General features: G+C 43.7%; 1 protein-coding gene across 1 annotated transcript; it reads left to right on the forward strand.

The window, feature by feature from the left end:
• The first annotated feature begins 15980 nt into the window (after positions 1-15980).
• On the forward strand, positions 15981-83992 carry LOC121452460 (potassium channel subfamily K member 10-like). Its single transcript, XM_041658635.1, has 6 exons — positions 15981-16376; positions 33592-33709; positions 41615-41775; positions 76553-76739; positions 80706-80848; positions 82738-83992. The coding sequence occupies exons 1-6, from the start codon at positions 15981-15983 to the stop codon at positions 83356-83358; spliced, it is 1626 nt and encodes a 541-aa protein (XP_041514569.1). The 3' UTR covers positions 83359-83992.
• Positions 83993-144179: the final 60187 nt, after the last annotated feature.

The following is a 144179-nucleotide window of genomic DNA, read 5'->3' on the forward strand; positions in this document are numbered from 1 at the left end:
CAGACAGAAGAGCCATCATTGCTCTGTCTGAGAAGCTACCTCTGAGTCGCCCCTCCCCACTGTCTCTGTTTGCTCTCAGCCTCCTTTGTGCATTATGCTCATTCATTGTCTCTTAAATGCTACTCCCTTGAGCTCATCTTTTACTCTCTTCTCACTTTATGGCTCCTCCTGGACTATTTCCTTCAGTCCTGTGGCTTCTGTACTACGTAGACACTCATCACAGTCATACTCAGGGGTCCAGATAGATTCCCCCTGAGTTCCAGTTCCTTGGGCTTGGTGTCTTTGGGACAGCTCCTTTGGATGTGCTGTGGGACCACAGACCCCAGTCTCCTGCATTTTCTGCCTTGCAGAACACTGTGCTCTGTGACTGCTGCCTCCAACACTTCCACTGATCGTACGGTCCTGTGGGTTTTACTTACTTAATATCCCTTGTTTCTCTCCTCTCCCTTTGTCTTCTTTGTGATTGCCCAAGTTAAGGGCATAATGTAATCCAGCAAACTTACCTTTTTTGGAGCATGTGTGGTGTCTGCAGACTTGTGAATAGGTGTGCATGCTTGGCACAGAGATCAGAGGATGGCATTAAGCGTCCCCCTTTACCACGCTATGCCTTGTTATTTTGAGAAAGGGTCTCCAGCTGAATCAGGAGCTTGTGGTTTTTGTCCATGCTGTCATCTAGCAAGCCCCAGCATCCTCCTATCTCCGTTGCCTTCAGTTCTGCTGTTACAGACACACAAGGGACACAGTACAGCTTTTATATGGGTGCTGGGACCTGAACTCTGGTCCTCATGTTTATGTAGCAAGTGTTTTAATAGCCGAGCCATCTCTCCAGCCCCATCCCACGAACATCTACCATGCTGTCTCCTTCACAGGCTCTTTCCAACTGTTGCTAGACACAGCTCGCTTGCCCCTCATAGGATTCTGTGGCTCTTCTTGTTGTGTTGGTCTTGATGGCTCTCCATGCTCACTAAGAAGACTTAAACTCACCAAGCCTCCTGCTGTTTCCAGCTTTGCCTTTAAATCCTGCCTCCTGACCCACAGACCTGGTTATGTTTTAAGCATCCCTGACTGGCTCACAGTCCAGTGTGTTTGTACCTGTGGCTTGTTTCCCTTCCTTTCTCCCTCGCCTTGCTCTATGGCAGACTTCTGATCCTCTTTCTATATCGGTGACACCCTCTCTCTGAACCCTTTCCTGGCCCCTGTGTCCTCACACATCCACCCAGCACAGCCATTGCACGCCTGTTGTATTGTTTGCACAGATCCCACAGTCCTTTCCACTCTGGATGATGTAGAAGGCTCATGTTCATTGAGTAGCAATATGCCTTGCCTCAGTGTGTGGGCCCTTCTGAAGAGCATTCTGCTCCTTTGCCTTCTCTTGTTGAGAGAAGGAGTGTGTTTGGAGAAGAATCAGGAGAAGAACAAAATGGGGGAATTAATCTCTCTTTTTCCAGAGTGTTTGCTTTCTGCATCCCGTAATGCTTTTTAAGAGCTATGGAGCCATATTGCATTGGAAACTCATAGCAGGGAGTAGACTGGGTGACCATTTCTCAAGCCCTAAGAGCCTTATTCTCTGGGCTCTTCTCACGCTATTATTGCTGTTACCTTGCTTTAATAGATGCAGAACATCTTGGGACGATCAGGAGAAACCATGTGCTTACTAGTCCCCCAAATGGAGTTGCTGGCCCATTAAGCCTCAAATGAGCCCATTTCCTTTATCATCCTGTGTGGGGTGTGCAGTAATGGAGCGTGGCAAGAAAAGCCTCACAGTCCTGGGTGTCTTCAAATCCAAGTTTCTTAGCCAGAAGGGAGGCAGACCAGAGGGGAATGTTGCCCGTTTAGGATGAGAAATGAATCCCTAAGAATCATTGGTGATATTATATAGATTTATTTTGATCTAAAAAGTCATTCTATATAGATGAATAAAACAGCGTTCTAGCACTCCATTGAGAAAATGGAGTGTTTGGAACACAGTGCCGTGTCTCCTTACTCTTTTCTAGAAATCAGGCTCCCTATGGTCCTCAGATCATTTTGTCTTCTGAGAGCTTTAACACTCGAGTCTGGATGTCTGCCCCTGAAAACATACAATAGCCAGAACTGCTTCGACATGCTGATTTACCAACATCAACTTCTCTTTGGAGCAGATGTATGAACTCAGTATTGTAAATGCTGGTATAGATGAATGGATAAATTCAGGAGTGGAACAAATTCTAGTCACGAACTCCCAACTTATAAGAACTCGCAAGTTTCATCTTGAGGCAGAGAGGTGGGTGCGTGACCTTCCAGGGGGGTGGGTGATCAAGGAGGACTTCTCAGTGGTGGTGATATATGTGAGCTGCTAGAAGTTTATCGAAAACGGAGTAAGAAGAAGGGAATGGGGGAACAAGGCCCTGTTTCTCCAGGGCAGTGGTTTCGCTAGGTGCCTTAGTGGGGGCAGGCTTGGGTTTGTATGGAGCAAAGGTTGTTTCAGGGGTGTGGAAGTGGGCGGGACAGGGAGACAGGTGAGTGCCAGGTCCTGAATGGGAGTCTTGGAGCAAGTCATAGAGAGTCTGCTCTTTACCTGCCGCAGATTTGCTTCCCTGGAGAGCTCCAGGGAGCTGTGATGTTCAGGATGGAACTAAGGGAGAGGGGCTAGAATCTGTGGCAGTGATTCAGGTCAGAGGAAAATGGGCATCTCGCTGAGGCGACAGGAGAGGGCAGGGATGAGGCAGGGGCCCAGCCTGCTCTTAGCCACCTCTTTCTCTTTCAGTTGGCTCTTTAGAGTCTTAGATCTTGGTCTGTTCTATCTTGAGTTTATTTTTCAAAGGTTTTATTATTACATAGTAATTATGCATAATAATGCGTTTCACTTCGCCATTTCCATACATATATATTTTGACCACGTCAATTATCCTCCTCTTCTGCTTTCTTTTTCTTTTCTTTTCTGTGACTCAATAAATTTCATCATGACATGGGCAGAAGGGGTTATTTCAGGAACTTGGACAACTTACCAGTGGCTGCTGCACTAGGTAGGAAATCTCTCCCTCCCCCAGCAACTAATAAGTGCTTATAGATCCTCAGGATGGGTGGGAATGCTGGAGTTTCAGATCTTTCAAAACTCTGTTGTGTTGAGTTACCTATGACTGCTTTCATACCTGCTTATAATATACTTTGGGTCCTTCCATTGGATTCCACTGCTCTCCCCTCTCCCACACTCTAGTCCCCGCTGTTCTTCTAGACAGTCTCACGTCTACCTGCCTGCTGTCTGTAGGCACAAGATTTTGTATATGCCTCTGTAAAATCTTAGGGTCCACAAATGAGAGAAAACATGGAATATTTGTCTTTCTGAGGTTGACTTAATGAACTCTATGTGATTATCTCCAGTTGCATCCATTTTTCTGCAGTGACGTAATTTCATTCTTTATGGCTGGAAACAACTCCACGTATACTAGTCCTCTGTTGACGGACTGCTAGGTTGCTTCCATAGCTTAATGGTTGTGAGTGGAGCTGTAATAAGCTACTGAAGCTTTGGGAAGGACGGGTTAGAGAGAGCAGCGCTTAACTCCATCCAAGTCATAGCCCCCCTTCCAGTGTCCCTTTGTGGGCATGCTCATTGCGTATACAGACTGGACTGTATTGCCTTTCTCAAAGGGACTAGCTCCATTGCCTTTACAGTAAGGAAACTTCACACACAGGAGACACATGGAAACACTACAAGCCACGTTCAGCTGCTGGGGTATCCGGACTCCTAGGACGGCACACTCCCTTCTAATGGCTGGCTTCTGGCTGCCTTAATAGTTACAGGCAGGTGTGGTTGGAGTGCTGGGGGTGGATTTGTTTTCTTTCACCAATCCTGCCCTCTTCTAAACACCTCAATTCCATCTGGGTCTAGGGGAAGCCCTTTAAGGAGTCTGGGTGAGCTTCAGGCTGGGGTTTGTAGGATACTTGGTAGAGGCTGATGTGCAAGTGTCTTGGGAAGGGTTTCAGGCCTTGGGGGTGGAAGGAAAGAGATGAGAGAGGGAGGGAGGGGACTGGATTGCCATTTCCGGTGAGTCCACTGACAGTCACAGCTGCACTCGCCTGGATTACCAGCAAATCCACTTTGCTGGATGATGCTGGAGGCCCTGAGGGGGCTGTTTCAGGTTCTCCACAGATCTTTAGACCTTCGGATGCTGTTAGCTTCCAACACTGTGACAGTGGAGGCACTCGAGGTTAGGCGTCTGGAGACAGAGTAGAGCCTGCCCTGTTACCAAAAAGGTCACTCAAGATCGTCTCTCCGGGCTACAGTTTCCTTACCCGTGATGGGAAAATAGGTTAGAGTCTCTGTTCTCCGTGTAAAGCCTTGAGATCCATGTGTGCACAAGTGGGAGCCAATTCAGTTTTTCACTCCGAAGGCAAGGGGTGTGTCTTACTCATTTACGTACTCCCGGTACCAAGCGTGGTACAAGGCAAGCTCAAATGTTTGTTGATTGGCTTTAAGAATGAACAATACAGTAAAGCTTACAGGACGCGGGAAAACCAAGTAATATAAAATTACTAGGAAGTTACTTAAGCACCCAAAGTCTGACTTCCACCTGTGCTCCTGTTTCCAGCCCCGCACAGGTAATGAGGACATGTTCGGAATATTCACAAGAAAACATTTAAAAAGGAATGGAAGGGGAGTTGTCTCCCAACACTGTCTTTATTCTTCGAGAATTTCATACGTGTATGCACATATTTTGACCACACCCACCTCCCACCCAATGTTTCCTTTCTCATCAGTTCTCTGTGACCCTTTTACTGCCGAATACCTTTCTGTGGGAGCTGTGACGTGTGGTGAGCCAGTGTGTTATAGGACCTATTCGTTATTGATACACCCCAACACCTATCACTGCTAGGAAATAGAAGGAGACCCCCCACAGACCAGAAAATGTTTTTTTATGCCTGTCTGAAACAAAATCCTTTCTGAGTTTTGAATAGAAGGGCCTTGCTTCTTATTTGTTCCTTTCCTTCGCTCCACTGCGGAGGTGACTCCCAAGTCAGACTGTTCTAGCGGCAGCCCTGGCTCTGCCATCCCGGCCACTTGACCTTGGTTTAGTCATCCAGCCCATCTGGGTCTCATCGCCTTTATCTTTGTGGCAGAGCTGTGATGGCCCTGAGCTGCACTTGCAGGCCTCCCATTGGAGGGCGTGTAATCGACCAAGAGCTTCTGGAAGCTTCTGTGAAATATTGCCGGAGCTGCACAGAAGGTGTGCTTCTCATGAGCTCTTCTCAGCCAGGATCAAACTCGCAAAGATGCCCTGGGAGACCCAGAGCTTCCCGGATGGCTGACTTTGGCTCAAGAACTCTTTGACAGATTCTCCAGATCTTTCTTAGACTGCAGATGGCCCAGAATGCTTATAACCATCGCCCTCTCCTCTCTTCTACTAGCAGTGTCTGTTGGCTACTCTAGCCAACCAGACAGTTCCTCATTTCTTTTCATGTATGCATTCCCCTTAATAAAAATATGAACACATTTAGCTCCCTTTTGGCACTGCTTCTGGGAGGATCTGAACACACGTAATGTGTTAAACGCCAGGGTGAGGATCAATGCAATGGTGTTAACAATGTTTCTTAGAGTGACAAGCATTGGCTGGGGCTCTCACCACCACCACCAGTACCACCACCAGCACCACCAGCACCACCAGCACCACCAGCACCACCAGCACCACCAACACCACCACCCACCACCAGCACCAGTATCATCACCACCACCAGCACCAGCATCATCACCACCACCAGCACCAGCATCATCACCACCACACCACCAGCACTACCACCACCACCACCACCAGCACCACCAGCACCACCACTACCACTACTACCACCACCCTGACCCTATCCAAATTCGTTTCTTTGTAAAAAAAAAAAAAGACAGAGACGATCATGACTCATCTCAGGTCACTAGGCAACTTCCTGCGACAGTGAGAGCAATTCTAGTTTATTGAGAATAAACAGAGTAATGAAAATATCCTCTGAAAATTTATTCGACCTCAAGGGGAAGCAGACTCCAAATCCATTTCTAGCTGCTGAAACATGCAGTCATAAAGCAGCCAACTCCATTTTTAGTCAAATGCACAAAAGGTTTTGTAATGTTCTGAAGTCCCCGCCAGGACTCCTGACATCTGCGGATATACTCCAGTCTGCAAGCCGGGGCAGCTCATGTGCTGGTCCTGAGAGCCCTAGAATGTGAAAAAGAAGTGAAGTGATTATTTACGTTTCACAGACAAGCAAACAGGGAAGCTAAGTGACAGTTTCAAGGTCACCCAGTTGATGGTTTGGGGATAAAACTGTTTTTCTGCTGTGATGCTTTGCACACTGAGCCATTTTTCAGATTTGATTCAGACTCTGTTCCTGGGGACAGTCCTTAGCAAACGGGTACAAAGAGCTGGCTTAAAGCCTGAAAGACCGTTCTCAAGTCCAGTTCCACTTAGCATTGGGAGTGCTGGGATTTCTAGAACCATCTGTTCTGTACTGTCTGGAAAAAGATCTACCTACAGTAGTTTTGGATGAGTTTGTAAGTATGTAGCAAGCAAATGTAAAAGAATCAATACGGAGTAACAGATAAGGAGAAAATAGAACAACATCATCAAATCGGGTGCTCACACCTCGAGCAGAGATGATGAGCATAGCCTGATTCAGAAAACAAACAAAAGGTAACATCATCAAATTGGGGCCGGGGCTACAAACGTTCAGCATAAACTGACTAGGGAAGCCCATGGGAGTCAGCTGTTAGGGGGTTCCAAGTGAGAGTCCCACACAGAACAGTGTGCCCCTTCTTGGGAGGCTTCTGAGTTAATGAACAAAGAGTAGCAGAGAGAGGTCACCAAGGCACTGAAATCACTGAAAGCAGTGGGAAGCCAAGGCAGTCAGCTGGAGTCCTGAAGGCAGAGTTCCGGATAGAGCAGCCCCTGCATTATTTCTGTGGATGAGCTTCTGTCCTCCTGTTCCCACTGCCAGCATGTTTATTCTATAGCAGGAACAATAGCAACCTCATGGTTGGCCTTCTTGTTGTCTACAGTATGGTTAATGCCCTTAGATTCTTGCTGTTTTTTTTTTCTTCCTTGGTCAGGAAGCTTTTTGCAGGATAAAAGGGAAGAGCTCCTTGCTTCCAGCGTCTGCTTTTTTCTCCTTTTTATTAGCTTCATGAGAATTTCATACATAATGAATTTTGATCACATTCATTCCCTTCCTGCAAGGCCTGCAAGATCTGCCCCTTACCTCCCCATCCAACTCTTAGGTCCTTTAAAAAAAGTCTATCTAGTTCTGTTTGTGCTGCCTGTATCCTCTTGTGTGTGTGTGTCTTCTTCCACAACGATCCCCGAGACTTGGGAAGAAGGCTTGTGATGTAGTCGTCCCATTTAGGGTGGAGAATTCTGCTCTCATTCATTCTCTCACCTCGATATATTGTGGACCCCTGGGTTAATAAGATCTATCACAAAAAGGAGTTTCTCTGATGGGGTTTGAGAGATGCACCGCTCTGGAACAATTAGTGTTTGAGAGTCAGTTTAATATGATGTCTATGTAGTAGAATAAGAGTGGAGGTTCTTCCTCGGGGTCTATGGCCTGCATAGCCACAGGCCCTTGATGTTTTCAACATCAAGGCTTTAGATAGCACATGACAATTTACCTTTATACTGTGCAATATATTTGGCCTTTAAAATGTTTATGTGATGTTATAGACTTTTGGAAGTTTATTTTGTAATATACAAAGAAGATTGATTTAATGCATGTGGGGCCAAATGCATGCAAAAGCTAGTTAACTCGACAGAGAGAGAACACGCAAATAAATAAGATCAGAAATGAAAAGGGGGACATAACCACAGACACAGAGGAAATTCAGAGACTCATTAGATCTTACTACAAAAGCCTGTATGCCACAAAACTAGAAAATGCAAAAGAAATGGACATTTTTTTAGATAAGTGTCACATACCAAAGCTAAACCAAAACCAGGTGAACGATATAAATAGACCTGTTAGTCGCGAAGAACTAGAAACCATTATCAAAAATCTACCTTCCAAAAAAAGCCCAGGACCAGATGGTTTCAATGCAGAATTCTACCAGAACTTCCAAGAAGAGCTAATACCTATACTCCTTAATGTATTTCACAATATAGAAACATAAGAGTCATTGCCAAATTCCTTTTATGAAGCTACAGTTACCCTGATACAAAAACCACACAAAGACCCAACCAAGAAAGAAAATTACAGGCCTATCTCACTCATGAATATCGACGCAAAAATTCTCAATAAAATACTGGCAAACCGAATCCAAGAACACATTAGAAAAATTATCCATTATGATCAAGTAGGCTTCATCCCAGAGATGCAGGGCTGGTTCAACACACGCAAATCTATCAATGTAATCCAGCATATAAATAAGCTGAAAGAAAAAAAAAACATATGATCATTTCATTAGATGCTGAAAAAGCATTTGACAAAATTCAACACCCCTTTATGATAAAAGTCTTGGAGAGATTAGGGATACAAGGGTCATACCTAAATATAATAAAAGCTATTTACAGCAAGCCGTCAGCTAACATTAAATTAAATGGAGAAAAACTCAAAGCCATCCCACTATAATCAGGAACACAACAAGGATGTCCACTCTCTCCATACCTCTTCAATATAGTGCTTGAAGTTCTAGCAATAGCAATAAGACATCATAAAGGGATCAAGGGGATTCGTATCGGAAAAGAAGAAGTTAAGCTCTCGTTATTTGCAGATGATATGATAGTATACATAAGTGACCCCAAAAACTCTACCAAAGAACTCCTACAGCTGATAAACACCTTTAGTAATGTGGCAGGATACAAGATCAACTCCAAAAAATCAGTGGCCTTCCTATACACTAAGGATAAGGAAACAGAGAGGGGAAATTAGAGAAGCATCACCTTTCACGATAGCCACAAATAGCATAACTCTGACCAAGGATGTGAAAGATCTATGTGACAAGAACTTTAAGACTTTGAAGAAAGAAATTGAAGAGGACACCAGAAAATGGGAAGATCTTCCTTGCTCCTGGATTGGGAGGATCAACATAGTAAAAATGGCAATTCTACCAAAAGCAATCTATAGATTCAATGAAATCCCCATAAAAATCCCATCAAAATTCTTCACAGATCTGGAAAAGACAATAATCAACTTTATATGGAAAAACAAAAAACCCAGGATAGCCAAAACAATCTTATACAACAAAGGAGCGTCTGGAGGCATTACCATCCCTGACTTCAAACTCTAATACAGAGCTACGTATTGAAAACAGCTTGGTATTGGCATAAAAACAGAGAAGTCGACCAATGGAATCGAATAGAAGACCCTGACATTAACCCACAAACCTATGAACACCTGATCTTTGATAAAGGAGCTAAAAGTATACAATGGAAAAAAGAGAGCATCTTCAACAAATTGTGCTGGCAAAACTGGATGTCAACCTGTAGAAGAATGAAAATAGATCCATAGCTATCACCATGCACAAAACTCAAGTCCAAATGGATTAAAGACCTCAATATCAGTCCGAACACACTGAACCTGATAGAAGAGAAAGTGGGAAGTACTCTACAACACATGGACACAGGAGACCACTTCTTACGTATAACCTCAGCAGCACAGACATTAAGGACCTCATTGAATAAATGGGACCTCCTGAGACTGAGAAGCTTCTGTAAAGCAAAGGACACTGTTGCTAAGACACAAAGGCAACCCACTAACTGGGAGAAGATCTTCACCAACCCCGCAACTGACAAAGGTCTGATCTCCAAAATATATAAAGATCTCAAGAAACTAGACCGTAAAAGGCCAATCAACCCAATTATAAAATGGGGCATTGAGCTGAACAGAGAATTCTCAACAGAAGAACTTCAAATGGCCAAAAGACACTTAAGGTCATGCTCAACTTCTTAGGGATCAGGGAAATGCAAATCAAGACAACTTTAAGATACCATCTTACACCTGTTAGAATGGCTGAAATAAAAAACACCAATGATAGCCTTTGTTGGAGAGGTTGTGGAGAAAGGGGTACACTCATCCATTGCTGGTGGGAATGCAAACTTGTGCAACCACTTTGGAAAGCAGTATGGCGGTTTCTCAGGAAATTCGGAATCAACTTATCCCTGGACCCAGCAATACCACTCTTGGGAATATACCCAAGAGAGGCCTTATTATACAATAAAAGTATATGCTCTACGATGTTCATAGCAGCATTGTTTGTGATAGCCAGAACCTGGAAACAACCTAGATGCCCTTCAACGGAAGAATGGATGAAGAAAGTATGGAATATATACATATTAGAGTACTACTCAGCAATAAAAAATTTGGACTTCTTGAATTTTGCATGCAAATGGATGGAAATAGAAAACACTATCCTGAGTGAGGTAAGCCAGACCCAAAAAGAGGAACATGGGATGTACTCACTCATATTTGGTTTCTAGCCATAAACCAAGGACATTGAGCCTATAATTAGTGATTCTAGAGAAGCTAAATAAGGAGAACCCAAAGAAAAACATATAGGCATCCTCCTGAATATTAACCTTCAGCAAGCGATGAAAGGAGACAGAGACAGAGACCCACATTGGAGCACAGGACTGAAATCTCAAGGTCCAAATCAGGAGCAGAAGGAGAGAGAACACGAGCAAGGAACTCAGGACCGTGAGGGGTGCACCCACACACTGAGACAATGGGGATGTTCTACTGGGAATTCACCAAGACCAGCTGGCCTGGGTCTGGAAAAGCCTGGGATAAAACCGGACTCTCTGAACATAGCGGACAATGAGGACTACTGAGAACTCAAGAACAATGGCAATGGGTTTCTGATCCTACTGCATGTACTGGCTTTGTGGGAGCCTAGGCAGTTTGGATGCTCAACTTACTAGACCTGGATGGAGGTGGGGGTTCCTTGGACTTCCCACAGGACAGGGAACCCTGATTGCTTTTCGGGCTGAGGGGGGGGGGCTTAATTGGGGGCGGGGGAGGGAAATGGGAGGCGGTGGCGGGGAAGAGACAGAAATCTTTAATAAATAAATAAATTAAAAAAAACTAGTTAACTGTAAGCTTTCATTTTTCTCATAGTCACGTCTTTTTCTTGTTCAGTTAGCTTGTCTATCTCATGTCCAACTGCAAGATTATTCATTTACTCAAAGGTTTAATTTTTTAAGACAAGATCTGAGTAAATAGGGAGTATGGGGACCTTGGGAGAGAGTTGAAGGGGAGGGAAGAGGCAGGGAGGGGGCAGAAAAAATGTAGAGCTCAATAAAAATCAATAAAAAGTTTAACATTTTAATACTTAATTTACACACTTGTTTTAATCATAACACACCCCACTCCTCCAGCAGTTGGGTTCCAGTTCTTTGGAGTACGGTGCCATGACTACTTTTGGTGGCTTCAGAGCTTTATAAAGATATCAGTCAAAGGACTACAGGGCTTTTCTCTAGGGGGCACTAAGAAGAGGTGGAACATATGATATTTAGGATCAGGGACGTCAGATGATCAAGTTGCCCTTGGTGGGAAGTGATCATGGTGGCCAAGGATTGGCATCCTTTAGTCAGCCTTGTTTGAAATTTTAGAACTCAGAACCTGGCTAATATCTATCCACAAATGATCAGAAGCCAAGGGCACAAGGCAAATTAAAGGATCCAATGTAAGGACTGATGTCTCAGCATTCAGCCTGGGAGGGACAGGACAATATATTGGTGCATAGCAGTTTGCTGAGCTCTGGAAGTGGGGAACCCAATCCGCTATCTAAGGAGCCAGGAGGCACCTTGCCTAGCCTCTCATGTCCATTCAGTGTTAAGCAAAAGCTTACTGTCGAGGTAATTAATGCCAGTGCTTATTGTTGGTGGTAATTCTGAGCTTGTGATTGCATGCAGTTTAACATAATCATTACTAACAATGACTGACAACAGCAATAGGAAACAAACGCCCTTTCTTTGGCGCTATACCAAGAACTGAAATGGACTTCCTCTCTCATCCCAGCATTTGGGAGACGGAGATGGAATTTCAAGATTAAGTATAACCTGGGCTACATAGTAAAACCACAGCTGTGTAAATAAGAAAGACAAGGAAAGAGTGATGATCTCTGACTCCAAAAGCATACAGACTTGTGGGAAGACAGGCTGTGGAGACAGAGTGGTGACCCTGCACAGAAGAGTTCAGAAAGATTTCACAGAGGAAGAAGCAACTTTGGGCTGAGAACCATGTAGGTATGAGTTTGCAGATTCGTGGCTGCTATATGGTGGTTAGAACAGGGTGCTGCTGTGTGCAAGGCCAGCTTTTCTCTACTGGTGCCTCATCATTAATTTTAGTTTGACAAAGCTTGTTCTGTGCTGTGTGCGTGAGACTGCACTGTGCCAACTCTCCTCCGTTCCCTTTCTAATGCCTTATCAGGTCATCATTGGTTGGCTGCCTACTGTGCGTCAGTCACCATGCTGGTTCCTGGGGACACAGAAGAGAGGGGGCTGATATGATGCCTCACTATAGATCTTTTAGTTTAACGAGGAATCTGGGAGGTGAGTTTGTTATGTTAGAAGCCTGGGGCAGTGGGTGCTGGGCCAGGGAGACCAATCTAGCAGAAGTATGTTTATTTCTTTGGACCACAAACATAGCGGCCTCAAAGAGCAATTTATAATTAGCTGGTTTCTTCTAGAGGCTGTAGGGGAGAACCATTTTCTAGTGAGACCGTATCTCTTGGCTCACAGCTGCACGACTCACTCCAACCTCTGCCTTTGCCTTTATTCGTCACCTGCATGGCTGTCCTGTGGTCCTGTGACCACACCCACAGTCTAGGATAGTCTCTTCACTTCAACATCTTTGCCCACATCTTGTCACATAAGGTAATGTCTTCGCAGGTGTTGGATTAAGGTGTGGGTATCTTTGGAGGGTATTATTTTCTGCCAACCTTGGGGTGAATGGGAAGAGGTACTTCAAGAAGTAAGGTTTCAGTTGGGTAGAAGTAGAAATGGGGAAGTGACTTAGGAGCCTACTAGGTTGGTCTAGACAAGACATGCCGATAGCCTGCATGAGGCTGTTGTCATGGACGGGAAGGCAGAAGTGCTGGAGCACAACTGTCCTAGACCAAAAAGACTCTCCGGGGGTGGGCGTCTACAAGGGCAAGTGGGAGCCCCAGTTCAGTGCCTTTAGAGGAGGGCCAAAGACAAGAACGCCTGACTGGATGATTCTGATTTCTAGGCAGTGTGGAGACCACGGAGAACTTTGTTTTCACATTAAGTCCAAGAAGAATTTAATATTGAGTAACTGTTGAACAGAGTAATATCTAGTAAAAGGTGGATGGGTTGTCAGCATGGTTTCAAAGAGAAAAACGGATTTCTAGGGCCCAAAGAAGCAGATATTTATAGCAATTGATTTTTCTAAACAACCATGCCTCCAGCCAGGTGTGGTCCTGATCAGGTCAGGCCTATTTTCAACGACACGGTGACATGACAGAATCACCGTGACAATGCCAGTCTAGAGATGGTACCCCACGGGGGCAGTATTATTTGTCACATATGCGCTAATACCTTATTTACACAACAGCCCGGGTGCTGCCCAAGCAGAGGCCATAATGAGGGTCAGGATAATGAAAACTAGAATGTATCTAAGTGCTGTGATGCTCATTGACGCACGTGTGCCATTAACTCTAACCTCCCGCATGGGCAGAGAAACTGCCAGCTTAATGTATTTATTTTTACAGTAATGAAATTGCCTTAATAGAGACCTGGGGACATTAATAAATTTTGTGTTCCGAGCACCAGGGGAAATTTCATTTCTAGTGGCTTCTTATTGGATGACAACTGGAGAAAAAAATTCCATTGCTAATAGCTCAGAAGTGGTTACACCAAAGTCATTGCATTTCCTATTAGGCAATGCACTCGGGATCTATTTTATTCTTACTATTTTTTTTTTCAGGCAAGAGGGCTAATTGACATAAACCATCACTCTTGCTTCCTTCCCCAATTATAGCCACCTATCTTGGCAAGTCCCAAACCTCTCTACTGTGCCTGACCTTTGACCCTTCTTTCTTAGCCTGGGATCAGTGTCTTCCCTTCTTTGTGAGAAGAGAGGCTTTTGATTATGCACGCCTTCACCTCTCTGTGTTTGTGTGTGTCTTTTGTTTTTCTTGGGGGGCACATATATGTATGAGTATGTATTTGTATGTGGATTTGTTTGCATGTGGGTATGTGTGCCTCTCTCTCTCTCTCTCTCTCTCTCTCTCTCTGTAGGTCAGAGTCAGGTGTTTCCCACTGTTACATTATTGCTTGGAATCAGAGTCTCTCAATGAATCAGAAACTCAATGGTTGGATAGACTGGTTGACTAACCCAAACCAGGCATTTGCCTGTCTCCACCCACAGTGCTAGGGTCACAGGGGTGGGTTGCTTCACCTGGATTTTTTTTTTAAGGCAGGATTTCACTGTAGTTTTGGAACTTGTCCTGGAACTAGCTCTTTGTAGACCAGGCTGGCCTCGAACTCACAGAGATCCACTTGCCTCTGCCTCCTGAGTGCTGGAATTAAAGGCATGCGCCACCACCGCCTGGCTGCACCTGGCATTTTATGGGTTCCAGGGATCAAACTCCGGACTTCATGCTTGCCTGCACCATTTCCCTGTTGTCCAAGATAGCCTGTTAAAGTCCCTAGATGTCTAATATGTATATATTCCATACTTTCTTCATCCATTCTTCCATTGAAGGGCATCTAGGTTGTTTCCAGATACTGGCTATTACAAACAATGCTGCTATGAACATAGTTGAGCAAATACTTTTGTTGTATGATAGGGCATCTCTTGGGTATATTCCCAAAAGTGGTATTGTTGGGTCCAGGGGTAGGTTGATCCTGAATTTCCTGAGAAATTGCCACACTGCTTTCCAAAGTAAAAAACAGTGACTTCTTGAATTTTGCATACAAATGGACGGAAATAGAAAACACTATCCTGAGTGAGGTAAACCAGACCCAAAAAGAGGAACATGGGATGTACTCACTCATATTTGGTTTCTAGCCATAAATAAAGGACATTGAGCCTATAATTCATGATCCTAGAGAAGCTAAATAAGAAACCCAAAGAAAAACATATAGGCATCCTCCTGAATATTAACCTTCATCAGGCGATGAAAGGAGACTGAGACAGAGACCCACATTGGAGCACAGGACTGAAATCTCAATGTCCAAATCAGGAGCAGATGGAGAGAGAGCATGAGCAAGGAACTCAGGACCGCGAGGGGTGCACCCACACACTGAGACAATGGGGATGTTCTATCGGGAACTCACCAAGGCCAGCTGGCCCAGGTCTGAAAAAGCCTGGGATAAAACCGGACTCTCTGAACATAGCAGACAATGAGGACTACTGAGAACTCAAGAACAATGGCAATGGGTTTCTGATCCTACTGCATGTACTGGCTTTGTGGGAGCCTAGGCAGTTTGGATGCTCACCTTACTAGACCTGAATGGAGGTGGGTGGTCCTTGGACTTCCCACAGGGCAGAGAACCCTGATTGCTCTTTGGGCTGACGAGGGAGGGGGACTTGACCGTGGGAGGGGGAGGGAAATGGGAGGCGGTGGCGGGGAGAAGGCAGAAATCTTTAATAAATAATTAATAATAAAAAAGTCCCTAGATGTCTCTTTTGTACTTGAACAGAATAACCGTGTATCTCACTTCTGTTTACTTTTCTTCAGTCTGAATAATAGGCTTGTTTTTCAAGTATGATGATTTGTACATACTTGAACATGGGAGCCGAGGGAGCAGATGAGGTATAAATAAATATAGATGGCTTTTCTGTTTGGGTCCTTCCTTGTAGGACGATCTAAGTGTTTCTAACTCACTGCTAGTCTTCCCTTTAGAATCAGCACTCCTGATGCTCACTTTTAAGAACTCATTTAAAAACTAACAGCCAAAACCAGGTATTTAACAATGGATCAAATTCTCCCCCTGCAGTCCTGGTAAACGAGTTTTTCATCCTTACATTTGGGAAGGCTGCTGAAGGAAGACATATGTTCTTTGTTTCTGATGGGTTTAGTGTATTGTACTGATGAGCAAATTCTCTCCTCTTCTCTACCTGCTTCCCCAGTGGCCGTGCCTGCAGCAGCTCCACCAGCGTGCCAGCCCAAGAGTGCCACTAACGGGCAGCATCCGGTTCCCCGCCTCTCCATTTCCTCCCGAGCCACGGTGGTAGCCAGGATGGAAGGAGCCTCCCAAGGAGGCCTGCAGACAGTTATGAAGTGGAAAACGGTGGTTGCCATCTTTGTGGTGGTGGTGGTCTACCTCGTCACAGGTGGCCTTGTCTTCCGGGCATTGGAACAGCCCTTTGAGAGCAGTCAAAAGAACACCATCACCTTGGAGAAGGCAGAATTCTTGAGAGATCACATCTGTGTGAGCCCCCAAGAGCTGGAGACATTGATCCAGGTGAGCTGAGAGTATGTATCTAACATACAGCAGCCTTTGGCAATGGATGGTGGACAGATATGGCCTTTGTGGGTCAGGGAAATATTCTCTGCGGAAGTCACATTTGTAATATTTCTAAGAAGTCAGCAAGTGAGGGACGTGCCAGTGTGGTAGTAGAGGGACCATGAGATGGGACTAGGCTGTGTTATGTATCATTATGTTTTCAGATATGGTGACCAGAGGTGGCAGCAGGCAAAAGGATTTTAGATTTTTCAAACTCAAGTCCACTAATACATGTTGATTAACTCTGATTTTGTCATTCTTCAGGAACCATATACCTTATTTTTGAGACATTGTCTCTCACTAGACTTGCACTAGTCAAATAGGTGAGTCTGGCTGCCTGGTGAGCCCCAGGGATCTTCCTTACCCCGGCTCCCCAGTGCTGAGATCATAAGTGTATACCACCATGCCTGTTTTTTTGTTGTTGTTGTTATTTTTTCATGGATTCGGGGGTTGGAACTCATCGACTCTTATATTCTACATATGAGTGAGATTGAGTCATGGTTTGTTTACCTCTTTGATTCCTCTGTTACATGAACAGTGTATACACCCAAGATGATGTTATAATAATTGACAAAGTTCTATAGACATCTGTTAGGAAGTGGGCACTTTACATATATTATTTCATACAACCTTTACAACAACGATAGTTGTAGTTTGGATATGATGTATCCTGAAAGGCTTAAACACTGAAGGCTTGGTTAACAACTGATGAACTTTTAAGAGCGACTGTATCATGAGGACCAAATCTCATCAGTGGATGGATCCACTGATGAATTCATACCTTGATGGAATTACTGGGAGGTGATGAAAACTAGGAGGTGGTGTCTGATGGAAAGAGAAGGTTGGTCTGGACCTGCTTGTCTCAGGCAGATCTTGTCCTGGCATACTCTTGTTGCCCTGTCTTCCAGTTCCCTAGCAACCCTAGGATGAGTAGCTTTTGCTCCGCTACACGCTTCTTTCCACGCTGTTCTGCCTCAACACACGCCCCTAATAATGGAGCCAAGCAAACATGGTTAACACTTCCCAACTGTGACCAAAACAACTCTTTCTTCTTTTAAGTTGACTTCCTCAGATACTTTTCGTGGGGATGAAACTAACACAGTGTTCGATGATGGCATTATTGACCTCACTCATTGAGTGAAGAAACACATTCTAAAGGACTGAGTAACTTTCTAAACACTGAGGTGTCAGCTATGTGGGATTCAGAGTAAGGGGTTGTACCTTGTCTCATTCACTGAATTCACAAGTCTTGTTCTATGATGAACTTGATTCTCTCTCAAATATGTGCCTGCATTCAATCTTTCCGTTACTTATGAACTAGAGAAGAACTGGGGTGACTGCATTTAACAGAAAGAATTTTTTGTTTCTTTTCTCCATAGTTATTTAGTATTAGTCTTAGACTTGGGATATTTTCCAGTCTGTCTGCTATGACATAGAGTTTATTATCATGCCTATCTATAGTATTTATCACAATACACATTAAGTAGTTTTAGTTGCCAATAAAAAATTAAGTCATTGTGTTTGCTCTTCAAGTCTTGATACTTCACGTGTGTGCAAATATCCATGCTTGTGGATTAGTGCGACAACTGCTCACTTTGTCCCTGCCCAGCACTGGATATAGAGCTTCTAAGAAGCATAATATTTAAAAGTGATTTTCCTTAATAACTGGAAGGGTTTTATTTGAGTTGTGATCTCTTTGAGAAATATTACTGCATCTCACTGTAGTTGGGAAGGAGTGACCAGTGGATAGAAATTTAGATTTCGGTGCAGATTACTTTGAAAATGTGATAAATCAAAGCTCGAAGGCATAGTTTACATTACTGAGAGCAAATACAGAGTATTCGGAACAGCAAAATTCTGACAAAATGCCCAAATAGTTTGGAATAACCAAAGTTGGGATGGATTTTCTGATAAATTGAATCACTTTTATACTGTGGCATGTCTGAGAGACTGATAGTTCACTGTCCCTGAGAGTCAGAAAATGATAGTTATTATGAAGGAGATGGTCTCATTCATCACTTCTTCGGGTCATGTATCCATCTATGTATTCATTCTTGAAATTGCTACCGAGCTCCTCTGGGAGCAAGTTATGAATTGGGTGCTGGAGTTAGATAGGACGAGACCAAGACACAGCTTGAGGAAATTGCTAGCCTCCCTGAGCTCTAATTTTTATTATCAAAAAAATGTAAACTCTTCTGCCCTTTGGATGCTGGAAGTCTAAAAGCAGGAATTCACTAGGAAGGGTTTAGACTGTGTCATTATAAACATTCCAAAGAGGCTGGTGATGGATGCAACTGTTTGACTTGCTTGGAGCATCAAATAGTAGTTCTTCTATGGGGCCAGTATTGGAATTGATAGACCGAACCCACGGTCTTGCAGATGGTAGACAAGTGGTCTAGCACTGAGCTGTAACTCAAGTCTCAAAGCGGCATTTCCCAAGGGAGGTGTGGAAGTATGGAGTTTGCCTCCATGGTAGCATTTGACTGTATGCAGAGACATTTTTGGTTGTCATACAGCCAAGGTACTATAGATATCTCATGGTTAGAAACCAGGGAGATCACTAAATAGCTTACAAAATACAGGAGTAGTCTAGTCTAACACAAATTAGTTGGAAAGATCTGGAAGAAGAAGCATGTAACCAATAATCTGAATTCTTTGAATTAGAACTATTTGAAAAGAGTTAGACCCCCAAAAGCCAGGAAATCAGAAGTCTAGGGATGTTCTGTGGGTATTTATCTCCTTTAATCCTACAGCTATCTATCCCATAAAGATTGTCTTTGGTGCCTCTCTATAGATGTGGAAACAGACACCAGGAGGTGAAGTTATATGCTCTGAGTTACCTGGGTGGTAAGTGAACGATGCAGGGTTTATTGGTAGGCACGTTGATTGCCCATCTCATACCCTCCACCAGCGAGAGAGGTTCATTTAGGTAGATCATAGCTGAAGGGCATCTCAGTGACTTGAGAGAAAGCTACAATGGTCAGCACAGCTTGGACTGAGATGGGTGGGAGGAGGCGAGCAGAGATGAATCTGTGGGAAATAGACGGGTGGGATTTGAAGGCCCTTCCCATACTTTTCAGAGGAGTTTGGAATTTATACTGTAGGGCATGGAGACATGATAGAAATTTCATTCTAGAACAGTAAGTCTTTTACTGAAGAGGAGGATGGATTGGAGAGCGGAGAAGTTGGAAGGCCAGTAGGGAGAATATTGCAGCACCGTGTAATGTAAAGGAGGGCAAAGATTGCGGGTGCTAGAGTCAGATGGCTTTGCCCTTTCACCCACTGACCTAAGCTCCTCCTTATTGTAAAGGGAGTAGTCATCGGTTCTCACTCGGATTCCAGAGAACACGGACATGATCAGGGCTTGGTGGAGAACCGGCATGTCACTGGCATCCAGGAACTGCTGTCTCTTTCCCCGACCAACTCTCTGCCTAGCCTGCAAAGAATGTAATGAAATGAGCAAAGGTGACCACGCTCATGCATTTCTTTGGCTGTGGAGTAAGGCACCTCCAACGTGCTTTTGATGGGATTGATACGACAGTCATTTGTTCTGAGAATTTCTTTATCCCTGACACTCTCCCTTGTCACAATCGCTTATCTCCCTGTTCCCAGTGCAATTGCATCAGACACGTTTGCACCGACTAGTCTTGGTGAAAGCCGTAAAGCATGCATCTTCTGCAGTCCACAAAGCATAAAATCATGAGGAGGCTGCAGTCACTGACATGGGGGAAGGAAGGATGCTTCAGCTGTATGGATGACGATTTGCTGCAGTTATCAGGATTTGAGTTCTTGGGTGCTTTATGTCTTCAGTGGAACTCATGTGGTCACTTGGCAGCTGTTTCTTCTGATAGACGCACACTGAGAAGGGGAGGTGTTTTAAAGGAGAAGGTTTCTGGTTGCTTAATGCCCACCAGGGAGAACATTTTCCCCTCTCCCATTCTAAGTGCCTGGATGTAACAAGGATTTATTTTGCCCTCATTAGAAAACATTTCTTGGGTGTAGGTTGGTTCCATTCCAGCAAAATAAGTGTAAGCGCGCTGCGTCAGTGCCGGAACACTGACTTTCTTGACACTCCACTGCTGCCTAAGATAGATTGCTTAGAACTCCCACGACGTTAACACTGGCATCTTCTGTTTGTAGCCGTCTTTCTGTCCTAAGAATCCTGTAAGGTCCCTTTACCTGACAGGCCTGGTCCAGACTGTGGTGGAGTATGGGACAGTGCTCACTCTCCTCTTCCTTTCCCTCCATGGCTGGTCCAGTGACTCTCTGTTGGCAAATGGGAACTTTCTTATTGGATCTTACTTTATGATTTTTCTTTTTAAATTTTAGGTGGTTTGTGTTTGTGTGTGTGTATGCATGTGTGTATTTGTGCGTGCATATACACATGTGTATATATGTGTGTGTTTATATACATGCGTGTATATGTGTGTGTATGTGTGTATGTATATATGAGTGTACGCATGTGTGTATGTATATGAGTGTGTTTACGCATGTGTGTAACTGTGTGTGTTTGTGTTTATATGCATGTGTATATTTGTGTGTATGTGATTATGTGTGGGTGTGGTGTGTGTGTATACTTGAGGGTAACAGAAGAATGCTTTAGATCCTCTGGACCTGGAGTTACATGAGGTTGTGAGTCTGTGTTTACTAGGTACCAAACCTGGGGCCTCTGGAAAGCCAGCAAGTATTATCACCCACTGAGCCATGTATCCAGCCTATTCATGGTCTCTCATGTATTTTCAACATTTCCAAATGGAGTCTCTGGTGCTTTACTCAGAACCAGGACCTTGATCAGTGTTTGATGAGTACCACTTGGCACTTTCCTTGAGTATTAGTGGTATGGTTGAGTGCTAGGGAGTTTCCATATTACTGGCTCCATGTGGCTCTTTCTATGCCCATGTAGGTGGCCATCCTCACTGCCCTGTTTTATAAAGGGCAAAGTTTTTGCACCTCTGTAGTGGCAGGAGAAGAACAGGCAGGACTTGAATCTTGCCTTCTTAATCTTCAGGCTCTTTTAATTAGATCCCCGCTTTGGTCAGACACAATGGGCCAGTAGAATATGTACAAGATTAAGAGAAATATTTCCCCATTAAGGGAAAATTCACTCTACTGGCCTGATGGGGAAGCTTTTATGTGAGTCTAGGTGCTTGCATTTGGGCATGTCCCACTGTCTCCTCCCTCCGTCATGGACTTGTAATCTTCCTGACCACAATGTCTACGACAAGGTCCTGGGGCTGGACAGTTGATCTCTGATTAATCATCCTTCTTGACCTTGATCCCACCATGCTTTAGTCAGAGGATTGAATTTAAGATGTGGGAAGTTGCATGAGAGAACTGGGTGTGAGCATTTTGATTACAGTGGCCAAAGCTGCTATTGTAAAGATGAGAGGAGGACGAGAGATGACAAAGCCATCCCTTTAGAATCAAATGTGAGGTAATTGCACGATCAGTCCTCTATGATTTTCTGAGGCTACGGGATTTGCCATCTTCTTCTGCTGACACCTTAACCATTTACTGATTCATTCATTCGGTGACCATGTTGCCAGTCACTGTATGCCGGACATGATTCCAGATCCTGGGGATAGTAGGGCCACTCAGAGACCCATGGCGTCTTTGGGCTTTGGGGTTTATAACTAAGACAACCTACTGGGCCAGTTGTGTGCTTCTGGAACAATTATTAATTGTTATTCACCTCTTTCAAAAGAGCCCTGGTTTTAAACATGTTATATTTGTAGATAAAGGGAGAGGCAAGCCTTATGAATATTAATTATCTTATAAATATTTGCAAGTAAAATCGGGGTGAAAGGGGAAACTAAAATCCTGGGGCACCCCTTGCTTCTCTCTCTCTATATATACATGTGCTACGATGCCTGGCCACAAAATCCTTTTTTAAAAATCTAATATTTTTGTTGTACTGGATGTTCTACCTAAGGCCTCAAAACAGACTAGGCAAGATGAGTCCTCAGTTCTAGAAAAATTCTTCGGTTGCTATGAACTACAAGTCCTTCGTTTCTGGTTTAGTTGCTAATAGTGCATCTCCCAAAGCTCTTTCTCTCTTGCTTGCACTGCAGCCTCCTGAGCCTCCACATGTTTAGGAATGAAACCATTGTAAAGTAGGCATGGTGTCTTAGTCAATGTTCTATTGCTGCGAAAGGACACCATGGCCACGGCAACTCTTATGAAGGAAATTGTTTAGTTGGGGCTGGCTTATAGTTCAGAAGTTTAGTCCATTAGCATCATGGTGGCCAGCATGGCAATAGGTAGGCAGACATGGTGCTGGAAAGGAAGCTGAGAGCTCGGCATCCAGATTGGCAGGCAGCAGGCAGAGTGAGTCACTGAGTTTGACTTGTGCTTTTGAAACCTCAAAGGCCACCCCAGTGACATACTTCCTCCAATAAGGCCACACCTCCTAATAGTGCCACTCCTTATGAGCCTATAGAGGCCATTTTCTTTCAAACCACCACACATGGCTTCTGAGATATGCATGCACCAGGCTGTGATTTCAGAGTCCCAAACAAGGTCATCTCTGCGTTCTCCCTAACCTAGGCTGCTCCTCATCCAGCCAGCCCAGACAGGTGACCTCTGACAGTGACAGCTGGGTTCTTAGTGCCCAGGGACATGGCTCTAAGGGATGATATAATTCTCCCAGGCAGTCAGAGAGGCTGCCCTTTTGTCAGCAAATCAGTCACAGAGAAAATTGTTCAGTGTGTGCTGGATCAGGCCTGGTGCCCCTGGCCTGCCTGTGCAGGCCTCCACTTCATTATTGTTATTGCTCCCCCTCCCCTGCCACCTTCTGGGGCTGTTGGTTCTGCCACTGTTTTGTGATCTCAAGCTTTTGAGCCAGATATTAAAGAGCTAATAGAAATTGGCATGGCCCTGAAAAGTAGCAAACAAAGATTAGGTGTTCCAAAAACAAAACCCCCAAATTCCCAGAAAAACAATACCAAAACCCCAGAATTAAATGCTAGCAAGTCTGCTTTTCTACGAAAATGTGCCTGTGTTGGCTTTTGTTAAAGGTGTTGCTGTATATATTGGGGAATGATGAATTTTTGATGGTGGTTTGTATAGTTATTCTTATTTTTTCTAATCATTGCTCTTCATTTGGATAATTAATATTTGACTACTTGTCATGAAGCAGATACCACGTTAGGCCTTAGCAGTTCTAAAAAGTATGAAGCAAACACTGCCTGTCCTTCAAGAGCCTTGAGCAGAAATTGTATGGCTAGCTCATCTAAGCTTGGTGCTTACTGCTCATTGCGTTGGGAGTGCGCCTCATCTATCCACTCTCCCTGGGGATCCTCAGAGAGGTAAGCAACCAAGGGACAGAGAAACAGACAATGCACTCAGGCTTTGGTCAGAGGAAGAACTGAGATGCAGACAAGACTGCGTGGCTCCAGAAACTTTGCTTTTTTAACCACAATGCTCTATTTCTGGGTTGAGGAGACTGACTTGGCTTGGATGGAGTCCAATGTGATTGGTTTAAATAATTAGGAAGCACTCAGGCTCCCATTCATGGAAAGGGAGCGTCTCAGACTTGACCTCCAGGACCCCTGTGATGGGGTCATGCACCCGTGAGTGGGGTAGACAATAATGACGGGTTGCTAGCTGGCTTCTGCAGGAATATGATTTTGGGTCTAAACATAGGTATTAGGACTAGGCCAGCACGTTCTGTCTGAAATTCAGAGCACAAGAGCTATCATTAAGGGAAGATTTTCAGTCTGTGTTGAGAACATTTCTTTTTCTCTTAACAGAAATAGGAAGAAGAGGCAAAAGCTTGTGGGCTCAGGATGACCCCCAAGATTGACCTTAGGGTTCTTTAAAATGCGAGCGATTGTGTCGGTTCTGAATTATCCGTGTCTTCCTGCACAGTGAAAGAACAGTCGAAGATTAGAAAAATGTTTAGAAACTCAATAGAAAGTTGCCTGTAGAAGACAGGAGAGGGCTAGCATTAAAGACTTTAAGCCATTTTAGCCTTGCTCCATATTAATTATCATAACTCTGAACAAATTACTTCTGCTTTTTGTGGTCTCATTTGAGAATATTCTCATTGAGAAGAGTTCCATGTACTATCCAGGGTTTTTATGATAACCAAAGAGTCTAGCATATTGCACATGCTGGTTACTATCATTACTTTTAAGGGTATTCTAGAACTTTCTTTGGAGTGCCTCTGATTTACACAACTTACTTATTTCCCAATAATCAGACTGTACTTATCTGAGAGAAGCTGGGAGTATGTGTGGGCTCATTCTTTTCTGGGCTGAGGTCAAGGGTGAACACTAAAGAACAACAAAGGGTCAAGCAATGGAGTCAGGTACAGTGAAAGCAAGGGGCCCCCTGGAGCCATAGTTTTAATCATCTACCAAGTTCAGGCTCTCTCTAGTACTCTCTCTCTATGCTCACACCGCTTACGTAGACTAGTCAGTGATTTGATTATCTATTTATTTTATTCTAATTCTCCTAATTCCATCTTTTTTGAAATCTTTTTTTTTTTTTTTTTTTTTTTTTTTTTTTTTTGGTTTTTCGAGACAGGGTTTCTCTGTGGTTTTGGAGCCTGTCCTGGAACTAGCTCTTGTAGACCAGGCTGGTCTCGAACTCACAGAGATCCGCCTACCTCTGCCTCCCGAGTGCTGGGATTAAAGGCGTGCGCCACCACCGCCCGGCTAATTCCATCTTTTTTATTAAGTGTTGGTGGAAGGGGACATGCACGTCACTGTGCCTTTGTGGCTATAAGAGAACACTATCAAGAGTCACCTCTTTCTCGCCATGTGGATCCCAGGGATCAGACTCAGACAGTCAGGTTTAGCAGCATGTGCCTCAATCTGCTGAGCCATCTTGCCAGACCGTAGAGCATCCATCGGATATTCTCCTCAAGGCCAGGGTAATTTTCAACATTCCTTGGAAATGGATCACTCGGTTTGTAGAGGCTGAGCCCAAACTAAGACGAAAGGGTAATGTTTAGTTTGTCTGAGAGTTTATTGATCATATCAGTGTTGACACATATATTCTTGTTGTCTTAGTAGGCTTGGTGCTTTCATTGTGGTTTGTTTTATTCTTCTGAGCAATCAGGTGGGGGAGAAATTTTACTCTATCTTATGGCACAATTCAGAAAGACGTTAAATAAGCTCCCCCAAATGTCATTGGTCCACTATGACAATATCTAGCTAAATTAGTCATTATATTCAGGCATTAATGAATTGAGTTTTAGAACCCGCTTGCCCCCCCCCCCCCCGATCAAAGGATTTACTTGGGATCATGAGAAAGTCTAGGTTGTCTTAAAACTGTGGGCTAGGGATGTCTGCTGGCCCATCCTGGCTTTCTCTAATCCTATAAATAGATCCGCTGCTCATCTACCTTCTGCAGGTGGCTTTCACTTTAGATTTATTGTCAGGATATAAAGTCCCGATGAAAGCTTGCTACCTGCCTCTCCTGGGATCTGAGGAAAGGTTAATATTTGCACATAACTGAATATTCAAAGCAGCAGGAAAGAAACCCCACGGTGATAGTCACTATAGCCCCGCCCCGGGTGCCTCTCTCTTTGTCTTTCTGAGAACATCTCAGGAAGATGGGGTGGGGTGGGGTGGGCTGTTGAGGGCTTTGAGGTGGTGCGGTTAGGGTGGCCTCTGAATTGTGTCAAATTCTCCCAGGCCAGCAGAGGTCTCATCTCACATTGACCCTCACTGAACAGAAGATGACCTTAGCTTCCTTTCTGTTTTTCTAGTTTTCTCACAAGCAGTTGAGATGTCCCAGACCAGGTGTGTGACAGGTGTGGTGAGCGGAGTGATCTGAGATGGGGCGGGAAACAAAACACAACAGTGACAAAACAAAACACAACGGCAACAAAACACAACACAATGACAACAATGCGAAACAAAGCAAAACAAAGCAGGAACAACTCAGGATGGACAGATTCAACTTTCCAGAGTCTGGCTCAATGTTCTTCCTGGTGACGATTCTAACAGCATCTCTGGCTAGATTTGCCATCCTCCAAATGTGAGCTGTGGCCCAGGTACCTCACTATCTCAGTGTCACATGTCCCATGGAGACCAATGATGACTGTTATGCACAGTCATTGTGTGCGCTGGGTTAATAGGTGCACTCATAGAAACTTAAGGGATTCATATCCATCATCATCATCATCGTCGTCATCATTATGAGAGTTTGCTATCTGAACTGTTCCATACTTTTTTTCTTTTTTAAGTTTTTCAGGACTGGGTTTCTCTGTGTTCCTTGGCTGTCCTGGAACTCAGTCTGCAGACCAGGCTGGCCTTGAACTCAGATCCGCCTGCTTCTGCCTCCTGAGTGCTGGGATTAAAGATGTGTGCCCCTGCCACCAGGCTTTGTTTCACACATTTTCAAAAAGCCTTGATAACAACCTTGTAAGGGAGATAGCCTTTCTTCATTTTACAGATGAGAAAACATGTTCAGAATCTGGGCGACTTGCCCAATCCAAATATTTGTTGCTTTATTTATATTTGCAAGAGTCACATCCCTAACGGTCTCTACCTGTCTGTACCAAGGCAGGGACATCTCTGACCCTGGCAGCCTGCCTAGCTGAGCAGGGCTCCAGACTTCCTCTGGCTCTCAGGGTTGCTGTTTGATTTTCTGTTGCAGCTAAATTCCCCTCCCCCAGCCCCAGCACACTCCTGGCTGAGTTTGTGAAATATTTATGTGTTGAACACTTCTGAGGCAGGAGAAAGGAGGAAAGAGGTTTGCAAACAAATTAATATCATCTTTCTGCTTCTCACCTAAGGCTCTTCCTCTATTGTTAAAGGAGGGAGGGTGGGTTACCACCCCACTGTTGGAGTTTTGAACCACCAAGGGTGTTTTGGGCTGTAATGCATGTGGTTTCCTGTGCCTTTCTTACTGGGCTTGGGGGTTTCCTTCTCTGCCCATTCATAGCTGAGTGCACGCTCACTTTTAGTATGCATATGAAGCCACTTCCCACACTCACACACCATGCCACCTCACCACCCCCTCCACTGACCAAATATCCAATTCATCAGTTCCTTTGCTATCGGTGCCCTGTAGGGATGAAGAACCTTGGGGACCTGGAGCTGTGAGTGTACCCTCAGATATGGTCTTTTCTTTTTGTCCTGTGGTGTAATTATTAGCAAAATGACTGTGGCCGGGGTTACACTTGAGCTGTGTTTCTAGTTTAATTTTTAACAGATGCAGTCTTTGTTCTGGAAATGTCCTGGTTAGGACAATAAATCCAACGGTTACCCTAGCTATCTGCACCCATGCGTGTGGCGTGAATCTGTTGATTTCTTCAGCTAATCTGAGACAAGCAGGTGATTATGGCTCTTGGGTTGTTTGTCTTCATGGTGCTTCCTAAGAAAAGAAAGAAATAGATGATCTCACCAAGCACACAGATCATAGAAGAAAAGCCCAAGACAGTTATGGATCCCCTGTGGGCCATCATTTATCCCTGGGCAGCGCTAACGCTCATGATGGCATCTTGTGTTGTATGGAAGTGTGATTTACACAGCCTAGCATCCCGACAGAGGAGCCTGGCTAGGGGTTCTGCAAGGAGGAGTCGCCTCTCCCTCCCCTGTTCACCTCACAGCAGGCTCTTTCTGGGAGGCTGTAGCTTCTCTCTTATACTTTCTGTTTGGTCTTGATGCATGGTGCTGGAATATAGCGGTGCGGGGAGGAAGAGAGATGCAGATTCTTTTAGATGATGCCCTCTTCCAAGTCAGTTCCCTTTCCTGTTTTTGTCTGCCCCCTCCTTTTTTATTCTTTTTTTTTTAAGATCATTTCACATGGCCACGTGTGTATTTGTGGGGTGGTGGTTGTTATTTAATGGCCATCTCATATGCTAAGAAGTAGAAATGGTTTCCTTTCCCAGGAAAGATTGTGCACTTATGTCCCTTCTCTTAGCTTGTTCATTCATTTCAAGACTTGCTGTAGTGTGCCCTCTTGAGTCACTTGCTAGGCATCTGGGTTGGTGCTAAAATTCCAACTCAGGGGCCAAACAGGAACATCAACAAAGAGTGGAATTAGAAAACAAAGTGATGTCTTCTTATATGTAGTCTCTCTCTTTCTCTCTCCTTCCCCATCTTTCCATCCATCCATCCATCCATCCATCCATCCACCTATCCATCTACCCACCTATCCATCCATCTATCCATCCATCCATCCACCCACCCTCCTATCCATCCATCCATCCATCCATCCACCCACCTATCCATCCATCCATCCATCCATCCATCCATCCATCCATCCATATATCTGTCTTTCTATTTATGAACCATCTATCAATAGCATACCTATCACCCACCCATCTCCTATGATCTATCTATCTCTCATCTATCAGTACCTCATTTCCCAGCCATCTATCATCTCTCCATCCGTTGCCATCTGTTACTCTAAGACCTCTTGGACTTGATTGTGGTTGAATTTGTAGGTGAACAGAACATGCTTACCAAGTCAGAGGTTATGACCCAAACTGATGTTAATGTTGGTTGAATTTTCACCACATACAACTTTATTTATTGTTTTTGGAGGTTCTGGAGTTGAATCTAGCTAAAGCCTTAAACAGCGAGACAAGTGCCTTACCTCTGAGCTGTCGCCCCAGCCCCATGTAACGTCTTTTAAACTCAATATACACAGTACAGTTGTGTCATTGCTTAAATGTTCATGAAGTGGGTGCTTTCTTATCTCCCTCCCCACTTTTTGTCTTGAGACAGTGTCATGAAGCCCAGGTTGGCCTAGCACTCTATGTGTAGCCTTGTACTCCTGCTCTTTCTGCCTTGGTTTCCTAAGTTTTGGTATTAAAGATGCATACTTCCACACCCAGCTTTAGCTTGGCTTTTGTGGCATGAATACAAAGATAATAAAAGCATTAAAAATTTATTTAATTATACAATGTTTACTTGAGCTCAGACCATTAAAATCATTGGATAGTACTTTAAAAATTAATAAAGTTAATTTTAAATAAAATTAATTTTAAATACAAATTAATGTTAAAACCGTAGACTCATTTAAAATTACTGCTATTTAGTTAGAACAATGTCCCTATTATATATAATTTAAAAATGCTGGATAAATTTTAAGTAGTTTCACTATAAGTAAATGATAATTGTTTGGGGGGTATAAGTATGTTTGCTGTATTTGAACATTACACAAAGTACAGCATATACTAAAGCCTTACATGGTACCTCAGAAATGCAGTATTTTTTTTTTATCAGCTACAATTTAAAGAGTTGATCCTCCAAATTCAAGTGGTAACTGTTTTAACTAGGCTTACTGGTCATTTAAACCTTATTTACTTTTTATTTAATTTATTATTTTTGTTTTGCTTTGTTTTGGTTTTTGGTTTTTTAAGGCAGGGTTTCTCTATGTAGCCATGGCTAGACCTCTCTTTGCTGACAAGGCTGGCCTCAAACTCACAGAATTCCACCTGCCTTTGCCTTTTGAGTTCTGGAATTAAAGGTGTGTGCCACCATTGCCCAGCCAGTCATTTTAATTTTAGAAAGAATCAAAGATCTAAAACCTTACCAAAAGTTTGGGGGCTCGCTAGAAAGCATATTTTCACCTTCTTTCTACTTTCAAGTCTTGCTCCTAGTGGATTTTGTCTAGAATATTAGTGGGCCCAAAGCAACCCTTTTATACAATTTCCTTAGAACGGCTTCCCTGGGCATTCGGGTACATTGCCCACTTTATATATGACTTAGGGGAAAGAAGGGCGTTTACTTCACAGATATGAAACTATCAGATGGAGGTGCTCCTAGCAAGTACCCAAGCTACTGATTGCTGTGAGGTCCCTCCTGCCTACACACTAGGACAATGGCCATGCTTGGTCTCCATGTGGTTATGAGGATGGAAGGGGAAAAAAAGTGCATTTTGGGTATCATGTGTAGAGACTCGAGCCAAACCATCCTCTTTGGGCTAGACAGGGTTTGGGTCAAGGCTTCTCTGCTTCCTGGCTTTGTGACCTCAGATGTATTAGTTGACTTTCTCATATCTGCTGCAGCATTGCTGAAGTGGGAACGATACCACCCTATTGGGATTTGGGAGAGAGTAAACTTGGAGGTACTTCTTATGTGCCTGGCTCAATGCCAGTGCTTGAAGAGAGTTAGTTTCTTTCCCTTTCAGTTGATAAACACTTCTTTTGAAGATTGCATGCAAAAACATTAAATATCCATTAACTGCATTATTCAAGAAAAGTGAATCTTGAAAAGGCACCTTACTTCAGATCTTTCAATGCAGCAATAATCACTTCCATTTATCTTTCTTGCAAATCTGTATTTTATGTGTGGCACTGGGTTTATTTATGATGTTTGTGGAAAATTCTCAGTACTGTGAGACTCTGCTGAACATAACCCTCTTTCAGGTTTTATGGAAATGTTAGGTATTGGTGGTGTGATTTGAAGCTCGAGTGACCGAGGCCTAGAACTGTCCTGGAGGTATCACATGTGAGTGACATCCTCAGACGTGGATAGATAGTGAGGAAGGATCTAAGACTCAGTTAAGACTGACGTGGATAGCTCTCACACAGCATAAGGAAAGTGAGGTTTAGCACTAGAAAGAACTCCGCCGCCTATCTCCCTCAAAAACAGAGGAGAGGCTGGGAGATGGCTTAGTTGGCAGAGAGCCTGAGATGCAAGTGTGAGGACCACAGCATCCACATAACGATCAGGTGAGATGGCTTGCATGTGCAATATTTGATGTGCAATATTTGTGTTGAGGAAGGGGAGACAGGTGGATCCCAGAGCTTGCTGGCCAGCTGGCCTAGACAGTTGGTGATCTCCAGGCTTGCTGAGAGATCTCTTTTCTAAGACAAGCTGGTGAGCGATAGAGGATGACACCCAAGGGTGACCTCTGGCTGCCACACATACATGCACACCTATGTATACGTGTAGCAATGCTCAGTAGATCAGAATGCAGCGCCGGGTTAATAAGTAGTCCTGTCACCCAGCGCTGATTCAAGCCATTGACAGAAAACATCTGTGCACAGCCCATGCAGCTGCTGCTAAATTCTGGGGTGCCTGCGTTTATGTCAGAAACCATCGCTAGCTCAACCCTTTTAATGCTTCATATCCTTAGGGGCAAGGAGGACTAAAGACTTAAACAGAGACTGTCTTTACCCTGTCACCTAGTCAGTCGTATTTGCATGCAAAATCTATTCGACAGCTTGTTTTCATACCGCCTATGAAGTAGGACAGGCATTTTTGCATATTTAAGCAGTTATTTATAAAGGGACAGAAAGAAAAAAAATAAATAACAGAAACTCTATGTAACCCGCCAAGGCTAAATAAAATATTCATCGTGTGACGATTTATAGAACAGGTCACTTATCTCTGTCCTAGAAAGCTTGACTGATCTCATCAAGCATTCATACTGAAGAGAATAAGGACTTTCCAGTTGTTCCCCAATGTGTGACAACCACTATGTGTCTGAGCCAAGCATAACGGGCACTGTTGAGGACACAGAAATGTGTCTCATTATTCATGCCTTGCTCAGTTCTAACTTTGTCCAGAATGTGGAGTCTCAGTCTTTCTAAGCAGCTCATGCCTCCTTCACCTCCTCCTTGGAACTCCTAGGTGGAAGGCTTCTTGTTACAGTTCACAGTTGTGGACTGCAGGTACCTGGGATGCATGATAATCAACTCCTTCTGCACCTAGACTGAAGCAGGATGGTAGGACCAGCTCAGGAAGGGCCCCCGAGAGGATTTATCTTCCTCTGCTCATGCTGAAGTGGGGGACAAATTTTAGGGTTATGTTGAGTTGGTGCACAAGCATAAATTTGGGAAGGGGACAATTTTGGAGCTGTAATATGTAGATTGAGGCACTGGGGAGAAGCAGGACTTAAATCAGACCTCGGTGGTGGGCATAGTTTGTGGCAGAGTGTAATCAAAGACACGAGGGAGTGAGGGAGCAGCACCCCAATGACTGGCGACAGTTTCATTGCGGGTCGATGAGGCTGGGTCATCACCGTAGAGAAGGTAGTGGCCATACTGAGACAGAGTATGGGATTCCAGTGGTCACTGAGGAGTCGGTTCAGGCTGATTAATAAAATGAGAACAGGACTGGTGAGGGAGCTTCTCGGGTAATAGGGGCTTCCTGTTAATCCTGATCATGTGAGTTCCTTCAGAAGAACCTGTATGTTGGAAGGAGGGACCTGACTCCCTCAGGCTGTTCTCTGCACTCCATCTGTGCACCGTGGCGCCTGCACACCCCTTCTCCCCAATACAATTTCAGTTTCAATAGTGTAATACAATACTGGTAGATGTGGGTGAGCACCACAATGATACCTAGGGAATTGATGCTATGGCCATGTACTGCATAACAGTGCAGTCAAAAATGGGCTACGTACATGATGGTGGCCCTAGTAAACTTGTTGATATCATAGCAATTTTTGTCTTGGTCCACTTTCTGATGTTTATACATTGAACAGCCATGACCCTGAATCACATGGCTGTCTTTACCAAAGACAGTCATGGGCTGATAATATTAAAGGGACCACCTCATTAAATCCTTATAGCTATGTTACCGGGCGGTGGTGGTGCACACCTTTAATCCCAGTTCTCGAGAGGCAGAGGCAGGCTGATCTCTATGAGTTCGAGGACAGCCTGGTCTACAAGAGCTAGTTCCAGGACAGGCTCCAAAGCTACAGAGAAACCCTGTCTCAAAAAAAAATTTCCTTATAGCAAGGGAAGGTCTCACAAGTAAATTAATTTGGCTTAGAGAGGTTGAGGTAAGTATCTAAGATTCTGGTATTAATAAAATGCAGAACCAAGCTTATCTGACCTGGTGCCTGAGTTTTAAATTCCTTTGCTATTGGAAGAAACTCAGTGGAAAGCACTTTAAGAATACAGAAAAGGGTGGATGAAAAAGAAACCTATAGCCTGCCCTTCCAGAAATGACCACTTCGGGTGAATGCTCTGGTAGAGATCTATCTGGACACACAGCAGTATGCTTGAATTTCGTATAATTGAGGCCACCCCTGCCTGACAGTCTTATTTAAACTTATGTAAAGTTTTATATAAGTACTCTAAATCTTAGACGTTTCTCCCACTTAGAAGTCATCCTCTGATTTTCATGGGTGTATGGTATGCCACTTGAAGCCTGTCCTTTTTTCTGCTGCACCGGCAGTGTCTAGCTCCTCACAGGTTCTTGTGCAGTACGGCAAATTATCAGATTCTTACTTGTGCTTTCCCCTCTCTTTGCAGCATGCACTCGAAGCTGACAATGCAGGAGTCAGCCCGGTAGGAAACTCTTCCAACAGCAGCAGCCACTGGGACCTCGGAAGTGCCTTTTTCTTTGCTGGAACCGTCATCACGACCATAGGTATCCAACCATTTACTAATATCTTCTCCTCTGCAGACCCTTCTGAGGAGTGTGTAGACAGAATTTGTCTTCTTAAGCTGTGGTACCAGATTCTCCCTACCTGGTCCAGTGAACACAGCTGTTTCAGTAAAAACCAGCAGGGTGGGTATTTCCAAATGAAGAGCATTTCAACGGAAGGAAGCTAATGCCAAGGCAATGGAGAAGGCACAGCCTGACCAGTTGAACTCAGATTGTTGTGTTCAGATTCCATTGTAAAGATGGCACTTCTTGGTAGAATTCAGACAGTGGGATGAAAATGATCTACAAAGTTGAGTATGGGGGAACAAAACACCCTTTCTCCCTCTTTAGTTTTTTTTATTATTCCTGAGAAAATAACTTCCATCTCTTTGTCTGATAGTTTCAGTGCCTACCTCTGGTGTCTTCAATATCAAATTGGTACTGCTACTTCTAGAATTTTCAGTTTTAGGGATTGTTTTTGAGCTTCCCACTGTGCAAGCGGAAGTGTTGGTCTCCTTCTTCCTTCCTGGTCCACTTCCTTGTTTCTGTCTTCCTAGGATAGTTTAACTACATAAAAACCTGGGTATTTGCCTGGAGCAGACCCTTGCACATGCTCTAACAACTTACCCTCATATAAACCATCATTACTGCCTTTCTGCAACAGTGTCAGTCTTATTTTTATGAACCTTTTGTTTTCTGATCCTTAGGTACTGTGAATTTTGTCTTAGCCGTTATTTTATAATAGTATATAATAACCTTGATGTTCTGGTCATTAGCCAGTATGCATAGATCCTGATTATGAGTGATGACATTTCCCTTTCCCATCTTTCTCCACCACACAATTTTAGCTGACACCATCTGTTCAGTGTTTGCCTTAACACGATTAGTGTGGCTTCTAGCATGTGATTTGTCAGCTTTAAGTGATATGTGCATAGACATGGGGCAGAGGAATTGTCTTCTGCAATCAGGATCCCAAGACAGGTCCATTTGGCAAGCTACTTGCAATGGAAGAAGCCATATGGTGCTTTTCGATGGTTTAATTTGAAATCAAAGGTTTCAGATTCAGGGATATTGATGGTATAATTCTTAGAATGAGGCCAAAGGGCTGAAAATCCACAAGGCCAGTGGTATAATTCCTGTTGACTACAGGTCAGAGAGGTTGGGGTTCTGATGTCAAAGAGGAGAAGCAAAATGTCTCTGAGTTGTACATGCTTATGTGAGAGAGACAGGCAGAGATAGATATAGATAGATAGATAGATAGATAGATAGATAGATAGATAGACATCTTTTCTATGGCTTCCCTTTTAGTTCTATTATGCCCTCAGCCAATGATCCTGTCCACACTGAGGATGGCTCTTCCACACTTAGTCCATCGACTCACATGACAATGCCCTGTGGAAACATCTAGAAACATTTTTTACAGACACATCAGTAATAATGCTTTTCTGAGTAGTCATAATCCAGTCAAGTAAACTAAAATTAACCACCAACTCTCTAATCTAATTAGATGACAAGCTATTTTACATCTGCAATTCTTAAACTCATTAACACTAGCTGTTGTCAGAGTTCCAAGTGTCCATTATACATGTAAGTCTGCACCTAGAAGCCTTTATGACCTCCAAATCAGGTTAAGCCATTGGAGTTCAGAGACTCCCTACACCCAACAGAGAGAGTGTGTGGCCTGGGCCCTCATGTGCTATGAACTTTAGCCAATCCAAGGACATTGTAGTCATCCACCAAGGAAGAATGATGTCATGTTAGAATGTGTTTGACAGTCTGGTTATTAGAATGAAGAAAGGCATCATGCATTTTAAGAGGATTTGTAAAAGAATTAAATTCGAGAAAGTCTTGGCCATTTCAAAAGGTATACTTTGGAAAATGCTCTCAAAATGCCAGTATTGGATCCACGAGATTTTAGGGGATATTACATATAATAGATTGAAAAACCCTATTCATTTCCTTGTATGAAATTGCTAAATCAGAGTTTTGTCTGAGGCATTGACAGGACCCATGCTGGACTCTGAAGTATCGGTATGGCTTTCAGAAAAGCACTAACGGTATTTATTGACATCCACTTAGTGTTCCGACCACCCATCACTCATAATTTTTTTAAATTCATCATTGTCCCAACAACAGTATCTACAATCTTCCCTTTCCACTCATGAGCCCTAGCTCTGGAGACGAATGACGATATCTATACAAAGCAATTCAGTCTGTGGCCAGAATAATCAGTTCAGAGATGGCCAATGAGAATTTTGCTTGAACTTTAGAGGAAATGGCTTCCTCACTTCCTCCCTGGTGGCAAACCCAGAGAAGGAAGAGCCAAGCCACTGCCCCTTACTGTCTTCCCTTGGCAGGTTACTCTGTCTAGACTTGAGCTAACCCTGCTGGGGTAAGGAAAGGGCTAGTGGTAAGTGGATCCTGCTCACGGCCTGTGAGCTCTGAATGGAGCTACTTGCGAAAGTACTAAGAAATATTAAATTTTCTATTTTTCCAGAGTCAGAGGGATTTCCCTTTGTTTAGGTTTAAGCTAGTCTACATTGGATTTTCTATAATCTAGACATTTCTAACCAATGTATACAGACATAAGAGAGTTGATAGAGGGTCCATAAGTATCTTTTGACCCCATGACCAGTGACTGATTCTTCTGGCTACTGTAACCGCCATCTTTGGGCCACATGATCTTGCTTTAAGTCTTAGGCCGAGCTGCCCTGTTGATGAGCCCCTGGGTTCATGTGTCCTTGTCTTGGCTATTTGAGAGGCTGCTACCTCTGCAGAAAGAGGCTGGCCACTGTGTCTAAGCAGTTGTATATTCCAAATATACACTCCAGTATTCCAAATCACAAAGATGCTGGCTACCAGCAGGCAAACACTACAAAGCAAGGATGAAAAGAAAACCAAACAAAAATATAACCCACCACTCAAAGATTACAGGAAGCTGGGTTCTTTTCCTATGCAACTTTCCCCTTTCTTTCTCTTAACTAAGACATAATGAATTCTAAGTTGAGTACTATTTAGCTGAGTAAAATTTAATCCCAAAGTGTCATAACAAAGCCAGACAGCTAGAGCAGTTAAAATGAAATGGCTTGATGCAATGTAAGTAGGAATGAGGTGAGAAAACAAACTGCCAAAAAAAAAAAAAAAACAAAAAAACAAGTACTTATGGTAAGTTCATTTCAAGACTTGCAAAAAGGCTTGCAAGTAATCTCAGGGCTGGTCATTCTTCAGCTGCCCCTGAGAAGTTGCCCACTCTCCCAGAAGTCGGGCAAGTGGAACAGTTATCCCAGGAAGCTTTATCTCATTAACCGGCAGTTCATATCCTGGTCTGCTGGCTCCAGATCATATAGTTTGCAAGCTAATATTGTTCATGCTTCCCTTATTAGCAGTGTTAGAGCTCTGGGGTTCACTGCAAAGCCCGTCTTCGATGGCCCCCTTAGGTTCACTGTCCATACTGTAGTCATGTGTTGTGGAGGGATTAAGATGTTTCTACTTTTGTGTCCCTCTTGACACCACAGTGCAAACCTTTATGCAGGAAGTAGGTTGTTTCCTTGGGAAAGGCCCAAAGAAGGGAAAAGTCCTTTGCTCTGTCAAAGGGCATAGAACTTTGCAGGGCTCTTCTCATGACTCTCATGAGCCCCATGAAGTTACGTATGTACGAAAGGCCTTTTCTGAAAAGTGACCCTATTACTCAGTATCAATATACTTCTCAAAAGAGCCTTTTGCATGCTGATATATACAGAGATTATATTTGTATCATTAGCCCTCTGTATTTGTGTTTTCACATCATAGAGTCCACCAATTATGAACTGAAAATATTCAAATGAAAAAATGTATGCACACTGTACTGTTTTTCCATCTCATCATCCCTTCAACAATACAGTCTAACAGCAATTTACATAACATTTACATTGCATTAGCTATTGTAAGTAGTTTAGATTATATGGGAGGAAGTGTTTAGGTTTATATGCAAATATGGTGTTTATATAAGAGAATAGAATATCTTTGAACTCTGTTATCTGCACGGGCTCCTGGAACTGGTCTCCTCTGGGCATCTGGGAATAGTCATTCAGCAAAGTAAATACATTTAGGAATCTGTCCAAACCAGAAAAAAGACTGGTCTAGATCAAAAGTGCCTTGCAACTATTTATTTCTTCATATCTGATTCTGATATGAGAAGCCCCTCTTGCCTTTGATTATTGCCTCTGCTGGTAGACCCATAGCAACTAGCTTTTGTAAGCTGGAGGGATGATGTTCACTCTTGTGTGTGGATGCTTTTATATGGAACATCATTTCCAGAAAGCCTGGAAATGATCACATTATTACTAATGGTAAGAATCAGACCCAGAAAAATTAATTAACTTATCCATTAGGTCACAGTAAAGAAGCAGTGGAGTCTTGTGTCATTCACCCCGTGTCACCTGCCAGGACTAGCAGGGCTTGGTGCAGAATGGAAACACATGTTTCATTATTAAAAAGTAGTTAAGAATATCAACATGGTAGCATCAAAACATTCAAGCAAGCACAGGACTATGGAAGGTCTCTTAGGGTTTACAGCTGTCAGGGAAATAATACGGGCAAGAGAAGAATGAATCTCAGTTCAGTCTGATTTAGGTAGCTGTTGCTAGTCCAAGACTTCAAGAGTCTGACGCCAGATCATTTTCTTTAGCTGTATTTAAGCACAGAACAATTTTGGAAAGATGTTTTCTGATAACAGTTAACTCAGTCCCAAGTAAGCAATACATTTAAGACGTGTTTACCTTGAGATTCTTTCAACGTAGATGTTGCTTTTTTTCCACAAAGACAAGTACTGTTGATTCAGATATAGTGCCCAAGATTTAGGGTCTAGGTAGAAGAACCGAGGTAAACATAATGCCCGTGGGTGTCAGGATTGGCCTGACCCTAAGATAACATAGAAGTCACCTAGCTTTGAAGTTCAAGTGACACCACTCCTAAGGATGAGTTTTATGGAATGGAAGTCATGTTCAAGATTTAAGTTTGGAATAAGTGAAGCATAAATTGTGGGAAATAAGGTCAGAGCCTGGCTCATCAGATAACCAACACCAGATTGTAATTCCATTCCAAGCATTCTAGGAAGAACAGCTATATACCTCATTCCACTGAAGAGATGTTATGTGTTTAGCTTTTCCTGATTTCCCCAGTGCTTTTCCATGTGCACAAAGACTCTTTTGCCCTCAACACAGGACCTTTCTGAGTGTGAGGTCCTGTTTGACTTGCACAGCTCCTGCATGCAATAGAACATTCTGGTGCAGACAGGTGGCTTCCACAGTCATGGTGTTGCAAAGATCTGATCTGGGCACCTAAGAAGCATGTGGAAAGTTCTTTGTGTCTCAGGATCACGTCTTTAAACACTTGCTTTTTCCTTAAGGACTTTGAGATGTTTTCTACTCAGGGGTGATCAGAACCAAGACCCATCTGGTCCTCTGCTACAAAAACCTCGTTATTTCTCCGTGTTCCTGTTCAGCTGGCCATCCTTTGCTTAGAGTCAGTAGCGCTGGTTGGTAGAGGGCCTTCCGGACTGCCTTTGCTCTCCCTATGTCTACTTCCAGTGTGCTAGTTTAGTTTTTTTTTTTTTTTCGAGCAGCAGGTGAACTGCTCTATTTCTCAGCCTCAATGGTATTTTGCTGCCTAAGAAGCACCGCATTTACCACCCAGCCGGCATGATCATGGATCCACTTAAGTCATTGAGCTAATGCATCTCAAGGTACAAACACGCACACGCGTGCGCACACACACACACACATTGTGTCAACTGTATACATTAATACATTCATACATACATACATACATGCATGCATATTTGAATTTTGAATTTTGCTTTATTAACACCCTTACTGGAGAACTTCGATTTTATTTTACTCTGCTATTCTAATCTGCGAAATATTGGCCAGTTCTACCACTGCTACCACCCAATACTCTTCTGGTTCACATTTTCCTTGAATGTTTTCAATACCCTAAGTCTTGGAGAGAGTCCATGGGTCTAAGGACAGTGGGGGTGTTATGAGGTAGATATGAAACCTTCTTGCTTTTCGCTGGTGCTTCTAGGGACACCTGCATCCTCTGTGAGCACACTCAGGACATGTGTAGAGCTTGTCTGGATGAATAAATGCACACTCAGCAGGGTCAGGGCTTCAGATTGCCTACCTCTGCAATATCTTTCTGAGACGGACTAAAAGAAAACCTGTATTCCCCAAAATGAGGCTGTCACGAGACAGCCAAGCTAAAATTGTTAGTGTCTCTACAAGTTTCTAGAATGTTTCCAAGGCTCACCTCCAGCCCCTATGATGTGAGGCTGCAGGGGCATGCTCGTTCTCTTTCTAACAGAGTAAGTCCGTGAAAATCAGACTAATCTAGGTGAGTTTGCTTGGCAAGATCGTTTTCTGTAAGCTCCTAAAAGCATTAGAGAAGAAGTCCCAGGAGCTTTGTTGCACATTTAAATCAACATGATAGTGAGCAAAAGAAAATAAGATTAGGAAGTCTTGCCTGCACACTCATCTAAGAAATGGAAAGGGAAGTTTAAATAAGTTGTGGTAAGAGGTTTGAATGATTCTGAACAGAAAATTGTTAAGGAAAACAGCCAAGTGACTCATCCCAAGCAGGGTCTAACAGCGAGCTCTGCAGGCCCATGGGAGCATGAATGACGGACAACCAAGAACTGTCTGAATTGGGGAGAACGTTAATTGGCTGTTTTAAGTGTGTAATGCTAATTGTCAAGAAAATGAATATCAATGACATCTTATGTAAATTGTACTAATATTATAAGCCCCATTTGTGTGGAATTAGGCTGTCTTAGTTAGGGTTTCTATTGCTGTGAAGAGACACCAGGGCCACAACAACTCTTACAAAGGATAACATCTAATTGGGGTTGGCTTACAGCTTCAGAGGTTTAGTCCATTATCATCATAGCAGGAAGCATGGCCTGCAGGCAGCCGGTGCTGGAGAAGGAGCTGAGAGTTCTATATCTGGATCCTTGGGCAGCAGGAAGAGACTTGCCATAATGCGCCTAGCTTGGTGAGACTTTACAGCCTCTTCCCAGTGATATGTCTCCTCTGACAAGGCCTCACCTCTTCATAGTGCCACTCCCTATGAGCATATGGGGGTTATTTTCTTCCAAACCACTATAAAGTCTAATACTCATGAGACTTGAATTACTTACGTAATGGCAAGCCTCTTAAGAATGCAGATGTTCATATTTTCAAACAACTATACTCTGTGAAACTCATTTTAATTGGCCTGACTATAGACGGAATCTTTCGTGTTCAAACATAGATTCCATCCACAAACATTTATTTGGCTCTGATTGTTCTGGGTGCAAGGGTAGTGGGTGGAGATACAAGAGCTGGGGATTGTGTGCCATTTCTAATAAAGAGAGCTGGGCACAACTAGACTTCACTGTCAATGGGGGAAAGAGACACAGAGGCTTTGCTTACTCATCAGGTTTCCTGGGCTAGGGAAAGGCAAGCCTTTGTCCCATCTGAGTTTGTAGTAGACCATATTTCTTTTTTAATGTTCAACACCTATTGCTCTATGAGAGCAGATGTTGAACACAGTGAGACCAGGCAAAGGGGATACCTGTGGGATGATACTATAAGAAGGGGCTTTTGTCTACAGAGGCAAAGGTGAAAATTTTTGTGTCCATGATGTGTGCTATTTCTTAAGAGAAAAGTATCATTTCCATTAGAAACGCAATTCAGGCTGACCACACATTTCTTAAGTATATTAAGTTCTCGGAAACATGGAGACTATTTATATAGAGAAAAGCCAGGGGGCACTGCTTTGAAACGTAAAGGGCTTTGGAGAACATGAATTCTGAGGATTATTTGGTCAATGCTTTACTTTCTCTGCCACCTCACTGCTTTCCCTCTTTTTCTCTCCACTCTTTCTCCCCAGGGTATGGGAATGTTTCTCCAAGCACTGAAGGAGGCAAAATCTTTTGTATTTTATATGCCATCTTTGGGATTCCGCTCTTTGGTTTCTTATTGGCTGGAATTGGAGACCAACTTGGAACCATCTTTGGCAAAAGCATTGCAAGAGTGGAAAAGGTTTTCCGAGTGAGTACTGCACCAATTTAAACCCTCATTACCAGATTCGTTGGCTTTGGCCTAATAAGGTTTAGAAGTAGCAGCAAGGGCTCTGTCCAAATGAAAGAGTTGGATGCTACGACCGCGTTTTATCTTTTGGCCAATGGTAGAAAGAGGACTGTACCTAAATGTCTTTTTCTGGAATAACTTCCTGCCTTGTGGTGGGTGGTATAAGTACTTGTGGTGGTATGTGAGTACAAAATCGAAGAAGGTTAAGTGTGGGCTATCAACACAGGTATCCCCAACAGAGGTGAGGCACACTCAACGCCTTAGTCTGTTTAAGTTGCTCTGATGAAAAGCCCGAGGCTGGAAGGCACATAAACAGCAGAAACTTACTCCCCATAGGTTGGAGACTGGATGTATAAGTTAGGTGCAGGTGCCTGGTGAGAGGCTGCGCTCCCTTTTCAAGGTGCAATTGTCGCTGTGACCTCTAGAGAGGAAGCACTAAGACCTCATGTTGTGGATGGGTGGAAAGTAAAAGGGGTTTGACACTGGAGGATGGCTCTTTCATAAGGGCTATAACTTCATTGGTGGAGGAGCCCTCATGACTTAAGCCCTTTGAAGGCCTCGCCTTTAAAGATCACATTAGCCAACACCTGTCATATTTGAACCATAGCTTAGCGCCCCTTAAAGATGCAAGGTGGCAAGCAGGCTGAATGATACTGTGGGGATCCCAAAAGTTGAGTTAAATCTGTAGAACCTACATAGTCATAAGAGAGCTGACCCTTACAAATTATCTCTTGACTTCCACCTATGGGTTATGTTTATATGTGCATGTGTATGCGTGCATGCACATACAAACACTTAACAAATGAAAAAGATGGAAGATGATTTCTTTGCTGTTTTTAAAATGATGTAGAGAAATACAAACCCATTGTTTCATTGTTAGAATCCCTTCACTTGTTTAACTCGTGCAGTGTCTCCAGGGCATCCTGGATTCTGAACTTCTCTGTCCTCTGTTCTGTGCTTTGTATCTCTTGCTTCATGGCTCCTCCTCGTTCTGCCTCTCGGTGCTGAACATTCTCTCAACAACAGGACACCAAATCTCTCCTTTATGCTAAGGTGTGGAACATTGCTATTATTTTAGTACCTATTTTCCTCTTCAGAACATTGACTTGAGGAGTTTATTTGCTAATGATGATAAGTTTGACCTCTGTAGCAAGAGTGTATGACAGATGTGAGGGGGTCTAAGGTTGCCAATGCCCTTTAACTCATCCCTGGTCATTTGACTTCATAAAACTTGTGGTTAGCTTAGCCATTTCTGTGCTCTTACTTAATTTTGATGTCATTCTCACGTCTTTCTGTCCTTCATCAGATGCATAGCTGGGTCATAGTCACATTCAAAAACCCAACAGTCCTGTGAAGTTGCCTCTATTTCTTTATCAGCAAAAGGCGACAGAGCCCAGAACAACTTTAGAAAGCTTTGGTGATGGTTAAATGGAATAAGGGGTTGGCAGGAACTTGGCCCAGGACCAGAAACAGAGCTCAGAGCTGCTGTCCCTTCTGAGAGGAGAGCTTGCTGGCAGGCTAGCCACTCACTCAGATTTGTGTATATGCGAATTTTTCTGGAATGTCCCACAGCCTTTGCTCCCTGGGTGCTGGCTGAATAGCCAGCCTCATTAGAATGTGCACCTGTCTCCTCAGCGGTCACCATGGAAACCATGGTGCTCAGTTTCTCAAATGTTTAGGTCTTCTTAACTCCAGACACAGAGAGTTTGTCTACAAAGGGCTGTTTTGAACTCTTCGGAGGTGATTCTTAGCCATCGGCACAGCCCTTTGAGTTAGGGAAAAATAGATGCAGTGGCTGAACACTCAGAAGAAACAGGAACGTTCTTAGAGCATTCCCATGGAGAAACTACGGATTTGGCATTTCCCCTTTTTGTTGTGGCTCCTGTTGGTTTCAGTTTCCTTGGTCAGAGAAGAAAGGGTTAGATTGTAGTTTTTAAATCCCCCTGAGCAGATTTAGTTATTGTATTCTACAGGAGGCTAGAGATTGCCATCATTTTACTGCTTAGACTACCAGTGGGAGCATGCTATTCTCTTTTGAGTTGTTTCCAGAAGGCCCTTCAGTAGACTCTGGTCAAGCCTGAGCCTTTCCACATTTCACTTTTATGCTGATGGCCCATTCAGGTTCTTGCAGCATTGGCAAAGACAGAAAGTTATTCAGGAAGGTGAGCAGACATGTCTTACATCAACAAGGCCAAAGTCAAATTACTTTTCCTGGGGTGGGTACTCTTTCTATTCAACTTAGATGGAGAAAGTAATTTCAAACCAAAGCAATAATTCCATCTAAGCCTAGCTGAGTTTGGGGTTGCTTACAGGAGCGTGCACGAAGGGTTACTTACAGAAGCGTGAGTGACTCAGGCAGCTGCATTAGTAAAACCTCTAAGGGTGACAACTTACAAAAGCTGCACAGTGGAGCTCCCTGTGCAGTTTGTGGATAGCTAGACTACCAATGAGTCTCCTTCTCAGGGGTTGCTTACTGATTATTAAACCTCAACAGGGTCCTCACAAATACTGGGAATTTCATGAGTTGCGATCCTCTCTGCATCCCCCACAAGCTAATGTTTCCATCTGGAGGAAATAGCTACAAACATGGTTCTTTGTGGATGTAGGACAAAAAACCCTGTTTCCTTGATGGTTTATAAGTAGGAGCCTTTAGTTGTTTTTTTTTTTTTTGTATGTGTGTGTGTGTTGTGAAGAGGCACCATGACCACAGCAACTCTTATAAAGAAAACATTTAATTGGGGTGGGTTAATTACAATTTCAGAGGTTCCGTCCATTATCATCATGGCAGGGAGCATGGCAGCATGAGGGCATATGTGGTGTTGGTTACATCTTGATATGCAGGCCACAAGAAGTCTACTGAGATGCTCAGCTGTATCCTGAGCATAGGAAACCTCAAAGCCTTCCCCCACAATGACACACTTTCTCTAAGAAGACCATTCCCACTCCAAGAAAGCCACACCTCCTAGTAGTGCCACTCCCTATGAGATTGTGAGGCCAATTACATTCATACTACCACATCTCACTCCCTGGCCCCCATAAATTTGTAATGGTATCATCATGCAAAATACATTTAGTCCATTTCAAAAGTCCCCTTAGTCTATCACATTCTCAACAAAGTACAAAGTTCAAAGCCTTTTCTTTTACTTTATAAAGTAAAAATAAAAAAAGAAAATCACATATTTTTAATATATAAAGGCACAGGATATACATTACCATTCCAAACCACAGGGAAGGGATCATAGTGGGGAAATACTGGACCAAAGCAAGACCTAAAACCAGCTGTGCAAACTCTAAACTCTGCATCTCCATATCTGATGCCAAAACGCTCTTCAAATCTCCAACTCCATTCAGCTTTGTTGACCGGAGCACACTTCTTTCTCCTTGGCAGTTTCTGCTCCCAGTTAGTGGCTCTCCCTGGCAGGTATCCCACAGCACTGGCGTCTCTCACATTTTAGGTCCTCCAGGATTCAATTTCACAGTTTCACTCAAAGACTTCTCCGGGCCTCTTTTCAGGGACACCCCTGGCACATGCCTGGCCTCAGTGACTTTCTTTGGGCAATGGAGGCAAATTTCATAACTCCATTCTTCTGTGCTTAACTCTAAAGTCAGAACCACGTGGCCAAAGCTGCCAAGTTCTGCTGCTTCCTGGGGCTGGAACATGGCCCCCTCATTCAGTTACATCTTTACCAGCTTTCTGTCCTTCACCGTCTAAGCTTGGCTGCGATGAAATGCTCTGTGGACTAGGCTTGCCTCAAACTCAGAGATTTACCAGCCCCATCTTCCCAGTGCTGGAATTAAAGGTGTACCCCACCATACCCAGCTCTAAGCTTTTCTCTAGTTCCTTTTCACAAGTTGAAAACGTAGCTGGGTGGGATCTTGCCCTGAGATCACCATTCCCTTTTTTTTTATTTCTTAATCTGTTCATCTCCTTGAACACAGGAGTTAGCTTTATTCCACTTCCTGGTGCTCGTTCCTCCTCAAAATTGTCATTTTGTAATTTACCCTGCTCAGCTTGCTCCTCTTCATTATAAATTTTCATTAGAGTTACCACTAAAAGCCACATGACAGTCTATAATAGGCTGTTTCGAGATTTCCACTGCCATTTGAACTAATCCAAAACTTAATCCAAAATTCTTCGCTTTAGCCTCAGGCAGACTCTTCAGATAAGGACAAAAGGAAGCCACTTTCTTCACCAAAATATTGCAAGAAAAATCTCTAGGCCATATACTAAATTTTTTCTCTGAAACTTCTTGAGTGAGCCTCCAAAAGTTCAAATAACTTAGCACCTCTGTCTTCCATGTTCCTACTAGTATGGTCTATTAAGTAGCACTTAAAGCATTCCACTGCTTTTATAAGCCAAGGTACCAAAGTCCAATTTCCTCCAAACAAAAACATGGTCAGGTCTATCACAGCAATACCCCAGTCTCTGGTACCAACCTGTTTTAGTTAGGGTTTTTATTGTTATGAAGAGACACCATGATCACAACAACTCTTATTAAGAAAACATTTAATTGGGGTGGCTCGATTATGATTTCAGAGGTTCAGTCCATTATTCTCATAGCAAGAAGCATGATGGCATGCAGGCAGATGTGGTGTTGGTTACATCTTGATATGCAGGCCACAGGAAGTCTACTGCGACACTTGGCATAGGAAACATTAAAGCCTGACCCACAGTGATACACTTCCTCCAACAAGGCTATACGTATTCCAACAAAGCCACACCTCCTAATAGTGCCACTCCCTGTGAAATTATGGGGGCCAATTACATTCAAGCTATCACAGAGCCATTTTCTCAGTTTTGCCCAAATGCTTTATTACATGCCCCCCCCCCCAGCTTTATTACATGCCCCCCCCCAGCTTCAAAACCAAGGATGCTCTGGATCCTCCTCATACTTTGGATAGCCCTGACTTCCACTCTGGCTCAGCTGGGGGAAAGGTCTCTGCTTTTGAAGACTCAGAGATTAGATTAAGCCAGTGACCACAATCTGTCTTAAAGGTCAGCCATATTACATTACATAATTATGGGAGCAATAGGTCACTGTGTCACAGAGCCTGGGCACTGGAGTAGTTTATCTTCTACAGACATCATACACATTCTGTTTTCAGCACTGGATTTATGAGCATGCTTCATGTTAAGAAACCTCCCCCTGTTTCCCCAAACCATTACCACTTTCCACTTCTATAAAGAACAAATGAGAGTTTGCCCTTCCTGTTGCCTCACTTCCCTGACAACATTTGGTGGTGTCTGCATACTTTCCCACCTGTGTGTTGTGGGCGCTCCCTATTACAATTTGCTGTTACCAAATGACATATGACATGGGATATATTCTCACATGCTTACCTGACAGCTAATAGATCGCAATTAATGTCTTTGGCACATATCTAAGTTAAGTTGTTTTTTCAAATTGTTGAGTTTTAAATATTTTGATTATTAGATGTGACTTTAGAAAATATGTCATTTTCAACATCTTTTGCACAACAGATTTTTTTCACACAGTTTAGCATATTGACCACTTTCTTCATGCATGTACCTTTGGTATTTATTCAAAAGGTTATTGTGAGTCCTGCCCAAGGTCAGCTAGGTTTCTTCTGTTATCCGGATATTTCTTAGTTGCATAGTTCCAATTTAAGGCTGTGTTACATGTTGAGTTAATTTTTGTGAAGGGTATAAGGTCTGTTGTATTGTTTGCATGTGTACTGTGTGTGTATATATGTAGGCAGGTGTGCACACATGCACAAGCATGGCTTAGTTTTTTCTTTTTCTGTCTCATTCAGTAGAAATGGATCACTTGACCATTCCCAGCTATAAGAGAGGTTAGGAAGGCAAGCATCCAAGAAAGGGCGATTGAATTGATTGAATGTGAAGAACCTCTTTCTTTCCCTAAGGGGCTGAAAGGAGGTGGGAGGTAATGGTTTTAAAATGAAAAAGAGGAAAGACAAATAATTTTAAAGCCTTACCAACCAGATCTCTTCCAAATTAGTTTAGGGATGTTATCTAGCATTAACGGTAGGCCTAAAATGTACATTTGGGGTGGCCTATATAAATGACAATCAGGAAGCAGACTACACTTTTTCTTAATGAGTGCCCATAAGGCAGTTTTTCCATGGCAGTCCTCCCTCTCTTCTTCTAATGTAGGATCGCTTGTGAGACAGGATAGAAAGGCAGGGGACATTATAGGGCTGTGAGAAAGAAAAGGAGCCCCTCACTCTGGAGTCTGGTTGGAGACCCTTACCAGCAGAGAACCAAGAAATCCACAACAGTTAATTGCCGGGGTCCAGTTTTGGTTCAGGTTCTGAGGTCAGAAGGGGCATCAGTGTAAGGAAACCTTCTAACCACCAAGTGGATTGCACTCAAGTGACCCGGAATAGCTCAGGCCATCTTTATTTATACTTGATTATAAAATACTCTATTAAGAGTTTTTCTTACCAGGGTTACATGAACAGTTTTCTTATTGACTTCTAATTTTCACTTTAAGAAATACATCATAATTTAAGGAATACACTGTAATCATTATGAAATCCATCATTGGTACCCTTTATGCTTCCCCAAATGTACCTTCCCACGCCCTACATAACCTTATTCCAGACACAGAAATCCAGCACTTTTGCAGGCTTAACTGAATGTCGAGCCAGACGCATCCTGCACTGGTGTCAGCTGGCGGCCACTTCCAGTTACAAAGTTAAAAAGCAATAGACAAGGGTACAATGCTCTAAGGGCAATGATAGTCAAACCCAGACAATTATTTCATATCTGCAAGATATGCTTTAATACAGTTCCCTTTTCTCCAAGAGGGTCCCGCGTCTCAATCTCTCTGTAAAAGGCAGACTTTAATAAGACACTCTTTTCCCATCTCACTATACCATACTTTTTCTACCATTACAAGCTCCTACGTATGGCAAAGATGCATCTCTCCATCCACATTCTGCATTGTGTTCTTTTCCTCTTGGAACATGCCAGATCCTATCAATAATTCTATGCTTGATGTCCAGGGAGCTTATTCTCAACATTGGTACTATGTGTATTCCTGAAGCTTTTTCCCTATTCTGTGTCTGCATGCCTTACTCCCCTTTTCAGAACTGTAAGGTCTTGTTAATGTTCTAAGTGCTGTTTTAGAATATGTACCTCACTATCTCTATTGAGTCAGAAAAGTTTTCAGGATTAGGACTTGCAGTTAGTAATTCCAGATAAGAGATTCGAGAAACATTAGTCCCCGGTTGAATCTTAGGGGAAGACATTCAAGAAAGAACAGAATTTCCAGGAAAAATTACAGCTGTTACATGTGTGACAAAGTAAAACTAAAAATCACCCAAAGGGTCTCTGATATAAAGAGAGATAACAGAGTCTGGAAAGCTGCTCGAATTTTGCAAATTCCTGTGCTTTCTCATGGACTATTATTGGTCCTTGCCAAGTAAGAATCCATTTCCGCAGGTGCCTTGCCCCGAGGAACCCCGTTGAGCAGGTCGTTATATGCTGATCTGAGTCTAGACTGTAAGGCTCCCAACAGTTAATGCTTGCTCATGAATCTTTCCATACTATAGGTCTGCAATTTTCTAGAAATTTCACAGAAATGCATTGCACAATCTCTAGTGGCTCCTGGTTTTTTAACTTCGTAGATGGTCATCCCATCCCAAGGCAGTCCCAAAGCCACTCTGTAGTCTACACACACACACACACACACGCACACACACACACACACACACACACACACACACACAGAGAGAGAGAGAGAGAGAGAGAGAGAGAGAGAGAACACACACACACAAACACACAGAGACACACACAGAGCATACACACACACACACACACACAGAGAACTATGCAGAGGGAGATGCAGAGAGATAGAGAGACAGAGAGATAAAGAATTTTCTTAGAGCCCTTTGAGATGTATTCTGAGAGCCACCAAAATTACTGTTTTCTATCTATCTATCTATCTATCTATCTATCTATCTATCTATCTATCCATCTATCTAGACACTTAATTGTGATTTTCCTCTTGAGAAGCTCACACCCACACTTGGGTTTGTCTTACTTTCTTTTCGAGTGCCTTTCTCATAATCCCCATACTTAAAATCAACTTGAAAAGTGGCTTTTAATAAACCGTGACTCTTTTTAAAAAACCTTTATATATTAGTGCATGTATGTTTGTGTTGAGATTCCTAAGGGATTGTGGGAAATCCGTACATGGCTGCAGGTGTATCCCATCCCTGCTGCTTTGCCTACCTTCATCTTAGTACGACTGGTGTTTGTGACTGTGTAAGTCATTGGCACAGGTTTCTCTGTGTCTTATAAGGTGGGTCTGGCTTTTTCCACTGACTACATGCCAGCATCATCCCTGTCCACAGTTGCATCAGCCCCAGTGTCTCCAGACAGAATAAATGCCATCGTAAGATAAACTTGCCCAGTTACGACCCGAGTGGACAGGAAGGGGCCAATTTGCTTTACAGTCCCTGAGGTGCGCATCCTGGCCTCTCATCAGAATCTTCCGCATGAGTTGTAGTGTCTAAATCAATGGTGCTACCCGCTTCTTTAGTGCTCCACCAAAACTACCAAGGACACTCCTGTTTCAGCTGGATCCTGAAGGAGGACTTTGAAGATTTATACTCTGGCAATGAGGTCATTTTTCACCGAGAAAGGAGAATGCCCTGAGGCTTGGCTCTGACAAGTCAGTTAGAGGGAAAGATGGATGGCTCACCTATGATTCTTCAGCAGGCAAACGTCTCAGCCTTCACTTTAGCTGATGGGAACTAATTTAATGGAATAGTCTTCCATTTTCTCATCTTATCCTTAGTAACTGACTGGTGTCCCCTTGGCATTTCCTGTTGTTGTCTGAAATCTCTTCAGGGGGTTTTAATGGATTTAAAATGCATCTTAAAGTGCAGAGTTATCAAACCCTCACAAAAATATAACTAAGTAAAACACTTTCCAGACAGTGGTCAACCTCTTCCTCTCATTCTCCCGCTTCTCCTGTCAGTGTCTCTGGATTCTCTCTCTCTCTCTCTCTCTCTCTCTCTCTCTGTGTGTGTGTGTGCTTGTTTATCTCTTTTTCGGTGTGTCTTTATGTCTGTCTTTCTATGTGTATTTCTCTCTCTCTCTGTGTGCTTGTTTATCTCTTTCCAGTGTGTGTTTATGTCTGTCTCTCTGTGTGTATTTCTCTCTCTCTCTCTCTCTCTCTCTCTCTCTGTGTGTGTGTGAGTGTGTGTTTGTGTTCGCATCCAGGTTTACACGGAAGTCCGACGTTAATCTTGGGTGTCATTCTTTTTGAGATATCTGTCTTATTTTTTAAAATAGGTCTTTCACTGGGACCTGGGACTCACTGATGAAGGCTGAAACATCGGTCCTTGGGGATCTTCCTGTCTCTGTCTCCCCAGTGACGGGATTACAGTAATGTGCCACCTTATTCAGCTTTTTCTATGGGTTCTGGGGATCAAAACTCAGGTCCTCATGCTTACGCAGCATGTACTTTACTGAGCCATTGTCCCAGCTTCAACTTCTTTAATGTTTTAAAGGTAACTTTAACATTGTCACTCTTTCTGGCAAACTTTGACAGCATATAACTGGGCTATCTGTTTGTTCTTCAGGACGGGAAATTACCCGTGAAACTATGTGTGTAGAGGCCCTTGCAGAGGGTCTTGGGTTTGTCATTGGCTGATGTCGGGATGAGCATTGTGGTACTTCAGAACTGGTGCCAGTGTTGCTCATTTGCTCTGAGGGTTTACGGTGTGCTAGACTCAGGGCTGCTCACTCTACCCAGAATAAATAAATGGTGTATCTCTAAAACATCACCATCTTTCCAATGTAATGAGAACAGGATAGTTTGCCTTATTCTGTGATCTATCCAAGGTCTACTCAGACAATAGCTAAGAGAGAAAAAATGCTGGCCCAGGTCCCCTTACCCCAGAGTATACACATAGACACAGCCAATTCTTCTCTCATTCTCTTGTAAGGGTTACTAGTGTTTGACAGTCCAAAAAAACTGCGAGGTTTCATAAGATTTGAGGACAGATAATATGGACATTTGAGAGCAAGCTGATACTGGTGTTGTATTTATCCATTTTCAATGAGTTTAATTTTATTCTCTCATTATGTCGAATTGGATCATAGCTTCTGCTTTTCTTTACGAACCCATTGTGTTTCCCTAAGCAGTTCATGTTTAGTGTGTATCTCCATGTTCGTTTCCTCTACTGTGGAGTTTAATCTACAATTTGAACAGCCCTTGTTCTTGCTGGATACTGTCATGCAACCAACACAAGCTAGATTTATAGAAGTGGGGCCTATATGGTCCCCAAAGCTGATTGGTTCTGCTATTCTTCCAAATACTTCATAGATGGGAATATCCTGAACTCTGTTCTTCCAGTCTGTTGCTGTGCTTGGTACCACCTACTCTACAGAAGAAAACGAAGGACACAGCTCAGAGCCAAGCCTCCTGGGGAGCTGAGACATCTGGCCTTGCCTTCCAAAGGCATTCTCCAGGTTCTAGACTCTTTGGTCTGCTAGCCTCAGCCTTGCACTAAAAGTGTTTCGAAGGTCATGGAGTTGCAAGATAGCAATAGGAAAACTTTAGCTCCCATTAGAGATTTGACTGAGTTCTCACCCCAGGGTCTGCTTTGCGAGGCTGAAATGATTCTCCCTTTCAAGAACCTTTTGTGTCTTTGAGGTTTTGCTAGCCTTCCCCAAGGCTTCTGAGCTCCCACAAACTACTATTGTCTGCTTTGCTGGTACTTGCAACCTTCTTTTCCATTCCAGAAAGAAGATTCACCATGAGGTAGAAAAAATAGCATTAGTGGACTATTTGCTTATAGGAAGTAGAATGCATGGTCTGACCTTGTGGTTATTAAAGTCCTCTCTCTTGTGGTAAATCCTTACCAGCTGAAGCACTGTGACATCTCCCCCATTGTCACAGTGAAGTTGGTTGGAGTGTCATGTTCAAAACAAGATATTCTATGGCAAATTTTCAAACTGATTTTCTCTCCAGGTTGTAATCCTTAAAGCCACTGGTCTAAAAGGAAGCGGGTGAACCAATTTAGCTATACCCTTTCTTTGTTTGCGGCTCCCTAAGGGAGACTTGTAGGAGTTTATCCAAAAGCATTGTCCAGCAGAGGGCACCATCTAGAAAATTGTGTGGGATTTCACTGCCTGCTAGGTCTTGTCTACCTATGAGCCAACCACTTCCTAGAACCTCAGGAGTCCTATTTGTTAAAATGTTTTATATCTTCTCAATTTGGGGCTACTTGAAATCCAGGAATGTATTAATTCTGCCCCCATGGTAACCTGCATCTAGAATTAACAGCAACTCTTGAGTTACTAATGTAATGAGAATGTTTTATTAGCACTCTCGTTTTTACTGACATTGTAAAATCAACTTAATAGGCAGATGAATCCCGTGTTCCCCCTTCATCACTAGTTTTCATAGGCTAGGCTGGTTCTTCTGCAAGGCACTGACTTAGTAGGATAATAATGCTTGGCTCCCCAATAAAACTCTCTGTTTACTTTAGATTACATTTATTGATGTGAAAACTTCTTCGCTGTGTGTGTGAGGGTGTATGTTCATGCTATGGGGCCCAGAAGTTGACATCCTCAGATGTCGTCCTTGGTGAGTTTTTTTAGACAGGTATTTTATTGAACCTAGAGTGTGCCATTTTGGCTAAACTGACTGACCAGTTGAGACCCTAGGGATTTTACTGTTTCTAGCCAGGCTCTAGAATTGTAGGGATTTGTGCTGTACCTGGCGTTTACATGGGGTGGATGTTGGGGATATGATCTCAGTTCCTCATGTTTGCTCAGCAAGCCTTTTACAGACTGAGCCATCTCCCCAACTCTCCTTTTTTCTTTTATATTTTGACATGTAGCATCATGCTAATTGTTATGGTTTGGGTCTGACATGTCCCTTAGATGTTCATGAATTGAAGACTTGGTCTCCAATTCAGTAGTATTCAGAGATGACTGGATTATTAGGGTTTTAAACTCATCAATGGATTAATTCACAGATGGGATCTGTGGTGGTTTGAATAGGTATGGACCCCAGGGATTCATGTGTTTGAATACTTGGTTCATAGGGAATGGCATTATAGGAGGTGTGACCTTGTTGGAGTAGGTGTGACCTTGTTGGAGGAAGTATGTCACTGTGGAGGTGGGCTTTGAGGTCTCATAAGCAAAAGCTTTGCCAGTATGTCTCAGTGATCACTTCCTGTTGCCTGTGGATCCAGATGTGGAACTCTTAGCACTTTCCTAAGCCCCATGTCTGCCGGTGTACCACCATGCTTAATGGACTAAACTTCTAAAACTGAAAGTGACCCCAATGAAATGTTTTTCCTTTATAAGAGTTACCACAGTCATGGTGTCTCTCCACAGCAATAGAAACCCTAACTAAGACAGATTTATAGCTCAATGAACGATTAAGAGGTAGGACTTGGCTGAGAAAGTAGGTCACTAGGGCTATGACTTTGGAGAGGTTGTCTTGTTCCTTTTGGCTTCTTTTGCGCCCTCTCATTGTCTCATTGATGCTGTAAGGCAAGCAGCCTCCTTAGACACCCACACCATGACATAAGGCTCTGGTTCACATCTTACCCAAAGTAATGGGACTGGCTGACTCAAAGAGGAAGTCAGAATGCATTTTTCCTTCTCTGTTTTTCTCCAGTATTTTGTCACAGTGACAGAAAGTTTATTATACTACTTCTGTACACCGAGAAAATAACCACTCAGTGGTGTAGCTTACAAATGGACACGCCCTGCTATTGAGTCTGCCTTACTGGAGCTGGGCATGTGATCTGTGTGTTTACAATAGCATGGCACCTCGGACAATGCCTACCTGACTAGTGAGAAACCACCGAAGAATTCTGAATAGCTTTAGGGCTTTTTGGCCTTAGGGAGGGGAAGCTACTGAGTGTAGACATTGTTACTGAGAGAGGTACTGACTTCTGAACTGTTGCTCCTTTGGGAGGTGATGGCATGACAGGCACATTCAGTCACACTGAGGCACCATCAGTAGAAGGCTTTCTCTCATTTTAAATGTTTTTAATGTACATATAGGTATATATACACATATGTGATTTGGTGAGTGAGACTGTGTATTCATTCCCGGCTGCTTAGTCCAGAAATAATCACACAGAAACTCTATTATTTGAAATACTGTTTGATCGACAGCTTAAGCATATTTTTAGCTAGCTCTTATATCCTAAACTAACCCATCTCCATTAACCTGTGTATCGCCATGTGGCTTACCTCATAAAGTTGAGTTCAGCTTCTGGTGTCTGTCTCCAGTGGGGCTACATGGCTTCTCCCTGACTTTGCTCTCTGTCTCTCTGTCTCTCTGTCTCTCTCTCTCTTTCTCTCTTTCAGCCTGGCTTTACTCTGTTAAGTCATTGGCTGAAAACAGCTTCTTTATTAATCAATGACAATAAAACATAAAACATATTCACAGAATATATCACCTCCCACATCATAAATGTGTATATTGTGTGTGTGTGTGTGTGTGCGTGTGCGCATGTGTGTGTGTACGCATGTGCAAGTGCATCTGTGTGTGAGTGCCAGTGTGTGGAAATCAGAGGTCATCTTTGGGTGCATTTTATAATCATCATCTACTTTATTTTATAATCATTTTATAATCATCATCTACTTTATTTTCTGAAGCAACTTTTCTGAACCTAGAGTTTGCCAATTCAGATAGCCTGGCTGGCCACTGAGCTCCAAGGATTCTCCTGTCCTCCTGCCTTTGCCCCTAGCCCTGGGGTTATAGGTGTGTCCCACTACACTCTGCTCTATGTGGGTGCTGGGAATCTAAACTCAAGCTCCCAGGATGTTCAGGAAACTCTTTCTTGACTGAGCCATCTCCCTAACCCCTGGACTGCTGATCTCTTGAACTGAGTCCTGCCTAGGACATAGTATGTCCCGTGGAGGTAACACTTCCATTTTCCGGGGCGACACCTTGCTCTGACACCCTGAGAAGGGCTGTATTTGTGCATTATAGCATGCTTGACCTAATGGCTCTAGCCGTGTCTTGGATGCCTTCTGCTGAGGTTTAGGTTTTGTTAGCATGCAGCTATAGTTCTTGGGCTGTGTGTGGTGGATCCTCAGGGGCCCGAGGTGCAGTTTTTAGTAACTACAGTTCTCTTGTTGTGGTAAGCAACATATCTCCTTCACATTGTGTTACCTCTTTTCAATTATGAATAGAGCATTCATCAACAATTCACTTCAAGGCATAGTGTCAGCTGGTACGGAAATGTAGGTTTTGTGGGGATCATAGATTTTTTTTTTAACATTCAGAAGGTATTTCCATATGGTAAAAGCTGAAGTACATTGGCTTTTCTAATCGTACTCTGTTTCTGTATCATTCATTTTTTTCTTCATGAAGTTAACATTTTAAAATTACATTTATGTATGTGTGCGTGTGCACGTGTGTGTGCATGTACACCCCCTGTGCATGCAATTGTGCAGATGAGAGGCTAACTTGCAGGGTTGATTCTCTCCTTCAATTATATAGGTGCTGGGGATGGAAGTCCGGTTGTCAGACTTGGTGGAAAGTACCTTTTATCTGCTGAACCACCTTGCTGACCCCCGTCTTGGTCACAGTCATCTTTACATGAAGGTTCCCTTTCCTGATAAAATCATTCTGGGAGAGGCACTTTGATGAAACATGGCCCACAGATTAAGAGTCCATACTGGCCTCCCTTGCAGGCGGCCTAACTGAATTCAGTTCCCAGCCCCTATGATGAATGACCCTTAACCACCTGTTAACTCCAGCTCCAGGGGATCTGACATCCTTTCTAGCCTCCACAGGCATGGCATTCATTTTCACATACCCACATGCAGGCACGCATGAATACACATAATTAAAAATAAAAATAAATCTTGATAGTATCTCAGATATTAGTTAAATATCGATTTTATTATTTTTATTGTAATAATGTAACACAGTGTAAACTGTTCCATTTATGGTCCTCAACCATTCTCAAGTGTCTGGTTCCGTGGTAGTAATTATATTCACATTGTTGCACAATCATTGCTATTATCCATCTCCAAAACTTAATCTTTCTCCAAATCAAGCTGTACTCATTGGGCAATAATTTCCACCTTTTTCTTCCCTCCCATTCCTGGAAACCACTATATATTTTTCTTTATTTCTTTACTATTTTTCTTTGAGACAGGATTTTACTGTGTAATCCTGGCTGTCCTGGAACTAGCTTTGTAGATCAGGCTGGCCTCAAACTCACAGAGATCTGCCTGCCTCTGCCTCCCAAGTACTGGTATTGAAAGCGTGCTCCACCGCCTGGTTCATTATATACGTTTAAAAAGATTTATCTTTTTATTTTTATATGTTGAGTGTTTGCCTGCGTACATGTCTGTGCAACATATGCATTCAGGGCCCACAGAGGTCAAAAGAGGCCTCTGTTAGTTGTGAGAAACCATGAGAAAGTTTTGCGGACTCTTGCTCTTAGGCTGAGTATTGCTTTCATCTGTCTTACCTTGCTAGTGGATTACGATCCTCAAAGCAGAGGGCTTTTGGAGCTTCGTGCTATACCAGGCTTGTCTTGCATCCTTCAGTACATGCTTGGTGCTGAGCTCAGTATGTTCAGAGGTATGAACAGCGTGTGTTCACAGTGTGAACAGAGGTATTCGATGAACACAGGCTCAATTGACTAGAGGACAAAGGGAAATGAGTCAGGTTTGACACCCAGGGTTTGTAGGGTATGTGATTTTCCTGGCAGACTGACAAGAAAGGAGAGGCTTGCCGTGGTTCCCCTGACTTACCCTTCCTAGGAGTGTGTGTTGGGGTAGAGAAGTAGAAGGAGCAACAGATGAGACAGGCAGGCAGTGGGGCAAAATTTCAGTTGTCATTCACTGCCCTGGGAAAAGAAGTTGAGAAAGCCTTGATCAGAGATCTCTTTGCAAAGTCAAATACAAAAGGAGAATAAAGCTGGCTGGTTGTTGGGGTTAGTTGGCTTCTCTGGGCCCCAAAGATCATGTCCCTGTCATTTTGTCTGTCGAAAGGGATGGTGGCGTTCTCCAAACTCATCTGTCCTTCATTGCCTCCAACTGTTTATGCAGAGATCCTACTATCAAAAGAGATTCTGGGGGTGTGGGGGGAGGGAATGTGTAGACAGTTTGGACCATGTGGCAATTGCCTCCCGGCTTGTATGTGCTTTTGCTGTGCATTAAATAAGGCCACTTTGCATTTTTTATCAACTATGAAAATGGTGCCAAAAGACACCAGAGGAGGAGCTAAGTCTCTTCCACAAAGAGAGCGGATCCTTCTTGCCTCAGCAAGGAATCCGGAAGATGGAGGTCAGATGATGTGTCTCCCATCTTTCTCGTGTAATTTCCACCAATTCTCTACTTAGCAATGTTCCATTTACCTCTTGCCCCATTCCTTGGCAGAAAGGAATTTTGCTGTGAGCAGTAGCAACCATTCCTCTCCATGAGCCTGGGCAGTGGTTAGAAGGCTTGATACTGGGTCATTGCCATTGGTGTTGGGCTGTCTCCGAATCTACTCCTGGCTCTTCTGATGGGGTGCACATAAGTATTGTGTGTTTACATTTCCCATAAGTCTTTTCCTTCTAGTGCCGATACTGCTTTGCCGATTACTTCAGACAGTTAGAAGCAGGGATATGTGTCACCCACTTTAAAAAAGGAAAAGGAACTTCTGTTGGGTTTTAAAAATAGGGTGCAAGAAGCTTTGGTGTGTTTTCTTTAAAAGAAAAAAGAATTTTTACCAAGTACTGTAACAGATTTGGCACTAAGAGCGAACCAGAAAGCAAATATCAACATTTAGAATGAAGTGCATGGCATATAAATGCCATATGGCATGCCTGCAGGGTGTTCCTGCCTTCTTGGCACCCATCCTGACACTGCTCCTTACTTCTTGCCGCTGCTGCTCTGCTGCTCTCTAAAAAATGGCTCGATTCCTCTGAGCCCTTCCATCCTGCCCTGAGAGAGGGGCAGGTCTCTTACCTACTAACCCTTTGGAGGCTTGTTAACCTTTCTCTCAAGGACAAAGGGAAGAAGATCCATCCAGATGGCTGTGGGAATGTGCGACACCTGCTTCTGTGAGCCACCATCAGATGGTTTGGAGAATTGACGGGATTGTCTCCTGCCTAGAAAATGGGCTCCTGTTCCTTCCTGTCTATCTTTTTTCCTTTTTTAAAACATTATTTAATAATCAGAGCAGTGGCAGTGGGGTAGGGACTGAGGTAACTTGAAGAATACTTTTCAGAAGCCTAAACTCAAGTGCAGCTGGGATCTTGATGTTTCTACAGAAAAGAATTCTGGAATGAGGCAACATGAAGCCGAGACATTATTGAGAAGAGTGCTTGGCATAGCTTCAAGCTTGGGAGTAAACAGACACTCACGGAAAAGATGGTACACACGCATGCGTGGCTGTGGGCTTCTCAAGAGAGTCACACTTAAGCATCTCAGCCGTATCACACACACACCTTTTGTTCCCTCTCGAGTTAGATCTGAAAGGCTTCATTTTTTTTCCAGTTCTCTCTCTCTTTTTCCTTTTTTTCAAATACATGGAATAATAGGGTGGTTCCAGGAAGGTCTTGGATAGGATTGAAATCTGAAAAAACCATTGGTGGTGGGAGTTGTACAAGGGTAATGCATGACTTTGATTGTAAAGTGTGTGTGTGTGTGTGTGTGTGAGAGAGAGAGAGAGAGAGAGAGAGACATGTTCCTATAAAATTGGTTTAGAGCTTGAGAAGAAGAAGGCCTACATAGTCTTATGCATGACTTATGCTCTCTTAACATTCTTTTCCAGATCATATCTCAATAAAAGAAATATTGTCTCTGTGTAGGCAACTCTCACAGTTTAGCTAGTGACTCAATCTGGATTCCGGGGTGCAGGGCTCTCTTCCAGGCCCCATTGTCACTGGCACAGGACTGAGTCTAGAGGGCAGCGATCTCTTCACAATAAATTCTGTAGAGACACATGGGGAGTTTTATAGGTGATAGTTGATTTTGGGGGCAACCAGAGGAGTTCAGAGGTGTCATATCCTGTGGTCTGGTTCTAAGAGGGCAAAAAGGGAAAAGGGGGTGAAGCTAGGCCTATAGTGATCTTTTGCAGATCATTAACTTAGTACACGTGGTCCCCAGTTGGTGGCACTGTTTGGGGAAGTTTAGATAGTAGAGTTTTGCTTGGGGAAGTATGGCCCACTAAGGGTAGGCCTTGAAAGCCTCCACATCACTTCCCGTTGACTCATTGGGCTGTGTGCTTTTGGTGAAGAATTTGAAGTCTCAGCTTTCTACTGTTACTGCCATGCCTACTGATGGCGGTTATGCCTCCCCTCCATGAGGGGATTCTGGAACTATAAGCTGAAATAGACTCCTTCTTCCTCGAGTTGCCCTCGGTCATGGCATTTTATCATGGCAACAGAAAGGTAGCTGGTGCAAAGCCCAAATAAGCCAGTAAGTAAGTAAGTGAGAGAGTGTGGTCTTCCCATTGCTACCTCTCATCTGTTGGTCTCTGGAATGTCCCCTCCCTTGTTTGCTGTTCTCCTGCCTCTACCTCCCAAACCATTTTCTCTCTCCTATAGTAATCCCTCATTTTTAGTTTTTATTTCTAGAAATGTCTTAAATTCAAATTATTAGATTTGATTATTAAGTAGCAGAAAAGCACACCAGCTAAATTTCTTGTAAGTTAGTATTAATAAAAATTTTAATTTAAAATTATTTTAAGAATATGAGTGTTTTGTCTGCATGCATATTTGTGTGCCATCCGAGTACCTGTTGCCCATGGAAGCTAGCCGAGGGCATCAGATGCCCTGGAAGTGGAGTTACAAATGACTGCCCTCTGTCAGGTTGGAACTGTGAAGCAACCCTGGGTCCTCTAGAAGAGCAACAAGTTCTCTTAACTGCTGAGCCATCTCTCAAGCCCCCATCGATAAGTCTTTTAAAAAAAAAATTCACAGTGAACTGTCTTTTCCAGAGTAAGAGCCATGATGATTGTGTTTGGGGAAAGAGCGCCACTTTACCCCAGACAGTTTGAAGAGCCTTAGTCTTTACAGTGGAATTCCAGCTCTGTCTAAGACATGTGAAATTTGTGCTCCACTCATCCCCACCCTCCTCCTGCTCTCAGTGTGTCAGCTCCTCAGTTCAGTAGCCCCGAACTCCCAGTGCACCCTGCCTATACTGACAACAGCATTCATGTTGTGCTCTTGGAGTTGTGTGATTGACACCTGCTATTCCTGTCAGCTTGAGAGCAGGGCGATGTCAGGTTTCCTCCCTGCTTGTCGCCTTATCTACAGGAGCCGCCACAAAGTTGGACACTCAGAGGACTCTTATAGAAAATGACAACAAATGAAAATAATGCCAATAGAGGAAGAGAGACCTTGACTTTTGAAGTATAGCTGGTTCTCATACAATATGGCTCCTCTGGGGAGCTGACCCCATCTCATAATGTTTATTACAAATAATATTTATGTGTGAGTCTTTCATTTCATCAGATGACAGAGGTGTAATTCTGCAGACTTGTCGACTCTCTTAAAATATATAATTTATTTTTAGTTGGTAGTTTGGAAACACATGATACCCCCTTTTCAGAAAATAATGAAATTTTATTTCACCGAAGTGAATACTATAGATAGTACAACTTACTAGACACATAATTGTGAAAATCCATGATTATTTCCTTGTTATATGAAGGCAAAGTGAAAATGACTTAGAGTAAAATCTATGTTTCAGTAATAAGTGCTTGATCATGAGCTATTGAGAAAGCAGAGAGCTGGGGAGCCTCCAAATGAATTTGCTTTCAAGGCAGACTGCCTGAGGAGGGGGGTTGTACTGGTGACTTGGAGGCTGCCAGGGATTTCTCTTCTTTTTCCCTAGTGACCTGTTTTTTTTTTTTTTTCCAAAACAGAGAACAATTCCCAGCCAGATCCAACTAACTGAAATCCAACCTTATCAAACTTTACCTTGATTTGGGACTGGGGAGATGGTAAAGCACTTGTTTTGTGAGCACAAGGACCTGGGTTCAATGAAATCTGGATGTGGTAGAATGCACTGGAATCCAAATATGGGGAGTCAGGAGTCAGTCCCTTGGGACTCATTGTCCCTCAACCTGTCCTGTCAGTGAGCTCCAGGACAGCCAGACACCCTCATTCCCTTAAATAAAAGCCTGAAGAACACCAGAACTTATTCTCTGCTCTCCACACACATGGGCAAGTGCGCCTGCGTATACATGTGTACCTGTACACACATGAATACACACACACAAACCCAAATTTACCTTCCTTATACTCTTGTAAAAACATCTTCCCCATGGAATGCAGAAGTTTACATGAGAGTGGAGTTGTTGGTTCAGATGACCACATAGTTTTATCCGGGTGTGCTCAGAACTTCTATGAACTGTAGCAGCATTATACTTTGTGATAGAGCGTGCCTACAGCTCTGACAACCACAAACACTCCAGCAGACTTATATGCCTTCCCTTATGGTGGCACAGTCTAAGTGATGGTGGAGAAGAACCTTCTAGGAAGCCCTTGTGCCACATCTGGGAATCTGCCACGTGTCTGTTTACCTGCAGACAACTGAGGTCGCCTCCCCTTGGTGCAGCTCTTATGCTAGTATCATTTAATAAACAGATATTATGTGTGCCTGTATCTCCCCATCAAATATATCTATCTAGAACTCCACATGACAAAGTTTTGACAGTTTAACTCTTATCAGATGCATAAATTTATTTCTCATTTTATGTCCGCATTTTCTCCAGGATCTAAACTAGAAGGGAAATACATGTCTTAGGGTTTCTTATTGCTGTGATAAAACACCATGACCAAAACAACTTGGGGAGGAAAGGGTTTATTTCACATGCAGATTGTACTCTATCATGGAGAGAAGCCAGGGCAGGAATTCAAGCAGGAACCTGGAGGCAGGAACTGAAGCAGAAGCCATGGAGGAACACTGCTTACTGGCTTGCTTCTCATGGTTTGCTTAGCTTGCTTTCTTGTAGCACTCAGGACCACTTGCCTAGGAGTGGCACTGCCCACAGTAAACTGGGCCCACCTACATCAATCATTAATCAAACAAATGCACCATGGGCTTGCCCGTAAATATTCTCTTGAGGTTCCCTCTTCCAAAATGGCTCTAGCTTGTGTCAGGTTGACATAAAGCTAGGCACTACAAGCAGAAAAAGAAGTTCAGTGTTCTGGCACCGTTGACACACAGATGGGGGTGTGCATTGTGTAATAAGGAGATGATAGAGACAGATAGCAAGGCCGACCGAGCAGCCCCACTGACAGGGAACATGCACAGAACACAGCAAAGAAGAAATGCCAAGTTTAATGAGAAGGTGGTGGTGGGTCCTTCCTGTAGGAGGTAAGGCTGGAACTGGGCTCATGTGGAACAACTTCTCAAGGGGCCAAAGCAACAAAACAAAACCCAACTCGATTAAGCCACGAGATGTGCAAGAGGAATGCATGCCTATCACCAAGTGGAAGTCAGTACAAGACGAATGGAGAAGGAGGTGTGACAAGGAATTTGGGGGCTGGTAAAGCACCCTGTGTGATACTGTAAAGGTGGATACATGCTATTATCCATGACTGTACACTGCACAGCACCAGGAGTGAGCACTGGTACAAATGACCTTTGGGTAACTGAGAAGTCACTGCAGAACAATCAGTTATAGCAGATGTACCACTCTGGTAGGGATACCAGGAGAGGCCTTGTATGTGTGGAGGCCCGGGGATCGATGTTTGTTTCCCTCCATTTTCCCAGAAACCCAAAACTGCTATATTAAAACAAAAAAAAACAAAAAAAAAAAACAAAAAACAAAAAAACAGTCTTGGATAGGAGAGCAAACAAAAGCACAAGCTGGTGTGGTATTTGAGTAACAGCAAACATGGAAGCACCTTTAGAGAGCAGAGGGCAGAGTCATTGCTATTACAGATTGGGGTGAAGAGAATCAGTAGGTGTGCATAAGCCAGCCACGGGGCTCCCCATCAAGTTTGCACAGGAGGAGGTACTGCCACTCCATGGGAAGAGGAGGTGACCAAGCAGAGCAGGCAGGATGCAATTACTGAGTTGGAAGAAGATCAGGTCCCCATGGCTTCTGCCGCCACCTTTGGCAAATATCCCTAGGATTCTGAAGGCCCAGGCATTGTGCTGTGGGAAGCACAGACTTCTAGTTTTCTCTCAGGGGTGTAGCCATCACCCCTTAAGCAGAAGACAATGTGTGCGATTTCCAAAGGCATTTTGTGTTATTGTCTCTGGGAGAAAGATGCGAGGTCACGAACACGCTATTTTCTTTATCCTCTCTATCCCTATGCTACCCACAGGGACTGTGTCACATCTGGCTATAGCTATAGGTGCTCTTGGAGTGCAGAACTGTGGGCCTGTCATCAGAAGATCTAACTGGACTCTGTCCCTGGCCTGCCTCCAAGGGACTGAAACCAACTTCCCGCTTGATCTCCAGAAATGGCAGCCTATGATTTTAATGGGATGTTCCTATGTAATACCCATATCACTGGCCAGTTTGTCTTTGAAACCTCCTGACATTACTGTGTCCTTGGTGAGTTTTTCCCTTGTGATAAGGGAATAACAGACAAGCATGTTCCATAAAGGAACACCCTGAGTGGAGGTATTAGATACCTCCTGAATCCCAGGAAAGCTGGAGAACCAGACTTGGAAGGTTATCCAGCCATGAAGAATGATTCAAGAGATGTCAAAGGGTTGGTTTCAGTAAAAGTCATAGTTGTGCCTGTCTAAGACAGACAGTGCATCAGCAGCAGCTGCTGATGGTGGTGATGACGGTTGGGGGGATGGGACTCAGAATGAGCACAGAACATACACAAGCACCAAATTCTCAGCACAAAGGAGATTTATTACCCTAGGGGGACAAGTGGTGGAGGTGGGGGTGGTGCCTCTGGATCAGAGAGTAGGCATTTCTGCAGGAATGTTTTTTTTTTTTTTAAGGAAAAAAGGGGAAGACTGTACTAGGGTGAGTTGGTATGTTCTGATTGGACAGGCTAGCCAGTGTAGCCAAATAATGAATTTCAATTACTGGACCTTGGTATTCTGATAGCTGCACTTTGGAGTTAGGCAAAAGGAAGAGGCAGATAAAGGAATAGACCTCGAGGCTGACTTTATGAATGTAATCTAACAGTTAGCAAGGCAGAGGGGAGGGGAGAAGGCGAGACTTGCCAGTGCCATGTCAGTCATGCTCAGACCTCTAATGGTGGTAATGGTGACAATAGTGGTGGTTATGGTGTTAGTGGTGATGGTCGTGCTGCTGCTTAGAAACCCTGGTGACTCCCCTGAAACGGGACATAATAGTACTATATTGGCCACCAGCCCCAGAGAGAAACTCCTTGCTCTTTTTATTTAACACCAAATGGTGTTTGCACTGTTGCCCCTCAGCCCTCCCAACTATGGAAACTCCTACATGTTCCATGTTGATCACTGGCCGAGTCTGTTCTTAACTCCAGGTCCTTTTTGTTTTTATGCTGGGTGGAGATCTCTTTCACCAGACTAAAAAGGGAATGCAAATAAAATGTTAGCGACGAGAACAAAAGAGACCCATTGACTCATTTCTGTCCTAGCATGGGGCCATGTGACTTGGTGGTCTAGAGCAGCACTGGGGGTGGTCCCTCGGTCATCTGAAGCTGAGCTTCGCTCATGCTAGGCAAATGCCATCTTCTAACGTGAGGTGAGCGTAAGACCTGATACCTTTCCTTTTGTCTTAAAGGATCTCTGTTTCTAATCTCTGTGAAGAAGTGGTTATAAAAGAACAATTTTATGTTCCCAGTTAGCTTCATGTGCTCATACAAAGAATAGTTGTCTAGAAAAAAAGAAACTAAAGCAGAAGGGGGAAGGAAAGAAGAGAGATGGGAAGGGACAGAGGGAAGGGAAGGGGAGGGGAGGGAAAGAAAAGAGGGAAGGGACAGAGGGAAGCAAAGGGGAGGGAAAGAGGGAAGGGACAGAGAAAAGGGAAGGAGAGGGAAAGAGGGAAGGAACTATTGGTGGAGTATCATCTCCTGATAACACTAAGGCATCTTTTTATTGGTTTTACTGTTAATCTGACTGACCCCGGAAGCTTCCTGCATGTCTTCTAGCAGACCCATTTCTCACTTACCTTGACTCTTGGGCATGTAATCGGTGGTGATTCCAGGCAGCCCACCAGAAGCTCACACACACCTTCTTTCCACACCTCTCACAGGCTGAGTTGTGTGTAGGTCCTCCGACAGCTTCCTGACCTCTCACTGGTTTCAGCGACCAGTCACAGGGTAAGAGATGGATGAAGAGGAAAGAGAGTAAAATGTCCCTAGACAATTCACAGCCGTTGAGTGGATGTTTGACTGCACAGCTCTGCCAGGACTCAAGTCCTACTTTATCTGAAGATCTGTTGCACTCCCACTCACAACTGAGCTAGTATGATAACTGTTTCTTCATGGTGAATACCCACAATTTAAAGGGGGGAAGTCGCTTCCCTTTAGGAAGACAAACCTCACAGCACGGCAGATGCTCCCATGTATTTCCTAGTTCATAGTAGAATAAATCAAGCTCTCTTGATTTATTATTAATTAATTTATTCTTTATTATCCTCTCAATGTGGAGGGATGTTTTGCCTGCATGTATGTCTGTGCACCGTTTGTGTGCCTGGTGCCCACGCGGGCCAGAAGAAGGTATCAGATTCTCTGGAACTGACTTAACAGGTGGTTGTGAGCTGCCACACGGGTGCTGGGGACAGAACCTGGGGCCTCCGGAAGAGCAGCCAGTTGGTCTTTAGCCAATGTGCCACCTATCAAGCCCCAGACGCTTAAACATTTTGCATTGTTAAAAGTAAGAGAGCACTGAATTGGCCAATCTGCTGTAGGCTGTGTGGTGACCCTGAGTCAGGGGCTGGAGACACTGTTTTTCAAAACCCAAAACATGGTTGTACCAGGGAGTACTGGTAGAGGATTGTTGGGGATGCCCGGTGTCTTTGAAAGAGCCCAATAAGTCACATTCCTTCTTTGTTACAGAAAGTATAAACTAGTAAGTGTTGTGGAATATTAGTTGAAGATGTGTTACATTGGTTTATGCTGTGGAATATTTGTTTAAGGAGGCAAGGATGTGTTGTATTCTTTTACGTAGCATTTGTTTAACTTTGTGAAGCTGTGTTACTTTGCCTGTTTAAAACACCTGATTGGCTTAATAAAGAGCTGAATGGCTAATAGCTAGCAGGAGAGGGAAATAGGTGGGGTTGGCAGGCAGAGAGATTACAAGGAGGAATCTGGAAAGAGAGGATCAAGGAGTCAAAAAAAAGGAGAAGGATAAGAGGATCTCAGGGGCCAGCCATCCTGCTACACAGTAAGCCACAGAGCAATAAGTAAAGAAAGGCAAATACAATAGAGAGAGATGAAAAGCCCAGAGGCCAAAGGTAGATGGGATAATTTAAGAAAAGCTGAATAGAAACAAGCCAAGCTAAGGTTGAACATTTCTAAGTAAAACTAAGACTCCTTGTGTTTGAGAGCTGACTGACCAGGTCCCCAACGAGCAAAGAGTAAAGAGTGAAAAAAAAAAAAGAAAAAAATCAACTACAAATAACAGTAGACAAAACACCCATATGCTTAAAATAATAAATAAACCGATCTTTTAAAAAAAATTGAAGCTTGTGACTCCAGTTACCACCAAGGGCTATGCAGATGCCCAGGGTCCGGTCAGCTACCTGAGACCATATGGCTGAATCATGACAACAGGGACCATATAGATCTGAGTGACCTGCACTGCCACGTGGGGCCATGCTGACATCTGGGCTTGGGGTACTGCCAAGGGCAATGCATGGGTCCATGGTCCTGTTGCAGCTGGGGTCCATGTTAGTCTCTGTGGCCCATGTTACCACAGGGGGCCATAGGAACCATACATAGTGAACGGGGGGGGGGAGGTGGGTGGTGGCACACGCCTTTAATCCCCCCCCCCTGCCCCTTGGGATGCAGAGATAGGTCTATCTCTATGAGTCTGAGGCCTGTCTGGTTAACAAGAGCTAGTTCCAGGACAACCAGGGCGGTTATGCCAGTAAACCCTCTTTCAAAAAAGAAGAAGAAGAACCATGCATTATTGAAAAACCCGGGCTGTTCTGATCCAGCACTGCCTTTCTGCTGACCCTCGGAGAGCTGGCGCTGCCCCTTGTGGGAGAGCTGGTCCCACAGGCAGGAAAGATGGCTCACCATGGGCCTGGGAGAGCTGGCCCCAATGACATGGACATAGAAGAACTGGCTCTGTTCCTTACCTGAGGGAGGTGGTCCCAGTGGCCACCAAATCATTGACCATCCAGACCCACATTGAAGGCTTTGAGTTGGCCCACCCCAACATCTATCCTACCTATGACCTGCCAGAATATGTGAAGGGACTGGTCTTTAGGAATCATAGCTGCAGGATCTGAGTGACTCAGGGCAACAGCAGGACATCTGAGGGGAGTTTTGGTGAGGGTCTAGTATTGATGGTGTACCAGAGGCCTTGAATCAGAATCAGACCAACAACTCATTTCAGTGAACACTTGCAAGTAAAGCTGCGTGGACAAAAGGGTACACTGCACGACACAACACAGCTCCCAATGCCTCTCAGGCAAGTGAAGAGGTGTTGGAGAGGAGAAAGATGGAGGATCAAACAATTTTTTTTGTTTTCTTTAATTAATATTTTTAATTTTTTCTTTTGGAGGTGACACTACAAGGGTGTGGGGCAGATACGGAGGAACTGGGAAAAGAGCTGTGTCGTGGTGCATAATGTAAAATTCTCAAAGAATTAATAAAAATCATGGTAATCGAAATTGAAGCTTAGCTGGTCGGTGGTGGCACACACCTTTAATCCCAGCACTTGGGAGGCAGAGACAGGTGGGTCTCAACAAGTGTGAAGACACTGTTTTACAAAGTGAGTTACAGTACAGCCAGGACTGTTACACAGTCTTGAAAAACAAACAAGCAAAGAGAAATTGAAGCTCAATGTATTCTCTCAATATTTGGTGAATATTGGTTTAGCTGTGAACAGATGGGTTTCCTTATATAAACCCAGAGTTGTGAGGTTGAACTTTCCTTTGGGCCCTGCCAGCTCACAAAAAAAAAAAAAACAAAAAAAAACAAAAACAAAAACAAAAAATAACACAGAGACTTATTAATTATGAAAGCTTAGCTTTGGCTCAGACATGTTCCTAATTAGCTCTTAGAACTCAAATTAGCCCATATTTTTAGATTTACATTCTTCCATGTGCTCCGTTGTCTCATCTCCATCTTGTCCATCCTGCCTTCTCTACATCTGGCTGGAGACTCCACCTTTCTTCTTCCCCGAGCTTTCTCTGTCCACCAGTCCCTGCAGGGACTCCAGCAGGTGGCCTGGGGTTTCCAGTACCCTGTCTAGGGCCACCATAAGCATGGGGCAGGCCACAGCGAGTGTGCTTTGGAAGTACACAAGTCAGAGTCCTCTTGTTCAGACGAAAGGGTCACACTGTAGCTTCACCCCTCAAAATGGTGGTCTGCTATCAGGGCACAGCCAAGGTCAAAGTGAAAAAGGAGGAAGCACAGAAGCAGTGGGCGGGGCTTCTCAGAAAGCCCTTACTGTGCTGGACTGATTCACAAGAAAAAGCGCCAAAGCTGAAGGCCCACACTTTTCTATTGAAAAAAAAAAAAGACTGTGATCAGGATGCTGCCCCGAATATAAAGGAAATAGAAAAAAGGAAGCTGAGAAGTGGATCTGTGAAGGAGCTGCGCTAGATATCCCAGCAGGAAGGAGCGGGGTTGAGAAGGCCAATCCTCCAGCTGGTGGTCCTCTGCAAGTGGAGGATGGTGGTTGCACTTGACATGAAATGGTCAGGATAAGAAATAACAAGAGACATCTAGACCAGGTACCTTCCATAGTAGAAGTGCTGCATGGACGTGACGGTCTACAACAACACTACTCATACTTGGACTACACACCAGCGAGGAGAACCTCTAGTCTGCTAGAACATAGTGCAGATTCAAATGTCACGGAAGCCAGGGGCAACACTGCTCTCCGATATGTTCATCGTGAAAACATTGTGACTGCCAGACCGAAAATATAGCTACGGATGGAAAAAGCAGGGATCTTTCATCCTACTTTAACTTCTTGTAAAGGGAGTGCAGATGAAAGATAGCCAAATTTCAATTTATAAAGAAGCAGACACACATGCAATCGGTAAATGGAGTAGGTTTTCCAAGAAATCCTGTACCGGTGGTCCTGGTCCTACGTCCTTCAAAAGAGGATGATTTTAACTTTGATGCCCAGCTGGAAGAGGCACGGACCTAAAATATAGGCTGTATGAAAATCGTGCAAAGATGTGAGGACAACTACACAAGCTTGGCAATTCCCCACTAGCTTTACAAAAATAAATACGTTAAGTCCCACAAAAATCAAGCAGGAAAAATCCAATGTTGAAAAAATGTTATCTGAGGCAGATAAGGAAAATTTTATAAAAGAACACATGTAGCTATTTCCTCTGAATCCAAACATTCCCTGCTAGAAGGAGGAGGGAGGCTTCGAAAACTTTAATTAATTGAACTCTATCAGAATACTGGGGAAACTTGAGGGCACAGGAAGCTCCTGGAAGTTACAAGATTCACAAAGTTTCTCCAAAAGGGGTTATAGGAGCATCTGCAATTGGAAGAGCATCCTGCGGGTTGCTCCAGGAACACAGCTTGAGCTGCCAGCCATGCTGAAGTGAGCTTTCTGGTGAGTTTCTTCTGAGTAATCCACGGCCCTAAAAGTAACTCCTCTCCTATTTTCCTGTATATAACCCCCGTGAACACTCTGGTGTGCTAAGCCAGACTTTTATGGCGCTGTTACTTTGCTTTGTTGTTGGTGCCCTAGCTCTCTAGGAAGTGTCACACAATGATTGTACTGAGAAAATACACCTTCGACTGTGTACTTTAGTGCAAGGAAAGAAGAAAAATGACTTAGAGCTGAGCTAGATTTTTTTTTAAAGAAAACAACCTCTAAAATATGACACAAAGAAGTGCCTGTGAATGTGAAAATGAGCAATATCGTTTGCACGGAAGTTTGAAGCCCAGAGATGTTGAAATGGATATTCTGATTGGCATATCTTTAGAAAGTAAGAACTAAGTTAAGAGACACTCCAGCTGCTTTGATAATGTGACTACAAATCAAATCTGCAACTGCACCTCTCCAGAAGGCCAGGACAAGATTTCTCTAAGAAATTAGAATACCTTTAGCAGCCACCCAGAGAGGTTAAGACACCTGAGCAGCCAGCGACGCGCATCAAGATCATGAAGAGTTTAGCATAAACCCCAAACTCCTGGGGATGAAGATGGCAGAGCTGGAGTTAACGTCTTAGATAAAACCAACCCCTTGGTGCCCAGCTGTTGGAAATCGAAGGATCGAGAAGAAATTTCCTAGCAGAATGTTTCAAAAATAGAAACCCAGACTAGCTTGTTCCCAGGAAGAGAGTGGCCTTCCCCTATCCCACCTGATAAATTACGCCTGGCCACCTGGTACAGGCTGATAAAGACAGCCTGACTGAGAAACAGGGTGGCCTTGCTCTAAGAGCAACAAACAAGCTGGGAGAGAAAGCAAAGACCTTCAACCCCCTCGACCGCCCTGAAGGGCGGCTTGTGTTTCTCCTGCCTTTAAAAGCTAACCCCACAGAGGAGCTCTAACTTCTCTCTACCTTGCTGCAAGGGGTGTTGGAGATGAGTTCCTAAGCTAGCTTGTATTATGCTTACAAATAAAATCTTGCCAATTACAGTCCCATCTCTGGTTTTTGGCGGTCTCCCTTGGGATCGCAATCTGGGCACAACACTAAGAAAATGGGGCCATACCAACTTCGAATCGGTGGCATTTGGTAGAAAGCCTGGAAGTCTCTGGACCGGGATTATTATATTATTTCATCATTTCCCTTTGGGTTTCAACTGTGCTGAGTTGACCAATCCATGACATGTATCAGGCTGGATGTAACACATCTATATCTATTCATCTCTATCTCTTTATCTATATGGATATACAGATTGTCTGTTGTGCCCGAGTCCTAGAATACCCCCAAGAAGACCAACATGGAGCCATACTTCCTAAATGCAAAAGCAAGGTTTTGTATCAAAGTACGGGCTAGCACGGATCCTCTGCCTCACAGTCTGACACAGCAGATGTAGGGAAAAGGACCTTGTCTACTATTGTAAGGGGTTTATAAGGACAAAAACCACAAAACAGTCACAACGTTACAGTCTCAAAATATAAAATTATGTATCCTATATCATAAATGGCTAAAGACTAGGTGATAAGCTATTATTGTCTAAGGGAGATAGCAACAGCCCCCCTAGTTATATCTTCCAGACAGCTGCTGACTCTTTGCTAACCGCAGGGGCTATCTGAAATATTACCCAGCTGACAGGGGAACTTGGGTGGTCAACATTCTCTGTATGACTATGGGTTGGGGAATGGGCTGCAGCCAGCAACTTTGTGTAACTTAGGTTTTTCCATTAGCTAATACTTCCCCTGAAGAGGGGTCCCACAGCCTTCAGCTTATCCCCGGGGACTGGGGTGTCGGCCTTCATCTTTTCTTTGGCCTTCATCTTTTTCTGGGGGCTGATGTGTAGTTCAAGGTCCCAAAAGGGCCCAACACAGAAATGGAATCTTTTCCAACCTTTCAGTCCATTTGCATATTTGAATTTTAGGGGTTGTACGTGGTCTCCATGGAGGTTTTTCTTCATGAGCTCACTAATATGTGTTTGGAATGTGGCCACGATGGACAATGGTGTTCAAACTTCTTTAAGTCTCTAGGGTTGCTTATGCTTTGTGGCTATTTGCTGCCAGGTTGGAACTATTGTTTTAGACCTTTTAGACGAAATTGGCAGAAAACATAAAACGAAAATAAAAGCCGATCTTTACCAAGACAGTGCCCATTGTCTTTCCATGGGGAGAAATTATCCTCAGTTCAGTTGTATTACCATGGTGACATATGCGAATCTCAACAAAGCCCAGTTATACCATAAAGGAGGGCTCGGCACATCAAGCTCCTATTTCTGGCAATTTTGTTTCAATGTCTTTGACTAAAATCTCCAATGTCCTGGATAAAAACACACACTAAAAATACTCCTAAAGCAGACAGAACAATCTGGATAGTGTATGTCAAAATTCTAAGAAATCTCATAAAAATGAGGAGAAAAGCAGGTATTATTACAAAGGAGTAAAAAAAAAAATCAAATGGAAAAAAAATAGCCAGTGAATGAACAGAAATATCTGCACACTCTCTAATATAACATTGTTTCTATAAACAAAAACAAGCAAGGGATGGTGCCCACAGTAATTGGACATGTGGTTGGCCTCCTGAGGGCTGAAATAAGTAAACAGAGCTGCAAGCACACATTCTTATCCAAGCTGGTCCTTTCCTCCTGCTTATGAGGCTCGTGTTTCTTAGTAGAGCTGCACACAGTGAGATGGACTTTGAGTTTTGTAAGAGTTCCTATAGTCAGCATCAGTTGATACAAGAACTAGTTTGGTCCAACGGTGTTTTGTAACAATTTCGGCAGAAGAATCTGAATAGCAAGTCCTCTGTCCTAACCAGTCGGCAGAGTGTGGGGATTAAGAGTGGGACAGAAACGCCCAACAGCTTTCTCACTTCTGCTACAACATGGCATGCAGACAGACAACCACTGCTGCATACGTGATATCATTTTGCCTAGGGATGGCACCAGGGAAATAGCTTCGTTCTGTAAGTGACCTGAGGCACAGGGTTTGTGAATACAGAAAGGGTGAGACTCAGGTCTCTCAGGTCCATTTGGCAGCCTGTTTCTCACAGCCTAAATGCTATTGCCAGTTCTTAGCAGTTTCAGAAAGTTGATGAGGACCAGGAGGAAGTGAACAAGAAGGCAAATGAAAAAAAAAAAAAACCAATCCAAACCAAACCAACCAAAGAAACAACCAAACAAAAATCCTGCTACCAATGTTGTGAGCTGAGATTTTCTGAGAGTCTCAGATAAGGTTGACACTGAAGAACCAAGGAAAGAGGAAATATTGAAAATGAGATTGTGTGGTGTAATGTATCCAGGAAGGGACAAGGGTCAGTGATCTGAACCTGAGTGGAAGTCGTCTTAAGCTAGGAGAAGACATATCTCATCAGCAAAGAGAAACAATAAGTCTGGCACTGCTTACATTACAGGAAGACTTGAGCCTTCATGCCCAAGGTGCCAGTTCACAACCACTGAGCACTAGGGAGACCTTGCACTGACTCCTATACAGATTTCATCTTCTAAACCACCTCCACAAGCTGGACTTTCCTATCTCCATTGTATTGAGGTTGAGAAGCTTGCATGAGGTCACTCAGCTTGGCTTAGCAATAGGGACAAGTTGTGGCTCAGGTAGTCTATCCCTAGACTGTCCTTCTATAGCAGGAGCATATTCTTGTAGAGTCACAACATGCGTTGAGACTGAGAGTGACAGCTGATGCTCAGTGAAGGCAGTTGATGATTTGTCCTTGTATCTAGTGGAGCGCAAAAACAATGTCCAGAATAACAGACATTACTACAACTTGAGGCTCACATCTCTTGTGGATATATGCATTATGTCATACCTCTCTACATAGTCATAGTCATGCAAAAATATTTCTTAAGTCTCCCAAATTCCTCAAATAATCAAACATTCCAAATGTTTTCTGAGCATAATTCCAGGGAGTCCAGAAACAGTCTGGTTGGTGCGGGCAGGAAGCAGAAGGAGAAATGTCTACCTTGCCAGTGAGCCCTCTTACAGACAATGCCACCAGGGTACCAGTACCCAGCCTTTGTTATATGCTTGCCTTCGCCTCCATCAAGCAAACCTACTCCTGCCCATTTCAGGAGATTGGATAGTATTCCAGTGTCCCACATCCTCACCACCCTTCTCATTCAGATAAGAGTTGTGCTCACATTCTAATCTAGGACTTGACAAGTATTACATAAACATTTAATTCACTTTAATTTCACTATACATTTGAGGAGGAGGATCTACACAAAGGGGTGGGGGTGATAGTCCCCTTGCCAGCAATTAGATGAACATAATAACCTGCCATGAAATCTCATTTCGGACTCTTGGTTACAAACTAAACCAGACTAGTAAGTTCCTGGACTGTCAGAGGGGCTCAGCTGCCTCTCCTCAATGTTCTGGCATTCAACACAGTAATTCCCAAAATGGGCAGAGCATGCTCTGTGATTCTCAGGTGACCAATCTCTCCTGTGACACTTCGAGGAAAAAAGTGGTATTTTCATTGATCTTGCTATATCAATATCAGCATTTTTTCCCCAGAAGGCCCTCCTGAGGATATGAGGAGACAAGCACCATAGGTTAAATTGTTGTCCCCAGCCTGCTCACACTTTATATGCTAACTGCCCTCCCAGTAGTCAGAGGATGACTTGCTTTGTATTTCTTTAGCCTTTCCCAGACAGTTTACACACCGACTACTTTTCATCCCCAGTCTTTCCATAACGGACACAAGATGGCCTGTTCTTCGGGAGGGTTGCATCTGATGTCCCGTGGTAGAGAGGGTCGACTTTCTTTGGCAATTTTCTTTGAGCTGATCAATTGCTGAGTAACCTGGGAGCTGTTTCCATCATCAAGTGCAGGGCTGAGACTTAATTACATCAGAATTCTAATCTTAGCTCTGACCCTCATTACAGCATCCTTTTGTGCAAGTCCCTTGGCCCCTCTTGGTGTCTGTTTTATATCAGTCAAATGAAGAATATGAATGCAACTGGCCTGTCTGTGCTCTTGAGAGCAAAGAACAGGAAGCAGATTTCCTACATTGTCCCCAAGTGCTTGCCAAGAATAACCTAGGCAATGTAACCAGGCCACCTAGTCTGGTGGTAAGCACCCGCTTCATAAATTTATGTCATTAAATGGCATTCAAGTCCCTCAATGACAGAATCATCTTCTCTAGCATCAGTTTTGGGAGTCCGGAGAAGATTTCCATGAGAGGCAAGGCAGGTTAGACCATAGTGCATCAGAGGGCCCTACCAAGGGTGAGGCATATCCACCTTGGATCATGCTGGTATGGTTCATTTGTATCAATATAATTCCCAGTCTTCATGCATTTTTACTACCCAACTGATGGCTCCTTTAGAAGTGGGTACAGGAGGAGGGTCCCACTGACTTTTTAGAAAAGGACCTTTCATTTGGAATCATCTCCTGTTATGTATGGTGATGAAGGCAACACACATTATGACCATAGCAGTAACTCAACTCAACGTGTGCTTAGAAACTCAACTCAACATGTGCTTAGAATAATACACATTTCACAGTGGATAAAGATATATACTAAAGCTTGGTTGGAGCCTGCCACAAATGAGGGATGGTGGGTTTTTTTTCTGTTATGGCTCCATTTTCTTTTGTTTCCCCTCATTTGTTGGGAGACACAAAGAATGCGGGCGTAGATTTTACTGCCTCTAGCAAACCAATGTCATTTCTCCCTCCCCTAACCTATTATTCTTGACCCTGCCAATGTGTGAGGAGCCCTGAATGTCAGATCCCCGATATATTAGTAACACATAAAACCATGTCTGCAAGATCTTGGGAAATAATTGCAATCACACCAGTGACTCGGATCAGAATTGGGCTGTAGTAATGGGATCATGCAAAGCACATAGAGACTCCAACTTCAAATGTGGGGCCTTCATAGACCACCAGGAAATATCTGAGTGCACATTTCTTTCTACACACATGTTTATGACTGGAGAAAAATTAAAAACAACAGACGTAACATTCCTTTCTGGGTGTCTGTCTTCTGAATCCAGGATACTGTCTCTGACTTTGCCTGTTCCTCTTATTCCTTTGTCATCCTAGAAAAAGCAAGTGAGTCAGACCAAGATCCGGGTCATCTCAACTATTTTGTTCATCTTGGCTGGCTGCATCGTGTTTGTGACAATCCCCGCTGTCATTTTTAAATACATCGAGGGCTGGACAACGTTGGAGTCCATTTACTTCGTGGTGGTCACCCTGACTACAGTAGGCTTTGGTGATTTTGTGGCAGGTAAGCAACCTGGACTTTCCCAGTCACTTGAGCTTTGGTGGGGAAAACATTGTTGGGTGTCCTTTTCCAAATCATGGTGACAGGGAGTTGGGATTTAGCCCTGTTCTAATCTGGTTGGCCAGCATTCCCAAGGCCTTTGGTCCAGGTCCGCAGCTTTGGGAAGAATCAAAATCATGTTAACAGGTATTTGCAGAGGAGGTAAGTAGAAATGGCTCAGTGTTTGTCAACTCAGTGTGATATGAGCAGCATCAAGCTATTTGTTTATTTATTATTTTTTCTGCCTGAGAAGAAAGCCAGGCCCCTCCTCCTTAAGATGCTGACTTACTGGCTGTCATCACTGCATGAATTATGTAAGGGAGAAACAAATTTCTCACTGAATCTTTGATTTCTCAACTGCATTAAGGTTTCCCAAGTTAACTTGATAAAAGGCCATAATTAGCCAAAGATCAGACTCAAGAGCAGTTGACACGGAGGTTGGTCTACAGAAGCAGGCAGGGGAAAGCTCCTCACACTGAGGTGAAAGTCACTGTCTCTGCTGACCAGACACAGGATCCCCCCAGTTGTTTCTTGTGTACAAGACCCAACCACAGAGGTCTGGATGGAGTTCTAAAGCTTGAGGGAGAACCCGAGCTGCAAAGAACAACTTTCAGCATATAAGCATATTCATTCTATAAGCATATTTAGGCCGCCCCTTTGTATCATCCATAGACGATGGTCCCTGGGGAAAGTCAGATGAGGTTCCAATCTAGAAGAAATACCTGTGAGAGCAGAGAAGGAAGAGCTGCTTCACACCAATTTCAAAGACTTCCCAGGGTCATTTGCAAAAGCTGGTGTTTTGACAATGTCTGGGCTAATATCACTGACCTGAGGACTAAAGACAGCTTGCACACTGGTGACAGACCCCAGTCTCCAACCAATAGCTCTGGTCAACCTGTCAGTCAGGACAAAGGACAGCTCTGACTGTGAGAACTAGCCAAATGTTTCTGCCTTTCCTCCCTGCTTTTCTCTTGACTGTTGATTAAGAGAAAGCGCTCCTAAAAATGGGAGTGGCCTGGTGAGCTGAGGGAAAAGTTCGAAGCCCATTTATGGTTTTTGGTTATTATTACTAGCTGCTGTGGACTGAACTCTTGGTACATGCTGGCCCTTTATCCTCAGACCTCTATCGTTTGGGTGGGTCTCTTCCTTACTAGAGATCACAGAACTGTACTTTCTTTTCACTCAGAGGCCTCCATAGACTAAGGTTTCTTAGCATACATAATGCTGATGGAATGCACCATGTTCTTTAATTTATACATATGTAATATGTGTGTCTGTATGAGCATAAGCACATGTGTGTGGGTGCAGGTATTGAGTGTCCTTGACTGTCATTCTCTGTCCACTCTTTTGAGGCAGGGTTTTTCCCTAAATATGGGGCTCAGATTTTTTTTTGTTGTTGTTGTTTAAACTAGAAGCTATCAAACCCCAGTAATGTTTCTGTTTCTGTCCTCGTTGGAGCTGGGCTAACAGGCATACATGGGATGTCCAGTTTGGCGGGTGCTGGGATCCCAGCTCAGGTTCTCATGCTTGTGTAGCAAGTGCTTTTGAAATTGCTAGGCTGTTCCTTCAGTATCTGCCAAAGTACAGTTCCCAGAGCTCACGTGGATCCACCTGTTGAATATTTGTGGAAAATGTACTTAGTGGGATTTTTTATCAGTGTATTTATTAATAGAGTGCGCTTGGTACCTCCAGAGGATTGACTATGGGAATCTGTAGACACTAAAATCAGCAGATGCTCAGGCCCCTCATGAGAAACAATGTAACTTTTACCCAGAATTGACGCTCATTGTCTTGTGCATGTTAAACCATCTGTGTGCAGATGTCTTGTTCTTAATGCAATGTGAACACTATGCAAACAGTCAGCACACTACAGTGTTTAGCGACTGATGAGAAGAAAAAGGCATGCACGTGTCCACCTCTGGTTGAATTCACCCAGACAACTTGTGGATATGGAGGGTCAATATTCTGACTGACAGGGAGGATTGCTGGACTATTCAAATGATGTAGATGACCAAGAGCTGGTGGTCACCGTGATCTTACTGGGTATCACCTCTACCAGAATATGACTGGAAATGCAAACCACTCGGGATTGATTGTTGCTTCATTTTGCAGCTGACCTACTTGGGGACAGCCTAGTGGCACCACAGTATTTCACAGCTCTGAGCGGGACTGCACACAGAGCTTGCCATTCTGGCCATGGCTGATGAACGTCTACACAGAAGGATGTGGTCTGGGTTGTTGGCTAGTGTCTGCCCCAGTGACAGTCTTGTCTGGGTTCTAGTGACTTGCAAAGGCAAATACTTAATCCAAAGTGGAAAAAGCACAAAGAAATGAGTCCAGCACACAAAGAAAATGAAATGAGCATCAATTCTGAAGAAGGTTGGCCGCAGGGGAGAAAAAGAAGGCACCTGAGCAAAGCAAAGAGACGCCAGACACCTCAGAACCTTGTGCCAGAGCTGGGAATCCTTTTTCTCCCTATTTTTTTCTATCATGTTTTCCTGTACTTATGAATGTGCACAATGCATGTACCTGGTGCCCTTCAGAAAAGAAGGTGTCAAATCCCCCAGAATGTGAGTTACATTTACCTGTGGGTCCTCTGCATGAGGGCCCCTCAGGCACATCTCCAGACCTATTCTTGTTGCCGTAGAATTCATGGGTTGTGTCGCAGAGTAGGTTTGGATTTATTAAGACCCATGGGTCCCAGTGGGTGTGCACCAGGCTTTTCAAGGTATTCTTGACACAATAGAGCTCAGTACAGTTTCGGTGATGCCAGGTATGGAGGTAACCATGACCCAAGGGGAAAGGCTAGAGATCTTTCGTCACCCAGTGTCCTAATGTGAGTTGTCTTAGAGGCATCCTGCTTGCTCTCTGGGTGAGTGAGTGGTGCCCTCAGCAGTGCTAGTATGGAGGCTAGAACAAGTTGGCTAATTATTTGGAATAAATGACCATTTCTCTTACTGGAATAGCTAGTCAATACCGTTAGGCAACTGGCCAATTTGTTTTGATGGATTTTTTTTTTTTTACTGTGATCCTTATTTATACGATGATGAGATTGAACTAGTTGGTCTCACAGGTACTGTTTAGCTCTAGGATATGGTGATTCTAATTGCTTGGCCTAATTGACCCCAGGATGAGCGTCATGTAAACACCATCCCTCTCACGTTAGCATCGGATCGCTACTTCACGGATCAAAGTCTCAGTAATGTTGTCACATCTAATTCTACTTCATTTTCTACCCACTCGTTTTCTTGGTAAATGCAGGCAGAATTTCGAAGGAAACAATTCCAAGGGCTTGAAATCTCACTCTTCCTCTCCCTTTCTTCCCCTTCTCTGCCTCCACTCTTTCCTCTGCCCTCCCTTCCCCTCCCATTCTGGCTTCTCCCTCTTCCCTGTTCTCTCCCCTTCTTCCACCTCCTACTCCTTTCCACTCTGTCTTCTCCTTGTTCCCCCTGCCCACCTCCCTTCTCTCCTTTCAAGAGTCAAGTTCTCATTACGTAGCTCTGGCTCACCTGGAACTCACTGAATAGCCCAGGCTGGTCTTCAATTGACAGTGGATCCTCCTGTCTTTGCTTGAGTGACAGGGTGTACTGCTGAACCCTCACAGTGGTAAGGTAAATTTAGAGAAGTTTGGTAAAAACAGAACGACAGGTGGGCTGACATCTGAGATACTTTTTCTGTGAAGTCCAATTCTTTGCCAGTGAGAGTAGATAACTCCAAGTGGCTACTGACATTTCCCTGTTGCAGAATTGAGGTTTATTTTTAGTGGTTAAGAATCAAAGAAATTAATCTACAAGCAAGCCTCCAGCTTTTGTGATGTTAATGGCTCTCACTGGATTATGGAATGATAGTGTTCTCCACAAACTGGAACGTGCTCTGTGAAGATCAACTGCTGACCATTTGCTTGTTAAAGTACCATTTGCTTGATTTCAGGGAGAAATGCTGGCATCAACTACCGAGAGTGGTATAAGCCGTTGGTGTGGTTTTGGATCCTTGTTGGTCTTGCCTACTTCGCAGCTGTCCTTAGTATGATAGGAGACTGGCTGCGCGTTTTATCCAAAAAGACGAAAGAAGAGGTAGGACTCCTTCCTGACCCCCAAAATGTCTGTGACGTCCCATTAGCCCTTGTTGAGAATGCCTGTTTCTGAGTCCAGGAGGGGATTTTATGAATTCTCTTTCTGTCTATTTAGAAGCAAAGTTGAGTGGACAGTAGTCATTTTTAGAACCTTTAGTAACTTCTTAAAAATGTTAAAAAACAAAAAAAGGGAAATGGCCAGTGAGGGTGGATGGTTGCCGCAGGAAGAACACAGTTGTCTGTGTTAGCAGACACATGGGAGGCTCTGTGGACTTGTAGGGTGCCTGGGGAAGCTGGCCTGTCCTCCATGAGGTAAAAGTCACTGAACAGTGGCCAGCCATAGGGCCATATTTCCCATGTCCCACCATGGTCAAATTCTCAGATTTTATTCCTGATACCTACAATCTTCACTCCTAGATTATTATATGAAACTCTACACCACTGGTTCTTAACCTTCCTAATGCTGCAACCCTTTAATACAGTTCCTCATGTTGTGGTGACCCCCAACCATAAAATTATTTTATTGCTACTTCATAACTGTAATTTTTCTACTGTTATGAACTGCAATGTAAATATCTGATATACAGGATATCTGATCTGTGACCCCTGGTGAAAAGCCTTGTTTGACTCCCCAAGGTTGCAAAGGCAAGAAAAGGAAGACAAGAAGAAAAGACACATTCAAAATGTCATTCCTCTGCGAGGAGAGGAAAATAAGTACGTGGGAGAGGGAGTTAAAAAGGACACAAGAGGGACAGACACTTCCTTTAATGGTAGCTGCTCAATTTGTTTGGTCTAAAGGGACCTGGGAGACAGCTGCTGAAGGAGCTTTCTCCCTCCCACAGTTCATAGGCTTATACTGCTCCCAACTTGTGTAAATGCTGACAGGACCATTTCCAGGCGGATTCCCCTGATGACTAACTGACCCACTGAATATTGATTTAAAAAAAAAAAAGAAGGGCGACACCCATATAGACTTTGCTAGATAGTAAACCTTGAGTAATTCACCTGTATAGGGAAGCAGGATGCATATGGGTACCTCATGCCCTGTCGATTGAGCAACCAAGGAATTTGGCAATGAGTCTCCAGCAAAACTTCACTCTCTAAGAAAGCATTTTATGTGGCTTTTGTGAAGAATGCCCTTTTCCTGCATCTTAACCATGGAAATATGGTTATCAGGCCCCTTGGAGGGGCTTCCTCAGCCAAGACAAGTCCCTTAGCACAGGGTTGTAGTGTGCCTCCAATAGAGCGGGGCTAACTGTCCATCACAGTTTGCCAAGGACATAGGGGACTTTCTAGGGCACAGGATTTTTTCTTTCTCAATACCCCAGAATCAAACCCTGGGGCCTTGCACATGCTAGGCTGGTGCTCGTCCCTGGAGTTCTATCCTCAATGTTCAGAATTCAGGAAGCTGGGACAGGCTGGTCATCTTACCCAGACAGAAGTATTGCAAAGACGGGAAAGGACAAAGATTTGTTGAGCACTGACTTTATGGCCTGGACTGAGTTAGGTGTGGACTTTAATGTTATGATAGAAATTCCATGAGACAGATTTGTGTAAAAAAAAATGGGGTCTTACAATGAAAAGAGAGAAAGCAAGTGGAACCCAAATCCTGATCTCTCTTCTAGATGCTATCTGCCTCTATTCAGTCATAATTTCCAGGCTCTCCCTACTTCATTGGTCCATCACTAGCCAGTCCAACGTGGGTGACTAACTGGATGGCAGGCAGTACCAGAGAAGACAGACAGAGTGTTTTCTCTTTCCTTAGACTATCATTGCTCCGTCTCCCCCAGAGACAGCCTCCCTCCTGGGATGCCTGAGGGCTGTGGGATTCTGAGAAGCATGAAGCTGGAGGGATTTCTTAGTTTGTTCTTGCTCCTCTGTCTTGTCCAGGTGGGTGAGATCAAAGCCCATGCAGCCGAGTGGAAAGCTAACGTCACCGCCGAGTTCCGGGAGACCAGAAGGCGACTCAGCGTTGAGATCCATGACAAGCTGCAGCGAGCAGCCACCATCCGCAGTATGGAGCGCCGGAGGCTGGGCTTGGATCAGAGGGCCCACTCTCTGGACATGCTATCCCCAGAGAAGCGTTCTGTCTTTGCAGCCCTGGATACAGGACGTTTCAAGGCTTCATCCCAGGAAAGCATCAACAACCGACCCAACAACCTGCGCATTAAGGGGTCAGAACAGCTCAACAAGCATGGGCAAGGCGCTTCTGAGGACAACATCATCAACAAGTTTGGATCCACCTCCAAACTCACCAAGAGGAAAAACAAGGATCTCAAAAAGACCTTACCAGAGGATGTTCAGAAAATCTATAAGACCTTTCGGAATTACTCTCTGGATGAAGAGAAGAAAGAGGAGGAGACAGAAAAGATGTGTAACTCAGACAACTCCAGCACAGCCATGCTGACGGAGTGTATACAGCAGCAAGCTGAGATGGAGAATGGAATGGTACCCACAGACACCAAAGACCAGGGGCTGGAGAACAACTCATTACTTCAAGACAGAGAGTAAATGATAAAGACACTGGAGTTGGACTAAGTGTTGTCTTGTTTTTGTTGTTTTGTTTTCGTTTTTTTTCCTTTTTAAAATATTCACACTGAGACACGTGCCTTAAATAGACTTGTTAGTCCAAAATTACATAACATTGAAGAATATATTTCACTGTGCCATACACAACTGAAAGCTTGCTCTACCTAAAGGAATCAGATAAGAGCTTCATTTCAGATGGTGGCGGCAGGACACAGGGGGAGCTTTTGCACACGTAGCAGGTGTTGCCTGTCCCCGTGAGGGAGCTCCAGTGGCAGGTGTCGCCTGTCCCCGTGAGGGAGCTCCAGTGGCAGGCCATAGCCCTCACACAGTGCCACTCTGACGTGGTACGTAGGCAAGGGCAGCTATTCCTTCGACTAGCCTCTGAGAGGACAGGCTTGGCTTGTGGACGGAGTCTCCATTCCTCAACGTTCCTTTAGTGATAGGTTACACACCAAGGGGACAGCTGTTCACAGGTGGCCCTGTCACTCTAACTAGGGTTCAAGTGAACATTTTTGGCATGTCCTCACCTTGAGTTTGGACAGGCCACGGCACAGAACTCCTACTCCAGACGAATGTCCTTGGGACCCAAGGGTACCTGGAGTTTGTTGGAAGCTGATCAGAGCACATGTTTAATAAAGGTGCAATTGCTTTTCTCATTAAAAAAGATATCACAGACTCCTCCCACTGTGGCAATCTCCTTAACCAATGGGAGAAGCCTACTGAACTTCGTCCTTTTCACCGGATAGGTAGTTCAGGCAGGCTTGCAAGCATTGAAGCATTGGTTAAAGCGCCACCTCAGCCACTGCCTGGTGGGAAGGCAGATGTTGCATTTTCTTCAGCGGGTGTGAAGATGAAAATAGCTGATTTTGGAGCATCCATACTCACTTTTCTAAGGGAACACGTTCATTCTAACTTCTTTTGATAGGCGGGAGGAAATACCAAAATTATTGCCTTTTGCATGATGCCAGTGGCTTGCTGCTCTGTCTAGCTGATCCTATTTTTTTTTTGAAAAAATAAAAGTAAAAATAGACATCTTGTGTTTGTGAGACACATCAAGAAGGACCCTGGCATCTTTTCATCTCAGGGCTTTTTGTCCTTTTGGGTGTCTTAGAGTAGACATAGCTATGAGACTCAATCTATTTCCATACAAGAGGAAAATGAATCTCTCACCCAATCCTTGTCTATTAAGATTGAAATGGTTTAAGTTGTTTGCAGCTTAAGTGCCATTAATACCATCTAAAAATAATACTGAAAAGGAGTATTGAAAAGAGTCCACTTCATTCTTGCATTTCACCATGTCTTTATCAATTTCATTGTATGCCTACCTTTCTTTATGCCTTTATTATGGGGGCATAACCCTTCCTTATCGGTTCATCTCACACCTGCTACTCAAGTGGTATCTCCCCTGTCATTGTCTCTAGGCAAACAATGATCAACATGCACTAGCTATGCTTGCTTATCGGGTTACAATGTTCAGAGAAGGAACACTGTCGGAAAGGTCCTCTTGCAGGTTGTGGGAGGATGATTTTCAAAAGATTTTTATCGGGAAGGGGAAATTCATAGTAGGCTTTTTCTTTCACATGTGTGTGTTTCAGTTTTAACCAGATTTGGTTGGCATGTTGGTTCAGCTAGCTAGTGTTCTGGAACCCTTCATCTAAACATTGGATTCTGTAATACGAGGAAGTTGCTGGCTAGGGGTCTTCTAGACTCAGTACCATCTTTGGGGATTTCATGTAATTTTCTATAACTAAGTTCACAGAGCGTATTTAACAAAAGCTCAGAGCACAAGTGGAGACTTCCAGAAACCATCTGTCATTTCTGAGGGGAAATTTATGCCCATGGCCTCCGTGACCACTGGTACCATGGGAGACCCATCACCCCTGCCTGTCTCTCTGACATGCACTGCTTACAGCTGTCCCCTTCTTGGAAGCCAGAAGCCCCTGTTTCCCAGATCCCAACCCTTTAGGATCTTGTTAGCAAGCTGAGAAGTCAAATGAGAATCACTATGGTGAGGTCTTTTCTGTCAAGGGTTTGTCTGGACTAACTTCTCCATAGGAACAGAACGTTGGCTCACTGATACAGGAGTGGGTGCAGGGCCTCCACTACAACTGGCTCATTGTGCTAAAGAACAGATAGACAAGTGGCATTTCTCTTATTCTGACAAGTTTCCCAATGAAACTGTATGTGGATCTCATTCATTTAGGTTTCCACTGTATGGCACCTTGCTATGTCTTTGTGGTTGTATTAAAACTGCAGGCGCTGGATCTGTATCTGGTAAAGGAGCTTCCCTGTTGTTTGCACAGTGCCTTTCATGGGATTGGCACTGAATGGTACGTTTTATGGCACTCACTGAAAGCTCGCCACAGCGTGTGGGAAGCATTTACACATCCTTTGTAGAGATGAGGATACAGAGACTCAGGGAGGCGAAGGAGCTGACCCGCAGTACACAGCAAGAGGGCCTTGGGGTCTGTTCGCAGTTCTGCTGCAGTGTCCACCTCCTGCACCTTTGTGAAAGAGCGCGTGCATGTGTGTGGTTGTGTGTGTCCCAAGTGTGAGGACGCACACATCTTACAAGTTTCATGAGCACAGCTGACAGGGAGGAGGAGAAGACAGGCATTTTTATCCCTGTGAGGGCATGACGTTTTGGCTTAATCCTGGCCTTTAAGGTTGCCCTCGAAGACACATGTATGCTCTTGGCTTGGGGATGCCATAGACAGCACCTTTTCTGTGCCGCTGGAAATGCCCCTCAAAAGCACTCCTTTGCACTTTACTTGATTTTCACACAGAAACTCTTTCATACAGCAGGAATTAGACAGCTCAGAGGTCTTAGATACATGAGTGACCAAATGGAACAGGTGTGTGAGTTGGTGTGTGCATAGATGTATTCACAAGAATCAAACCACAGTAATACTGAGAACCAAGCATGACCTTGGACTGAGAGTGTATAACCCCTTCCCTGAGTGTTGGATGCAGGTTTGAAATGATGTCACAGAAGACCCTCTATGAAGATAGTGTATGTGGGCAAGGTATTCCAAAAACTATGAAGTACTCTCCAAAGGAGAGGCTGAAGAATGAGAGATGTAATTTCTCTTCATGTATACATGCTAAGCCTGTAGTTATTGGTTGTTTGGATGTTACCCCTGTAAAGATGGAGGCAAATAACAAATAGAACATATGTGATAAGACAGCTGCTATGTGTTCTATACAAATAGCCCAGGCTCTCTCCTTTCCATCAGTACCCCCTGCCTATCTTAAGCCCAGAATAAATGTATGGATGTTACATTTGGGAAGGGCACATGTTTGGTGTCTTCAGCGGGAAATTTTGTGCTTTATTTGGCAGCTGGGTACAGAACTGTCCTCTCTTCTGGAGGCTTACTGGAAACTGCCCAAAGGACAGTTTCGAGAGGCTATGTTCCATACCCAGTCCAAACTCAGTAGTGATTCACTCTGGCAGTCTGTCGGTTTGGGTATAAGGCCGTGCAGTGTGTATGTGTGTGGTGTGTGTGGTGTGAAAGGGATCACTGGCCTATAATTCAGGTATCTAGGATGACTGTGCTCCACCACATTTCTGCCTATGCTCATGGGCACACTGCTTCCCCGTACCTCAACTGCACACCAGCGGAACTGAGCACAGGTTATGACCAACCTTTTTTCCAGTTGTGTAGTGTGCTGAGAGAATATTTCCCAACCCATGAGTTAAGTTTAGTGAGAAAATTATTAAGTTATATCTCTGAATATTAATGGCCCCACTCCTATCCTTGGCGTTTGTTTTTTTGCATGGTTGATGGAGACCAGATGTATTTGAGGGACTGGTGTCCAAATTAGGGTCACATCCCATATAGGCTCTCCCCACTGACCTAGTAGGCACACCTTCACCCGAAAGCTCACAGGATGCAGGAATTTTGGGGGTGGAGTGGGTTAGGGGCACGGCAATGGTGTTAAAACTAGTCAAAGAATTGTAAGCCTTTGCTATTTGCATTCAGTTCTACTAAAGGCTTCCTTTGATTGAGATGTCGATTCATGTCCTTCTCCTTCCCTCCTTCCAGTACACAAAGGCACACGTGCATGTAGGAAATGACTTTTTGGCTTCCATGGGAATAACTTCATGTGGAAAGTTCTAGTTGTACAAAATAGTAAACAACTCCTGCCCCTCTTCCGAGGTGTCATTTCCTGGGCAAGCCAAGCTGCATATTGATTTGTACGCTTGGTTTGAGGGAACTGGTGAAAAAGTGTGCCAGGGTTCTGACGCAGGGAGTTGTGGCTCCCTGGACTGGGGACGAACGTCAACTATCCAGTGTGCAGAATGGTTTCAGCATTAGAGCGAAGACACAAAAGGGCATGAAGTAAAACAAACTTGCAGAGCCTCTCTGTAAAAGAAAATGAGCCCCGCTGCCCTCTGCAGTGTGGTCCTCGGCGTTTTGCCAATGCTCCATCTCTGGCAGTCTTTCTCACTGTTAGGATACAGCTGTGTGCTTAGACAGAGGCTGAGGGGACATGGGAAGCCTCTCCTCGTTAATGATGACCCCAAGAAGACTCGCGATGTCACTTTCATTTAGCATTGCGGGTGCTGTTGAGTCTGCATATGCTGCGGTAGTGGCAAGGCTCTGCTAGAATCCTACACTGTGCCCCTGTGCAGGAGCCATGCCACGTCTCATCACCCTTTCCAGGCTCCGCGTGCTTCTTGGTCCTCTCATGCTTGTAGAGCACACAACACCAGCTTAGTGGTATAGAGGAGGAGAGGTGTTTCTGACCTCCTGGATGGGATTTTCATTTTCACAGGTGCCTGAGTTGGGGACCCCCTTATGTTCTTTTTCCTTAAGTGAAAACAGTTTCCTATGTGTTCAAAAGAAGCCCCTTTGAGAAGACTTCCAGTCCATTAACTCAGTAGGCTTGCGCTACAGAGGCTGCTGCACAGTCTTGGCCCTGTGGCTAGTGCTCTGGCTGGAAGAGGGAAGCTTCAGGCATGCCTAGAAGTGATCTGCAAGTCACCATGTATGCGAACCTCTGTTCCTTTTCTGTCCCCGAGCTGCAGGAACCCAGTGATGGCAGATGATAAACCCAAGTGTGGAGATGTTTTGCTTATTTTTCTCTTTGTAGGATTTCATGGTGCTTATTTTTAATAATGTGTGTGGGGGCACTTCAAACTGTTCTTAGGAGAAGAGGTGGAAACCTGCTTGTAACATTTCGATAAGCTGTGCTGCTATTGTCCTTATTTGATGATGTAATATTTTTTTTCCAATGATGGAGAACATTGCAACAAAGACCTTCTGGAAGATCCAGTCTAACATCTGTCCTGTTTTCCTTTCTTTTATGGGATGTGTGTGGTTCATAAGGTGGGATTGGGCACGCTGCTCAGGACCACAGGATAGGCTCCTTCCGTCTGATGAAGTCGCCACTCACTCATCCGCGTATTGCACGGTCTTCATGAGTACAGCTGACCAGGGACAGTCCTGGTTCATGTTTTTATTGTCTGCCTGAGCCTGTCACAGCATGAAACACATGCTAGCAGTTCACAAAGATTGTTTGAAAACAGCACAAATCGTTCAGTGGATCTCCTTGGCCTTTGAGATAAAATCCAAGAATTAGGTCTACCAGGCTCTGCTCTAAGTCATGACTTAATCTTTTCTGTCTCCATTTTGAATGACTTTTGAGCTCTTTTATTCTATGTATTTATACCTGGGGTCCTTCCAGGAGTCAAATTTTCTTGTGTCCCATTCCAACTTGAGTTCTTTGGAGCAAAGTAGAAGAGCTATCCCTAAGAAGTCCTTTCTTGACTTTCTTCAACCCTTGAGCAAGTTTCCTGCCTTCAGCCCAGCTTGACCTTTCTTCAACCATGTCGCTTGCTGGACTGGATTTGCACTCACTCCCCCCTTGCATGTTTTAGATGAGAAGCTCTTTGGGCAGGGACTGTGTTGACCATTCCTGTCCTCTGCACTGAACAAGATACTGAATACAGGACAGACACAAGCGAGCGGGATAGTTTGAATATGATTGCTGCAAGACTGATGGCTCAAGTCCTTTCACCTCTAACTCCTTAGTATCATCTTAGTAAACCTCAATCAAATCAAGTTTACTTATAAAGAAATGAGTTTTTTTTCACAACCTCAAAAAACAAAAACATAATTCCAAAATTTTAATCGCAAGTAGCAGTTGAAAACATTAGACTGGTAGGGTGACTTTCCCAAAGGGCAGCTCTCATTTAGATCACTGGATACTGGCAGTGCCCATTTCAAAGCTAGTATCACTATAAAAAGAACTGGGAGTTATATATAGTCAGGGAATAAGAGATTATGCTCCCCGGGGATATCTGCTACCCCCGGTCATTCCTGTGCTTGAAGTCCTTGTCCTTCTCAACCTTCCCATCCCTGTTAACCTGGCTGCATTGTTAGAATCCACATTAAGATTCTACTCCAAGGTAGCAACTCTCAAAATATGCTGGAGGGACCCTTGTTGACCTTGAGAAGCTTTCAGGGGCTCCATGAGGTCTGAACCATTTCCAGCGTACTACAAAGACCGTATTTGCCTTTTTTTTTTTTTTGTTCTCATTTTTCTCCCCCACAACTGAGTCTTAACACACAGGCAAGGGAATCTGATACCTTCTGATGAGAATCATTTTTTTTTTCCCCAAAATGACAGCAAATGGGCCTGCATTTCTTAGAGTATAAAAGGTACCACGTGTAGTAATTCTATTAAAAAGGGTTTCCTGCTTGCCCTCATAGTAATGGATCACAGCTGTGGCCACAGAACTGTTCTTCCAGACTTTCCCAGTTGCTCCTGAGAGAAACACAAGGTTGTTTCTTGGCCCCTGTGTAACTAGTTGAGGCATTTTCCAGTTAATAATGTGTTGGTGGGCACTTCATATTGTTCTTAGGAGAAGTGGGAATTTTCTTGTAACCAATAAACTGTTTATTGAAGCTCTCTAGACGCTTCTCTGGAACTCCTAAAGGACATTAGACAGTCTTCTGGTGATGCCATGGTCACATCAGCCTCCTGTTCTTTTTTTCTCCATATAGTGACAATTCCTAGAGGGAGCTCTCCTTCCCTGGTTTTCAAGGAGGTTGTCTGGGACACAGGGGTGAGTTAAAAACATGTATGCCATAAACCACAACATTGAGCAAAAGGAACCTGCAGAGTCCCAGCAGAAGAGAGCTCTGACTTGGCTGAATTGGAGGTAGGATGCCTTGAGTCTGGTGCAAAGGGCAATAGGACAGGCAAATAGAAACTCTGGAGAATTTCTGGAATCAGAATATTGACCACTGTGACAGGACTGCCCTGGTTACATTTACGAACTTGCATCAACCAAGGGAGTCAAAACAGTGCAAAATGTTTGCAACAGAAACACTAATTTAAAAATGCTAGCGCACATCTGAGTGCGTGCTGTTCAGAATCTTTTGAAGTTGGAAAGGCCGACAAGTCCCCACACTTTGAGTGCCTTTGTTTGAAATGCTTCAAATGTCTGTTATTTCAATTGTTTTTCTTCTTACATACCAAAAGTTACCCAAAGTTCGCACACTTAGAAACAAAAAGCACATTTTCTCACACAATCAATGGAACAGTCATGCTTATGACTGAATGAGTTTGAAAGACCATCTCCCATTATTTGGGGTCATTTTGGATATGTAAGAATCTTCCTTCACTTGTGCTGAAATTACAGACGTTTTCAGTATAGCTGCCAGCGTCTTTATCAATTGCCCACATCAATAGACTATTTGAATTATTCGCCAGAGCTTTAGGCAGGACTTTTGAAATCCGTGAACTCACATCATGATGGAGAACTTTGGAGACTGCTGACCTCCAACGTCAACCGTAACTGGAGCAGAAACATGACGGCACGTGGTGCCAGCATAACTTACAACTGTACATTTATTTTCCTTCTCATTTTTGAGATCATAATTATATCTTCCCTCCTTCTTAACTCTCTCATATACCCCTCCTCACTCTCTCCCAAGTCGTGGTTCTTTTTGGCATTGATTGTTATTACATTTCAACTTTTTATATAGAGCATTCGCTTATGCCTTAATATCTTGCTCTTCCTTCTTAAAAAATTTTAAGGACACAGAAGGAAGAAAATAATGAGCCACTCCTATTTCCATAAGTGGATATGAATCCAGAGCAGTTTCTCTGCTTATTGCCCAAAGGGGTAGGAAGAGAACTGACTAACTAAAAGCAGTGGTAACTGGCTAAAGATGCAGGAGCTATCTGGTCTTTGGACATTTATGGAGCCCTATTCTGTATTAGGCCTTGAGGTGGGGGGGACAGGGCTCTCTTAGCCACATAATGACACTTCAAGTTCTCACCTGGTAGAGTTGGGCCACCCTATGCCGTGTGTTCTCTGGAGGGAAGTGGAAGGAAGTAAGATGGGATATGATTCTGCTCAAAGGTAAACAGAATGAGCAAGCCAGTGACTGGAATTAAGAGAGTCCCCTGCTTAGAGTGCACCAAAGCAGGCTCCCCAGAAGAGGTAGGGGCAGGACCTGTTAGGGAGCAGGGAAACTTGAATAGCTCCAACACTGTGTAATTAAAAAAAAATTACACAGTGTATCTGTGCTGAAAATACTGTGAATGTATTCTTTATTGCTACAAGACATTTCCTGTGGCGGTGGTGGCGGCGGTGCCATGGCGGTGGTGGCGGTGGTGGAGGTGGCGGGCTTTCAAATGACTGAAAATGTATCACAGATGCTAAGCCAAAGTGAAACGCAAACAGAAGATCAGCACTACTGGCAATGGATTCCAACAGGAATTCTAACTCCTTCTGAAAGCAAATGTGATTGACTAACACACAAAAACATTAGTGTTTCTCCTTCTCTCTGCCCTCTCACCCCCATGCCCTTCTTCTGCCTCCAGCTACGCAGATACCATGGTCTGCTTTTATTTCCTCTAGTAAGGAACATGGTGGCTGGAGTCATCCTGACTCTTTATGCCAGACATACAGAGGAGTTTTGGAACACAGCTCTGGGAGAAGCAGGCTTCTCCTTAGGTTGGAGGACAGGGCACAGAATTTGGACCTACTCTTTGCTCAGTACCACAAAGCGAGAGGATGCATCATTGCTAATGGCAACAAGGGTCAGGGCCATGCTGCTGAGCGGAGAGCTGGGATCCCAGCCCGAAATGGCTGCCTGTGCACATACTGTCTCCCATCGTGGTACAAAGCTCATTCTGGGAGACACAGGTGCGATTTACAGAAGGGGCTTTTCCACTTCTTGCACACATACACAGACTTTTCCACTTTCTCTTTTCTGCTCTAAATTATATGTATATGCATCATAGTGTTTCTGAGGCAGAAGCAGGAGAGGGTTGCCATGCTGGACACTATGAATATGAGCATTAACCATTTCAGTAGCTAAAAACCTTTCTTCAAAGAAGAGGCAGAATAGGCAGTTTTGTGTAACTGGGCACCAAGAACATCCACAATAAACTCTTACTGTCTTACACCTTTCTGCCTTAGTGGGTAGTTGTGAGGATGCAGAGGAAAGTGTACTTCCCAGAGACTGAGCAAAGTTTGTCTCCTCCTGGGAGATAGGGGAGAAATTGAGGATTGCCCTGATGGGAAAGGGGACCCAGTCAGATGCATGACCAAACCAGGCTGAAATGCCTGACTTCAGGCCCAGCAGGACTGGCTATTCTCCGAGAGCCAGATACCTACCAGTTTCTACTCCCGTGCAAGCTGCCTCCCCTTGTTCACCTCTGTAGAAACTGGAGAGCCAGTAGGGCCACCTTCCTGTCTATATGTGGAAAGGAGTTAGCTCTTTGGAAGTCACAATATTTTGATTGCACAATTTCAATGAGCCTGGTAGTATTACACAGCATAAAACCTTTTTCTCCTTAAATTTACTTTTTTCTTTCGCCCCCCCCCCCCCACAGTCTACTTCCTGTGTCTACCTACTTATCCTAACTCAAGCAAGAGAAATAGACACAAATGGGAGGAAAGCAGAAATAGTCTAAAATAATTCTGCCTCTTTATTCTCTTGGATGCCTGGATCTTTGAGGGAATCCTAACAGCATAAAAGTAAAATGAGAACATGATATGGGATACAGGCAAAACATCTAAAATAAAAAAAAAAGACAATGGAATCCAGGCATACTTGGGGACAAAAAAATTCTCTTAGCTTGGGTAGATAAAAATAAGGAAAAAGGTAGGGGCAATCCAGAGGAGAGAGGCCCACACAGGGCATTAGATCAGAGGACACCCAGGTAGGGGCATGAACTCTGAAAAGGGTAAAAGCAAGACTCCCTGGATAGCAAGCTAAAGGGATAAGAATATGGCTTACTTTGCTCTGAGCCAGGCACAGAACAGGCATTATCAGAAAATGTCCCTAAGCCTAGGGAGGGCCAGGTTCTCAGCAATTAAGAAATTTAGGAAAGATGACTTCAGAAACAATCTAAAGCAGAGGTTCTTAACCTGTGGGTCTCAACACCCCATGGGCAACCTACCCTTTCACAGGGTTCGCCTAAGACCACCAAAAAACACATGGTCTTAGGAACTGAGACACCGCGTTTCTATCTCCAGCTGCGTCTGCTCAGACGCAGATACAACCACATATGAGTACCCGGTGTGATGACATCATCAGGCCAATCCATCCCATAAACCCTGAACAAATACAGGAGGGTGTGATAGATGCTCTAATGTCCTTAAACAAACATGTCACCTATCACGTTGAAGGTAGCAGTGTTGAAGGTAAAACGAAGCTGCAGGAATGGTAATTACTCGGCAAATGTAAAATCAACTACTACTACAAAAAGACCCAAACCAAACAAAACCAAAACAGACAAGCAACCCCCTCCCCCCCCAAAATCTGTATCATGGGAATTTAATTTGTATGCTGATTGGTCTTCAGCTGTGGTTGATGTGAATACTGCCCCCTTGTGATAGTAACAGATATGTTTAAAAAAACACACAAAAACCAGTAAATGATAAGAAACGTTAGTAGACTATTAATTGACCAAACTATGCTATGTATCACCTTTTTTATTATTAAAGCTATTGTTATATATTATTTTCATTAGAAAACCATCCCATGACAATGGCTCATGTAGAGAGATGTTAAGAAAATACAGTGAGGGTTTTTTTTACAGTGTGATTTTACCCCAATCATTACAGTAGAAATTGAGAAACTGTAATGTGTTATTTGTTGTGACATTCTTTCAGTCGAGTCCATAAAGCCGAACAAACTAAAATGCCATTTTGATAGCGAGCCTCTGAGTTTTGCTGGCAAGGACAACTGTTTTAGAAGCAAAGCTGACGGACTCAAGAAAGCCGGACTTGACGCTGGTGTCAAGAACCATGGACAAAACGTAGCAGCCATTGCCTCTTCATATTTAGATTCTAAAGTGAGAAGCAGGTTCTGTGGCAAATCACAGCCAGTTTAAAGGACCCAAAGGGAATTTAGTTGAAGAGATTAAGGAGTGCCTTCAAGGAGAAAAGTGGGCGTAGGCGTGTGACCTTTGTTTTCTGCCAGGGCTTCCAGCCACTGTCATTATGCTGTGCTCGCCTAAGGACGTGGCCTCAGCAGCATCAGCCCTTCCCAGGGTCTGAGACAAAACAGCCTACCCCGCAATATTTGAAAACCCATGGGAAGCCTCCTTGACTCTTACTGGAGCATCTTGAAGATTTGAGGCCAGATACCAAAAGTGCTTGACTTCAAGTTGTCGCCAGCGGCTCCAAGGCAGCGTAAGGACAGATGCCACAAGCAGCACTAAGTTACATGCTAAACCCAAGAAATATGTCATGGTTGGTATATATGCCACACAAACAGATTCCGTCTGTCGGAAGCGAGACACGCAGGTGTGTTTGCAGCCACCAAATAGGGAGACCAGTTCAGAGAAATGTCTGGTGACTTTGTCCACATCACAAAGCAGGTCCTTTGCCTATGTACCCACCATGGTGGGGGTTTCACATATTGTGTTCTGAAGAGAACTGGACGGTAACTGCCAAGTGGAGTACGTGGAGCTGCACTAAGGGTTCAGTTCATGGTGTTGCGGGTCCCCCCCCCCCCCTCAGTTTCTGCATCTTTTAAACCTACACTCCTGGATATTTTCTAACAAGAGAGATCCCCCCAAGACACCAGAAAACAACTAGAAATAAAAAGGAGGTGGCCTCCTAAATGAATTTTTAAAAGATTCAGATAGAATTTTCAGGGTTAGACTCTCCAGGAGATAGTGTATATGAATGAAATCCCCAAGTATGCGCGAGGTACAAGCATGCACAGAGTTAATGATCAATATTAAATGCTTATTAATGTCAGGCATTTATATCCTTTTACTCTGGTTATTTTTATTTTCTGTGATAATGTATACCACGGGGAAAATATGAACACACAGCTAATTGCTTGACCATTACAGACATTTGAAAACCTGTGTAGAAGTTCACTTGACTTTTGTCTGTGAGTCTTTGAAGACTGGAGGCCAGACACGGAGATAGAAAACAAAGATTTTTTTTTTAAAAAAAAACTTTTGTATTAATCTTTCTACAGCAAAGGAAGCTGAAGAGTCTTCTAGCAGCTACTGATTTATCAAACCCATTGAGAGGTTCAAGTTCGACCATCCCTCTGGTGAAGACAACCAAACCTCAGTGACCCCTTGCTGAGGGTACGTACTTGATACAGGAAAGGTTAGTGCCTTGCCCAGCATTCCACCCATCACCGGTGATGTCAGGACTGGGTAGAAAAATCTAGCCTGTGCTTAGCTCCATTTCTCTCATTCTTCTCATTGGCATTTTTTCTGCCCAATATCCAAATCACAGCATAGCTAAGGGAACGAGGCCTCTGCTAATTCCACAGATGCCACCCCTTTGTCCTTGGTGGTAACAGAGGAACCAGAGTGTCCCAGCTTCCCTGCCTTTTATGTCACTTGTATTCCTTGTTTTTTATTTTTTGGATTGAGCAAGCTGTCAAGCCATAAATTCAGAAACTACTTTCTTCATCTGGAAGACAGCACCTGCCTGTGGGGAGCTCCAGGTTTGTGATCTTCCAGGATCACAGGCTAAATCTCATTGAATTTTCAGTGAAGCCAAGCTGAGGTGTTGCCGATGCAATGACCAGCGGTGAAGAAAGTCTGGGGGTGTTGCCAGTGCAATGACCCCCGATGCAACACACCATGCCCTGCTGCTGCCCTTCAGCTGTCTGTACTGTCACCATGGCAGCCAGGTCACCAAATCCCTGGCTAGTTTCTTGCGTGTTGGCTAGTGTGTTGACAGAGGAAATGTAGGGGGAAAGGCAAGCTGAAGCCTTGACTTTCCCCCTCTCGTTTCCTGGGTCCTGTCTTTTCAGCAGAAGCTAAGTGCAAAGGTCAGCCCCAGGAGCCTTTTTTAAGGAGGGTTCAACCACACCCCAGGAAAGAGGGCAGCTTCTTATTCTGGGGTTCTTTCTGTACTGTGACAGAGATAGGGGAGACTCCTCCCTACCACTGACCCTTCTGGTTCTCCTTTCTTGCATATTCTGCTCCAGCTCTGTGTCCATGACTTTCTTGCATAGTAAGGGACTGGTCTCAACTCCAGGTTTTCACTGTGTAGGGTCTATTTAAAAGATGCCTCGTCATGTCATGGTCAGTTCTCACTGGAAGAGCTCCTTCCAGTGGGTCTTAACAGAATAAGGGTGCTGTAGTAGAGATTTGGAGAACGGGGATTGCATTTTTATTTGTAAATCACATTGTGATTTGTGTGTGCTTTAGAATTCTCTGGGTGTGAAAATTTTCAGTTTTTTTTTAAAGGTCCATCTCATGAGCCTTGAGGAACTTGGAAAGGGTAGGTAATGGTCATAGAGCATACACGCACAAGATAAGGGCTGGGGACCTCACAGAGTGGACCCTCCCATTCTATATCCTCTTCTTCCATAGAAATGACACTGCTGTCCCCCCCACCCCACCAGACCAGGCAAAGTACCAAGAGGACGACCTATTTCATAGGTTTCCCCCATCGCAAATGAAACCTTTCCCTGCCAGCTATTGGGTAATTACAAGCACAACATCCGAGTTGATGCTTTGTTGTTCTGCCTCCTCAGCAGGGTCATTTGCCCCCCTTTACTGCCGCCAAGTGCCAGGTCCTTTTCCTCTCGCTGCCTGCTAAGGGTACCTCTTTGAGAAGCCTGCGTCAGTTGTGGCAGGCTCCTGCTTCTGCTACCACCTTCATCTTTTGGCCTATCTTCCATGAATCCTCCATCATTGCTCCTCTTTAACTTCATAGCTCTCAAGAGTTAGCCATTGTTATCAGGTAAGTCTGACAGCAGCAGAATTGTACGGTGAAAACCGTAGTGGACTACAGAAGTAGTCTCCTCTAGCACTGGTGCCCTGATCCTCTGTGGGCACAGTCCGGAGAGTCACTCAGAATGACTCTCCCACTCAGTGCTCATCAACGTCTTTGTCACTCACTCTTCTGGATGGCGGGCCTGGACAGCTTTCAGTGTTCACACTGGTGGGTCAGCCCTGGAAGCTGGCAGAGGGTTCTGTGGCTGGAACAAGCCAAGGTCAGGGAAGTGCTTATGGCATGGGTCAACAGCACTACCACAAAGGCTGCTTCTGCCCTGCACACCTCCTTGGGTATCCTACCAGGTGCTACAAAGCCCAGTACACACAGACCTTAAAGTGGTTTCTCCATCATTCGGTCTTTCTGACTGTCATGCTCACTTTTGGTTTTCACAGAGTGGACAGTGGAAGAATCCAAGAGAGGGATCTCCAAGTCTGGCCAGGCGAGTCTGGAGGAGGGCAAATGGCAGTTAGGATCCTTTTCAGTTTTGACCGAGGAAGGATTAGAAAGGGGTGCAGTGATATGGCCTGACTCCACTCACAGACTCCCTGCAGGTTCTCCAAGCTTAACACAAAGCCTGCTAATAAGAAGGCAGAGGACACCGGGGATCACTTAATCAAACCTCCTCTGAGTATCCCAAACTGCCTCTGTAGTATAGTATGTAGTATACATCTGTTGTTTGTACGCTTCTTCCAGGAGTTCCCAGAAAGACATTTTTATAAAAAGTCTGTACTTTGGATACCTCCCAGATAACCCAAGGTCAACCCTGAGGGTTTAGTTTTTTTTTTCTTCTTGAGTGTGTGGCATCAATGTTGCTAGGGTTCCACCAGTGTGAGCTGCTCAGGGGTTAGTGCACCATTAAAGTGGCAATGGAGAATGAATCGGAATGAATAGGAGAGACGGAAGAAAGGGTGTGTACAGGGAGAGAAAGGGCACAGAATGTGCATCTGTCAAGAGGCAGGAGGGGAGCAGTGTCACACAAAGTGGTTTCAAACTTAGTGAGCAGCCTTGTAAAGGACAGCCGGGTTTCAAGCGCCATGAGGGAGAAGGTGACTGATGTCCGTTTACCCAACAAACATTTATTGAGTGTCTACTGTGTGCCAAGCGGTGTTGCAAAGTGTAGACTCAGAGTGAAGATCAGACACGTTTTTTCTACCCAGAGGGGCCATGAAAACCGTAGTGTTGATCAAAGTCACAGAATGTGGCCATTGTATGAAGAAGAATGCCTAGGTTTGGGTGAGGGTGTCGTGTGCAGAGGAAGAAGTGAGGGGCCATGGATGCACTTGTTTTGGGGGTTGGGAATGGGTGACAGTCCCGGGCCCAGCAGTGCTATGAACTAAAGTACAGAGATGTCATGAGTTGGGGTGGCCTCAAGGGACAGTGAGCCAGCCACATGGTGTTACTACAAAGGAAAGACCAGGATGGACATATGGAAGACGATCAGGCCCTCTGGTCTCCTCAAGTGCAGTGTCAACGAATTCTTCTTGATCATGGGGAAGCACCGAAGGTGGATGAGGCCACATCAAGACTCTGTCTAGGAACACAAACCCAGAACCACCTTGAGGGACAGTACTAAGAGGTGTGCACCTCCAGCCCTGTCAGGAGGAAAGCCATCCGACAACAAGGTCGAAGGGAACTTATCCATCTGAGACCTCAATTTTCTTTAAAACTCTGTCTCAGCGCCTCTTTTTAGAGAGTCGATTCCACAAGAATCTGAGCTGTTTAGTGGTGGATTTGAGATGAAAACTGTGGTTTGCGTTTCAGGTCTAGCTGTATATGTGATTCTTAGTTATACTGGCCCCACTTTCTCTCTTCCCTGTCTCCCATCTCTCCTTCCTTCCCCATTCCCTATCTTCTACTCCTCTCACTTCCCCGTTTTTTCTTTCCTGTTGTCCTTCTCTTCCTTCAGCCCTGTTTGTCTCCCTCCCTATACCCCCCCCCCTTCTTCTCCTCCTTATAAATCGAAGGCCCATTCTTCAATGTAAAAAAACACAACCTGTCTCATCAGTCTCAACACGTAGGTCCCTGACCTATGCATCTTCTATTTTGGGCACAGGAAAGCTTTCCTGCCTCCTTTCATCCTTTGGGAAGAGACCAACCAAATCGATCTCTTTGTCAGATCAGTGAGAGCAGAAGAGAAAGGAAAAAAGAATGCAAATATGTCTAAGAATGGGAGTTAGGGCGGCGCTTCCTCTTGGGTTAGAGAGAGACCAGAAGGGTACTGATAATTGGGAGGGAGCTAGGGGCTGAATCTCAAGTCTTCTCAACAAAACCTCCACTCGCTTTCATTAGCAGAAGGCAACATCAGCTTAGCCAGCAGTTAGCAATAAACATCCTCAGCTGGAATAGCAATTTCTCTTCTCAGAGTCAACTTCTCACTTCTACCTCTCTCTGGCTTACAAGTTAGAGGTTTATGTTCTGTTTTTTTGTCAGGTCTACGCAAGGAGTGAGAAAATTTCCCTGCCGCAGAGGGTAACTAAAGGCATGTCCTGTGAGAGCTGGGATGAGCCATAGAGATGACAAACTTCACGTCCATCAGACACACTTTTCAAGCGTTCTGTTTGTCCATCCTCAGCGTCAGTGCTGAGACCACTGAAGTTTTCAGACATTCTACAGTTTTAGAGAGGATGTGTCTTTCAACTGTCTGCTTGAGACAGAACCTGCTGCTCATTTTAGTTCTTTCTTTCCCTGTCCTTCCTCTCTGCTTTCCTCCCCCACCCAACCTTTCCATTTTTTCTTTGTTCTATGTCCATAAGGGACCTCTTTTGTGCTGGCCTAGAGGACAGCCGCCCTAGGATGAGTAGTGACTGTCAGAGTCATGTGAGAGCAATGACGGTTTGAGTCCTGAAGCCCCTAAAGCCCTCTCCAATCCGGGGAGAGGGGGTTGTTATGGTAACCCGCCTCTGCCAAAGTTCCATTCAGTTAAACTGTCCCTTAGGCTGCTCCTCGCAATCAATCACACACCCTCTGAGACACAGCATCAGATTGTCTTTGCCTGTTTGCCTGTGTCTGGTGACACCTCACATCTCAAAGCCAATTTTAAATTTCTCCATCTCTCTGTCATTTTTTTTCTCTGCATGTGGTTTTTATGGGGTTTTCTCCATTTTTCTCTATCTTTCTCTGTGACTTTCCTAAGAAATTAGGGTCAAAGGTATCCCAGAGAGACAGGTAGCTTGTTCTTTAACACACATGAGTAGAAAGGAGTTAAAGAGGTTAGAGCAAGTCTAGATTTTCTAGGCATCTCATTGATGGTGAGCAAGGCCTGGAGGGACCCAGGATTGTAGTAGTCACCCAGTGAATCACCAAGAGTCTTGAGAGATTAGAGAGGCACTCATGTAAAAACAATGAAGTAGAACGTTAGTTACTATGGCACGGTTTAAAAGGTTTTGACCCGTTCTTTCACCACAGAGTCCTTTTTTGAATAAATAATAGGAGATAAATTTGGCAATAAATTTTCAGCCATTGGACTAACATTGTGATTTTATTATTGGCCAGATTAACTTTATTTTTCTTAATGTAACATTTAAAGAAAATACCTGCCTCTTTAGCTTTTGACTCTCTCTCTCTTTTTTTTTTTTTTTTTTTTTTTGATTTTTCGAGACAGGGTTTCTCTGTAGCTTTTGGTTCCTGTCCTGGAACTAGCTCTTGTAGACCAGGCTGGCCTCGAACTCACAGAGATCCGTCTGCCTCTGCCTCCCGAGTGCTGGGATTAAAGGCGTGCGCCACCACTGCCCGGCTGTTTATGACTCTCTTAAAGGTAACATTTTTTGGAGACGTATACACATACACACACACACACACACACACACACACACACACACACATTGTATACCCATATTCTTCCTCTGAAACACCCACTGTAGTTCTTGCAAGTCTTTATAATATACTTTAAAAAGCTAAATAGGAGAATAGATTATTTTGGTTGATAGAGAATCAGATTAAGTTTATAGAAAGATCCAAGGAAATAATTGTATGAGGGTTTTATTCGTCTTCTAATTCGCCTCCCTTGAGAACTCATCAAGCCTCAGGAAAATGTATCCAAGCTCCCAGAAATTAGCTATCCACAGCTTTAGGTGTTTATGGCACCAGGATTTCAGCATGCAAAATTCTGGTGAAGGGAGGGGTGGAGGCAGAACAAAACCAGTCAAAAGTCACCTAGATATTCCCCATTCATCTCCTTTTTTAACGTTCAGTAAGACGATTAGAAAAAAAGAAGTGAAAGGAAACGTAAAGTTAATTGAAAGAGGCAATACTGAACTAAGCTGAACGCTGTGGTGCCTAGTAAAGAAAAGAAAACTGGGTATAGAAGAAATATTACCCCAGGCTTTTTTCGTTTATTGTATCTTGTGGCAATTTTCTCTTCATCTCCATTGTATTCCTAAGATTATCAGATGCCTTAATGTCCCCTCTCCTTACTTCTTACCAGGATCTCAAATTTATTTCTCTGTTGTCTCAGGAGAACTGAGTTTGAAGAAAGCTGGTTTGATTTTGAATCTTCTTGCTTTTTGATTTTGGTACTTACTAGCTTTGTGACTTGGATAAAATGAGCATTGACTGGGTATGTCTTCCCTCTTCTGTAAAATGTGAATAACCCGCACCACAGAAGATGTGACGTAAAACCAGGCTACTAAAAATGCCAAGTAGCACTTATTAAAAACCACTTCCCTCCCTCAAAAGAGCTGGAAACTATTTTTTTAAATGTACATAACTGTATTCTTCAAAAGTGTACCTTCAATACTACACATTCCTGAGTTTATACAGACTTTTTCCTCTTTCATTTTCAATCTTTTATTATTTTTTACATATATCTTATTTTTTCCTCTGATAATATTTTTATTACTTATAAATAACAGGAATCAAATTTTCCACTTCCTCTCCTCCTCCCACTTTCCTCCTGCTCCCCACTCACCCTTCCCCCTCTCCCTCCAGTCCTAAGAGAGGGCAAGGGTACCCTGCCCTGTGGGAAGTCTAAGGCCCTCCCCCCTCCATCCAGGCTCAGGAAGTTTTGCATCCAAATAGAATAGGAACCTCAAAAGCCAGTAAGTGCAGTAGAATCAAATCCCAATGCCATTATTGTTGGCTCCTCAGTCTGCCTAAATTGTGAGTCGCATTCAGAGGGTCCAGTTTGATCCCATGCTCTTTCAGTCTTAGACCAGCTGGATTTGGTGAGCTCCCATTAGTTCAGACATACTATCTCAGTGGGTGGAACAACCCCTTGTGGTCCTGACTTCCTTGGTCATTTTGTCCCTCCTCCTGCTTTTCAGCTGGACCTTGGGAGCTCCATTTTCAGTCTTTTAATCTTGAAACCTTTCCTATAAGAAAATTCTCAAACTTAGCAAGTTCCTCATTGAGACTTGGAGTTGTGTGAGAAGGAGGTACCAGCAGTCTTCAGGAGATGGTTCAAAATAGGTATGAATACTTTGGGATCACAATTTTATTCATGAACTACGAAAGTGAGGAAGAGCCTTCTCCTTGAGAAGATTCAAAGATTTGAATCTTGGGCCTGCCCAAGGAAGAAAGAAAACCAGCAAAGGAGATCTAGGTAAAGTTAATGCAACAGAGATAGGACAGGAAAACACAGAATGGAGTCAGAAGCTGGAAGCCTGGACTAGAAAAGATGAGAAATTTAAGAAAGGACTAGCAGAGTGCATTCTCCAAAGGCAAACATTCAAAGGTATTTGTTAAGCTTGCTTTTGATACGTAAGAAGCAGCCTGTGCACTCTGCCGGGATATTATCAGTGAAGAAGTGAGACCTTTGGATGGGGCAAGTGGAAGAAGGCCATGAAGAGAGAAGGAGAGCTGATCTCTCTCTCTCTCTCTGGCAAGTTGGGTCAGTGAGATGGAGGAATTGCTAGAGAAAACAGAAAATCAAGGGGACCCCACCCTCACCCTTCCCCATAAGTTTGGTAGGTGCCTCGGCACATTTTCAAGCCACACAAAGATAGCTTGATGTGTGGAGTTGAGGCTGCAGAGACAGAGCAAAAGCACTAGGGATTTGTCAGGGTCTTTGGAGGAGATGGAGAGGAAGGAAGAGCAAAGTATTGCTCACCTGTTGCTTTCAACACTAGAACAGGCAGTGTACTTCGAAAGAGATGGGGTAAGGATGGATGCAAATTTAGATTAATCCATAGGCATAGAGAATCTAGTCTGGTCCCTTTGAGGGCTTCACTTTTCTCTAAGGGTGAGGCCAGTTTCCTGAGGACAGGACTCAGGGATGGGATGATGATTTGGTAGCCACCAGGAGGGTTTGGGAAGTGGGAGAAGGTTGCTATGGAATCCTGTGACTCTAAGAGGCAAGAACCCCCTGGCATAGTGGCTTCTCAAGCAGTGCTCAGCAGCACAGGGGCAGATGCATAGGAGGGGGAGAATGTTTGGACCGACCCAAGGTTGGTAATAGGCCAGATGGGGCTGGAAGAGAGGGGCTTGCTGCATGGATGGTATAAGGGAGAATAGAAATGGGATTCACTCACCACGGATCCATCCATCCCAGGAAGGGAAGAAGCAGAGACAGGAAACTGGTGGGCAGCAAAGGCTGGGGAGGTTAGAATCAACAAAGCTGATGCAACAGATGGTGGCCAAATGAGGTCTTGGGATTTTAACATTTCAAAGATGGTGCTGTTTTAGGGAGGGATCGGGCTCCTGGAGTTGACTACTCCAGTAGGTTTTTTTATTGAACTTGCTTACTGTTCAACTAACTGTGATTGCACGTCCCTGCATCTCGACGCTGTAAGAAATCCACATTATCAAGGTGTGTTATCAGGAGGATTAAAAAATGGATCCAAAATTGTCCTTTCCCTCCTCTTATTTAAGGATCCTTGTCATGTATCCCTTTGTCCTCTCTTTATTTTCAAGTTTTTCAAAGAGGTCATCCATACAGTTAGAGGGAGCTACAGACCTTCAATAAATAAGAAGGCAACAGTTCCCTCAAATTTTGTAAATGGCTGCCTATCTGGGCAGGCCCATTTATTTTTTGCTGGTGGCGTTGATGATTTGGAGCCAGAAAGATTATCCTTTTAGAGAGAGCAATCTTCCACACAGGTACCAGAAGTAGGTTTCTAATCTATCACAGAGGTGCGCTTAGTCTTTCGTTGAGCTCCTTATTCTGCCCCTGAATTGAAATACATACCTGGATTCTAAGCTTCTATGCCTCTTTCAGGGAATCTGCTATTTTCTGTAAACAGTGAAGAAAGAGGAACACATATTCTGTTAAAATTTCTTCTTCTGGCCTTTGTTTATTTATGAGAACCCTACAATGAAGGATGGGAAAGGGATTATGAAGCACCCTGGCTGAGCCAAGCTGAACCCACAGGATTAGAATATATAGGGCCTCTGAAATCCTTCCATAAAGGACTCTTTTTTTTCTTGTCCCGGAGGAGCTGTCCTTCAAATAGGGAGCTGGATTTAGATAAACCCCTTCGAACTTCACTGGATAGATCTGAGAGTCTCTCCATGTCGTGGCATGCAGACACCGACACGTGCTTATCCATTTCATGGACACAGAAACGAGAGAGGTTGTGTGCATCTTTGATAGAGTCAGGAAGAGCTAGCTACTTGCAAATGGTTCACTTAGGAAGGACGTAAACTCTCCTCCCCAGGTGTGTTCCTTTCTGTACTCGTACGATCCGTGGAAATCTGAAAGGAGACTTTTACTACTGCAAATGATTTAATTCATCTGCTCCACGGCTCACCCATTTATACAGATGCCTCTTAGCATGGAAAGGCAGCACCAGCCTCGTTCGTTCGTGGTTGCCTAATGCCTTCTGTAGCTAGAGACAGAGGTAACAAGCTCCCACATTGTCTGTGGAAACATCCTTCTGCTTTCCCTCAAGGTCTTGGACTAGGAAATAACCGGTTCAGCTTTATTTGCTTCTTAGGGAGGGGATGGTTTTCTTTAAGTTGCTCTACAGAACCTGCTTTGCCTGCTTCTTGACTGTGCTTTAAAGCATCTGGAGATACTTTTTCTCCCTGCGCACCTCCTGACTCTCAAACTTGACTCTTTTCCTCTCTATTTTCATCAAGTGCTCAGGACATAAGAGAGCACTGTTTGCTTTCACGGCATTTACTGGTTTGGGGCAAGCTTTTCATCACCAGGTTCCATTTTCCTCACCTTGGGTTGCCATCAGGCACAAGCGGTTTTAATGAAGTACCTCAACCAATGGGATGGCAAGGCTGCAAAGGACAAGGTTCTCGGTTCCTAAAGTTGGATTCTGGACCTGGTAGTATCATTTGGGAATACATTAGAAGCCCTCCATCTTAGGGCTCAGTCCAGGACCAGAGGGTTTCTTTTTCACAGGTTCCCCAGGTGCATCTCATGCATATTAACGTATGAAAAACATGAGTCAGACATCATGCTAAGAGCCTATGGTGGGGGGGAGGGTAGTGAGTTATCACAGAGGCTTTGTGTTCTTTTAAAAAATATAGGTATAATTCAGACGGACAGTAGACAGCATTGAGAGAGGACACAAAAAGCCTGGAGGTAGAGGCAATCGTGAGGTTATGTTCCAACCGTCTTAGCTTGCTGCACACCTATCATCCTATTATCAGCCACTTAGGAACTTAACTGGTGCCTCAAGGAAAGCATGCAGATGAGCACAAAAACATGATTGATAACCTCAGTTTCCATCCTAAGACTTGCCATGCAAATCATAGTGCTATACAGTTCATGACTTCAGAGACCTAGTCTTCTTTGAGGGACAATTCCCTTAATTTGTTGTCCAAATGGTCAGGTCTGAAATCATCTACATACAAGCAACACTGAGTGGACTTGGTATGTTGTACTTATGTATTCATTTATTCATTATATATGTACTATAATTAAAAAGGGTGCTAAGAAATTAAATCGGAACAACCGGGTATTTTATGGAAGAAGTTGAGGACACAAGGGGAGAAATGCTGCAATTATATAAAATGTGACCCCACGGATGCTAATTCCTAGTAGGTTTTCAGTGAGAAGTAGGAAGTTGTTCTAGAAGCTTTTCAACTGTTGAACATTAACAGTGTGTGTTTTGTAGCCCTCTGGCGGCAAGTGGGACCTTAACCTGTGGTTTTCTGCTGAGGACTTGGGTTGATGACTCAGGTTGGAAAGAGGACAGCTGATGGCTCCCCACTTTCCCAGGATGCCTTTGCCGTTGCCTTCCACTGGAGTGGCTCGGGCTGCGTTGTTCACCGCTGCTGCCACTGATTTGGGAAATGAGAAAATGTGATCTATTTTTCACATGAAACCCACATCACTCTGGCAGCCATCAAGAAAGACAGTGATTACAAGCGACTTATGGGGCATGTTGAGCATGGACTTTATTAAATATTTAAAATTTACATTGGCTTTCTTTATTAACGTGTCTTCCTCTCATTCGTGGGTACCCACCTTTCTTCATCTGGCTCTAGGTAGATGAATTTACTTGCTCGTGGAAATGTTTGGACTAGTTACGTTCTGAGAGGTTCCTTACAAAATGCCCGTGTTGGTGGTCACTGGAGGGCTGGTAACCAGCTTCAACCGATCAGGAATTCTTGACTTTCTGTTGCCACATTGCTTCGGAGTAGTACAAAAAGCTTAGGACTTTCTGGTAATGAGAGTTATACTCCCTGGGTCTTGTCTCCCCTCCCAAAATTCTTACGCCGGTAAAAATAGTTTATGAAACGTTTTAGTATTACCTGCTCAGTATTAGATGTGAGCAACATTGATAGGAGCAATGCCAAGATTCCATGCAGTCATGTCTACCCCAAATAACATTATTTATGCTCACACTGAGCTTCCTCCTCCAAAGTAAAGAGATGGGAATATATAGTTAGAGCTGTTTCCGAGAAACATCTTCCTACTTGGCATTGCACTCTGTACATTTTCTCACATAAATAATGCTGTTTGCATTCAGTGGCCACAACCCAGGCACTACAGATCCTCTGAGAAAGGTAGATAACCGGACATGAGTCAAATCAAGGCGGGGAAAGTGAACAAGAACCCCGAGAAAACTGGGACTCAGTAGACTCATTTCATGTCCACGGGAAAATCATTTGACTAGTTTCTTGTTTTCCTGTTTTGCACTTGGCCTCTCCCTCTCCCCTCTTATGATCTTCATGGAGTTCTTAATTACCACCTCTTAAATAATCTCAGTCACCAGTTTTAAAAACATTTTTGGGTTCTGGAAATTGTATTTTCCCAAGATTCTCAGATTTCTCAACCTCCTGTTCTCTGTCTTTCTCTAGAAGTACCTGGTACAAAAGGCCGGTGCAAAATCTATACGATGTAAGTTCATGCAGAGGGAGGGGTACAGAAATTTGCTCATGGAAAGTTCTTTGCTTTCTTTGTGTTCTTAAAGAGCTGACCTCTTCAATTCTGCATTCATATGACAGTCTCTGAGTGATTCCGAAGTTTTGAGAGACTGTCAGGTATGTTAGCTAAGCTTATGAAAACACACTTGCAGTTGAGTGTCCTTGGTCACCACTTGAGCGTTGACTACTAGGTTCCCACGCAAGAAATCTGAAATGTGGCCCTACACACCATGACCCTCATCCTCCTAGTCCACCTTTACCTCATGGTACCAGTCCACCTTAACCTTGAGTCCAAATGCATCCATTCACATCTTTGAGGATAGTCCTGTAACTCTACAGAAGTTCCTTGCAGAATTTCTCTTCCAATGGGGCAACTTTCTTTTTGTCTTCCAGTTGTAAATCCCCATACATCCTTAAGACTCAGCTTTTCCATGTAGCAATGTAGGCTTCTAAATTCCTAACTCAAGATGCTCACTGCCACAAGTGGATATTTCCCAGGTGATGATCCTCACATAGGCTTTACTTGCTAGACATGTGCTCATATGTGTATACTTGACTATATGCCCGTGTGTATAACTATGCCCCTACTTGAAAAAGTAGCTCTTTTCATAGACAGGACAAATAACCTATAAGATAAAAGAACTATAGGAAACATCTTTTTGGTCTTTCTTTCAAAGCAGCCTGGAAGCCTCGTAAATTGCTTTGGCATTATTTTTGTGGGCATAGACTTTAAATTTCTTGTATAAGCCATGGCTAGTAACAGTGCATAAGAAAGTTGATATTATGTCCTCAAAGAGGTACACTATCTGCTTTACCTGTTTTATCCAATCATAATCAAAATACATCAACTTTTGGAATGTTAGAGATGGGTTGAGGAGCACATTACACACAAAAAATAATGGAAGGTGGTGAAGAAGCTACAGAGCAAAAAAAGACAGGAAGTCAGAAGTCTGTCTTTTCCCCTATCCTTCCCTCCTGTCCTCTTTCTCACCACTTGGGCTTCATCCGATTAACTCTGCTTTATATCTGTGTAGATCATTCATAATTTCACACAACTGTTTAGTATACTAAAACACTTGAGAACAATTTGTGAAGAGGAAATTTCCCTGTGAGTACATCATAACGTGAGGAGCATCCGTGGATACAAGTCTAACAACAAAGCCTTTTTTATTAGTAGTAATTCATTGAACTAAAAATCCTTATGCGTGATGATTGACCCATGAAATCTCTAGACACTCAGAGTCACAGGGCCTGAGGGAACCTGTTTCTAGCAAGCTACAGGCATAATTAATTCTAATGTCTTGTCAAGTCCAAGCTTACCCTTAGACCACGCATTTCCATAAGGAGGTTCTACCTTCTTTGGAGACAGCAGAATTGAGGTCAATTCAGTGAAAGTCCTGGCCAACACAGGCCCCATTATAGGTGTGTATAGCCAAGGACCCTAGCAATAGCCACCCTGTGGTGGGTAGGACAGGGCTAACTGTGCACAGGGGTCATTGTCAGATACAAATTGGCCCTACGTATAGGGCCCTCTTCCTGAAAAGTGATAGGCATTATCGTGGAAAGCATAGAAAATGTCCGCTAGGTGGCACTAGAGAAACCCAAAAGGACTTTAAAATGCCTGTGGGATTAAAGAGAGGGAAATTCTTTTCTGACTTCCAAATTCTGGCAATCTTGAACTCTTGTCGACATAGCCAATGGATGTGGAGTCTTCGGCACCCACAGTTGAGATTCTCCATTCCTGTATCCAAGTGTCTTTGTGGAAAGCTCTGCAGGCAGAGCACTTGCTTGATTCATTACCCTTTTTCAAGCTTCCTCCCACTCCATTTCTTAGCCAATAAGTCTTTCTGGGTGAGAGGGAACATCTGGGAATTTGACATAGCTTTCTGGTTTCTCTGCCTCCAGGCAAATAGATAGCAGACTGTCAGCCGAACAGTGGGCCCAGTTTCTCTGATCTGTTTGTTCTTCTTCCAGCCTTAGAGGTGCTCATGGACTCCTCTGCATTTAGGTTCTATAATGGTGTATCTGAGGGGCTAGGGCACAGCTCTTGTCCCGTTGCTCAAACACACTGAGACAAGCCTTACCTTGGTGGATTTCTTTGAACTCACACTGTCTGGAAGAACAAGTAGATGAATAATATGCCAATGTAGGCATCATCTGAACTTTTCAGATATTAGTTTATCCAAATTATTTGAGATGCTACCATTTCAAAGCTTCAATAAGATGATGCATCTTATTCCTTCCTTCTGGTCTATTTTTCTGACAACTCTTCCTTCCATGTTAATAGTAGTCTCTAGTCAAATAGACCGCTTATTTCCTGAAGGTCACAGAGCAAGCAGACTAAGTATGGACAGATGCATTTTTGAAGCATAGAAAAGAACAGCCTGTATTCATGGGTGGCTCTCCATTCCCTGCAGAACTAGGTCTTTTTGTGTTTGTATAGGTGCTAGTGATTTCTGTAGCCTTACCCCCTGCTCCAGGAGCCAGCTTTCTGTGTTCTTGCTGCTCCTTGCTCCTGGTATTTGATTGTGTGGAAGCTCTTATACTTTACAAATATGTACTACTGCTTTATCCACTGGGCTTTCACCCTTGCTTTCTTTTGTTGAAATACCTGCTGACATTTATGATACTTTATTTGGAGCTGGTGGGATGAGGAATATGGTTATAGACTTTCTTCTTCTGAGTATTTTTTAATCTATTTTATCTCTGCTTTGCTATTCAATGGATGTGTTTTATGCCACTATCACTATTTGTTGGCATACTTGTTTTCATCAAAGTCTACAGCTGCCACAAGATGAACCTTGTTTAATTTACACCCCTCCCCCATATTCCCAAGGGCAAAGTAAAACACAGGCACTCAATAAATGCTTGTTGAATCTACCTATTAGGCTCCTCAAAGAGTGCTTCCTTCAGTTTGGGTTTAGGAAGGTTATGACATATTTGCCTAGGAAAACTCAGTCAACAATTTCTCATTTGATTGAGCAATTATACTAATAGCTTCACTCTTCTAATTTTCACCAACATTTACATTTCCAGGACTTCGCAGGGGGCTAGAGTTGTGCTCCTTCTCTTCCCCTTAGAAGGCCCCACCCATTTAAGGTCAAATGATTCAAGAAAGGAGTCGGAGTTTTGGTTAGCTTACTCTCTGAAGGAAAATTTAGGTGTAAGCATCATGTTGACTTCATGTTGGCATGAAGCCATGGAGTTCTGATGGCGGTACATTCCATTGTAACTCCAGTCCTGGTGACAGGGTTGCTGGAGAAAGATTTGCCCACTTCCCATTTGTTAAAGATCAGATAATTTAGTGATTATTGAGTGTCTTGAAAACTCAAAAATCATCTCCTCTCATCAAGTTCATCTCCTAAGATGATGTTGAATGTGATGTTTTGGGGGACAAAAGGTTGCTTTCTAACCACTTTCTTCTCTAAGTTAGAAAATTATTTCCATGTCCAATGGATAAATGGAAGTTGTATGACCAGGAGGAATTCCAAAGGAAAAAGGTAATTGACCTTGGTCAGGTAGCTCACCATGTTCTTATTTTGAAGGCTGTGGGTTTACTTGGGGAAAACATCAAGGTTCTCTAGTAATAAAATTTCTATGGAGCATCAAATTATTATAAAGTTGATATGTCTATCAAATTTATGCATCAGTAGAAACACACCGCAGGACAGGTCTTGGACTTGGCATGCTTAGTAAGGATCTCCTCTAATGGTTTTCCATTAGTAGTTTAGAATTGACCATCAGTTTTCATTAGTCTTGTGACACTTTCCAAAGGCAAGTATTTAATGTTTCATCTTTCTATAAATGACTCCTAAAGGATTTGCGTTCTAAAAACTGCCACAAGAATAAATCAAAGTCAACAATTTCTTAACACTGGAAATGTTTCAGAGCCTGCATCCATAGTCTCCCTTGTGGTCTATCTTTGTTTGTTTCCTACAGCTTCCCCTGGCAGGTATTTCATTTATTTGGCGCCTTTAACTTCCTGGGGGTCTCTAATGATGCTTTAGTTTTACTCTCAAAGCTCCCTGGGTTACCCTCTCAGGACCTGAAATCATATTCTGAGCCTGCCACACACTGTCTGGTCTTCCAGGTTTTCCTTTGAAATCATAGACGTCTGCATGATCTCATAGCTCTTGCATCGGTATGCCTCTAAAACCATTCCACGTACAGTGCTCCAGGTCTCTCTTCTTAATAAAAAGACTTTTGAAAAAGTTTATACTTCTGCACCCTTTGACCTGAGAAAGGTAGGGTGTTGTCAGTCCTAAGATAATCTAAAACTGTCCTTCTTACTCTCCCAGTGCAAAATACTTGACTTCCTTTGGATGGTTTGGTTTCCTCAGCAACCACACCCTCTTTGGACACAGCTTTAGATGTGCTCTTTACACGTGAAACAGCAGGCTTTAATGGTTCATTTTTGCACCAGTTTTACTGGAACTCTGGCCAAGAGCATCCAGCAACAACTGTACCACAGCCTGAGCCCTGTGCTGCTTGGGAATTTTCTGTCATCTTTGCCTGTTGCCTTTAAACTTAGGACCCTACAAATTGTCAGGGCATGGACAAAATGTAGACAAGTTATTTAACAGGATGCCATGCCAGTGGCCTCTCCTCCAGTCCTCAGTACTCACTTCCATCACCAGCATACTATTCTCAGCATTTCTGTAAGCAGTATGGTCTTCTGAGCTCCCACCAGAATTGCTCATTAATCTCTACTTAACAGTAATGTAAGACTCAAGGTTTGCAGCTTTCTGTTACCAGTTCTAAAGGCTTCTGGACGATGTGATGATGGGTATATATGGGTGTGTGACCTTCTTGTCACTGGGTCAGTACACCTGCCACAAAGAGCGTAGAAGGAGGAAAGATATATTCTGGCTTATTGTTTGAGAGGTTTCGGTCCACAGTCATTAGCCCTGCTGCTTTGGGCCTATGGTGAGGTAATTGAGTATCATGGTGAGCAGAACAGGATAGAGAAGATCCGTTTACTTAAAATTTCCTGAGAAATAAAAAAAGAGCACTTTCTCTTTTATAACAAAGCCTTTTCTCTCCAAACACATTAAACCATGCATCCATAAGTGGATTAATCCATTGATGAGGTCAGAGCCCCAAAGGCAGTTTCCACCTCTAAACAGGACTGCATGGGAAACATAGCTTTTTACCAACTGAACATTTGGGGAGGCAATTAGGATCTAAACCACATTAACTAGGTGAAATGTTATTTTTCTTGATTATAATAGCTATTTCACTATGTACACACATACTAAAATGTCACATTCTTCTCAGACATACACAGTAACTGAGGCGAGGGGGAGGGTAAAACAAGGGCAAAACGTTGCCAAGTTGAGTATTTCCATTTTAAAGACAATGGAAACCGATGCTGAGAGAGGGACAAATGGACCTACTTAAGGAAAATATGGCCAGTAAGTGGCAATATCCTGGTCGTCATAACTTTGGGGTGTTTCTGCATCATGCCTAAAACAATAAAATTATTGTGTGAGGCTGAAGAACTGGGGAAGCTGATGGGCATTAAAAGATTGGAGAGCAATACCAGCTTTTCAGTTCGTCTTCTGGAACTTACTGGCACACCCATTTCTTCCCTGCCTTCTCAAATGGACCAGAATACTTAGTATAACCTAGAATATCACTAGCAGATAATGTTAAAAATACACATTAAGGATGTGGAAACAAAGATGTGAGTTTCCTGTGAAAATTGGTGACTTTGAGCCCCCACAGGTCTATTATGTCATTAGACTCTGTGGATGTCAGACACTCAGGGGAAGGGGATGGAGCTTCAGGACAGCCAAGATGGACGGTTGTCTCTAGATTCTCTTCTGTATCGGGTTGAAAGGTTGATTCTCTTTGTAGAGATTAAAATTTAGGGCTAATGGAAGAGATTTTAGACTTGAATAGAATGAAAAAAAATATGTTCATTGTTTCAAGCTATGGAGACTCTTCCTAGGTCTCACTTCTCCCCGGATCTCCCATTGCTGCTTTTGGTGCTGTCTGCCTGCCCATTTCTTCCACTTTTTTTGAGATCCCAAGTGCACCCCATACCATCCCTGCAAATGGTGGCCTCTGAAGACAGCTCCAAAATTCTGGTTTATTTACTAAACAAGGAAAAGTATTCTGGCATTCTTTGGCTTAATCCATACCTGGTGGTTCAATGGCCTCACTTTTAGTTGATGAGTTACACCTACCTAATCAGAGATGGAGCAAGGCCGCTCCTTTTAAAGACAAAGTAGTGTTTTTAAGTAGCATTTTCCTCCTCTTCCTCCTCAAATATAGTCAATGTGTTTAATAGAGCAAAAGGAACAGAGACACGGGAGGGTGCCCCCATAGCCCAGCTCTGCCAGTAGCAGGGTCTGGGAAATTGCTAGTGGGTCTTCTGTTGGATTTAGTATCTTTGCCCTGGGAGCAGCTAACTGATGGGGGTGGTTGGAGTATCCGAATAGAGAGTTTTGAGTACATCACAGAGCTGGTGATTCAGGAACTCAGTTCAGTATGGCCTGGGAGGATTCTCAAACAGAAAGGAAAATGGTCTGTTGTCAGTGGCTTAATTTTGTGAGTATGACCTTCTGTCGAGAGGAGCTGTTCAGTTTTGTGGTTCTAGGTTCCACAACCTCATACCTGACTCTTCTCCGTTTCTTTATTTCTGTTTATTGCTTGGTGGTTTGATGTTGAAAATGTCTTTGCGTATATATATATATATATATATATATATATATATATATACATATCGAGTGTGCTCTGGGTGTGTGGAGCCTCGGTACTGGGCACACAGATGACAATGACTTTCTCCAGTTAGTCAACAGAAGCTAGTAAATGGAAGGGCACTTTATAACTCTCCAAAGATTCTTATTTTGGGCTTCCTTTTGTCCTAAATCTGCAATAAGATTTGGCTTTTCTCTCTTGCTATTTCTGGTGTGCCACTGAGAGTTAGGTCCCTTATCATCAGGATACTTATCCTGACACCCAGGATTCTGTCCTGTTGAACTTAGGGAGGCATACTCAGTTCCTAAAGACTGAGAAATCCCCTGTTTGGAATGCTGCCGTAGTTCTGACCAGGAAGAGACAATGTGGACAGTGATGAAACGTGTCCTTGTGAGAGGAACTGGTGAAAGCACCAAGAGAAACCCACATCTGTTCGCAGTGCAATGGCAAAACCAAACCAAACCAAATCAAACCAAGATCAAAATCCAGGATTGTTAGTTTTCCTAAACCTACTGCCTCTATGATAAATGCTGTTTGTTCTTCAGTGTTGGTTCACTGAATTATGTATGTGCTTCCTTGCTGAAGTTTTGGATTCAGTTTGATGCTTAGGTTGGTCGTTTTTACGATCGCACTGCTGCCTTTGTTAATGTTTTTCTAGACTGCTAGGAAGTCTCTTATTCCTGATCAATATCCCTGTTTTTACCACACCATGTAGGATGGCTCATAAAACACCAGCATACCCAGGCAGGTACCTGGTAGCTGCTTATTAAGTTTTACAGGGACTTATAGGTATTTAGGTTTATTTAGAGTAATGAAAATATCTCACTGTATGTCCTAGAAAAGGCCACATGTATTTTTTATGCTCTTGAGGTGATGAAGGTAATGAAGCCCCAAAAGGAACCCTTGGCTTTTACTGATTTCAATTTTCAACCCATGAAAGCCAAACCAGAACTCTGGAATATGGCCAGTCAGATTTGGACAAGCTTTAACTGTTGGTATGGTAATAGGCCTGAAGGTTTCTTTTGTTATTGCTGTTTTTGTCAGGTCCAAGTTTAAACTGAGACTCTTGAGTTTCAGCAACCAAGATGCACAAAAGTAGGACCTAACTTTGGGTCCCGTGGTTCCCACATGCTATTCTTCTCTCCCTTTCTGCCTCTTCATAAGATAAATCATGTGGGATCCTCCTCCTGGGTGAAAAGAAAAGTTACGTCACAAGTTCCAAAAGGAAGGCAGGAGTTGGTGGGTGCCACAGTTAATAAAACTAGGGGTCCTGAAAGGGTCCAACAGCATGGCCCACGTTGCTCTCCCCTTCCCAGTTATCCTCCTCACTAGGGAAACGCCACACTTGGGAACACAACATCACCATTCCAGATTCAACATTTTTTGGGACCAAAAATTGCATTGGAGGGTTAGAAGACACCCAATCAAAATGTAATTTTCTTGCCCAATTAATAATAACTGTTTTCTTAGATTCCCATTTTGAAGGAGTCCCAGGAAAGGGGTGGGATCCAGGCTCCCAGGACTAGGAAGCAGCACCCCAGTGTCCTCCGTGGGAATCCGCTTGCTCCTTTGTAGGAGTAGGTGGTTGAGGGAGGAGATGTTGCATGCAGGGCCAGGAAATATCTTTTCACAGACATCACAGTGGTCACCTAAGCAACCAAGGCTGTCAGAGAAAGAAGCGACTATTGGGATGAGGTCTGGCCAGCCAGAACATCTGGAGGATGCAGAGAAGAGGGGAGCTGACCCTGGTGATGGTGTCGTGATGGCCCGAAGGCGTCTTTTGCCGCTGTTATTTGGGATTGAAAGGTTGCATATGGACATCTATTTTGCCCACAGTCACAGAAGAAAAGATACGTGCTTCAACCTGATGTGCTGTTTCAGTTTCATAAATTTCAAATAGTGAAATATGCACAAACTTCTCTATTTCTTTCCTCCTCCCCAAATAGTTCAAATACCTGAAAATCTTATGACCGCTTCTCCATGAACCATCATAACCAGGTCTGAGGTTGTAGGTGGCAGATGAGGGAGCGATCTGGCTAAGTGGGCTGGGTGAGGAAGATTCCCTTCTGGTCAAAGTGTTAGAAAAATCCTTGTAAGGGCCTTCACTGAAGGGTCATGAGAGCCAGAGCTGAGGGAGTTGTTGAACCAAAGAAGGGTTATTCAAATGATTTCATGGCACAACGAAGAAGGCAGCAAACAAATGGAGAAAGGGACTAGTCAAATATAATCAGAACTGGTTAAGCAGGCAGTCTACAGGCAGGTATTTCTTCCCTGTAATGGTCTTCTATATGCACTCTGTGGAGGGCTGCATAGGTACACTTGACTGTATTTATTTTTCAGAGACAAAGCGGATTCTTAGTCCGATAATTTTGGGTTTCCTTGGGCATGTTGGTCACTGCAGGCTGCGCCTCCAACATTCCCTGGGGGCGGAAAGGCAGGAAATTTTAGAAACGAGTAAAAGAGCTCCCAGAAGCTGATCGTTCTGGCATTACTTCTTCTTTGTGGAAATTGGTACCAACATTGGTGATGGTTTTCATGGAACTCCGCTCTATGATGGATTTGGGTACCAAAGCTAGGTCACCAGAATTTATAGACAGTGAACCATGGACTGGTGAGTATGGAATTGATGGATCCAAAGGAAGATGAGGAAATACCTTTGAAATAAGGTTGACAAAAACTTGAAGGTCACTGGCTTCATCAAATGGCTTCTGGAAATGACCTTCCATTTTGGACACAGGAAAACGGTGTGTTTCCGGTTTTCTCCAGAGAGCCAGAGAATGATTCCAGCTTCTCTGGAATGAGCAGACCTTAAACAGTTTAATTCTCATGAGCATTGCTGGAATTGAGGACTGTCCTTTACAAGAAAGGAAAACATTCAATTTTGGTGTATTTATGAGCCCCTTGTTGCCTTCCTATGTGTGCGGACTTGAATCTCTGCCTTTCACCCCCTTTTCCACGTCAGAGGATGTTTCATGATCCCATGAGGCATCAGTCAGCTGCCAAAGTGTTGACGGGAGCTCCTGAGATGTCACTTAGCTGATGTCAGAAGGAACGTTCTGGGTGCAAAAGTCCAGAGTTTTCAAATCAATGTCCATGCAGGGTACACGTTTATAGATTTTATCAAGATTCATTTTCTGGGATATGTGCCAATTTTCTGCACTGCATTTCAATACAGTACAAAGTGGAGGACAAGATATCTCTGGCTCAAATTCTGTCCTACACACTGGATGCTGAGACTGGGGCTGTGCTGTCTGCAGTAAATGGATGCTGGAGAGGTTTCTTTAAAGCAATGTGGCAGGGAACAGTGTGACCTTAACCAGCAGCATAAACTCTACAGAAATGGGGGAAAGTAGGAATACCTTTTCCCTGGTCACATGGCTGCTATATAAACTAGGGAAGGCTCCAAAGCTGAGAAGAACCCTCCCCCCTCAATATTATCAGACTCAGTGTCAGAATAAGGAAAGCATCAAATTCCTGACTTGGAAAGATGCATTGCTTTCCATCTCTTGATACTGCAGTATTCCGGGACTTGGATGAACTGATGAATAAAGGAAGAGGCACTATCCCATTCTTCTCAACTGTGCTCCTAGAAGTCATGCAGATCTGGAGGGGTCAATTAAGATATCATGGCCACATTCTAATAATGATTAGATCCCAACTTCTAAAAAGAGGACTTTGCCGTGCTAAAATACAGTCTCCTTGAAGTGATGAGTGACTTCACTTAGCCAGTTGTCCAAGTCTCTTCCAGTTTCCTTTCTCCTTGTCTCCCTACTTACACTCTGTCCACCACCCAGGGGTGTGAGTGCATTCTAGTCTCCCCTGTGCTCACGCTTTCTCCTTCCCTCCAGGTCTAGGGCCCCGTATGGAGTCTTGCATTTGTGAGAGAGGTGGTCAGATGATGCAGTCTGCATGAAAAAAAAAAAGTGTTGAGATATCATTTGCTTAGACAGCAGGACAAGATATTTGAAATCAGGACTGTTCTGGAAATTCCATCACAAAGGCGAGCTCCCACATAATTCCTGTGTCTTTGTCTCATGTCAGCAGAGCACTCTCATTTGTCACTCTGTAAGTTATGAAGTGTACTGAGACAAGACGGGCCAAGACACACTCCCATCTGGCGAAGTTCATGGGTGAATGTGAGCTCCCTACGAGCTGTCAGTGTTCAGCGTTGTCCAGTGGCTCAATTTTTAAGGTGGCTAGGGATGTATATAGAACACTCATGGGGCCCCGTCGGCTTTATCCCAACTCATCTTCCCACCATGAAGAACTGAAAATGTTTCTGGCTGCTTGCTTTTTGGATAATTCATAAACACCCCTCTTTGATCTTCATTTCTTCTCTTCCATACTTTGTGCACTTCTTGTTTCTGTAAGTGAATCAGCTGCTGCTTGAGAAAAAAAAAAACCCATGGGAAAATGGTACATGCTTATGTCATCACCTAAAAGAGGACCACCATGCAAATCGGAATTCGACAGTATGAAAAGTTTTAGTCTCGCTGAGATATGACCCAAGTAGGCAGTGGTCAGAAGGTTTGGATGGCCCTATGTATCCTTCTACCAGCATCACCGTTATGGTGGAGTAGACAGAAACTCACTCCATTTAGCAGCATCTTCCTGTTAAGGAATAGAAGGGAAGCCCATACAGCTGTTCTGCCTTCTCTGAAGGCCAGGCAAGGGGACCTTCAGTGGAACTCAAGCTCTTGAAATTCAGGAGACATCAGTCCATGCAGAGTAGCTACTATTGATAAGGAAGATTGGAGTGGTCAGATGGCCTAGGATGTCCCTATATATCATGCCACCAGCACTAGTATTCCAGGGAGTGCATAGCAGCCCACTCAACCTAGTAGTTTTTCCCATTCTGAATGGGAAAGAAGGCCCTGCAAGTAAGTTCTCATGAGAAAGCTTATCCTTCCTAAATTCTTTGTATTTGGCCATACAAATACAGTATGACTATACAAATGGGCAAAACATAAGCCCTGCTGTGAGGTCACCGACTGCTAGAGAAGGCAATCTGGTTAAAGCAGAATTAGAACAGAGCTTAAAAGGGAAATCATTGGTGACAAGGCACAGGGGCCTCTGCAACCTCACATTGATAAATCTTTCCCTGTTGGGGAGAGGCACGAAAGTTACCCCAAAGGGCTGTTTCTGCTCCAGATCTGTACCTGGCCCCAGGGAATGCAGGTGAAGGGAATGGAGCCAGATTTGTTGGCAAAGGGTGCCACCATTGTGTTGTAGATCTCTGTTCAATCCCTGGTGGTGGCACGGGGGTTGCGGAATCATATTTTGGAAAATCAGTTTGAAGAGTGAGCCTGGGACCTTATAATGCATATAAAGTATAAAAAGTCTATGACTTGGGACAACAGAGTGTGGGACTCTTATGGGAGGTGGTAAACTGCAAGTCTTCTTCAGAAACGAGTCCTGAAGTCCACACACACAAGATGGAGTCCAGACGCTGCTCCTGCTAGAGTTTGAACATGGGTCTTGGGGCTAAGCCTTCTGCTAAGCTCAGAAGAGGGACACAGGTGGGAAAGAAGAAACCAAGCTTGGTTTGGAGCAAGACATGGTGTGAGGTGCTGACCTCTGATAGGCCCTACTGTGTAGGGTGGGAGCAATGGGGGCGTTGGAGTGTCGATGTACTGAGAAATTATTTACACTAAGGTTTTGGAAAGCTGGGGGCTTTTCTGGCGTAGGAAACTCCATCACACGTGAATCAGTGCTTAATATTTTTGTGAGTACCAATCTTAAAGCCGAGGCAGAGTGAAAGGGGGACTTCCCAAGTCAGTGTGAGTAAGTAGGATTATAATACTAGAATGTTCCTGATCATGGTTGCCTGCCACTTGTCTGCTCAGGACATGTCCTGGAAGGAGATGATTACAGCTAGTGGACTATCCTAGATTCTGCTGTCTTGGCTCTCCTGCCTCCTCAACCTACTTAATTCAGCCAGTTTCTGTCTGTATGCGTGCTCTCTATATTCTGGTCCTGGCTCTCCACCATAAGAGAAGGAAGGCTATGAGTCTTTGTTTCCAAGACTGATTGCTCTTTAGTCCATTTATAAATTCCTGCCCCAAACAAGTCACTTAATCCTGGAAGTCAGCATTGCCAAACTTAGTTGCACTGTTGGTCCCAGTTTTAGTGACATGTTGTCTCAGTGCCAACGTCAAGCCACTGCCTAGAGCAAGATGTAGAATGGCCAGAAGGAGACACTGCAAGTGGGCCTGAGTGACACAAAAGTGCTTTCTGATGGAAGGAAAGTTTGGAGACAATGCCTTTGGGATGAGATTTAAGATTTGGGGTCGCAATGTTTCATATATAAAATTATATATACATTTGCAGACTGCATTTGTTAGGCATAAAGATGAAACGTCCTGTTAATAGAGATATCAGGGTCTTACAGTCTGTGTCAAATTGGGCCCGTTGATGAGACGAAATGGCTCTCCTGATTGTTCTAAAACTTCCAGTGGCTCCGTTCCCAGCTTCTTTTGCACATGATCACTTCCTTGCTAGACTCAGATTATGTATCTGATACCTGTGTTTGCAAACCTTGATCAAGCTTGAGCCCAAGACGCTAACTGGGTGTCTGCGGTTTTATTTTGACTTTGTATTGGTCCAATGGCTTTCCTTTTGGATCAGAGAATGCTAAAGATTACCGAATTACATGAGCAAGGTCCTTAGCTTCTGATAAAGTCATTCCGGATCTCTAGAGAACATTTCTCTCCATTTTCAGCCCCTGGTGTTTTGTGTTACTTAACCAGTTGGACTAAATACAAAGGTGTGTGCACATAGCTCAGCTGGAAGTTTCAAATGTGGTAGGACGTGGTCAAATGCAGGCAGAGATATAATTCACTTCGGTGACTTGGCTGGCACATACGCTATGGAGCCAATCGTCTAGTATAGAATTTTTTTTAATTAATTAATTTATTCACATACCAATCCCAGTCTCCCCTCCCTCCTTTCTTCCTGCTCCCTCCACCTTCCCCTCACCCCACCACCCAGTATTTGGGGGGGGGGGCATTGGCAGTGGGGTCAGGATCTAACTCTAATGCATGGACTGACTTTTGTGGAGCTCATTCTCTATGGAGAGATACCTTGCTCAGCCTAAGCATGGAAGCAGGGGAGGGGATCGGTCCTATCTCAACATGGTGATGGGGCAGACTTAGCTGACTTCCCAGGGGAGGTCTAGTAAGCGTTGTCAACTTCATACATTTCTGGAAGGAAGGGATATCTGTGCTCTAAAATAACAGTTCCCAGACAAGATAGCTGACTTCAAAGCCTCTGCGGATATCCTGTGATGCTGAGGATATCCTGTGATGCTGAGGATACCCCGTGATGCTGAGGATACCCTGTGATGTTGAGAGCTGCTGGGCCAATCCTTGTTTGAGATGGTGGCCCCCAGGAATGTGAGGAAGATAGCACAGCTATAGTCTGGCTCCACTTAGGATGTATCTAGACGACAGCAGAGGTGCTTGAGGAAGCACGTACATAGCTCATGATAACTCTTTGGGCTTGCAAATATCTCTGTTGGGCTTCTCCAGGAAATGGCTGAATGTCTTAACCATGATGACAACTTAAATAAACTGGGTTTGCCTCCTAAAACAGGAATTATATTTGGAAATCTTTATTTAATGGAGACCCCTGGCCCCCCAGTGATGTGTGAGAGGCAAAGTACGGTGTTAGTCAGCTTTTGTGTCCCTGTGACAAAACACCCAGGCAGTCAGCTCACAAGGAAGAAAGAAAGACTTACTTTGACTCCACAGTTTCAGTGGTGTGAACCCATGGCCAGTTGGTTTCACTGCTTTTGAACTTGTGATAAGGCACACAGCCTGGTGGGGAATCTGTGCAAAACTTTTTACGTCACAGTATCCAGGAAACAAATAGACTAGGATCTTGGGTCCCAATGTCTTCTAAAAGGGACACCCACAGTGATCCCACCCCCTTCTACTAGGCCCTGTTTCCTAGAAGTGTCACTCCTTCTTAGTGACAGCTCAGGCAGGTGACCAAGCTTTTAACACATGGGCCTTTGCAGGATACTTCAGATACAAAGTGCAGCATCTCGCCTGCAGTCCTCTAAAAGGGCCATTGAATAATGAAAAAGATGAGTTTAGCGCATCCCAAAGTGTCCCCAAAGGATAACGAGTGCCAGCTCTGCTGATCCATAGTCTCCTGTGAGTCTTAAGGCAGTATCTGGGCTGTGAGCATTATAAAGATCTAAATGTTACATGCATCCAACATGTATGACATAAGGTAAACATTAGCATCCACAAAGAGGGGAATGGGTAGATAGATATAAAGATCAGGTCAAAGGAAGACCAAACCAAATATAGACTTTAGTAAATCTGATAGCTTCATTCCAGGGTCTAGGGCACAGAGTGGAGTGGTAGGAACTCCAAAGGGCTTCCCACTGTGATGACTGCAGTCCACATGACCTTTCTCTTGATTATATTGGCTTGATGCTTACAAGCTCCCTCCAGGTATTTCACTGTTCTGACATCTCTGACTTTCTGGGGTCTCCCTTACATCTTTGGCTTGACTCTTACAACATCACATATTACTCTGTCAGGGGCTACTTCTTAGAGGTCTGACCCTGTGTCATGATTCACAGACTCCCAAGCTATCCTCTGAAATTTTGGTGTAATTTTGCATGAGCCTGCAACTCTTGCATCTGCATCCCTGGGAAATGAATGTCATGGTCTGCTACGGCTTTGAGTAGCAGCTAGGCTTCCGTGGGCCATGGCTGCAAAGGCTGCTGAGTACTCCAATACTGCAAACATGACCCAAAGCAATAACTCCCTTGGTTACTCAGTAGGTTTCATCTCAAAAGAAATCTCTTAGCCTGTCGTGGGTTCTTGTTGATTCCCAAGATGAACTCCAGCTATCTTTCCTATGATGCTGGTGCAAAGCAATTGGCTTCCTTTAATTCTTGCTAGTTCTTTTGCTGTCAGACATCTTTTGGCTGCAGTTTTCCTGCTTAGTTGCTTTGCAAAGCACTCTGAATCTTGACAAAAGTAATGAGCAACACCCGTGCTATAGTCTAATGTTGTGCGCTTTGAAATTTCCTCCATTAGACTAAGTCGTCTTTCTTAGTTAAACTCAACCTCCCACAAAGTCTGGAGGTGTGGAGAAATGCAGACCAGCTGCTTGTCAGAATGACCTCTAGTCCTGTTCCCACAGTCCCTGATCCCACCTGAATCCTTACACGCATGGTCTTCTCTATCTACATCCCTGTAGTTTTGTCTTCAGGCTCCACGAAGACGGCTTATTAGGCTCCACTCGGCATTCTAAACTTTCTCTAGTCTGCTTCCCTTAACTTCTCCAAATCCCTCCACAAATCAATTCCACTGGTTTCTAATGCACACTGCCAGGGGCCACACTTCTCAGTTCCAGTTCTCTGCGTTAATCAGGCCCGTGTCACTGAGACAAACATCTGACATCCATCCCCTCATGCTAAGACAAAATTTTCTTGACTCACTTCAGAAGTTTCCATTTCTGGCCACTTGACCCCATCTCTTTGGGCCTGTGGTGAGTCAGCACATCATGGCAGGAAGCATGTGGCCGAGCAAAGCTGCTCACCTCATGGTGACCAGGAAACAAACAGAAAGAGAAGAGGTCGGGGTCCCAATATCCCATTGAAGGTCATGCCCTGGTGATCTCACATCTTTCCATCAGCTCTGCCTCCTAAGGGATGCATGACTTCCCAGTTGCAAAACAGGCTGGAGCCAAATCTTTATTATAAGGTCCTTTGGGGGAGGCTATTTCATGTCTAAACCATACAGTGAATTTATTTTGGGGTGGTAGAACGGTGATGAGGACTACCAAGAGCTTAGGTTTTCCTGACAACTATGATATAGATGAGGTGCCAGGTCCAGAACGACACATTCCCTTGGAACGTCCTTGTCACTTTGTGGTAGAATGGCCACAAGGAATGGGCTTATCCTTCGGGAAAAACACCATTTAAGAAAATAGAGTTGAAGCTGAAAATGTTAAAATGTAGAGATACATACTTAATGAGGGTTACCTAAGTATTTAAAAACAGAGCAAAACTCAACCCACCTTAAAACCTCAACATGTAGAGAGAATGTTTATTTCAAAAGAGATGAATCTGTTAGATAACAGGAGAGGAGGGCTGATTGCAAGCTAGGTTAGAGATCAGGGTCGGCCATGGAGAGCTGGGCTTTCCTGAGCTCTGCTGCAAAGTGCAAGGGCTTCACTTAAGAAAAGGTATGATGTGGGCATGAAACCATTCTTTAGACAGTTGGAGATGGTCCCCTTCCTCTCCTGTTATCTAACATGCCCTACTTGGAAAGATCTAAGATCTGAATCTTATCCTTTGCCGCCTCCTTGAACCATATGGTGTTGAATTCAAATTTAATTAGCTAATAACCATGGCGATTGTTTTACGACCTTGTGATATGGTCAGGCTTCCTCTTAAGAAGGGAGTCTGCTGTTGCAGATCAGTGATTGTGCCCAAAGGGGACAAGAAAATGAAGCAGGGAGACAGGCTGAGGGCATAAACCCACACAAATTTGGAACAAATAAAAGCCTGGTGGTGCCTTAAAAAAAAAAGAGATGAATCTGTCTTCTGGGACTAAGAGGCTCAATAAAATCAGCCATGTTTAGGTAGGGCTAGTTGGGGGTCACTTGAAGGATGCCAAGGCTAACCACAGAAACCACTAATCCCAAACACAGAGTTCAGCTACTTCACCTCTTCTTCAGGGTTCATCCTGAGCAAACGAGCACCTGCCCTTGATGATGACGGCTTCCTGTAGGAATGTGTTATATTGGTTTGTGCCTATGTTGTACTAGTTGTTAAATATTTTGAACATCAGCTCTACATAGTCTAGACTAGAACTGGGAGAATGGTAGCATTTTGAAGGATGTGAATGGGTAGACATGAGGGTCCCCATAGGAAAAGTCTGAGTTTGGACAGCGGTTCATAGGAGGGAGGACAGGATGGTGAGGGGTGAGGGGGGAATTGACTGGATGACACAAACTGGGCACCGAAGGTTCCAGTCAATGTGACAAGCGCATCAACATGGGGGCTTTGGGGCAGGGAGGGGGCTCACACGTGCGGTAAACTCAGGATTTAGGAGCTGATGGAATGTGAGAGTGTGAAGTCAGGGGGCTGCCTGAGCGAGCATGGTGGCAATAACTTGCTGTGACTGGCCACCAATGATATGGCGGCTGCAGCCGGCTGCTCTGGAGACACAAGGCAATGGCTAGGACAGCCCAGATTTCACATCCCCAGGCTGCTCTTCTAGGTGCACTTTGAACATATTCCTGAGTTGCTAATGAAGAAAAGATATCACATGGTATGCCCTGGCTGGAACTCTTATACTATATCCCTCTTCTGGCTTCCTGACCTGTTGCCATGTTCAAAATGTACTCTATTTCACAGCTCCTATATGCTCTCCTCTCATCAGCACTAAGAACACAGAAAAGAAAAATGTCAGCTTTGCCTTATTCTGTGGTTTGTGTGGTTATCCCCTCAATGTTTAACAGTTGGGATGAGTAATAAAGTTAAAGCCTAAGAATGCTTCAGTTTTTCCCTAGCAGTTTTACTATATTGCTTACAGAAAATGCCATAGAATTCCTAGAAGTGACAAGCATTTGGCTTTAAGACTGTCCATTTGAGGGGCATCTAGGTTGTTTCCAGGTTCTGGCTATTATAAATAATGCTGCTATGAACATAGTTGAAGAAATGCTTTTGTAGTATGATAGAACATCTCTTGGGTAGATTCTCAAGAGTGGTATTGCTGGATCCTGAGGTAGATTGATCCCTAATTTCCTAAGAAACCACCACACTGATTTCCAAAGTGGTTGCACAAGTTTGCATTCCCACCGGCAATGGATGAGTGGACCCCTTCCTCCACATCCTCTCCAGCAAAGGCAATCATTGATATTTTTGATTTTAGCCATTCTGACAGGTATAAGATGGTATCTCAAAGTTGTTTTGATTTGCATTTCCCTGATCACTGAGGAGGTTGAGCATGACCTTAAGTGTCTTTTGGCCATTTGAACTTCTTCTGTTGAGAATTCTCTGTTCAGTTCAGTGCCCCATTGTTTAATTGGGTTGATTAGCATTTTAAGGTCTAGTTTCTTCAGTTCTTTATATATTTTGGAAATCAGACCTTTATCTGTTGCAGGGTTGGTGAAGATCTTCTCCCAGTCAGTAGGTTGCCTTTTTGTCAAAAAAAAAAAAAAGATTGTCCATTTGACCTTCTGTTTTTGAGACAATTAACTTCCTACTCCTGTATGAGGTGTGATATTAAGTGGGATTTCATCTTTGCTATCATACTTCACAATGAGGGGCTATTGAGCCAGCAGAGTACAAGCTGAGATCGACCTTGTTGAACGTTTTTTTTTTTTCCCCATACACCACACGAGAGTAATGGAAAGTGGGTTCTCTTTATAAAATTCCACACAATCTCTTCTGGGAGCTTTTGGTATTAGAAGAAACAGTTTGTGTTTAAAGAGCTACTGTTATCTGCTGACTAAGGATTTTTAATTTGTGGTGTGTATGTGGTTAATTTTTATAATCTGATTCTTAGAGACGTGTAAAGGAGGAGGCTAAAGACTTCACTCAGATAGTCTAAAAGTCTTTTGAAAATTAGTTGGTGCTCCTTTGGGGGAAATGACACCCAACCTGTTATAGAAAGACTAGAGTATGTGTTGTTGGAGCAAGGCACATCATTTTGGACAGGGAATTAGTACTAGTGACTTCTCGCTACCCAACTTAACCCAGCAGAGAAGGGGCAGAAACTTTGGTGCAGATATTTCATCCCATCGTCTAATCTGGTCATCTTCCTACCCTCACTGGGCATTCACAGAAGCAGAATCTGCAATGGTGCATGCAAGGGAACTTTCTACATTGGAACTTTATTTATCTGTATCTTTAAATCTATGGCCAATCAGCAAAACAGAGGTTGGCATTCATGTATAGGACAAACAGACTTGCGTTTGGAACATGCCCACTGTCAGAGTCTGCTTCATGAACTAAAAGACTGCAATTCATTAGGCTTGTTACTTTGTTGGAGATTTGTAGGAGGAAGACTAGTGAGGCATTTTCTCCCCCCAGGAAGGAGAAAAAAAGATGATTGAGATTGGTCTTGCCTCTTTTTGCTTTCATTCATTACTCAGGTGAAGGTGATGCAATTAGTGTAACGTTAAAGTCTCATGGAATGGGGTTATCTTTGCCAAGGTGGTGAACATGGTGGATGAGTGTCTTTTCGGCTTTAGAAACTCAATAGCTTGCCCTATGTTGCTGTAAGTATATGGAATTCAATAGCAAGGTTGACAGGTATCCCTTGGGAGGAGATGAAGAAGTGAACAGGCTGGCCGTGGCAAACAGTCAGGGCATGCAGTGCAGAGCTGCATAGCTTTTTTCATGAAACAAGAGTGTAATCCCTAAGGCATAAGGCAATTATGGGAAGGATCCAGGATCAAGCTATCTCAAAAAGATCAATCTGTACAGGGAAGAGGTTCCTATAGACAAAGTGTCAGGTCTGGAGCCACAAGGGCTTGACCAAAGGAAGTATTATTTTATTTACGGACTATCACTCGAGGGTCCTTAGGTGGTCTTTGGAGTCTGATAACTGCTTTCCTTGGTTAAAGCCAGCATTTGCCCGACTGAGGAATGAGAACTTCCTCCCACGAGGATCATCTACATAACATTTTACGTTCTCTCTCATTCCTCCTGTATCTGAGAAACTCGACGGTGTATTGGGAAGACTAAAGTACAGTAGGATGAGGAGCAGTGCTTCCTCCCCAGAGGCAGATTCCCAGACCTGAAACTAGACTGAACCAGTGAACCAGGTGGAGAACAGAAGTTTTAATTGTCTGTCTGGTTATAAGTTTCAAGTTTTGATTTGGAAATGGCCAGGACTAGACTTTTCATTTCTAAACACAACTTCGTGTGTGTGTGTGTGTGTGTGTAAAAAGGACTCAAAAGGGATGGAATCTGCTGTAGGCACTGGTGAGAGGAAAGGAAACCACTTCCTGGTCCTAGTCCACGTGGTTAAACTCTGAACCTTGCATACTTTTCTTGCTGTGTTCTGGGATCTGCAATGATAATGGTAACTCCAGACAGAGAAGGGCCAATTTCCACCCTACCCAAGGGTAGGTAAGAATTCACTTGAAGGGGATGGAGGTATGTCTTTCAAGGCAAGAATATCACCAAGGAAGACACATACTAGATTGCTTCATCCACTCCAAAGCCAGGAGAAGACTCTTTGGACTCCGGTGTGATTTTTTCTAAGATTGTTATCATTATTCCTTTCCCACAGACTTCTATAGTAACTGCTTCTACTCTATTGTGGACGGTCAGTCAAGTGGGAGAGACAGGAGTTGGAAAGTTGGAAGATCTCACAGAAGAAGCATAAAAATTTCCAAATGCTAGCTTTTCAGAAATGTTCTCTCTCTCTCTTCCTCTCTTTCTCTCTCTCTCTCCTCTCTCTCCCCCATCTTTCTTTTTAGCCAGTTGGTGCTATCCTAGGTCTCCAGGCTATCTGACCTCTGGTTCCTGGCCCTCCAGGCAGTGCCAGGCATGGGCTCCCTCTTGTGGCATGGGTCTCAAGTTGGACCAGTCATTGGTTGGCCACAAGTTCTGTGTCACCTTGACCCCAGCACATCTTGCAGGCAGGAAAGATTATAGGTCAAAGGTTTTGCAGCTGGGTTGGTATCCCAGTCCCTCCAGGGGAAACTTTGCCTGGTTATAGAAGATGACCAGTTCAGACTCTGTATCCCCCATTACTAAGAGTCTTCATTAGGATCTCCCTCATAGATTTCAGGGGGTTCTGCCTTGCCCTGAAAATATGCCCCCAATGCTAGAATCTCCCTACTCTCCCAGCCAATCCCTCCTGTTTCCATCCCTACAAGCTCCCAGTCCACCTGTGAAATCTATTCAATGTTTCGATCCCAGAGAGAGACATATGTGTTTCCCTATTGAGCCCTCCTGTTACTTAGAACCTCACTGGGTCTGTAGATGGTAGTAGGATTATTATTTACGTCATTGCTAGCATCCATTTATGAGTACATATCATGTTTGCCCAGAAATGATTCTTAAGATGTTTGTCACAACTTAGGTAAAATGTGCCAAGAGGGAAACTCGGGGCATATGACTGTAGGGTTAATGACGAACCAACAGCCAGCTCAAAACAAAAAGCTAAACTAACAACAGTAGATGCAGTTACCTCTTTCCTCTCGCAAATGCCCATCTTAGATGCTGGGCCACAAGGAACAGTTCCCCACCGACTACAAACTTAAACTTATAGTAATATCATATCGCTAATTATTTCTTCATTCGTTGGCCCCAAACACAAGAGCCTGGACGTCACGGGCAAGTTTGTCTTCTGTGTAGTTTGCAGGCAGAAGCCTCGTTGCCTGCTTCTAAATTAATTTGCAAAGTAATTCTCAATGAAGAAAGACTTGAGGCAACTTGTTTTTTGTTCTGCTCCTAGATTAGCCACTTTGCTCTGCCCAAGGTGTCTTAGCCTTCCCCACTATTCTGCTGTCTTTAAAAGTTTAGCCTCCCTTCTGATTTCCAGTTCGTTTTTGTCAGGGAAAGTGAACTAAGAAAGGTGTTTCTAACTTAGTTTCCTTGTGCTAAGACTGAGGCACTTTTTCCTGTTGTCTGATAACAAAACCAATGCTGGCTGAGCTTGCAGCATCAGAAAGACATTGAAAGGAAGGAGGGAGCTCCTGGTGGGAACATAGTCATCCATAAATGAGCTATTAACTTTGGGACAGTCCAGAAACAGTGTACCAGTATCTGTATTCATACTAAGAAGGAAAAGCCATTGGGGGTTTGCTTCGTCTGCGGATCAGACCCACATAGGTGAGAAATAAGGATGGCCCACCAGTTTCCTTTGTGAATGAAAGGTCATTCGTCATTCACGCCTAAGGGTCTGATGGAGTCTCTTCTTCTCCCACGGGTCGCTTTAAGTGGGCGCATATAAACCGGAGAATCATTTGTTTTGGTTCCAGATATTTTTAAGCTCTCCCTTAAATGTCTCAGGGGAACATTTCTAAAAGGAGTAAGGCATTTTTGATGTCTACCAAGACTTACTGGAGCTCTTCTTTAAAGGTCCTTTCATCTGGAGACCACAATGCTCCCTAACTCATTCTTCCTCCTGGCAGAGGCAGGGCTAGGTGCAATCAGAGGGCCAGGGGCAGGCACAGGAACAGCACAGGGGCAGGGGCAAAAAGGAGAGCATGATGTCAGAAGAGTAGAAATAAGGCTCATCTTTCTGGATCACCACGAATGTCAAATGAGGCCTAAGGCTCAGCTCCAAATCCTTGGGTTGAGTAAATTAAAGGCAAAGGGTGCTACTTTAAAACGCTTTTCGGTTCTTCTCCAAGCTGTGCTTATGCTACCTTTTGTGGGGAGGAAAAGCCGGCTCCTAATACCTAGACTCTAGCCTGTATGAGCTTCCCCAATATGAGCTCTAAAATTGGCCTATTCACTTTTTCTTCAGGTGCTAGTCAGAGTTCTCATTGCTGATCAAATATTTCAAATTGTTTTGAGTTTGGGTCAAACTTTTTTTAAATTTTTCACAGTTTTGATGGTATAAGAAGAGCATAGGGCCATGCTCCTGCTTCTCACAAGCAGAATCTGTAGGGACAAGTGCTCAGAAGATAGCAGGGAATGCAGATAAATTGGTGGGCATTTCCCAGTTTCACAGAAGGCATCAGATGAAATTTATGAATCTCTCGTTAAATTTAAAAGTTAGAATTAAAAATGTTCTCCTTGTTTGGTTTTTTTTTTTTGAAGTACAAGGGTTTGAACCTAGGGCCTCAGGCATGCTAGACAAGTGCTCTACCACTGTGCTACATCCTCAACCTCTTACAACTGGAATTTCTTGACTAAGGACTCCTTAGTTTTTCTCTCGTCTTACCAAAAACTCAGCCTCAACTGAGAAGACTGGGTTGCTAACTCAGAGAGACAGAGTTTCACTCAAGGTCTCCTGTTTGGCCCAGATCCCTTTTAATGTTAAAGTCAAGGGAATTGGGCAGGTTTCTACCATGTTAAGCAATGGAGAAGGGAAGGATGCTGATGTACTGAGTTAGTCTCTTGAATAGGCACCTCTTAATAATCAAGGGAACAGGGACCAAGGTCTAGGAAGGCAGGGATCGGCCTGAGTTCATGATGAGTTCCTTTTCCCTGTCTCCTTTCTGGGATAAGCATCTTGCATGGAGCCTACAGTTTTCTTTGGTAGTATATTTTTTTGAGTAATTTTTATCTCTCTGGAGAGGGGACAGGTGGACAATGTACTTCTTAAAAACGGGTTGAGATATTTCACTTCTGGGTCAGTTGATGATCCAGTCACAGCAGTGAATTCCTATTGGAATGCTCCCTGGGGACTTCTTTTCATGATTGCTCCAAAGAGGAGGAGCATGCCAGGACCTGCAGGCCCAACAGCTCTGAGAATACATACTGTTGAAACAGTTCCTGGATTTAGCCTGGTTTTCTGTGGACTGCCTTAGCAGCTGGCTGAGGGTGTGCTCATCTTTACATCTTAGACTGTTTCTCTACTTCAGAGCGTCAGCTTCCTCTCTTCTTGACTCTAGTTTTCAACAGAAAGTATAGAGTTACCCTGCCTCTCCCAATAGACCAACAAGAGAAAGAGACACGCCACATAAAGACACACATAGCACAGAAGTTTTTGAGAACACTGTCACATTTCCTATCAGATGGTTCTTACTCAATGGATTGAAACCAAGTATGAGAAGAGGCAGAAATGTAGCTCTTTTAAGAGTGTAGTTTAGAGATTATGCTAACACGATCCCAAGGTTAGGCTATCAGGCCACTCCTTTGGAAGGAAGGGTGCCAATACGACTATGTCTGGTTATCACTGCTAACAGTGTCTCTTGACACAGATGTAACGTGTTCATCGCTCAGTGCAGGGTAGCTGAACTGCTAGGCTTATGCTGCACAGATGCTCGCTCATTGGGCTTTTACAATGGGTAGGCAAGTGTGCTAAAGATGACATTGCATCCCAAATAGGCAGTGTGACAGGATACTGTGAAAAGAAAGGAAACGGGTTGAAGGTTTCAGAAAAAATAACTTTTCTAGGAAAATAAATATTACAAGAGGAAAACTTGCAGGAATACTCTTGTGCTAAATCACAAGAATAAGTACGTATTCCTTTCAAAATGCCTTTATCATGCTGCAGTGATCAGCACTGGCACTATGAGCTGGAGAAACTAGGAAAAGGGGAGGTGAACAGTCATTTTGGATGTAAGGCATCCTATAACCTGCAACCACCCTGAATGGAGAATGAGGCAGGCATGATGTGCTTCCGGTGCAGGGCAGTAAGTGACCGTGCATGTCGGTTCTTGTTCCGTCTTGAAACACGGTAAAGTTATGTTTCAGTTGATACAGTTCTAAAGATTGGAATCAGACAAGACCTAATATTTGCAGTGCTCTTTGAGCAAAGGCATAGATATTTGAAAGTTACAAATTAAGCTAACAAACTGTTACAGTTAATCCTTCCACCTTGACAAGTATCCCACAAGACAAAGGGACACAATGCGTGAATATTTGCTTCAGTAGACAGCAAGTAACTACAGAGAATATAACTTTAAAGTTTTTTTTCTTTCTTTCAAAGCTGTGACTTGCCATAGGGAGAGACCATCGTGCAGCCCCAAGGACCTCCCCAACCTCAGCACACAAGCAACTTGCTCTTTGCCAAGGGCTCTTTCTATGACACGCTCCAGGCCTATGGTACCCACCTTGGAAATGCAGACCGATGCACTGGTGCAGAAATCAATACCTGAAAGCCCTCCATGTACTGAAGACATCTTGGAAAGGGAATCTGGGATGCTCTTCCAGGCGACGATGAGGACGTCAACGATGAGGATGCCAAGTGCAGCAATCACCTCTGATTTTAGAAATCTGTGACTCGTGGGAGGAGGGCAAGGAGCAGTTTGCAGCCACCTTTTCTCATTCCTAAATCTGACCTGACATGGATGGAGTGAATTGGAAGCCTGGAGTCATACTCTCTAACACTAGAAACCAAATAGATTATATAGTAAACTACCTAGAAGATGCAAGAAGGCTAACCTCTCAAATGCAGAGAGGGAAGAGCTGATCCTGTTTATACTACAGTCTTTCAAGAAGCACCGGAGTTGAGAGAGTGTTGGCTCAGGAAACTCCGGAAAGGATGATCCAATACAAAAAAGGCTGAGAACTGTTGAAGCAGTAAGATCCTCTCTGTACTCTCCTCTCTTATGATACATCTTCTTCTCCCTCCCTGGGATGAAATTAGACTTAGCACTTGGAAAAGAAAAACAAAAGTAAGCTCAAAGCAGCAAAGCATGCCTGAAGGAGGTGTGCCTGATGTAAACACGGAGCTCCCCTACAGAAAGTGGGAGCTGACATTGCCTCTGGCCACCTTCCAGTCTACTACAGAATGTGGACACCAAGTCAAAGATTTTGTTCTCTGAGTTCATAGCCTCCCCTCATCCGGGTCAATTGTCCTGCCATCTTTCCAGCATTTCATGAGAATAATGACCACTTTCCAGTGTTTCAGCTGATAATTAATGATGCTCTAAAGGCTTTTTTAAAAATAAAAAGCAACAAGATAGGGCATTCCAGAGGAAAAGAATGTGCACAGAAAACAAAGAAAACAAATCAAAATACTGCAAAACAAAACAAAACAAAACTCCAGAAGAGAAAAGTACCCTAAAAGTAACAACAACAACAACAAAACCTCCAAGCGCTTTTTAAAAAGGATAGCACCTGTGGCTGAGAAACTGGATAACATATAAAGAAAGGTGTTGGGGCCATAACAAAGTTCTTAAAGAACAAAACCCGATTTCAAAATTCTAAAAAATATTAAAATATATTGTTGAAGAAAGCTCTTCAGAAATTTAACAAATAGGAAGTAAAATGATAAAAAAAAAGTGGCCCAGTTGAGCTGGTGTGCGAATGTCAAGCAGAAGGAAGCCAGCAGCAGTGAGCATGCTGAGGAGAGAACAGAATCTATACCGAAAGATATGGGTTCTCATGCTACAAAACTTAACTGCTACAAAAAGAATTACTACACCACAAGAAAAAATTCTACAAAATTATATGGAGAAGAAGGGATAGAACTACACACACACAACTAAAATTGAAAAGGACACACACAAAAATGATGAGACCTTTTGTCTCCATGGAGATACAGAAGTTAGATGTTATTGCAATGACCATAGAATTCGGAAGGACTCCATGTTCTCCAGCTAAGAATCTGAGGCATGTAAGTAATGAGTGTGAGATACGGTAAAGACAATTCAAAGCTGCAAAGATTCCAGATTTTACCTAGATAGAACTATTTCCAAGAAGGTGCTGGAAGTTATGCGCTGTCACAGAAAAGGAGAAAGAGAAGACAGATGAGAGTCAGAGAGCCCAAGTACTTCCCATACCATTTCCTCTTTGCAGGATGCGGGAGAATTCGAACTCTTGCAGTTGTGTTGGAGTTGTCCTGATGGGATCATGTAAGTTGTTCCTGGTCTGGTGCATCCTTCAGGGGTACTATGAGACGAAGAACATGAGTGAGAAATAAACAATTATTAGATGAAGTCCTTATTTGGGAATTTGCATTTGATAACAATCAGCTCATTGGTACCAAGGGCATAGGAACTTGAGCTATATGGCATATGCTGCTTCAGTAGAAAGCACGGAAGAATCAAGTATCAGAAACTGGGAAGGCAGAGCCATAAATAATGCCATAGCAAGTATTGAAAAACTGGCTTTTAACTGGTGTAGGAAACAGTAGACCAAGAATCAGTCTTGGTCAAGGATTTTTGAGGACTGGATATTCTTGGTGCCATTTGGTACCTTGTTAGAAGAAAGAGGTGGCACTAGGAAGCAACCGGTTCGTCTGCCAGAAGTAGAGAACACTAACATTTGAGTCTATTTATGCTTGCAAACTAGAAGAGAGAAGAGGTGTAAACCTTACAACAAAACATCTCATTAAGATAAAGTTTTTAGTGGGATTCCACATTCTAGCCTAGTGGCCCCTGTGTGGTTGCCACTGAGAAAAATGAGCCATGAGTAGGAGCTGGTAATGGGAGCAAGCTGTCTGGAAAGTAGAACTCTGTCCAGCACTCTGGATATGGTTATCGCCCCTGAATTTGTCTACAAGACTCTGGGTTCTAAAGGAATCCTCCTGCTGAAGAAACCATGCATATGGCCAATAGAATCTCCAATTCTTTGGGAAGAGTGGCTATAACCCAACTCTGTAGTCAAGACTTCTAGGGCTTTTTATGGATCCCTCCAAATGTGGCATGATTGGCAACTGTCATGTCAGACATAAAGAAGAACATCAATCTGACTTGCAGAGAGTGGTTCTTTGCTGTTCTCATTGCTGTGCCCAAGTCCTGACTGAAGCAACTTAAAGAAGGAAAGATTTGCTTCAGTTCGTGGTTTTGGAGGGACAAGCGCATCATGGGAAGAAGGAAAACTTAGTTCCTGGAGTGATTCTGTCCTCAGTGATGGGAACACAGAGAGACTGCTTGCTGTGCGTTGGGAGATATGGAGTCAGAGAGACTAGGACTGCAGGCTGGGTTTAGTCCTAGCCCTCAAAGACCCCCCCCCCCCTTAGTGACCTCGGCGACCTCTCTCCATCATGTAAGTCTCATAACCTCCAAAAATAGACCACCAGGTGGAGAACAGGTGTTCAAATACGTGAGTCTGTGAGGGACATTTTAGATCCAATCAATAAGCTCCAGCAAACAAGAATTTGGGTCAATCTAGGAACTGCCCCTGCCGTCCAGTGTCCAGAGGGACCTCAGAATTTTGCTACAGAATGCAATTTGTTGAGGCGTTTTACTCTTCGGCTTTTGAAGAGTTCTCCCTAAGCGGCACTTTACTTTAGAACTGTGCCAGTGACTATTTTGCATTCTTTATTTTATAGGTATCTGATCCTGAACCGTACCATGGATATTGCGTAACGGTGTGGGCCCTGGGTTGTCCTTCTGTGTACACAGTGGACAAGATGGTATGATGATCAGACAGGCCCGATGGGGCGGTGGTGTTCCCTCCTGCCATTTCTCCTTAGTATGCAGCAAAAGCGTAGTCTTAATGCCCCCTGCTAGTGTGATGAGCTTAATGACTGAGTTCTGACCAATAGGAAGTGGGAGTAGTATGTGAGTCATCTTCCTTACGAATACACAGCATCTTCCCGCTCTTCCCTACATAAAAAATGTCGTCAGTGCCTGTTCTAGATGGCCTGGCCAAAAAATAAGGCACATGCACGCTGTGTGTGTTTCAGTCACAAGAGAGAATGAACAACATGGGAGATGGAAATTCGTTGTGTAAAACCTTGAAAGGCTTTGTGTCACTTGAGACCTCTTACTCTGAGACTTGTGTAATATTGGAATTGGTTGATACAATGTGCAGTAAGATATGTAAAGTCCCCCCCCCCCCGGGTAAATGGCCTGTGTCAAGCATTACGGTGACCTGGGGTGAACCAGATCTGAAGGCTCTGAAAGCATTCTCCCAAACAAGAAACTGAATGGAAAGAATGGTATTTTTTGGATGAAATTTCACGTGGCTCAGTCTGGCCTCAACCTAACTGTGTAACCGATACCGTCCTTACCTCTGGATCTTCTCTCCCTCTTCTCCTAAATTCTGGGATTACAGGCATGTACGACTATGCCCGGATGAACGGGTGCCATGGAAACCTGCTAGAAAGCAATGATTAAAGAACTGAGCATTAATAGTAGGAAAAAGCAAAATGTGTTCCATAAAGGAAAAGAAAAGTAGTTTGCTTCTGTTTCACTTGTAAAAGCTGAAATGATACATTGTGCTGGCATGCTGAGAAGGAGTTGGGTGTAGCCTTGATAAGACCCGGGTAAGGAGAGATGAAAAGAATCTTTTCTAATATTATTTCATGGCAGAAGAAGGATCTTAAAATCCTTTTCAATGGTTAAGTTCATGCCAGGGGCCTTGATGTTAGTTATTACTCTTTGGGCAGCCTGTGAAGAAAAATGAGACCTGTTGGGGATCTAGAAACACCCTGACAATCCAATGACACTGTGCATCTAGCCCCGCCCTCTTTTCCTATACACGCCCAGATAGGCACGGGTGGCTATCATGCCCTTGCCAATGGTTTCTTCACAAATAAATCCCAAACACCAGATGTTGTAAGACCCAGTCTTGGCCCATCAGCACACAAGTGTTAGCTATTGTCTGGTTCTCTTCCTTATTCTGCTTTGATGAAGCCATGGGTCAGCAAATCTGGCACAAGGGCTAAGTCTAACCCCTCCCATTTTTTTTTTAAAAGACTTAGTTACTCTTTTGCCTGACCAGAATCAGATTCTCTAATAAAGGAGAATATATATATATACACATACATATAACCTCATAGTATTTGCTAATCAATTAACTTGTCAGAGAATCAGTTTTGTGGCTGACCCATTGCTGGTGTAGTGTCAGCACAAGGCAAGTGACAGTAGAGGTTCATAAAACTTGCCCTCTCAGTATCTGGCGCTTAACAGGTCCTTGGTGAATCAGTAAAGGATTAGGTGTATAATAGGCATGATGATGTGCCTATTACATGTGAAACACAAAGAAAGCGGTTTGGGGGCTTAGTCATGTTGTGATGGTTGCATCCATAGGCAATTCTTGCTTTGGTTGGTATAGAGCATTGCCTTCAGGATGGGGCATTCAGATCTCTGTGTCTCTCTTGACTTTACACGACTGTCTATTCTAATTTTCTCCTTTCCTTCGTCTGTCTCTCGCTTCATCTAAGAAAGACAAACAGTCCCCCTGTCTTAGACCTTACTGTGGCCCGTTACTTTCTGTTATGGAAACTTCTGGACTCGACAGGAGTCTTTTCATTGATAGAACCAAACACTCCATCAATTGTTATTTTCTCTTGTATGAATTTATTTCTGCAACAGGTGAAGCATAGTCTAAGAAATGGCAATATTTGGCTTTTGTTGCATATATTTTCTTTCAGAAAGACCACTAACTTCAGGTCATCATTTTCATGTTTTACTCTTTTGCCCTTCCCTGTAACCATGAAGTGCACAGGTCTTCAGAGTCTAATGAGGGTGAAACAGAGTGTAGATGGGAGATAATGAAGTCCGAAAATGGCCCGACCTCTGAGTACCGTCCTCTCAAATGTGTTCCACATAAGTGAATCCTCTAGCTATTGTCAGGGACCGATCCCCATGATAAGTCGCCAGCTGAAAGGAGAAGCACTTTGGAAGAGCTTCAGTAGACGTGTTCAGGGAAGGTTGATAGTAAAATGGCATAAAGACTTGAGCTACCTTGAATAAAAATTATGCATGCATTCTTTATTATTTTAGTTCTGATCTATATTATTTCATAACTATAAATATATATATATATAAATTACAGTGTTCATTCTGATTTACTTTGAAAAGTGTCTACTATTGTCTGTCTTTTGAGATAAGATTATAAACATGATGACAAAAGTTAGATGCAAAATTAAGTACCATTTGGTTCTGCTGAATGTAACTATATAAAAACCAAGTGCAATCACAATTTCTAAAAGAATTAGTGTTTTTTTTTCCTTAACTGCATACATTACTTTTAACTTTCCCTGCAATTTGAGTTTGCAGTCATAGACAATGTAGTTTTCACGTAATTGGCAAGAAAATGAACAGGATTCATAAAGCTCAGAAGTTGTACGAAGGCTGACTTGATTAAGAACCCATCAATAGGACCTTTTAAAGATAGATGTTGGACAAATCAACGGGACAGAATCCCTAAAAGAGTGAAAGACAGAGAATATAACTTGTAAGATATGCTGAAGAGAGAATCAGTGAAGCACGTGATGGAGCCAGAGTGCTTGTTGCTGGTCTACAGACAGCAAAGAAGAGTTCGTGAAGTTGGATGATGCTCCTTCTGGGCTAACTACTGTCCCCCTGAAATTGGCTATCCATTGATGATTCCCAGTGCTATTCTTTATGTCCCACCTCTCCACTGACTTTGAGCTATAGTCAAAACCTATAGCTGTTGAACAGACTGATGTCTGTATCATTATTATGGGTAAGCATCCAACACTCCCAGCCTCCTAGGGGAGGTAGTGCTTGCTTTGGTTCCACACACTTTGCTCACTCCAGTCCACACCTTGGCTCTAGACTTTACGGCCCTGTTGTATTAGTAAGGGTTCTTTAAAGGAACAGAACGGGATGAAACCGATACATAAATTAAAGCAGGATTTATTGGATTAGTTTGATAGAGTCCAGTGAAAGTAAAAGAGTATTGATGAGCGTTAATGACATCTAAAAATGCCCTCTCCCATCCTCTCAAACATGTTCTATATAAGTGAGCGCTGCAGCTCTTTTCAGGGTTTGGTCTGTGTAGCCTGACAGCGAGCATCTTACACTATCGGCTGGGACGCTGCTAGTGGTTCAGTCACTGTTGGCTGTCTCAGCAGCCCCACACTATCCCCGAAAGCCCAGAGGATTCTTGGAGAGCTGCTGCTCTCGAGTCTACATTGGAATCTCAAAGAAGGCAGCTCTAACGCTGGCGAAGGAGTGCTGCAGCAACAGGACAGAGGAACGTGCCAACGAGAGTGAAGGGACGCAGGTAAAGAGCAGAGTATTCCTTCTTTCAAGGCTTTGTATACCTGGGCTGCCGCTGCAAGGTGCTGACCACACTTAGGTCTTTCTGCTTCAAATAGAGTGATCAAGAACACCCCTCATAGCTATCATACTCACCATCCATCCGGGTTAAGTCATTATGTGGGCACCTTGTGACTCCAAGGCTTGGATAATATAGGTTTTTCTTCTGTGTCTTGTCTAGTGCAATCCAGCCTTCCTGGGGCCATTCCTCCACTAAAACAATACTCAAGGCTGTGTTTTACATACTGGGAATAAAGACAAATGCAACCAGGACAAATTACATCTACTTTCTTATTTTAAGGAGTTTTATGTGATCCTAAAAGTGCGTGGGTCTGGTATCTATTGGGCCGAACCAGGTAAACTGACACTCGTTCATTTGCTTATACCCTATCTGAAATGCATTGACTTAGCCACATCCCCTTCGCTTGCCTTGTGCTTGGTTTTGAATTTCAGACCAATGTGATTGAAATTCTTTAACTTGATTGCTGAGCCTTTCTGTTCCACGGTCTTTGAGATGGACACTGGACTTCTGCTTGGCTGTGATGAAGCACATGACCCAACTTCAGGGAGGAAAGATGCCCTTTAGCTTCCTGTTTCACAGCTTTCAGCATGCAGTTAGCTGGCTCCATTTTTTTGGGGGGGGGGGAAGGGTTATGGCGAAACTTTAGGGGGGAGGAGAAAGCTGTTTATCTCACAGCAACAGAGAAGGGGGGCAGAGCTGGACCTGCAACAGGATGTAACTCCCAAAAATATGACCCCAGCGGTCTAATTCCTATAGCTAGGCTTCATCTCCTAAAGTCTCTGGAGCCTCCTAACATCACATACTGGAGACTAAGCCTTCAATACACAAACTTGTAAGGGCTGTGGGAAGCACTTCATAACTGAATCATAAGGAACAGCTTGCCTGGGAGTGCACTGGAGAGAAACACTGCATGGTTATCAGGCTAGGAGCCTGTGACTAGGCAGGTCATAGTCACTAGGAAGAACCTATTGCTATTATTCTGCTAAATGGACAGTATTAAACCAACTACTAGTTACTTCTCATTAACCAATACATTAATTCATCTCTAAATTCTCATCAGAGAAACTTCTATTTGCGGTGGAAGTTTATTGACCCAGAGATACTCAACTGGGCAGGCTGCAGAGACTAAGAGCCTACAGAATGTTCAGCCCTAAAGAGGACATACTTATAGTACTGCTTCCTCCCAAAGCTGCACAGAGAAACTCACGGTGCTTGTGACAACGTGCATGAGACTACTGCAGGCCCAAGAGAGACAAAACCCCTGTGTGGAGAGGGGAGCTGGGCATCCAGTCTCATCTATAGTGCAGGTGCTACTTGTGGTTGGCAGCATCTGGGAGAGGCTCAGTTTCTCTGAGTGTAGCCCCTTGTACATTGTCTACACTGCAGCAGAAGATATTTGGACAGCACAATTTGGTGATGATTGGTCTTAAAAGGGGCACAAAATCGAGTGGCTAGAGAAGAGGGAAATTCTGGGAAGAATTGCGGGGTTGAGTATGATAAAACTCCATTGTACAAAATTAAAATATTAAGCAATAAAAGGGGGAAGTAAAGGTTTCCTAATAATAAAGATGCATAAAAATATTAACACAGTGACCCACACCTGGCCAAGGTGCAGAGGAAGAGAGACTAAAATTCTCAACTCTAAAAGGAACACATTCTCCCTAAGGGCCAGGCAGCATTGCAGAAGAGGCGTTCTAAAGAGTGTAAAAGCCAAGTGTGGTGAATGACCACAAGAAAACATATTCTAGACACCGAGGAATAGTTGCATGTCTGAATGCACAGTCGCTGGGGCAGAAAGCACAAACCCTGTGCAAATCCAAGTCAGACAAAATCCCAGCATGGCAAGTTGGGCTCCCAATCCCACCCCTAGCTATAGAGCTACTGGCAGTTGTTAGCTGTCGTGAGGAGAGACCGTTTTCTCTAACAGTGTAGCCCCTGGTAAGTAGACCACTCTTCAGGGCAAGGACACACATTCAAGATTATTTGGCCACTACAAATTGCAAGATGAAAAAATACAAAGAGGGTCAGTAGGGAATGGGAGAGTGAATCTGTGAAAAGCCGGGGGAGGAGGAGAATGTGAATATGATCTATACATGTCATACACCACTCTCAAAGAACTAATAAAAATATACAGGAAAGAGAAATGTAACCAAGTGAAAACAGCCTAGAAGTGTAGTTTTAAAAAGTCACAGCTGAAACAGCCCTGTGGTTAGTCTTTCTTCTTTATGGGCCTTTGAAAATTGGACATGGCTAGTTATAGGCACAGTAGGGGTAGAGGTTTGATTAAACTCGAATACTCGTATTTCCTATGAGTTTTGCTGGTGATGAGGCTATGATGGACACATGTTTGGTGTCTGCCATAGCTGTCTTCCCTTTAGTAACTTCTGTTGGTACCAGAAGCCTCTGGTGGTCACATTTCGCTTTCCAGCCTGTGGATTGGGTTTGTATTCCCATCTCTCAAGAAGCCCCAGAGTGTACTTCCCTAGGGTTCTTAATATTCTAGCTGAGTATGCATCTTCCAAGAGCACTGGGACTAGAGGAAGTAACCACAGTGTTGAGATCTGTATAGGCTGATCCCAGTCTCTGTATCCACTCATTGCCCTGCTGGAGTGTAGATGACAAAGAATCCTCTGTAGCTCCGAGGTGCTAGGATTCTGCCAAAGTGAGAGCCGACAGGAGCCTCCAGAGATTGATGTACTTGCTGACCTTAAGCTCAGGGCTATAAGGCTCCAGGGTTATTCCCAGTTAATCCAATCTGCTTCCAGCCACCAAGAGTGGGTCACTGACTGAGTCTTCTGCTGTCTTCTCTTTTTAGCCCACCAGCATCAATCTTCTCAGTCTCCTCAACAGACTTTGACTCTAGAGATGCTGTAGTTGAAACTCGGGCTCCCTGACATATGGGTATCACCTGTTCTCAGTACTTTTAGGTTTCTTAGTTTCATTTCTTGAGGCAGTGTTTGGCCATTGAGTGAACAGGATTTTTCCTCCACTGCTGAACCTGTAGCTGGATTTGAGGCTCCTAAGAGCCGGGGCTTGTTCTGAGGGTAGGATTGTTTCAAAAGAAACAGATTGTGAGGGGGTCACAACAGCATGAATGGCCCTAGTACAACAGCGCCGTTGCAAAGTCCTACCCCAGCATAGATGGGGACCTCATAGAAGCTGCGTGACAGGGTTCAATGTAACATGAACATGGAGGATGGACCACAGCATTTCACATCATGGAATCCAGAAAGCACAGTTAATTATGAATATATGAATTATTGTTGAGGACTAATATTTCCTGTTGGTTTGCAGAAAAAGGAGTTGGAAGTGGAAGGTAAGTTTATGTGTATAGTCAGAGATTATACTTTTGCTCCATTACAGTGTTAAAATTAGGGGCTTAAGAACAAAATATTTACTAGTTAGGTGAAAATACAGGGGGAATTTTCACTTATTGTACTACTTTTAGAGAAATAGCTAGGACAAGTATCCAAAATGATAGAGGAGACAGTAATAAAAATTCTTATCTATTCCACAGATCCCATCTTAAGGTTTACAACTTCAGTAGAACAGTGCACTGCCTTCCCACATTTTAGTTTTAGAACAGTAATGAACACCCAAGTAAGGGTTACACTTGCCAGCTTTCCTTGAATTTAGATCGGAACCCTGGAGTAAGAACTACCCAGGGAAATGAGAACAGACGTGATATGCCAATCTCTGTGTCACTTCTAGTGCAGGGAGTTACTTGTTTCATGTTCTCCTTTGCCTCCTGCTGGAAGGCAGCCATGATCTCAAATAAGTTTCTCACACATGGCAGATCTGATCAGCTAGACGAAGGTTGAACAACAGGGTGGAAAAACCTGGGCCTTCACATGACCTTGTGGAGTAGAAGCGCACCTGCCTCAGGTGGTGAGGCAGAACTGGGTGCATGAAATTAGGTTTTTAAGAATTATTTTGTGAGTGGGGTAGTGTCTGTGTTTGTACATGTGCATATGTGCGTGTGTCTGTGTATGCATGTAC

This window comes from Microtus oregoni, unplaced genomic scaffold (genome assembly GCF_018167655.1).
Source record: "Microtus oregoni isolate MIOR12 unplaced genomic scaffold, Mior012 000009F_ref0000495, whole genome shotgun sequence".
Classification (NCBI taxonomy): Eukaryota; Metazoa; Chordata; class Mammalia; order Rodentia; family Cricetidae; genus Microtus; species Microtus oregoni.

Bases quoted from the DNA above. Each gene is read 5' to 3' on its own strand.
- LOC121452460 (XM_041658635.1), top strand. From the start codon at position 15,981: ATGGGTTTAGTGTATTGTACTGATGAGCAAATTCTCTCCTCTTCTCTA. The intron at 16,377-33,591 runs GTGAGCTGAGAG...CTCTCTTTGCAG, and splicing joins AGCTGGAGACATTGATCCAG to CATGCACTCGAAGCTGACAA. The intron at 33,710-41,614 runs GTATCCAACCAT...CTTTCTCCCCAG, and splicing joins AACCGTCATCACGACCATAG to GGTATGGGAATGTTTCTCCA.